A 144,179-nucleotide genomic window follows, 5' to 3' on the forward strand; every position below is an offset into this window, starting at 1 on the left:
ATTGCTACCTCAAACAACAAAATTGCTACCTTGAACATTTCAGATGAGTGTGAGTTGGAAGACAAAGCATGTAATGTAGAATGGATCTTTGAAGAAGTTAGTGGTCCAAGTTCTAAAGAAAAGTTTGATCAGGAGGCATGCAGGGCAAGCCATTCCTAACTTGTCTGGCCCCGCAGCAATAAGATCAACAACAATAAATATGCTGAATATGAGGACATCCTTCTGAGCCTGTTACCATTATCAAATATAGGACTATGAAATCAATAATAACAAGTCTCTAACAGAACATAGTATGACCACCCAGGAGGGATTGGACTCTATGACTCTGTCTTAAGAATGGAATGAAACAAATTACTGAGTTTCAGTTACACAAAAAAGAGCTAAATGTTGCATCATGATGGGCTAGCCGCTAGAATATGTAATGTTTTGATTTCAACTAATAAAGCTGTTTAAAAAAAAAATCCAGGGCTGCTGAGAGAGCATGACTCATCATACAGGTATAAGCATGAAAGGGCTGTTGGGTCAAGAACCAAAGTTTTGTTCAACAATTGAGACATTTTTCATGAACAATTTGGTTGAGAACCAGATTGTTCAATATGGCAGAGGTGTGAAAAGTGAGGTTTGATGTATACAGATAAGAAGAATTTTTTGTGACTTCTGAATATGTGAAATCATATCTCAAAAAAATTCTGGAAATGTCTCACCTATTATCTCTTCAAAATATTGTCTTTCCTGGCCTTGATGATTAGTGAGCATGACTGGACAAATGCTTTGAGGAGAAGCACACTTGGCCTGCCCCACCTCCTTGAGGAGTGGAGCCCCCAGCCTACCTTGATGCCTTGAGAAGCAATGCACCAGGCCTGCCCCAACACATTGACACATGGCCTGCACAGATGCACAGATCTGCTGCCCCATCCCAGCAAGCCTGACCTGGTGCCCCTAGACAACCAGCCCCATAGCAGTGACATGACACCCTCAGACACACAAACCTGCCTCTGTGACCAGGTGTGACTTATCCAGGGACCATGAAAGTCTAGACCTTGCTGTGACCCAACACCCCCAGATGAAGGGACCTGCCATTGTGACCTGGCACACCTAACCCTGTGCCAACAGAAGAATGGACACAATGCTGCCACCTGGCACAACCTATTACCCTCAGATGCACAGACTGGCCCCCGTGACCTGACCTGCCTCAACCAGTGCCCCAGACTACTGGACCTCTAAAATGGGGAGACAAATTAACAACCCCCAAATGAAAGAAAAGGAGGGATCGCCAGAAAAGGAACTAAATGAAATGGAGGTGAGCAATTTGTCAAATAAAGAATCCAAAGTAGTAGTTAAAAGGTACTCAAACAACTGAGTGAGAACTACAAGCAACTTAAAGAAAACTATAAGGAACTTAATGAGAATTACACCAGCATGAAAAAAAGTAGAAACCATGAAGAAGAATGAATCAGAAATTAAGAATTACAACACTGAAAAAAAAAAAAGAATACCCTGGAAGGAATAATCAGTAGACTAGAAGAAGCTGAGAGCCTAACTAGTGAATTAGAATACAAGGTAGAAAAAAAACCATTCAGAGCAAAAATTGGGGGGGCGGGAAGCAGGAATAGAGGTTAAGGGAGCTTTGGGATAACATGAAAAATAAAAACATACATATCATAGGGAACCCAAAAGAGAAGAATTGAGCAAGGAATCTGACCTGGTGAAGAAAAAAGGTACCCAAGTCCAGGAAACACAGAGAGTCCCAATAAGGATGAACCCCAAAAGATGCAGACCAAGTCACATTATAATTATAATGGGAGACCAGAAGAGAGTAGCATGAAATATACCAAGTAATGAAAAGGGACTGAACCCAAGATTACTCTATTCAGCAAGGCTATCATTTAAAATTGAAGGTAAGATAAAGAGCTTCCAAGATTAAAAAAAAAGGGGGGGGGTGGGAGGGCTAAAGGAGTTTATTATCCCCAAACGAGCAGTCAAAAAAATGCTGAAGAAACTGTTGTAAGAAGAATAAATAGAGAGAATACAGGCATAAAGAATAAAATGGCAAAAAATAAGTACCTGTCAATATTAACCTTCTATGTAAATAGCATAAATACTCCAATCAAAAGACATAGGGCAGCTGAATAGATAGAAAACATAACCCATATATATGTTGTCTACAAGAGATGCACCTCAGAACAAAAGACTCACACACGAAAAAAGTGAAGAAATGGAAAAATATTTTCCATGCCAATAAAAATGAAAACAATAGCTTGGGTAGAAACACTCATATGTGACAAAATAGACTTCAAACTGAATGCCATAACAAGAGACAATTAAGGCCACTTCATAATATTAAAGAGATCAATACAATAAGAGGATATAACCCTGGTTAACATATGCACCCCATATAGTAGCATCTAAATATATAAAAAAATATATTCTGGAGGACTTTAAGGGAGAAATAGGCAACAATACAATCATAGTAGGGGACTTTAATACTCCCTGGCATCACTGTGCAGATCTTCTAGGGGAAAAAATTAACAAGGAAACAGAAACCCTAAACAAAATACCTGATCAAATGGATTTAATTAACATTTACAGAACATTTCACTCAAAAGCTGCAGAATATACATTCTTTTTGAGTGCAATGATAGAACAAATGTTAGGACACAAACTAAGTCTCTACAAATTCAAGAAGATTGAAATAATATCAAAAATTTTCTCAGATCACAAAGCATTAAACTAGAAATTGACAATAATAAAAACGCCCAAAAAACATTCAAACACATGGAGGCTAAAAAGCATGTTACTAAACAATGAAGCAGTTAACAATGAGATCAAGGAAAAAAATAAAAAATAAACATGCTGGAAACAAGGAAAATGAACAAACAACAACCCCAAATCTATGGGATACAGTGAAAGCAGTCCTGAGAGGAAAGTTCATGGAACTACAGGCCTACATCAAAAAACAAGAAAATTTTCTAATAAACTATAAACCCTACAACTTAAAGAATTAGGAAAAAAAAAAAAAGACCAGAATAAGTAGAAGGAAGGAAATAAGAAAGATCAGAGTGGAAATAAAAGGCATAGAGACTTAAAAAACCTACAAAAGATCAATGAAACCACAAGCTGGTTCTTTGTAAAAGTAAACAAGATTGATGAACCTTTAGCCAGACTCACCAAGAAACAAAGAGAGAGGACCCAAATAAATAGAATCAAACATGAAAGAAGTAAAATAAAACCTGAAAGCACAGAAATACAAAGGATTGTAAGAAAATACTATGAAAAACTATATGCCAACATGCTGGACAATGTGGATGAAATGGACAAATTCTTACAAAACTACAATCTTCCAAAACTGAATTAGGAACAATCAGACAACCTAGAAAGGCCAACAACAACTGATAAAATTGAAGCAGTAATAAAAAATACTACCATCAAATAAAAGCCCTGGTCTGGACAGCTCCACAGGGGAGTTTTACTAAATAGTCAAAGAACTAACATCTATTCTCCATAAACTATTCCCAAAAATCCAAGAGAAGGAAGCACTTCCAAGCTCTTTTTATGAGGTTGGCATTATCTTCATTTCAAAAAGAGATAAATACACTACAAAGAAAGAGATTTACAGGCCAATATCCATGATGAACATACATGTTAAAATCCTCAAGAAAATATTAGCAAATTGGATCCAGAAATATATTAAAAAGACCAAGTGGGATTTATTCCAGGAATGCAAGGCTGATACAACATTCACAAATCACTAAATTTGACATATCACATAAACAAATTTAATGATAAAAATCACAGGATCACATCAATAAACACAGAAAAGGCATTTGACAAAATCCAACACCCATTTTTCATAAAGTCTCTCAGCAAAGTTGGAATAGAAGGATCATACCTCAACATAATAAAAGCCATATATGATAAACCTACAGCCAACATCATAGTCAACGGGAAACTCTACAACCATTTTCCTTAAGAACAGGAACAAGACAGGGATATCCTGTGGAATAAGAATGGCTTTCACCACTCTTATTCAACATAGTACTGGAAGTCTTAGCCACAGTGATCAGACAAAAAGAAAACATAAAAGGCATCCAAATCAGAAAGAAGTAAAACTCATTATTCACAGATTACATTATATTGTCCATAGAAAACACTAAAGACTCCACCAAAAGACAATTTAGTAACTGAATTCAGCAATGCAGCAAGATACAAAATCAACAGTCAGAAATTGATGGCATTTTTATACACCAACAATGAATTCTCAGAACAAGAAACTAAAAACAACCCCATTTATTGTTGCAATTATATATATATATGACAGGGGGGAGGAAAAATGGCAGCTAAATAAGCAGACATGTCCTGCACCTCTTCCCAGAGCAGATATAAGAAGCAACTAAATTGAATAACATCCACCCAGAATTGGAAAATTAGATGCAGCTAGTGAGATAATTCACAGCCAGGAAGGGCAGAGGACACCTGGAGAATGGTAGGATTAGGAATCTGGGCTGGAGAGACAGGCGACCAGTGGGCCAAGAGGGTCAGAAGGAAGCTGCACTGCAACAAATCCGTGTCCCCTGGGGACAGGCATAACATCTAACTGTGGAAAGGAAGTCCACAGGGATGCTGGCAGCTGAGGAATCTAGATCTAAGTCCACAGCCATGAGAGGCTGCACCCAGAAAGGCACCTGAAGAGTTGCCCCAGCCGCATGGTACCAGGAGGAGAGAAGTTCACAGTTGTGTGGTTGTTTTGCCTCTGTTTTGTCTTTGCTTTTATTCACTAAACCCAGTTCATAGGACTTTTCAATTACAAACACCCAAGGCTGTGGTGCAGGTAGAGGTTCAGATTTGTGGAGTCTGGGGAGAAGCTGTGGAGGAGAACAGGACATGGGGAGGTAATCAGGAATCTGGCACTGAGACATTAATGATCCTCCAAACGTAAGCAGTCATTTTTCTTCTCAAGAGCCAGCCACTCCCAGCAGCCTCAAGACAGCTAATACAGTGACACCTGGCCTACACCTTGAATTTTACAAAGGAAACAAAGACTCTGAATAGTCCCAAAGAGCCCTCAGGAACTCAGATGAAGAGGGGTCATTCAGTCCCAGGAAAGCGATACAGCACCACCCCCACCTAAAACCCTGTCAGAAACAGACGCTTCAGTGATTAAGATTGACAGCAGGCAGACAGGCAAAGAGGGCACATTGGTACCCGCTGCTTGCAGCCAAATCTGTGAAAACAGACACAAACAGAGGAGTGATGGATCACTTGGAACTTCAACATGGTGCGGACTACCTAACAGGAAACTGAGAAGTGGCAGACAGAACAGAAGAGTGGGGTCTTAAACCAGCCCCCATGGGGCATTAAAACTCAGCTGAAGTGAACAACACTTCACTTTTTTATTTTGTATCTTTTATTTTAAAAATGTATTTTTTGTCTTTTTATTTTTAATATTTTGTATTATTTTTCTTCATTCTATTTTTATTGTTATTTTATTTTATCTTACATTTTCTTTTTTTCCACCTTTTCCTCCTTCTCCATTTTTCATCATGTTTTCTCTTATCTTGTCCCCATTTTAGTTTTTCTCTTTCCTTTCTTTTCCCCTCTTGTTAAAAATTGACCTTCTTTATCTGCTTTATTGAAGTGTTATTATTGTAGTATCTGTTGGCTTACTCATATATCTAATTTCCTCTCCTCTGCTCCAAGTCCATGCAAACTTCTCTTTTCTCTTTCTTTGCTAGTCAATTTTTATGCTTTTGTTTTTCCTCTCCTCTCTTGCTCTCTTCTTCTCCTAACTGTTTAATTAGTATCACTCCAAAAACTTAAGCCTATCTGTTCTGTCCTCTATTCTCCTTTTCCAAAAATAAATGAATGAATAAATAAATTTAAAAAGTTTTTGTTTTATCTTTTTATTTATTTATTTTTCTTTTCTTCTTATCCACTCATTCTCTTTCTAACTCCTCTATACTCAACCATTTTCATTCAATTCCTTAACTTTACCTCTGTATATAAGCTCTGCCTCTACAGATTCTGTCACCCCCTTTTCCTGGGTGGTTGTTATTTGCTTTTTTTGCTTTATTTGTTTGTTTTGTAGTGTTTTCTCCCCATATATTTTTTCTCCTACTTTTTCACCCTTTTTAATTCTCTCTTACCTTTTTTATTTCCTTGATGTCATTTTTGCTCTCTTTTCTCTCTCCTAATTCTCTTTTCTCTGGTGGTCATTTTTATTGGGGTTATGAGTGTCATGAGGACATTTGTGTTTGTTCTCTTTGTGTCAAGTCATGTTGAGTTGTATTTTGTGCTGTTCATTCAATGTGGTAGAAAACTAGCCACATAACCAGACATGCTGAGAGAAGACTCCATCTATGAATGGGACAATAACACTCAAGACCCAACTACACCAACAGAACCCAAATATCCCAAGTAGGGGGTATCCCTGGAATACTCAAGCCCCAGAAAACATGAGAGATTATACCACTGGGTCTGACAAAACATCTACTATATAAGCCAAACTCAAAGAATCCGGGTGGCATAGCAGTTTGATCTAACACATAGAAACAATCACAAAGAAACAGCAAAATTGGGGAGACAAAGAAATAACCCCATACAAAAGAAAAGGAGGAATCGCCAGAAAAGGAAATAAATGAAATGGAGGCAAGCAATTTGTCAGAGAAAAAGTTCAAAGAAATGGTTATAAGGATGCAGAAAAGGATGGAAGCCAAATTTAAAAAAGTGTAACAATCAAGAGGAAATGAATAATGACATAGCTACAATAAAGAACACAAAGGGCCCTAACCGGTTTGGCTCAGTGGATAGAGCATTGGCCTGGGAACTGAAGGGTCCCAGGTTCGATTCCAGTCAAGGACATGTACCTTGGTTGCGAGCACATCCCCAGTGGTGAGTGTGCAGGAGGCAGCTGATCGATGTTTCTCTCTCATCGATGTTTCTAATTTTCTATCCCTCTTTCTTCCTCTCTGTAAAAAATCAATAAAATATATTTTAAAAAAAGAACACAAAGGAAAATTTCAACAGTAGAATAGAACAAGCTGAGGACATAATCAGTGAGTTAGAAGACAAAGCAGAAAAACACCCAAGCAGAGCATCAACTGGGGGAAAAAAAATTAAAAAGCAGGAGGAGAGCCTAAGGGAGCTCTGGGACAACACATAACAATACAAAATCTGCATAATAAGGGTGCTAGAAGGAGAGGAAGCTGAGCAAGGAATAGAAAACCTTTTATAAGAAATAATGACAGAAAATTCCCCTGATATTGGCAAGAAAAAACTCACAAAAGTCAAAGAAGCACACAGAGTCCCAAAAGAGATTAACCCAAAAAGACCAACACCAAAACACATCATAATTAAAGTGGCAAACATCAAGGATGAAGACAGAATATTAAAGGCTGCCAGAGAAAGAAAGTTACCTAAGGGATCACCCATTAGACTATCAACTATTTTCTCAACAGAAATATATCAGACAAGGAAGAAATGGAATGAAATTTATAAAGTGATGAAAAGAAAGGGACTGAATCCAAGAAAACTATACCTAGCAAGTCTAATATTCAAAATTGAAAGGGAAATCAGGAGCTTCTCAGGGGGAAAAAAAGGCTAAGGATGTTTATAACCATTAAGCCATCAATGCAAGAAATGCTAAAGGGAATCTTGTAAAAAGAAGAAATAGAAAGGGAATAAGGAACACAGGCATAAAGAACGAAAATGGCAACAAACAAGCACCTATCAATAGCAACCTTGAACGGTGTAAATGGATTAAGTGCTCCAATCAAAAGACATAGGATAGCTGAATGGATAATAAACATGACCCATACACATGCTATCTACAAGAGACCCACCTCAGAATGAGGGACTCACACAGACTGATAGTGAAGGGATGAAAAAATATTTTTCAGGCAAATGGAAATGAAAAAAAGGTAAGGTAGCAATACTTATATCTGACAGAATAGACCTAAAAGTGAAGGCCATAACAACAGATAAGAAGGGCCACTTCTTAATACTAAAGGGAGCAATTCAACAAGAGGATATAACTCTGGTAAACATATATGCACCCAATATAGAAGCACCCAAATACATAAAAACACTTCTGAAAGATATCAAGGGAGAGATCAAAAGCAATACAATCATAGCAGGGAACTTTAATACCCCATTGACACCATTGGATAAATCCTCTTAAAATCAGCAAAGAAACAGCAATCCATAATAACTCACTAGATCAGATGGGAATAATTGACATCGACAGGACATTTCACCCCAAAGCTACAGAATATACATTTTTCTGAAGTGCAAATGGGACTTTTTCAAAGACAGACCACATATTAGGACACAGGCAAAGTCTTAAAATTCAGGAAGATAGAAATAATATCAAGCATCTTCTTTGATCACAATGGCATAAAGTTAGAAATCAAGTATAATAAAAACAATGAAAAAATCAAACACTTTGAGGCTAAATAGCATGCAATTAAACAATAATTGGGTTACCAAAGAGATCAAAGAAGAAATAAAAATCATCCTGAAAACAAAGGACAATGAAAACACAATTCAAAATCGATGGGACACAGTGAGAGCAGTCTTGAGAGGGAAGTTAATAGCGCTACAGGCCTAATGCAAAAAAGAAAATAAAAGAAAATAAAAAGAAAAACTGGTAATAAATTAGCTAACCCTACAACAGAAAGCAGTAGAAAGAGAGCAACAAGAAAAGCCCAGTGTAAGCTGAAGGAAGAAAATAATAAAGATCAGAGTGGAAATAAATAACATAGAAACAAACAAACAAAAAATGATGCAAAAGATCAATATAACCAAGAGCTTGTTCTTTGAAAGGATAAAAAATACTGATGAACCTCTAGCCAGACTCACCAAGAAACAAAGAGAGAGGACCCAAATAAACAAAATCAGAAATGAAAGAGGTGAAGTAACAATGGACTCCAGAGACATAAAAGGATTGCAAAAGAACACTACAAACAACTCTACTCCAACAAACTGGACAACCTAGATGAAATGGACATATTCCTAAAAAAATGCAATCTTCCAAAACTCAATCAGGAAGAATAAAAAACCCTGAATAGGCTGATAACTACCAATGAAATTGCAACAGTAATCAGAAAAACTTCCAGCAAACAAAAGCCCTGGACCAGACAGCTTCACAGGGGAGTTTTACCAAACATTCAAATTAAAAATCAAACCTGTCCTCCTCAGACTATTCCAAAAAATCAAGAGGAAGGAAGACTGCCAAAATCTTTCTGTAAAGCCAGGTTTATCCTACACAAAAAATCAGATAAAGACACTGCAAGAAAGAGAATTATAGGCAGATATCCATAATGAACATAGGTGCTAAAATCCTCAACAAAATTCTAACAAATTGGATGCAGCATTACCTTAGAAAGATCATACACCATGCCTAAGTGGGATTTATTACAGGGATGCAAGGCTGGTATAATATCTGCAAATCAATAAACGTGATACATAAATTGAGAGAAAGAAGTCACATAATCAAATAAATTGGTGCAAAAAAAGCATTTGACAAAATCCAACACCCTTGCTTGATAAAAACTCTCAGCAAAGTGGGAATAGAGGGATCATACCTCAACATAATAAAAGCCTTATGTAACTAACCTACAGCCAACATCATACTCAAGGGCAGAAACTAAAACCATTTCCCCTAAGAACAGGAACAGGACAGGGATGCCCACTTTCACCACTCCTGTTCAACATAGTACTGGCAGTGTTGGCCATAGCAATCAAACAAGAAGAAATAAAAGGCATCCAAATTGGAAAAATTAGAAGTAAAACTGTCATTATTCACAGATGACATGATATTGTACATAGAAAACCCTAAAGACTCCATCAAAAAACTACTAGACTTAATAAATGAATTCGGAGGGGTGGAAAAATGGCGGTGGAATAGACAGACGTGTCCCGAGCCTTGTCCCGGAGCAGATAGAAAGAACAGCTGAGGGTCGCATGGGGAGTGTCAGTTGGAGAGTTAAGGGATGGCTATACTCCAGGAGAAGGTGGGGGACTGCTGGATGGGGGTCCCCTGACCAGGCAGCCCCCACTGCTGCCGGGTTCCCACCCGGAGCCACCGGCTCGGATGTGGAGACTGCGCCATCTTGAAGGGGAAAGTGGATGTTATTGGAAACCTGAAAATCTACAACTGCGGCACCCACCGAACAGCTGAGAACCCCAGAGCACCAGTCCCCAATTGGCAGAAACACGCGGATTCAGAGGAGCTCTACACTCCACCATGGAAAGGTCAGATTTCACCTGGGATAAGGTGAGGTCTCTGGTCCCAGCAGGACAGAGAAACACGCGCACTGCGGGAGCTGGAGGACCAGGAGAAGTCTGCGCCTAGGAAAATCCATGCCTGTTGGGACTGGTGTGATCCATGAATGTGGAAGGGGGTCCTCAGAGCTGCTAACAGAGGGGACCTCTAAAAAGCAACCCATTTTGATCTGACAGCCTAAAAAATTTTGGGAGTGTGCCAGCTGCTTGGAAACAAGGGGGAAAGGGGATTGCACAGGCTTACACGCAGACCCGGAGTTCACACACTCGCGCTTTCTCCTCTTTGAATTCTTGTTTCGGATTACTAAGCACAATACATAGCATCACCCAGGAGGGGACACCCTAGGAGACTTCAGGATAAAGTTGTTTTTCTGGAACCTGGGGATCAGAGCAGGGAGTGACCATCAGAGAACCAGCTCTGGGGCCGCCCACTCCCACAAACTGGTATTGAGTGCCACAGGGAAAGCAGGATCTTAGCACAGGCTAGAGAGGACCTATAGACCCAGAAGTCAATCCAGAAACACTGCCACCCAGGGGCTGAATCACAAATTGACTCTTGAGTAATCAAAAATTAAGGAATACAAGAAAGTAAGACACACCGCCTGCTTAAAAATCAGGACTGGCTTACAACACTGAGGAGCAGTGGAATTCAGGGAACTGCAATACTGTCCTGACTGGGAAACAGGTGTGCCAAACAGAACAATAGAGGAAGTGAATGACCTTCACTACTGCACATTTTATTTTTATTTTTTTATTTTTTATTTTTTATTTTTTATTATTTTTTTCTTTTTCATCTTTTACTTAAGAAACTAATTTTTTTCTTTTTTCCTCACTTGATTTTAGCTTTTTAGTTATTACATTTTTATATTCAATCAGTATTATTACTACTACTATTTTACCTTTTTTTAAAAAAAGTGTCGTTTTATTTTCTCGTTATTTGACTTTGAGATTAGTGTTCTACATTCTATTTTCATCTTTCTTTTAGCATCATTCTACTCTATCTCAACTCTACGTTTATGCCATCACTCTCTTCCTAACTTTTACCCATTTTTTGTCCTGGTTCTCTTACCCTTTTCCTGCTTTAGAGTTTCCCTATTCTTTCTTTTTACCCCCTATTAAAATTTCAACCAACTTATATATCTAATTTCCAACCGCCTGCTCCGAGTTCATACACACCTCTCTTTTCTCTGTCTTCACTATCCAAAAAATTGTTTTTCATTCTGTCCTTTTGATGTTGTTTGCTTGAATGTTGATTATATTGTTTTTTATGCTTGTTTGTGAGATTGTTTTGCTTATTCTTTTTGTTTTGTTTGTTTTTTTGTTTGCTTTGTTTTTGTCTGTTTTTTGAATCTGTTTTTCCTCACCTCGCTTCATATTAATTGTTGCTTGTAGTTTGTATTCATATCCAGGTACTTGTTGCTGGCATTTGCTGGGATTAGTGGCTGTTCTATTGGAGTTTTCCCCCCATATATACAGTTTGATCCCCTTTTCTTTCTTATTTTCTTTCTTTTCTCTCTTACTTTTTTTTTCATTTTCCCAATTTCATATTGACACTCATTTCTTTTTTTGTCTCTTCTTTCTCTCCTATCCCTTAATTTGCCTTTCTCTGGTGGTCACCTTTATTTGCAGTTATTAATATTGTGAATACATTTCTGTCCAGTGCCTGGTGTGTGGTACCTGGTTGTGTTGTATTTTGTGCCTTTAAATCAATGCAGGAGAGAGAGAACTATATAACCAGACACCCGGAGAAGAGAGACCATGGGGAGACAAAGAAACAGCCTGCATATGAAAGAAAAGCAGGCATCACCAGAAAAGTAAGTAAACGAAATGGAGGAAAACAAACTGTCAGAGAAAGAATTCAGAGAAATGGTCATAAGGTGGCTGAAAAGAATGGAAGACAAATTTGACAATATGAGTAAGAACCAAGAGGAAATGAAGAAGAACCAAGAAGAAATAAAAAAAATGGCATCACTGCTGTAAAGAACTCAATAGAAAGCATCAAGAGTAGACTAGAAGAAGCAGAGAACCGCATCAGTGAGCTAGAAGTCAAGGTATGAAAAAATACACAAGTAGAGCAGCTTATAGAAAAAAAAATTAAAAAGCAGGAGGAGAGCCTAAGGGAACTTTGGGACTACACAAAACAAAACAACATCCGCATAATAGGGGTGCCAGAAGGAAAGGAAACTGAGCAAGGAATAGAAAACCTGTTTGAAGAAATAATAACAGAAAATTTCCCTGATATAGGGAAGAAAAAACCCACAAAAATCAAAGAAGCTCACAGAGTCCAAAGCAAAATGAACCCCAAAAGACGGACGCCAAGGCACATTATAATTAAATTGGCAAACAACAACGTCAAAGTAAAAATCTTAAAAGCGGCCAGAGAGAGACAGAAAGTTACATACAAAGGAACACCCATCAGACGAGCAATTGATTTCTCAACAGAAACTCATCAGGCCAGAAGGCAATGGAATGAAATATACAAAGTCATGCAAAGGAAGGGTCTGAATCCAAGAATACTGTACCCAGCAAGACTATCAACCAAAATTGAAGGTGAAATCAGGAGCTTCACAGACAAAAAATGACTAAGGGAATTTATTACCACCAAACCAGCAATGCAAGAAATGCTAAAGGGTCTGCTGTAAAAAAAAAAAAAAAAGAAATAGGAAGCGAAGAAGGAACACAGGTGTAAAGAATAGGAATGACGACAAATAAGTACCTATCAATAATAACATTAAATGTAAACGGATTAAATGCCCCAATCAAAAGACATAGGGTAATGGATTGGATAAGAAAACATGACCCATATATTTGCTGTCTACAAGAAAACCACCTCAGAAAAAAAGACGCACACAGACTGAGGGTGAAGGGATGGAAAAAGGTTTTCCAGGCAAATGGAACTGAAAAAAAAGCTGGGGTAGCAATACTTATATCTGACAAATTAGATCTCAAACTGAAGGACATAACAAGAGATAAGGAAGGCCACTTCATAATACTAAAAGGAGCAATCCAACAAGAAGAAATAACTCTGGTAAACATATATGCACCCAATACAGGAGCACACAAATACATAAAAAAACTCCTGGAGGATATCAAGGGAGAGATTGACAGCAATACAATCATAGTAGGAGACTTTAATACCCCACTATCACCATTGGACAAATCCTCTAAACAAAAAATCAGCAAAGAAACATCAATCCTAAATGACTCACTAGACCAGATGGAATTAATTGACATCTTCAGAACATTTCACCCCAAAGCCACAGAATATACATTCTTCTCAAGTGCACATGGGTCATTTTCAAAGATAGACCATATGTTGGGACATAGACAAAGTCTCTTCAAATTCAAGAAGATAGAAATCATATCAAGCATCTTCTCAGACCACAGTGGCATAAAACTGGAAATCAACTACAATAAAAACAACCCAAAGAAATCAAACACATGGAGGCTAAACAGCCTGCTATTAAACCATGACTGGGTTACCAGAGAGATCAAAGAAGAAATAAAAAACATCATGGCAACAAATGACAATGAAAACACTACAATCCAAAATCTATGGGACACAGCGAAAGCAGTCTGGAGAGGGAAGTTCATAGCTCTACAAGCCTAATGCAAAAAAACAAGAAACAGGGGTAATAAATTACCTAACCCAACAACTCAAAGAGTTAGAAAAAGAGCAACAAGAAAAGCCCAGTGTAAGCAGAAGGAAGGAAATAATAAAGATCAGAGCACAGATAAACGACATAGAGACCAAAGAAACAATACAAAAGATCAACAAAACCAAGAGCTGGTTCTTTGAAAGGATAAACAACATAGATGAACCTCTAGCCAGGCTCACCAAGAAGCAGAGAGAGAGGACCCAAATAAACAAAATCAGAAATGAAAGAGGTGAAATAACAACAGATCCCGCCGAAATACAAAGGATTGTTAAAAAATACTACGAACAACTCTATTCCAACAAACTGGAAAACCTGGAGGAAATGGACATATTCCTAGAAAAATATAACCTTCCAAAACTCAATCAGGAAGAATCTAAACAGCTCAATATGCCAGTAACTATGGAAGAAATTGAAGCAGTCATCAAAGAGCTTCCGGCAAACAAAAGCCCGGGACCAGATGTCTTCACAGGAGAGTTTTACCAAACATTCAAGGAAGAACTAAAACCTATCCTCCTCAGACTATTCCAAATAATTCAAGAGGAAGGAACACTTCCAAGCTCCTTCTATGAAGCCAGCATCACCCTAATACCAAAACCAGATAAAGACAACACAATGAAGGAGAATTACAGGCCAATATCCCTCATGAATGTAGATGCCAAAATCCTCAACAAAATTCTAGCAAATCGGATCCAACACTACATCAGAAAGATCATACACCATGACCAAGTAGGGTTTATCCCAGGAATGCAAGGATGGTACAATATCCGCAAATCAATAAATGTGATACATCACATAAACAAATTGAAAGATAAAAATCACATAGTCATATCAATTGATGCAGAAAAAGCATTTGACAAAATCCAACACCCTTTCTTGATAAAAACTCTCACCAAGGTGGGAATAGAAGGATCATACCTCAACATAATAAAAGCTATATATGATAAACCCACAGCCAACATCATACTCAATGGGCAAAAACTAAAACTATTTCCCCTAAGAACAGGAACAAGACAAGGATGCCCACTCTCACCACTCCTGTTTGACATAGTACTGGAAGTATTAGCCATTGCAATTAGACAAGAAGAAGAAATAAAAGGCATCCAAATTGGAAAAGAATAAGTAAAGCTGTCCTTATTTGCAGATGACATGATATTGTACATAAAAAACCCGAAAGACTCCATCAAAAAACTAACAGACTTAATAAATGAATTCGGCAATGTAGCAGGATACAAAATTAACGCCAAGAAATCTATGGCATTTCTATACACCAACAGTGAACTTAAGAAAGAGAGACTAAAAAAGCAATCCCATTTTCCATCGCACCAAAAAAATTAAGATACTTAGGAATAAACCTAACCAAGGACGTAAAAGACCTATATGCGGAAAACTACAGGACACTGAAAAAAGAGATAGAGGAAGATGTAAACAGATGGAAGAACATACCATGTTCATGGATTGGTAGAATCAACATCATCAAAATGTCCATACTACCCAAAGCAATCTATAGATTCAATGCACTCCCCATTAAAATACCAACAGCATATTTCACAGACCTAGAAAGAACTCTCCAAAAATTCATCTGGAATAAAAAAAGACCCCGAATAGCCACAGCAATCCTGAGAAAGAAGAATAAAGTAGGAGGGATCTCAATACCAGATTTCAAGCTGTATTACAAAGCCACTGTCCTCAAAACAGCCTGGTACTGGCACAAGAACAGACATATAGATCAATGGAATAGAATAGAGAATCCAGATATCGACCCAAACCAATATGCACAATTAATATTTGACAAAGGAGGCATGAGCATACAATGGAATCAAGACAGTCTCTTCAATAAATGGTGTTGGGAAAATTGGACAGATACATGCAAAAAAATGAAACTAGATCACCAACTTACACCATACACAAAAATAAACTCAAAATGGATACAGGACTTAAATATAAGACGGGAAACCATAAAAATACTAGAGGAATCCACAGGCAGCAAAATCTCAGACATATGCCAAAAGAACTTTTTCAGTGATACTGCCCCTAGGGCAATGGAAGCCAAGGAGAAAATAAACAAATGGGACTACTTCAAAATAAAAAGCTTTTGCACAGCAAAAGAAACCATCAACAAAACAACAAGAAACCCCACTGTATGGGAGAACATATTTGCAAATGGTATCACTGATAAAGGTTTAATTTCCAACATCTACAGGCAGCTTATACAACTTAATAAAAGGAAGATAAAGGATCCAATAAAAAAATGGGCAACGGACCTAAATAGAATCTTTTCGAAAGAAGACAGAAGGAAGGCCAAGAGACACATGAAAACATGCTCAAAGTCACTAATTATCCGAGAGATGCAAATCAAAACAACAATGCGATACCATCTCACACCTGTCAGAATGGCTATCATCAACAAATCAACAAACGACAAGTGTTGGCGAGGATGCGGAGAAAAAGGAACCCTCGTGCACTGCTGGTGGGAATGCAGACTGGTGCAGCCACTGTGGAGAACAGTATGGAGTTTCCTCAAAAAACTGAAAATGGAACTCCCATTTGACCCAGTAATCCCACTCCTAGGAATATATCCTAAGAAACCAGAAACACCAATCAGAAAGGATATATGCACCCCTATGTTTATAGCAGCACAATTTACGATAGCTAAGATTTGGAAACAGCCTAGGTGCCCGTCAGCAGATGACTGGATCAGAAAACTATGGTACATCTACACAATGGAATACTATGCTGCCATAAAAAAGAAGGAATTACTACCATTTGTAGACACCTGGATGGAATTAGAGAACATTATGCTAAGTGAAATAAGCCAGTCAATGAAAGAAAAATACCACATGATCTCACTCATTTAGGGATAATGAAAAACATTATAAACTGATGAACCAAAAGATAGTTACAGAGGCAGTAAAGCATCAAACAGAGTGTCTAATTACAGCGGTAAGGTTAGGTAGAGGTGGGGGAAATAAGAGATCAACTGAAGGACTTGTATGCATGCATATAAGAGTAACCAACGGATGCAAAACATTGGGGGGTGAGGGCATGTATGGGAGTGGGGTGGGGGGGCAATGGTAAGATATGTACACATATAATACCTTAATAAAAATTTGAAAAATAAATAAATAAATAAAAATGAAACACTGACTATGAAAAAAATAATAATAATAATAACTTTAAATGTAAATGGATTAAATGCCCCAATCAAAACACATGGGGTAACGGATTGGATAAGAAAACAAGACCCATATATCTGCTGTCTACAAGAAAACCACCACAGAAAAAAAGATGCACACAGACTGAGGGTGAAGGGATGGAAAAAGGTTTTTCATGCAACTGGAAATGAAAAAAAAGCTGGGGTAGCAATACTTATATCTGACAAATTAGATCTCAAAGTGAAGGACATAACAAGAGATAAGGAAGGCCACTTCATAATACTAAAGGGAGGAGTCCAACAAGAAGATATCACTCTGTTAAACATATATGCACCCAATACAGGAGCACCCAAATACATAAAAAAACTCCTGGAGGATATCAAGGGAGAGATTGACAGCAATACAATCATAGTAGGAGACTTTCATACCCCACAATCACCATTGGACAAATCATCTAAACAAAAAATCAGCAAAGAGCCCTGACGGGTTTGGCTCAGTGGATAGAGCGTCGGCCTGCGGACTAAAGGGTCCCGGGTTCGATTCCAGTCAAGGGCATGTACCTTGGTTGCGGGCACATCCCCAGTAGGGGGTGTGCAGGAGGCAGCTGATCAATGTTTCTCTCTCATTGATGTTTCTAACTCTCTATCTCTCTCCCTTCCTCTCTGTAAAAAAATCAATAAAATATTTTTTTAAAAATCAGCAAAGAAACATCAATCCTAAGTGACTCACAAGTCCAGATGGAATTAATTGACATCTTCAGAACATTTCACCCCAAAACCAAAGAATATACATTCTTTTCAAGTGCACATGGGTCATTTTCAAATATAGACCATATATTGGGTCATAGGCAAAGTCTCTTCAAATACAAGAAGATAGAAATCATATCAAGCATCTTCTCAGATCACAGTAGCATAAAACTGGAAATCAACTACAATAAAAACAATCCAAAAAATCAAATACATGGAGACTAAAGAGCATGCTATTAAACAATGACTGGGTTACCAGAGAGATGAAGAAAGAAATAAAAAACATCATGGCAACAAACGACAATGAAAACACAACAATCCAAAATCTATGGGACACAGTGAAAGCAGTCTTGAGAGCCAAGTTCACAGCTGTACAAGCTTACTGCAAAGAACAAAAAACAATGGTAATAAATTACCTAAGCCTACAAGTAAAGAGTTAGAAAGAGAGCAACAAGAAAAGCCCAGTGTAAGCAGAAGGAAGGAAATAATAAAGATCAGAGCGGAGATAAACGACATTGAAACCAAAAAAAAAAAAAAAAAACAATACAAAAGATCAACAAAACCAAGAGCTGGTTCTTTGAAAGGATAAACAAGATTGATGAACCTCTAGCCAGGCTCACCAAGAAGCAAAGACAGAGGACCCAAATTAATAAAATCATAAATGAAAGTGATGAAATAACAACAGACCCTGCCAAAATACCAAGGATTGTATTAAATTACTATGAACAACTCTATTCCAACAAACTAGACAACCTGGAGGAAATGGACACATTCCTAGAAAAATATAACCTTCCAAAACTCAATCAGGAAGAATCTAAACATCTCAATAGGCCAATAACTATGGAAGAAATTGAAGCAGTCATCAAAAAGCTTCCAGCAAACAAAAGCCCAGGGCCAGAGGGCTTCACAGGGGAGTTATACCAAACATTCAAGAAAGAACTAAAACCGATCCTCCTCAGACTATTCCAAATAATTCAAGAGGAAGGAACATTTCCAAGCTCCTTCTATGAAGCCAGCATCACCCTAATACCAAACCAGATAAAAACAATACAATGAAAGAGAATTACAAGCCAATATCCCTCATGAACATAGATGCCAAAATCCTCCACAAAATTCTAGTAAATCGGATCCAACACTACATCAGAAAGATCATACACCATGACCAAGTAGGATTTATCCCAGGAATGCAAGGAATGTACAATATCCACAAATCAATAAACATGATACATCACATAAACAAACTGAGAGATAAAAATCACATAGTCATATCAATTGATGCAGAAAAAGCATTTGACAAAATCCAACACCCTTTCTTGATAAAAACTCTCAACAAGGTGGGAATAGAAGGATCATACCTCAACATAATAAAAGCTATATATGATAAACCCACAGCTAACATCATACTCAATGGGCAAAAACTAAAACCATTTCCCCTAAGAACAGGAACAAGACAGGGATGCCCACTCTCACCACTCCTGTTCGACATAGTACTGGAAGTATTAGCCATTGCAATTAAACAAGAAGAAGAAATAAAAGGCATCCAAATTGGAAAAGAAGAAGGAAAGCTGTCCTTATTTACAGATGACATGATATCGTACATAAAAAACCCAAAAGACTCCATCAAAAAACTAATATACTTAATAAATGAATTTGGCAATGTAGCAGGATACAAAATTAATGCCAAGAAATCTATGGCATTTCTATACACCAATAGTGAACTTACAGAAAGAGAGATTTAAAAACCAATCCCATTTACCATTGCACCAAAAAAAATTAAGATACCTAGGAATAAACTTAACTAACGAGGTAAAAGACCTATACGCAGAAAATTACAGGACACTGAAAAAAGAGATAGAGGAAGACGTAAACAGATGGAAGAACATAGCATGTTCATGGATTGGTAGAATCAACATCATCAAAATGTCCATACTACCCAAAGCAATGTATAGATTCAATTCACTCCCCTTTAAAATACCAACGGCATATTTCACAGACCTAGAAAGAACTCTCCAAAAATTCACCTGGAATAAAAAAAAAAGACCCCAAATAGCCACAGCAATCCTGAGAAAGAACAAAGTAGGTGGGCTCTCAATACCAGATTTCAAGCTGTATTACAAAGCCACCTTTCTCAAAACTGCCTGGTACTGGCACAAGAACAGACATAGATCAATGGAATAGAATAGAGAACCCAGAAATTGACCCAAATCACTACGCTCAATTAATATTTGACAAAGGAGGCATGAACATAAAATGGAGTCAAGACAGTCTCTTCAAAAAATGGTGTTGGGAAAATTGGACAGATACATGCAAAAAAATTAAACTAGACCACCAACTTACACCATACACAAAAATAAACTCAAAATGGATCAAGGACTTAAACATATGACGAGAAACCATAAAAATACTAGAGGAATCCACAGGCAGCAAATTCTCAGACATATGCCGAAGCAATTTCTTCACTGATACTGCTCATAGGGCAATGGAAACTAAAGAGAAAATAAACAAATGGGACTACATCAAAATAAAAAGCTTTTGCACAGCAAAGGAGACCATCAATAAAACAACAAAGAAAACCCACTGCATGGGAGAACACATTTGCCAATGATATCAAAGATAAGGGTTTAATCTCCAACATTTATAGGGAACTCATGCAGCTTAACAAAAAGAAGATAAACAACCCAATCAAAAAATGGGCAACTGATCTAAATAGACACTTTACAAAAGAACACAGAAGGAAGGCCAAGAGACATATGAAAACCTGCTCAAAGTCACTAATCATCAGAGAGATGCAAATCAAAACAACAATGGGGTACCATCTCACACCTGTCAGAATGGCTATCATCAACAAATCAACAAATGACAAGTACTGGCTAGAATGCAGAGAAAAAGGAACACGCGTGCACTGCTGGTGGAAATGCAGACTGGTGCAGCCACTGTGGAGAACAGTATGGAGTTTCCTCAAAAAACTAAAAGTGGCACTCCCATTTGACCCAAGTGATTCCACTTCTAGGAATATATGCCAAGAAACTAGAAACACGAATCAGAATAGATATATGCACCCCTATGTTCATAGCAGCACAATTCCCCATAGCTAAGATTTGGAAACAGCCTAAGTGCCCATCTGCAGATGAGTGGATTAAAAACTGTGGTACATCTACACAATGGAATACTACGCTGTGGTAAAAAAGAAGGAGTTCTTACCTTTTGCAACAACATGAATGGAGATGGAGAGCATTACGCTAAGTGAAACAAGCCAGGCAGAGAAAGATAAATATCACATGATCTCACTCATTTTTGGAATATAATGAACAACATAAACTGATGAACAAAAATAGATCCAGAGACAGAGAAACATCAATCAGAATGTCAAACTTCAGGGAAAGTAGGGTAGGGTGGGGGTAAGGGGGAGAGATCAACCAAAAGACTTATACGCATGCATGTAAGCCTAATCAATGGACACAGACAACAGGGGGGTGGGGGCATGAATGGGAGGTGGGGGGTAATGGGGTATAAGGACACATATGTAATACCTTAATCAATGAAGAAATTTAAAAAAATAAATGAATTTGGCAATGTAAGAGGATACAAATTAACACCCCAAAATCTATGACTTTTTTTCACAATAATAATGAACTCAGAGCAAGAGAAACCAAAAAAATCCCATTTATCATTGGACCAAAAAAAATTGAGGTACCCAGGAATAAACTTAATGAAGGACATAAAGGACCTGTACTCAGAAAACTACAGGACATTTTAAAAAAAGATAGAGGAAGACATAAACAAATGGAAGAACATACCATGTTCATGGATTGGTAGAATCAACATCATTAAAATGATCATACTACCCAAAGCAATCTGTAGATTAAAAGCAATCCCCCTTAAAATACCAATGCCATATTTCACAGATCTAGAACAAACTCTCCAAAAATTCATATGGAATTTTAAAAGATCCTAAATAGCCCCAGCAATCATGGGAAAGAAGAACAAAGTTGGAAGGATCACAATACCAGATAACAAGCTATATTACAAAGCCACTGTTCTCAAAACTGCCTGGTACTGGCACAAGAACAGACATACTGTATAGACCAGCCGTGGGCAAACTACGGCCCGCGGGCCGGATCCGGCCTGTTCGGCTGTTCTATCTGGCCCACAGAGCCAAAAGAGCGGAGGGTTCTCTTGCTCTCCCCTCCGCTCCTTTACTTCGAATTTATATTAGTTCACACAAACACTCCATCCATGCTTTTGTTCCGGCCCTCTGGTCTAGTTTAAGAACCCATTGTGGCCCTCAAGTCAAAAAGTTTGCCTACCCCTGGTATAGACCAATGGAACAGAACAGAGAACTCAGAAGTCAACCCAAGCCATTGTGCTCAATTAATATTTGACAAAGGAAGCAAGAGCATACAATGGAATCAAGACAGTCTCTTCAATAAATGGTGTTGGGAAAATTGGACAGACACGTGCAAAAAAAATGAAACTAGATCACCAACTTACACCATACAAAAAAATAAACTCAAAATAAAGGAGACACAGTTGGTGAGAAAATTCGCAGATGGAAAAGGCAGATGATGCCTGGAGAATGGTAAAATCCGGGATCTGGGCTGGAGAGAGTTGCAAAACCTCCAAGCCCAGAGGGTCAAAAGGAAGCCGCATGGCTGCCACATCCCTTGGGGACAGGCGTAATATCTGACTGTTGAAAGGAAGTCCACAGGACTGCTGGAGGCAGGGGATTTTAGACTAAACCCACAACCATGAGGTTGAGCCCAGAGGGGGCAGCCTGAACAACTGCCCAAGCCACACGGTGCCAGGGGGAGAGGGTTTCGCCATGGTGCAGTTCTTTCCCCTCTTTTTGGTCTTTGTTTTTATTCATTAAACCCAGTTCATAGGACCTTTCAAATACAAACTTATGTGTGGCTGTGGTGCAGGTGGAGGTGTGGATTTGTGGAGTCTGGGGAGAGTCTGGGGAGAAGAGAGGGTTAGGGAGAGGTGGCCAGGAGTCTGGCACTGAGACATACCTGACATGCAGGACCTAAGCAGCCATTTTCTCCTGAAGAGATAGCCCCTCCCTGCAGTCTCCAGACAACCAATACAACTACGCTCAGACTACACCCTGAGTGTTACAAAGGATACAAAAAAAAATCTGAATTGAAAGGATACAAAATCTGAATTGAAAGGATACAAAAGAAAATCAGGATCTCAGGGACTGGCCTGGAGAGAGGTCGTTCAGTCCCATAAAGCCATATGGCAACCTCCCCAACTATAGCCCTGTCAGAAACAGCCACTTGAGGGATTAAGATTGAAAGTGGGCAGATAGGATAAGTGGGAAGATTGGTCCCACCAGCTGGCAGTCAAGGCTGTGGAGATAGACACAAACAGAGGAACAGTGGACCACTTGGAACTTCAATAATCTAACAGGAAACTAAAAAGTGGCAGACAGTACAGAAGAGTGGGATCTTAAACCAGCCCCCATGGGGTATTAAAACTCAGCAGAAATGAATGATACTTCACTTTCTGATTTTTATTTTATTTTATTATTAATTTGTTATCTCTTTTTTCTTTACTTTCCTTTTTTGTTTGTTTCTTTATTTTTCATTTATTTTCACATTATTTTTTCATCATTCTATTTTCATTTTATTTTTTTTTATTTTATCCTATTTTTAAATTATTTTTTTTCTTCTTTCTCTTTCTCTTTCTTCTTATCCACTCATCCTCTTTCCACTTCCTCTATACTGAACTGAGGTCCTCCCCATATTCATCCAATTCCTTAACCTTACTTTCTGTATATAGGCTCAGCCTCTACAGATTCTGTCCCCATCCTCTTTTCTGGGTGTTTGGGGTTTGCATTTTTTGGTTTATCTGTTTGTTCTGTGGTGTTTTTTTTTCTCCCCATACATATTTTTTTCCCTTTTCATTATTTTTCTTCTTTTTCTTTTCTCTCTTGCCATTTTTTCTCTCCTTGATATCATTTCTGCTCTCTTTTCTCCCCCTAATACTCTTTTCTCTGGTGATCATTCATATTGGGGATATCGGTGTCATGAGTACATTAGTGTTTTGTTCCCTTTGTGTTGTGTCTTGTCAAGTTGCATTTTGTCCTGTTTGGTCAATGTGGTAGAGAACGAGGCACATAACCAAATACCTGGAGAGGAGACTCCATCCACGAATGGGTCAATAACACTCCAGTCCCAACTACAGAGCCAGGAAGATGGTGGCAGTGAGGGAGAGAGCGTGAGTGAGGGAGGGAGCAAAAGGGGAGTGTGTGGATGAGTGGTGTGTGTGTGTGTGTGTGTGTGTGTGTGTGTGTGTGTGTGTGTGTGTGAGGGACAGTTAGATCCCACAGGATGATCAGGGGCAGGCAGACCGGGCTCACCTAGCCAGGCAGCCTCTGCTACCGTTACAAACAGTCCCAGGGTGGCTGGCTCTACTGCATAGGCCACACCTTCTTAAAGGGGAGAGCTGCTGTGACTGGGAGCCCAGCCTCACCTTCACCCATGGTGCCCTCAAACACCACTGGGGACACTACAGCCACCCCCACCAGGGACCTTCTGCCTTAGCTGCAGTCCCACAGACACCAAGACCCCGGCCACCGGCTCCTGTGAGTTCTGAAGCATGCTCCTCTCTGGCTGGCCCAATGCTTTATCCCAGGGTGCCACAACCACATGAGCAGCAGGCATGTGAGCAGTCTGGCCCCATCCAAGGAGCAGCAGATGCACGAGAAGCCTGCCCACATACGAGGAGCAGCAGCCACGTGAGCAGCCCACCCCCATCTGAGGAGCAGCAACCTACTGAGAAGCTGCCACTGTCCGAGAAGTAGCAGCCATGCAAACAGCTCACCCCTGCCAGCCAGAGGAGCCACCAATGCTGCAAGCAGCTGCACAAGCAGCACCCACCAGAGAAGCTGCAGCCAACTGGGAACAGCTGCTATCATGACTGTCCGAGAGCAGCCACCGCCCAAGGAGCTGCTGCTGCCTGAGGAGCAGCCCCCACACAACTCGACACCTAGATTCTTCGGTGAGAGCAAAAATGGGGAAACAAAGAATCCCCCAAAGGAAAAAAAAAGGAGGAATCGCCAGAAAAACAGCTAAGTGAAACAGAGGCAGCATTATGTCAGAAAAAAGAATTCACAATAAGGGTCATACAGTTCATAAACCAGATGGATGAAAACATCAACAACTTATGTAAGAATCAAGAAGAAATAAACAGTTATATAGCTGCAATAAAAAACCCTATAGAAAGTTTCAAAAGTAGACTAGGAGAAGCAGAGGACCGAATTAGTGAATTAGAAGACAGAGAAGCAATACACACCTAAACTGAACTGCAATTGGAGAAAAAAATTAAAAGACAGGAAGAGAGCCTAAGGGAGCTTTGGGACAACATGAAACAAAGCAACATATAAATAATAGGGGTGCCAGAATGACAGGAAGAGGAACAAGTGTTAGAAAACCTATTTGAAGAAATAATTTCTGAAAACTTCCCTGATGTGGGGAAGAAAAAAAGTCACACAAGCACAGAGAGTCCCAAACAAGATAGAACTGAATAGACCCATACCAAGACACGTCATAATTATGATGGCAAACATTCAGGACGGAAGGAGAATCTTAAAGGCTGCAAGAGAGAGACAGAAAATTATGTACAAGGGATCTCCCATTAGATTATCAAATTATTTATCAACAGAAACACATCAGGCCAGAAAGGAATGGAAGAAGATTACAAAGTGATGCAAAGAAAGGGACTGAGTTGAAGGATACTCTATCCAGTGCAGCTATCATACAAAATTGAATGGGAAATAAGGAGCTTCACAGACAAAAAAAAAAAAAAAGCTAAGGGAATTTATCACCCCCAAGTTAGCAATGCAAGAAATGCTAAAGACACTGGTATAAAGAGAAGATAAAAAGGGAAGGAGGAACACAGGCACAAAAAATAAAAATGGCTACAAACAAGTACCTATCAATAATAACTTTATCTTTTTTTTTTTAACGTATTTTATTGATTTTTTACAGAGAGGAAGGGAGAGGGACAGAGAGTCAGAAACATCGATGAGAGAGAAACATCGATCAGCTGCCTCCTGCACACCCCCCACCGGGGACGTGCCCGCAACCAAGGTACATGCCCTTGACCGGAATCGAACCTGGGACCCTTCAGTCCGCAGGCCGACGCTCTATGCACCGAGCCAAACCGGTTTCGGCATCAATAATAACTTTAAACGTAAACAGACTAAATGCTCCAATCAAAAGACATCGAGTGGCTGCATGGATAAGAAAACATGACCCATATATATGCTGTCTGCAAGAGACCCACTTCAGAACAAGGACTCACACTGACTGAAAGTGAAGGGATAGAAAAATATCTTCCAGGAAAATGAAAATGAAAAAAAAAAAAGGTGGGGTAGCAATACTTATACCTGACAAAATAGACCTCAAAGTGAAGGCCTTAACAAGAGATAAGGAAGGCCACTTCATAATACTAATGGGATCGATACAACAAGAGGATATAACTCTGGTAAACATATATGCACAGAATGCAGGTGCACCCAAATACATTAAAAAAAAAAAAAAACCTGGAAGATATCAAAGGGGAGATCGACAACAATACATTCATAGTAGGGGACTTTAATACCCCACTGACACCAATGGATAAATCTTCTAGACAAAAAATCAACAAAGATACAGCAATCCTAGGCAGTGAGGATCCAAGATGGCGGCGTAGGTAAACACCTAAACTGCTGCCTCGCACAACAATTTCAAAACTACAACTAAAACACAAAACGTCTATCACCCAGAACCACGGGAAAGCTGGCTGAGTGCAAGTTCTACAACTAGAAGGAAAGAGAAAAGAGCATTGAGACATGCACAAACGCTGAAAAGCTGAGGTACGGAGGCACACAAATCGGGCTGGCGGCAGGCAACTGGGAGTGCTGCTTTTTTCAACCCGAAGGGAGATAAGCTCCCGATTACTCCGAACTCCAGTTTCTGGGGAGACGCTGAGGACCCAAACTCCTATGGGGAGAAGCTGGACTGTCTGCCATCGGGTCAGAAAGTGAGAGTGGCTTGCTTGCAGGGCTGCGCGCAGGAATAATTGTTTACTGAACTGGGGCGAGAGACCCGGGGAGACACAGAGCCGGCTAACTGGCAGTCATCGCTGTTTGCCACGCCCTAGCCTAGTGAAACCCCGCCCTGCACAATCTACAAACCCACCCAAGCTCCAAGCAGTGGCTTTAGCATATGAATGGCCCGCCCTATCGCAGCTTAACATGGCAAACTTGCAGCCTGGGTCAGACAGCTCCAAAACCTCCAAACCCCAAGCAAAGAGGAGAAAACTGTAGTTCTCGCTGTAGCTCCTGCTGGGTGGCCTCAGACAGTAGCTGACCTGCACCCCATTGGAGATCCAGAAGCCAGTGTACCTAGTGGTCAGTGTGAGACACCAGATTTCAACTCCTCACATCCATAAGTGACACATTCAAGAGGCAGACTCAGTGAGCACCAAAGCCCCACTGAAACAAGTCCTGCACCATAAGCGTGACTCCAGCGCAGCAGTTCTTCCATTATAGACACAGCGGGTCCTCACAGCCAATTGGCCTGGAGGTCAGTTCCTCCCAGTGTACCAACAGCAATCAAGGCTTAACTACACCAAGACTTTGCACTCAGCCCACAAGGGGGTGTACCAAGAGGATCCTCCTCAGGTGATGGGGAGGTTGAGCAACTGGCCCCTATAGGTCACCTACCACACAAAGCCACCCCATCAACACAGAGAAGCAGCCAAAATGTGGAGACACAGAAACATGTCACAAATGAAAGAAATGGAGGAAAGCAAACTACTGGACGACATAGAGTTCAGAACCACATTTATAAGGTTACTCAAGAATCTTCTAAAAACCGCTGAGAAACTTGATGAGACCTCCGAGGAGCTTAGTGAGACCTTCAAGGACCTTAATGAGAATGCCAAAAAAAATGGAAAAGGACCAGTCAGAAATTAAGCATACACTGTCTGAAATAAAGAATATACAGAAATTCAACTGTAGATCAACGTACCCCAAGAATCAAACCAAAGATCTGAAATATGAGGAAACAAAAAACACCCAACCAGAAAAACAAAAAGAAAAAAGAATCCAAAAATATGAAGATAGTGTAAGGAGCCTCTGGGACAACTTTAAGCGTACCAACATCCGAATTTTTGGGGTGCCAGAGCAAAATATTGAAAATGTATTAGAAGAAATAATGACAGAAAACTTTCCCTACCTGGTGAAAGAAATAGACTTACAAATCCAGGAAGCGCACAGAACCCCATACAAGAGGAATCCAAAGAGGACCACACCAAGACACATCGTAATTAAAATGCCAAGGGCAAAAGACAAAGAGAGAATCTTGAAAGCAGCAAGAGAAAAACTGTTAGTTACCTACAAGGGAACACCCATACGACTGTCAGCTGATTTCTCGGCAGAAACTATGCAGGCCAGAAGGGAGTGGCAAGAAATATTCAAAGTGATGAACAGCAAGAACCTACAACCAAGATTACTCTACCCAGCAAAGCTATCATTCAGAGTTGAAGGTCAGATAAAGAGCTTCACAGACAAGAAAAAGCTAAAGGAGTTCATCACCACCAAACCAGGATTACATGAAATGCTGAAGGGTATTCTTTAAGAAGAGGAAGAAGGAGAAAAAGGTAAAGATAAAAATTATGAACAACAAAATGACATCAAATACATACCTACCAACAAGTGAATCTAAAAATCAAGTGAATAAAAAACCTGAAGAACAGAATGGACTGGTGAATATAATAGAATCAGGGACATAGTAAGGGAGTGGACTGACAATTCTCAGGGGGAAGGGGGTATGAGGGGTGCGGGAAGAGATTGGACAAAAATCTTACACCTATGGATGAAGACAGTGGCGGAGGGCAAGGGCATGGGGTGGGGTGGGGAATCAGGTGGAGGGGAGCTATGGGGGGAAAAAAAAGATGAACACCTGTAATAATCTGAACAATAAAGGTTTATTATACAAAAATAAATAAATAAATAAATAAATAAATAAATAAATAAATAAATAAATAAAAATAAAGGGTCGTGGCATTAGAAAGGTTGAGAACCACTGCTCTAGAGGTTGATCATCCTAATGGTTTAGTACAATTTGGGTGGGGAACACGATATAAAGATAATATTTGTAATTTACATAGACAAGAAGCTGGTAAACAGTGGTGCCTTTTATGAAAAGAGAAATGAGTGCCTAGAACAAGCCAGAGAGATTTTATTTTTCTTGTCTTTGAATATGTATTTTTTAAATTGTGTAGCCTATATATATACTACCTATTCAAAAGGGAGAAAATTATTACTCTTTCATAGAGGTTGCCTGGGGTGAGTTAGGAAAGGTGCTTGCAGAGCATAGGTATCAATGTTCCCACTGGAAACAATGTGCTAAGAATATAAGGTTCTTGGGGAAGCTGCCCAAAGTTCAAGATGGATGCCTGGGGATGACCAAGTCAGACAAGTCCCATGAAGTGAACTCCTGCCCAAAACTGAAGGGCCCATTAATCCCCAAAAATCAGTATGAATTTTTGTGTGAGGAAAGCCATTGGAGGGTTTTAAGGAAAGGAATAGAATTATTTGATTTATGACTAAGAGATCCCTCTGGTTGTGTGGAGAATGGGGGAGGGGGGGCCGCACAATTTTGGGGACAAATTTCTGTAGTCTCACCCTAACTGGTTTGGCTCAGTGGATAGAGCGTCAGCCTGTGGACTGAAGGGTCCCAGGTTCAATTCCAGTCAAGGGCATGTACCTCGGTTGTGGGCATATCCCCAGTAGGGGGTGTGCAGGAGGCAGCTGATTGATGTTTCTCTCTCATTGATGTTTCTAACTCTCTATCCCTCTCCCTTCCTCTCTGTTAAAATATATTTAAAAAATTTTTCTGTAGTCTTGGTGAGGAGGCTGTTGGCTCAGAATGTAAGCATGGTAACGCTGGATGGAGACACTGATAGACTTTGGGAGGTCACCTTGACAGGACTTGCTACTAGATTGAGTGTGGATTGTGAGGGAAAGATCATAGTATGACTGACTGCTGGATCAAAGTGCCTTTTCCTGGGATGGAGAACTCTAGGGCATTAGTGGATTGTGGAGGAGTAAGAAAGAGTTCTCTTTGGAACACTTTAAACCAGAGACGGTTAAGCCATGCACATTTTTCTTAAATCAGACTGTTCCGTGGAGAGTGGGGTGGGGAGGGCATCTGAGAGGCAAGCAAGGGCCCTGAGTGGGCTTCAGCAAAGACAGAAAGAAAAGTATTCAGGGCCAAGGATCAAGGCTGAATGGGGCTCCAAAGGGGAATCCTGCAGGCGGTCAAAGGATTTAGCTTCTCATCAGTATAAAATGGACAATCTTGACAGGGCCCAGAGCTGACCAAAAGCCTGTTGTATAGAGAACAGGCTATTAGAGCAGAATTGCTAGATTTAGCAAATAAGAACACAGAACACCTTGTTAAATTTGAATTGTTAGGGTCTCCGAAGTGTTACAGAGAACCGGAATAATCAAACAATGCTCGGAGAGTTTGGAGTCACACTTTATTCAACGGTGGGCTTAGAGAAAATGAATTCAAATTCTAAGCAAGGCTACAAGCAGAACTTCCCTTTTTATTAAAGAGCCAGCCCTATGTGCACTTAGTAGTTATCCTGCTGCTGGCCTTGAAAACTACACAGTTCTATCCAATTAAAAAATGCACCTGGCATGGCATTGAAATTATGGGCATATCTAGTCTCTGGCCTACAAGGTCAGACAGCTAAGTTTATCTTCCTCATTATTCAAGCAGGCTAAAGCAGGCTAGAAAGCAAAGTTATTTTTTAGAATAAGAGTCCGTCTAAAAAAACAGCAGAGAATTCCAAACAGTAGTTTTACAAAATAGGGGTTAGCCTTCTCATTAGGAGGAATGCAGGGGCCAAAAGGGGTGGAGAATTATGAATTTATTAGGTCACCTGGAAACTAGATGGGCTGAGCCCCAAAATGTTGCCAGCACCCTAAGATGGGAGTCAGAGGTTTTTAAAGGACTCTAGGCGGGCTTTTTCTGGGTGGAGAATTCTCTGTGCAGGTCTGGATTCTGGGAAACTCCAGAGGGGAGAGGTAATGGTCTTAGCAAGTGGAATGTGGACTAAGTGGTATGTCCATTGTGAAGTGGCCTAAAGGTCAGCTCCCAGGGGAAGGGGTATCGATTCAATTCTTTGATCAGACCTAACATGAATGTCACATCAGTAGCACATAATTTTGTAGTAGATGTATAGCCTGGGTAATATTTGGGATATACTTATGCTAAAAATGTAGTTGTTGATCTGCTGTTCAAATTTAACAGGTGTTCTGCTTTTGACCTGACAACTACCACAGGGGCCAGTGGAGGCAGGGCCCTGCAGGGATTCCAAGGAAACTGAAGGGGCCAAAGTGGCAGCAGCGGAGGGTGTGAGGAGAGGCCCCAGAAAAGACAAGAGCGGCCCTTTTGGTGCACTTTTGCGGAGAACACTGGAAAGAGGAGCTTCTCAGCTCTTCCAAGTGTTGGCCTGGGCGTTCTCGAGGAAGTTTTACCCGCACCTTCCGAGCCTATAGGCTTCCCATCCTCCTCCTTGGGGATGGGGAGCGGCTGGGAGGAAGCGGCCTGAAGGGCGTCGCGGTAACCCCGCCTTTCGTACTCCCCACGGGTGGAGCCTGAGCGCGGAGCTCGCAAGCAGCTTTCTCTCCCCGGATGACGAACAGCGGGAGAACATGGAGTCGGGCAAGATGGCGCCTGGCAAGAACGCTCCGAGAGACGCCTTGGTGAGTGCGAAAGATGAGAGGCGGGGCGCAAAGCTCGGCACAGCCAGGAACCTGGGAGGCAGGCCCACGCGTAGGCTGGAGAATAGTCTTCGTGCTGGCTTCAGCCCAACCTGGGCGGCGGGCGGCCCGGAGAAAGTGGGATGGGGGTACTGGCCCCGGGGCGTCCTCCCGCCTTCCGGGAGCCCCGCTGGAGCGCGCAGGCCAGCAACCAGGCTTTGTCTCTGGGACCTCGGTCCTTGCCACCTCTTCGTCTCGGCTGCTCTACGAGCCCGGACTCTCGCGTCCAGAGTTCTGGTGTTAGCTAGCCTCCCCCATCGTCACATCCGAAAATGACAACCAGCTGTAGCCACCCCTGCCTCCGCTGGGAAAACCAAACCGGGCCTTCTTCTCTCTTAGCACCCCCACCCCCCAAAAAATAAAAGTTTTCAGCAAAGAGGGTACTACAGCATTTGGTGTGTTCCTGACACTCACTTGTGAAGAAAAGGAGTACAAGTTTGGAGCCCAGAGAACGGGGACCTTGTATCATAAGTACAAACACTACCTTGGGTCCAGTCTTGATTTCTAATACCTACATTATGCATCTGGCATTTCTTATTTGAATCCACAGGTGATGGCACAGATCCTGAAGGATATGGGAATTACAGAGTACGAACCAAGAGTTATAAACCAAATGTTGGAATTTGCTTTCCGTAAGTTAATAAAACACCAAAACTTTGCCTACTTTGTGAATCTGAAGATTGTTTTATTGTAAGGACATTTTCAACTAAATTACTTTTAACAGTTAACATCATAGAATTCAGCCTAAAGCAGTAAAGAGAGCTCAAGATAAGGGGAAATGGTATTTATACTGAGATATATTTTTAATTGATCATAGAGATAGAACAATTAGATATTAAAAACAAAATGCATAAACTAATTCAGAAATTAATGGAATCTTCTATTAAGAAAAGTGGCCATAAATATTAAGCTAGTTTCATGTTTAAGAAAATAATGTTTTGTTCTTAAAGGATATGTAACTACAATTCTGGACGATGCAAAAATTTATTCAAGCCATGCTAAGAAACCTAATGTTGATGCAGATGATGTGAGACTGGCAATCCAGTGTCGTGCTGATCAATCTTTTACCTCTCCTCCCCCAAGAGATGTGAGCAAACGTTTATTTAAAGTTAATTTGACTTAACAATTTTTTCATTGTAGTTATAATAAGGCTTTTTTTTTTTTTTTTTTTTTTTTTTAGTTTTTACTGGATATGGCAAGGCAGAAAAATCAAACCCCTTTACCTCTGATTAAGCCATATGCAGGACCCAGACTACCACCTGACAGATACTGTTTAATATCTCCAAACTATAGGCTGAAGTCCTTAATTAAAAAGGTAAAATTTTAATTTTTGGTCAATTTAGCTTTTTAAAAAGTTGAGTTGTATTAGGGAATTTGTAAAAAGCAAGTAGATAATACAGTAGATTAAAAGCTAAGATAATTTAATATACTTAGGATTTTTTTTTAATTTACTGCTTTGAAAACACCATGTCTGCAGTTAGCTGCTATGTTAAAAACATATATATAAGATCTAAGATTTTTAGAGCTAAAAGGAGCTTCAGTGTTCATCTAACCCACCACTCATATTTCACATCAGGAAAGTGATTCTGAATTTATCTATGTACTTAGTAGCAAAGCGAGGACTGATATTCAGGTCTCATAATTCCTAATCTTTCCACTTTACCATAGTTTTTTAGTGAAGCCTGATAATACACCATCAGGAATTGGACTTGCTTTCTGAAATATGACCTAAGGCTCTCCCACCACTGAAAAAGTTCTCCTCACATTGGGCTGCTTTTGATGTCTGAAATTCCACTATTTTAAGAGAGTTTATTTTGGGAGGTTTAGATGTTGACTACTTAAGGTAAGATTAAAAATTATAAGGAAGTTAGCTATTATCCCCAAATAAGACTACCTTAAACCAAATACTATATAATTATATATGTACATACATACATACTCATCCATTTATGAAAACCCTAGTTTTAATGTTAAATTTAGAACACCAATAGAATAAAAACAAGATATTCTTGCCATGGATTATCCATTAATAATTCACATCAACAATCCTAATTTCATTCCTGGTAAGTTTAGGTGTCAAATGTGAACAACATTAAAATTAATTTGTTAAACCCTTAGGGACCTAACCAAGGAAGACTACTTCCACGGTTAAGTGTTGGTGCTGTTAGTAGCAGAACTACCACTCCTACTATAGGTAAGTGAGAAGGGAAATGCCTTTTCTGGGTGGTAAAGAAGTGCCTCAGCACTTGATTTTGAACTATAATCCAAATCAAAAGGTGAGTCAGAAATTCCCATATGTGTGTTGCCATCATTACATTTACTCATCCTCTAGTAAAGCTATAGACATATATTTTATCAGATTTCAAAATGAGAAAGCCACAAAGAATATCTGATCCCAAATGAGTATAAATTTGGACATTACCCAACCTTGTGGTTGATATAAACTATAATACCAATAGTTTAAGCTGTGTTCTTTCTGCCTCCTATACAAATGAAGTAGCCAAATACACTCATGGCAGTAGCCAATTTATTATCAGAAATTAAAGAAATTTCTGAATAAATTGACAACAGAATGCAGTCAAAATAAAGTTTAAAAATGTACAAAAAGTTTAAGGATATCAAAGTGGAAAAATTCTGTTTTAATACTAACCACTTCAAAAGTATCATTGATTGTCCTATACCAGGGTTGGGGAATGTCCGGCCCATGGGCCATATAAGGCCTGAGAAATCATTTGGTCTGGCCCTGCCAAGGCATTAGGGGTGAGTTAATTAAATATTTGGCCAAATATAGCAGGCTGATTTGTTTGTTTGTTAATCTTCACCCAAAGATATTTTTCCATTCATTTTTAGAAAGAGTGGAAGGGGACAGAGAGAGGGAAAAACATGGATGTGAGAGACATCGATTGGTTGCCTCCTGCAGGATGGTGAGTTACATGCACTTGACCAGAAATGAACCTGGGACCCTTTAGTCTGAGGGCTGATGCTCGATCCACTGAGCCAAGCCGGTAGGGCAACAGGCTGATTTTTTAAATTGATAATTTTGTATGGCCTGTGAATGATGTTATAAATATCCAAATGGCCCTTGGAAGAATTAAGGTTCTCCACCCCTGTATACTAACCCCTTCATCAGTGCCTTTATCTGTGCCCATCCATCATTCTTTGAGCATTTCTTGCTTTCTGGCACAAGATGTTCTAAGCTCATCTTATATTTCTACCCCAGTCCTAGAATCAGCCATTTCTCCAAAGAGCTCTGGTTCCTTTTAGTGGAGAATGGTATTTATTTTATTATTAAATTTATTGGGGTGACATTGGTCAACATGAATATATAGGCTTTAGGTGTGGGTTTTAATGTTACAGGATCTGTATATTGTACCATGTGTTCACCACCCAAAGTCAAATCTCTTGTCACCATATATTAGAACTCCCTTCTCCCCCCACCTACTTTCCTCTGGCAACCACCACGCTGTTGTTTGTGTTTGTTCTATATCACACATATGAGTAAAATCATATAGTTCTTAGCTTTTTATTATTGACTTATTTCACTTAGTATAATGTTCTCAAGCTGAGAAAGATATTTAGTAGTGGCTGTGGGGGGAGGTCAGTCGGGGAAAATGGAGACATATGTAAAACTTTAAACAATAAAAAATACATTATTGGCATCTTCTTAATGTCATTGATTAGATAATAAGGAAATCCTATATAATAGGCTAATATGCAAATCGACAGAACAGCGGAACGACCAGTCGCTATGACGCACACTGACCACCAGGGGGCAGACACTCAACGCAGGAGGCGGACTCATGGCTGGCGAGCACAGCGGCGGTGGCGGGAGCCTCTGCCACCTCAGCAACAGCACTAAGGACCCCTTGGTGGACATCCCCCGAGGGGTCCTGGACTGCAAGAGGGCACAGGCGGGCTGAGGGGATCCCCTCACCCCAGTGCATGAATGTTGTGCACAGGGCCTCTAGTCTACACTAATAAAAGAGAAAGATGAAAATTGACCATACCTTCGTGACACTCACCAGCCAATCAGGAGTGAGTATGCAAATTAACCCAACAAAGAAGATGGGTTAATTTGCATATGCAGGCGCCAAGTGGCTGGGGGTGGGACGCAGGCGTTCCGCACCACCCCAGCCGCTCCGGGCCTCTGGGCAGTGTGGGAAGGCAGAAAGGCGGTTCCTGGCGGGAGCGAAGGCAATGCAGGCAGCCAGGGAAAGGAAGGCCCATTCTTGCATGAATCTTCGTGCATCGGGCCTCTAGTATATAAATAATAGATTTAGATTTCCTGATTTCTGTTGTCCTAAATTCTTTCTGGATTTCTTTCACAAAGTATTTTCAGAAAAAAAATTCCCTTCTCTTTGATCAGTATTGTTTTTTGGCTCTTACTGCTTATAACTTGAGTCCTGTAGATGTCATGTAGCTCTGGTATAAGAACCATTTGATTTTTGAGCTGTGTAGATAATCTCTTCATATTCTTAGGATATGAAGTTACATTTCAGCATTTTCAAACCAGCCTTGTATAGTATTACTTGTATACTTATAAATTCATGTGACCTCTGTGAACAGAAATTTGCATATAAATTTGTGTAAGGTTTTGGTCATATACTATTCATCTGTAGATTCATATTAAGTGAATATGCTTTTTTTATATTAATTTCAGAGAGGAGAGGGAAAGAGAGAAGCATCAATGATGAGAGAGAATCATCGATCAGCTGCCTCCTGCACGTCCCCCACTGGGGATCGAACCCACAACCTGGGCATGTGCCCTTGACCAGAATTGAACCCAGGACCCTTCAGTCCACAGGCCAACACTCTATCCACTGAGCAAACTGGCCAGGGCTGCCTTTTTTTTTTTTTAAGTCTAAGCTGTGGTAATCAGTTACATGTGTTTTTCGTAAGTTAATTTTAGTTATCAGTTGTGATTTTTATTCCTAGTTAGATCACTTCTTGGCCTTTTTGCTATGATCAATACTGTAATTTTGCCCGGCCGGTGTGGCTCAGATGTTGAGTGTTGACCCAAGAACCAAGGGGCTTTGGGTTCATGCGGTCAGTGCACATGCCCAGGTTGCAGGCTAGATCCCTAGTAGGGGCATGCAGGAGGCAGCTGATTGATGTTTTTCTCTCATTAATGTTTCTATCACCCCCTCTTCGTTCCTCTCTCTGAAATCACTAAAAACATATTTTAAAATAAAAGGTGCAATTTTTTAACTTTAAAATTTTTTCCAATGAGTTTTATAATGCGTAAGACCTAAGCAACTACTCTGTTGAATTTTAAAGCCTAAACTCCATACTTACTTAAATGTTAACAATTCCTTATAGTAATGGCCAAGAAAACACCTACCTACTGTGAATTTTCTTGACCAAATAAAACTTATGACGACTGCTTCATTAAACTTCATCAAATTCTTTGAACCACTCTTTAATACATAAGAAAACTTGCCTAGGTATGAAGATATAAAATTCTCACTTTCCTGGGTTTGTAAGAAAAAGCACTAGAACCCAGATTTCTGTGTACTTTTGGGCTTTCTTCCCCCATTAAGGCTTTCTTCTGCTTTGTCCCTGGAGATCATGACAGTTAATAGTTTTTTTTTCAATGATAGTTATAGTTTTTCAAATAACTATCCCTGGGCAGGTTGGTTCCAGAGGAAAGGGATATATGGAAAACTTTGCATCCCCAAGGGAAAAACTAGGAACATACATGTTTCCAAAAAATGCATTTTTTGAGAGAGCTATGACATTGGTTTACACGCTGAGTCTTTGAGTCTTGGGAAATTCATTCATTAAGCAAACATTTGTTGAGTGCCTGTTAGGAACAAGGCACAAAAGCCATGTGCTCACAAGGATGAAAAAGGTTAGCAGAGGGTTGTAATTGAGGGAACAATATAAAACACTAATATTAAGGCTCCTATAACATGTTAAGGGAATTTCAGAGGCAGGTAACGACGTCTGAACAAATAAAAAAGTTTATAAAATGGGGTGGTATTTAAATTTTACCTTGGATTAAAGGGTTGAATTAAAATGAGAGGTATGGGACATGGTTATCTCCAAGATCTCTTTCTACTTAAAAAAATCTGAATATAAAAAATATTTTTTTGCCTACCTGGGAACCCCAAAGGGTATATTTGATAGGCTTTTATTAGATATGTGTTGACTTAACTTCATGGGCATAATAGACTTCTAGTTTTCAGCAAATGACAAAAATTAAAAAGTGCCATATAGGGTGATTAATAGAAAATGTGGGTCATTATTCTGCTAGCTTATTTAAACACTCAATTTTATGATTTCCTGTCACTAAAACTCCATGCTAGTCACTGTTTGAAGAGCTTTACGTGGATTATTTTGTTTTAATTCTCACAGAATCCTATTAAATAGGTACTGTTGTCCCCATTTGATGGATGAGAAAAGAGAGGTACAAAAAGATTAAATAACTTGCCCAAGCATACTCAGTAGGTGATAAAAGCCTGGATTCAAACACAAGCAGGTAGGCTCCAGAACCTACATTCTTTACTACTGCACTATCCTGAAGTTTTAGCATCTAAAATATTGAGTTTGTAAACACTTTTGAAGTTACTTTACTCTTATTTCTAATGATTTTTTTCTCACCTTTTATTACTTCCCTATGCTTTGAAGGTAGTTTCTGGTAAGCTAAGAAGGGCAGAATATGAACCTTCATAAGTCATCTAACTAACATAGTCTGTTAATTACAACTACAGCAACCCCACAAACAGTGTCTGTCACAAATAAAATTGTACCTCCAGTATCAGTGACAAGCCAAAGATTTACGGTGCAGATTCCACCTTCTCAGTCCACACCTGTCAAACCAGGTAACGTCATGGGTGGAGAAGGGGGGTGGTGGTGTGAGTGGTTCTTTTAAAATATTTTTTTCTGAATTTAAAATTTCTGAATAATTTGTGACTATAGAACAGTTTGTGTTCCTATAGCAAGAGTTAAATTGTTTAAATATCATAAGAAGGTGGCAGTAATGCTGCAAATCTTCAGAGGGGGCCTATGAGCCCACTAAAATTACAATATATGAAACTTTAAGTATATATAACATTTGGGGGTTAGGGAGAGTATTCAGTGTGACCATCAGATTCTCAAAAAACACTGTGAACTAAAATAAGTTAGGGCCCACAAATCTAAGGCAGCTTTAGGAGAAAGCACTTGGGGTTCAAGCTCAAGAAAATGATACAACTGAGTGTACATCAAAAGAAAAGTGTACCTATAAGCACACCAATGAACACAAGACACTGGGGGGGGGTGGGATGAGGGCATGTGACGGGCTAGGGGAGGCTGGGGGAAGGTCAATGGGGGGAAAAAAGGAGATATATGTACTAATATATGTAATACTTTAAACAATAAAAAAATAATAAAAAATGAGTGAATGAATGTTAAGTAGAATGTGTGCCAATAATAATTTTTTAAAAAAGTACCTTTACTTACTTCATGGAAGGAGACATATAAAGTTAGAATAATATAAGTAGAATTCTGTTATAGTATAGTTTATTAATGCACATGCTTAGATTCACATCTTAAACTTAACCACACACAGTAAACTATGTATATAAAATATTGGCCTATGAGGGAAGCAAGATTCCTTACCTTGAACATATATAGTGTGTACCATGATGAATCCAGTGCACTGCTTCCCATGACGAAGTACTAAGTAAAGTTTTAGGTAGTTAAAAGTTCAAAAAAACTAACAGAAAACCTTTAACCTTATACTAGATACTAATTTAGGTATTTAACATTTAATTCAGCTTGGCCGGTATGGCTCAGTGGTTGAGCATCGCACATGCCCAGGTTGTGGGCTCGATCCCCAGTAGGGGGCATGCAGGAGGCAGCCAATCGATGATTCTCATCATTAATGTTTCTATCTCCCTTCCTCTCTGAAATCAATACAAATATATTTAAAATAAATAAAATTTAATTCAACTTTTCATGAAGTATAATTATAATTACCCGAGTTTCTTCTATGTAGTTGCACTTCATGCTATTGAAATTATTAGAATTACACTGAACTCTGTTGAATACTTTATACCATTTGTTTCTGATCCTGGGTAATTAATTCATAGTTTGGGGATGTTTTCTCCTCTGTTTACAGTTCCTGAAACAACTGCAGTTCAAAATGTTCTGATTAATCCTTCAGTGATTGGACCAAAAAATATTCTTATTAACGCCAACATGGTTTCATCACAGAACACAGCCAATGAATCAAACCCATTGAAGAGAAAACATGAAGATGATGATGACAGTGATACTCTGTAAGGAAATAATCTAGATGCATTTCAAATGCATAGTTGGTTTTGAGCCCAATTATACTGAACCAGAACATTCTAGATCTTCTCAAGTTTTATCTTGGAAAACAAAGACAGCTGCAGTATTTTTCATATTTATGTAAACTGTTAGATTTAAGTAAGGCTGCCAGTGTTTTTTCATTAGGCTTCAAGTAGAAAAAGTTAAGCAATTATTTAATAGTTTCACTAATGTTGAGTCCTACAATTCTGTTTTGGAAGCAGTTTTCTGCCATGTATCACTGACAATAGCACTTAAGTTTCAGTTTCTGTGGCCTGATCAGTGAACTGATCTTTACAGCATAATTTCTAATCTACATTGAAGTACTACTTTCTTTTGTAAGTTAAAAGTCATTTTTATTGTCACCTACTTTTATAAATAGTTCTCTCAACTTAGTAAATACTTTGGAGAGGATGGATTTAAGATTCTAAATCCAGTTTTGAATGTATTTGTTTCTTGGTGTTCCCTAACCTCCTACCCCCTCAACCCCGTTTCTAGATCCCGTTCATTTTCTGCACCATATCCTCCCCATAGGCTTAAATGTCTCCCTATTGCTCTTAAATTTAAAAGGCCAAAACTGGAATTTTAAAAATATCATTCCTAATAATACACCTTAGTACCATTTTTATATATTTAAAACCTGTTTTATATGCCCGCTGTTCTACAGTTCACTTTAAACTTGGATGTTTCCATTTGCTTTTTCTGAGAGCAATTTGTTATCCCTTGCCTTTTTTGCCCATTGAGCTTTACTCTCTTTTTGATAGGTAGTTTATATTCAGTCTTATTTTCCAAATTGATAACTCCACCATATTTCACATTTCTAAATTTAACATAGATGATGCTATAGCTTAAAATCTGCCTTGATAAGTATATTTACACTGGACCTAGGCAAAACCACTGAAGAGCAAGTATTTTCTTCCTTTTTACCACATGCATACATGCTTTGATCACTACTGCTTGAACCTTCCTCCTATTGGTATAATTCAGATCATTTCTTCTAGTTTGTTGCTGAGGATGTCACACTTAAGATGGGATCACAACTGAAAGTTTTCTAATGGTTTTCCTTCCCGTAGAAGGCCAACAACGAATTAGTGACGTGAACTGCACTTAGATACACTCTGCTGAGATTTCCCAGTAATGTCACTAAACACCTTTCCCTTTTTATACACATCTAAATACCTTATTGGGAAAGATTGCTAAGCTTTCAAAAATATAAACAGGTTTGTGCAGTTTCTGTTTAAGTAAGTTTGACGTATTCAACATATGATTACTTTTATAGAATTTCCTGTAATGAATTTTCATATTCGAGGATTTTCAAAATTTAAAACACAAAGAAGTTTTATCTTTGGATGCCATTTGATAGAGAATTACTCCAGTAACAGGGAAGAAATGTCTTATTTTGAGTGCTTTTGGATGTTAGGAAAAGGTGGTATCAAACTTGTAATAACACATCTGATCAACATCATAGGAGAGAAATGTTCATTATATATTGCATAGGAAATCATTACTTCAATGTTCTCAGGGAGGCAGCATCTCAAAAGGCCTAAGTTTTAGTCCTGGTTCCATCCTTTACCAACTGTGTGACCTTATTTTACCTCTGAGCCTTGTTCTCCTCACTAGTAATAGGAAAATAACACTGACCCTGCCTACCTCACAGGGATGTTGTGAGGGTTAATTGATATATGTGAAAGTTCTTTCAAAGTTGTAAAATGTTATATAACTAATGAATTGTTAACGTATTTGTTCCGAGATTATTAATAAAAAATTGTTTCATTTATCTTTCTTTTTTGACTTACGAGCATCATCCTATACACCAAACAATTGAGGGTTTTGATTCTAGGTCAGGGCACATACCACGGTTGCAGGTTCTATCCCTGGTCGGGGCAAGTCAGGGGACAACCAATTGATGTTTCTCACATCAATGTTTCTCTTTCTCTCTAAAATCGATAAATGCATATCCTTGGCTGAGGATTTTTAATAAAAGATACAAGGAAGATGAACAAGGCCCAGTAATTCTGAGGACCAAAAAGCAATTAAGATTTAATGGATGAATTAATTCTAAATCAAGGAACTGTTTGCTTTTATTTAGAACCAGCATGACTCTAAATCAGGGGTGGGCAAACTTTTTGACTCGAGGGCCACAATGGGTTCTTAAACTGGACCGGAGGGCCGGAACAAAAGCATGGATGGAGTGTTTGTGTGAACTAATATAAATTCAAAGTAAAGGAGCGGAGGGGAGAGCAAGAGAACCCTCTGCTCTTTTGGCTCCGTGGGCCGGATAGAACAGCCGAACGGGCCGGATCCGGCCCGCGGGCCATAGTTTGCCCACGGCTGCTCTAAATAGTGAAGCAAAATAAAAATGAAAGAATAGAGGTTTAAATCTGTTAAAAAAAAAACATAACATGCTCTTGTCTTTGGTGGGAATTCATACATGAAATTGATTGTTCATTCACTTACTAGGTCAGCCAGTGGGTGGACTGCTCTTTGAGGCGAAGACCACTTTATCTTGCAGATAACCCTTTCCTAACTACCTCCACCTAATCTAGCTTCAAGAATGACTTAAGGCAGCTCTTGTCCTCCAGCTTCTAGGTGGATTTTTTAAGATGTACTGATGGTAATTGGGGTGAGGACATTGTTATCCCAAGTTCGTTCTTTCACAAATAGGAAACAAGTGTCTTTTATCAGAGTATGAATAAAGGAATACAGCCAGCATGTGGGAGAATGGAAGATATAATGCACACTGTGATCTAAGAAGTCCAGAGTGCAGGGAAGTTAAGTACTCAAAAGGTAAGGAAGAAAACACAAATCAGAAGAGCAAGTACAAATTCATGTGTATAATATGCTACCATATATATCTTAATATATATGTATATGCACACATAGATATGCTTTTTACACGCATTAAGTAACTCCACATTAAAGGAAACAGATCTTAGAGTGGTTGTTTCTAAGGAGGGAAACTGGCAGCTAGGGAACTTGGGTAGAAAGGAGTCTCATTCTGTACCTCTTTTTGATTTTTGTTATCATGTCCTACAGGGAGGTTTGGTCATAAAAAAGGAAAAGAAGGGAAGCAGAAAACACTGAGCCAAAGGGATAGAATTAGTTTATGACATGAAGAGTATAATCTCGTCTATATACAGGCATGCATATATTGTCTACATGTTGAAAGTGAATATGCTACACTTGAGCCTAAACATTGGCCATGTTTTATCAGTAATACCCAATTCTATATTAAATCAGGAAGCACATCCTTGCACTATTCTAGTTTATATGCTCATGAATTTTCCTCAACAAGTTGTAAACTACTTCTGGACAAATGTTATTTTACATTCCCTCCATTATGTCCTAAGCATAAAGCGGTACTCAAATATTTTAATTTCCCCATTCATTCTCTGGATTAATGACCCAAATAAATGGGAAAACCTGGAAGCAGAGTTTAGTAGAAAGTACTTAAAAGAGCCCTAACTGGTTTGGCTCAGTGGATAGAGCATCGGCCTGCGGACACAAGGGTCCCAGGTTTGATTCCAGTCATGGGCATGTACCTTGGTTGTGGGCACGTCCCCAGCGGGGGGTGTGCAGGAGGCAGCTGATCGATGTTTCTCTCTCATTAATGTTTCTAACTCTCTCTTCCTATCCCTTCCTCTCTGTGAAAAATCAAAATATATATTTTTTAAAGTACTTAAAAGGTAAATCAGATTGATGTATGGATAAATTGGCAGTTATAGAGTCTAAGTGCTAGGTTTATGGGTTTTTACAATTTTTTCAATTCCTATGTACATTAGAAATAAGATATTAGGGGAAAAGAAATCGGGGGTGGGGAATGCAGTCACCAGTATATTAAAATTCTGGCCCAGCTGTGACTTTAATTTTCTAGATCTATGGGTAGCATGTCTGGGTCTCATCTTCAAAAAGAAAATTAGGCGGAGAAACCAAGATGGCGGCATAGGAAAACACCTAAACTGCTGCCACGCACAACAATTTCAAAACTACAAGTAAAAGACAAAACGGACATCATCCAGAACCACAGGAAGGCTGGCTGAGTGGAAATTCTACAACTAGAAGGAAAGAGAAAAGCACACTGAGACTCAGAGGAGATGCAGAAGGCAGAGATACTGAGGCGCACGTGCGGACGGGGCTGGCAACTGAGTACGCGGCTGGCTTTCTCAACCAGGACGGAGACAAAAGCTCCTGACGGCTCTGAACTCCAGTTCCGGGCGAGACTCTGGGGACCCAGACTCATTCGGGGAGAAACTGGACTATCTGGCAGCGGGCAAAACTCGAGGGTGGCATTCTCTCAGAGGTGCTTACAGCGATTACCGCAGGACACTGACCCAGGGGCCTCTTAAGGCAGAGCTGACGGGAACCCATTGCTGTCTGCTCCGCCTGAGACTCCGCCCCATCCAAGCTGAGCACAGAGGCTTTTGCAAGTCTTATCTCATAAGGGTGTCTCCAGCACAGAAGTTCTCCCAGCATAAACACAGCTGATCCTCACAGCCAATTGGCCTGGAGGTCAATTCCTCCCAGTGATACCAACAACAATCAAGGCTTAACTGTAACAATACTGTGCACACAGCCCACAAAGGGGTGCACCAAGAGTGTCCACATCAGGTAATTGGGGAGGGCTGAGCCACTGGGCCCTATAGGACACCTAGCACACAAAGCCACTCTATCAACTCAGGGAAGCAGCCAAAATGTGAAGACAAAGAAACAGATCACTAATGAAAGAAATGGAGGAAAGCAAACGACTGGATATATAGAGTTCAAATCCACGGTTATAAGGTTTTTCAAGAATTTTCTAGAAAAGGCTGATAAATATATTTTTTAAAATAAATCTTTATTGTTCAGATTATTACAATTGTTCCTCTTTCCCCCCCCCCCATAGCTCCCCTCCACCCGGTTCCCACCCCATTCTCTGCAATTAGACCCCCCCCCACTCCTCATTCATACGTGTACGATTTTTGTCCAGTCTCTTCCCACACCCCCCACACCCTTCCCCACAAGAATTGTCAGTCCACTCCCTTTCTATGCCCCTGATTCTATTATATTCACCAGTTTATTCTGTTCATCAGATTTTGTTATTCACTTGATTTTTAGATTCACTTGTTGATAGATATGTATTTATTGTTCATAATTTTTATCTTTACCTTTTTCTTCTTCTTCCTCTTCTTAAAGAATACCTTTCAGCATTTCATAATACTGGTTTGGTGGTGATGAATTCCTTTAGCTTTTTCTTATCTGTGAAGCTCTTTATCTGACCTTCAATTCTGAATGATAGCTTTGCTGGGTAGAGTAATCTTGGTTGTAGGTACTTGCTATTCATCACTTTGAATATTTCTTGCCACTCCCTTCTGGCCTGCATAGTTTGTTGAGAAATCACCGTATGGGTGCTCCCTTGTACGTAACTACTGTGTTTCCCCGAAAATAAGACATCTTCAGAAAATAAGACCTACTCACAGGTTTCCTTCTCAGTGAAATATAAGGCATCCCCCGAAAATAAGGCCCAGGTTCTGTCTCAGAATGAAAATTAATTTACCATAAACTGGTCACTAGGGCCGCCCCGACTGGCGTCTAGCAACCAGTGACGTTACGCGGAGTCCTGACGTCACTGCTGTGTGGAGGCAGAGCGGAGGTCGGAGTGAGCGGTGAGCGCGGGGCGGGAGAGAGGAGGAGACTTTCGCAGATGCATGTAGAAGAACAGGAGAATTAGAGCGGATGGGACGCGGCGAAGGTGGTGAGTGCTGGTCTGTCTCTGGTGACACTACCTGATGCTCGAGGCCGCCTTCATGATGACTGAAGGTTCTCAGTCAGTGGCAGACCCTGCTCCAGCCCAGATCCAGGCCCCAGCAAGCCCGGTGACAGTCCCCAGGCAGGCCCCAGGGGGTAAATGTCTGATAAAGGGGTAGGGGGGATGTCTGGTGAAGGTGTTCAGTGGCACAGGGGTGGGCGGAGGGGGATCACTTAAAATGACACAGGAGGATCAGAGAGGGCAATCAAAATGACACAGGAGGATCAGAGGGGCCAATCAAAATGACACAGGAAGATCAGAGGGGACAATCAAAATGACACAGGAGGATCAAAAGGGGTTACTAAAATGGTAATCCCCCCTCTGATTCTCCTGTGCCATTTTGATTCTCCCCTCTCATCCCCCCTGTGTCATTTTGAGTGATCTCCCTCCCCCCACCTTGATACCCCAATTCCTTTTTTTTTACCCCTAGAAATGAGCGCAAAAAGAAAAAGCTACTCCGTGGAGTACAAGAAAGGAATCGTGGAAGACTCTTGGGGCCAAAATCTTACTGCTTTCTGCAAAGAGAAGATGTTGAGTGTCCGATTGGTCTGAAAATGGCCAGCAGAGTATGGTAACCTCATTGAACAAGTGGACAAGGGGAATGCTAAAAAGCACAAGTGTGGATCAGGTCGGCAACCATTATTTTCCGAGCTGGAAGACCTGATCTGTGAATGGGTTGTTGACAGGAGAGCAAAGGCTTTGGTTGTGAATAGGGCTCAGATTCAAGAATTTGCCCTTGCAATGGCACCACAGTTTGACATAGCCCCCAAAGACTTCAAAGCATCACAACACTGGCTGGATAATTTCCTTCAGCGAAGTGAACTGTCTTTAAGAAGATCTACAACATTGTTTAGGTTGGAAGACACTCAAGTTATTAAGCGAGCACTTGCATTCAAGTCCTTTATTGATGATGCTGACTTCTCTAAATACAATCTTTCCAACATGATTGCTATGGATGAAACTGCAGTGTTTATGGGCCAATCATCTCAAACAACAATTGAACAGCGGGGTGTCTCCTTAGCATACATTACCTCCACTGATTACAAAAGTGCACGTGTTTCCTGTATTTTGGCAATTCGTCTGCATGGCACTAAAATCCCACCTTTAGTCATTTCTAAGGGCAAGAAGGAAAAGATTGAACGTGTTTTGGGCATTTTTATTCTTGAAACTGAAAAAGCCTGGGCCACACAAGCAGTTATAAGGAAGTGGGTCGATTTAATGCTGCCGCTTGTTATGCGAGGGAGCCAAAGAGGTCTGCTAGTCTGGGATGCAGCCAGCACTCACCGCGCTAAAGACATGAAGACATTTCTTCACGAAAGAAAAATAGATCAGATAATGATTCCCGCAGGAATGACGGCCTATCTCCAGACTCTTGATATTGCAATAAAAAAGCCATTCAAAGACAATTTGCGCATGGAAATTAATAGAATGGAGAGAAATCAGCGTGGAAACTTTGTGAAACCTAAACTGCAAGAAGTTGTGACTTGGGTGAAGAATTCATGGGAGAAAATCACTGACAGTTGCACTGCAAATGCACTGCGAGCAAGCTACCTTGACAAGAAGTACTCATTTAAAGACAGTGCTATTGCTAAACATGAGAGATTTGGTCCACTGATTCTGAAAGAAATGGAGTCACAAGAAATTCACCAGGAAATTCAGGAATTGGATTGTTATGATGATGTTCCAGAAGATGATGACATGATTGTCATTGAATAAATGAGTAAATTCTTGATACTGTAGGATTCACAGTTTGTCTGGTTTGTGTTGACAACTACCGTACCGTATACAGGTAATAAATTTCCTTTATTTTCATTTAACAATAAATGTGTACCGTATTGTTCATGGAAAAATAAGACATCCCCTGAAAATAAGACCTAGCGTGTCTTTGGGGGCAAAAATTAATATAAGACACTGTCTTATTTTTGGGGAAACATGGTATCTGTTTTTCTCTTGCTGCTTTTAATATTCTCTTTGTCTTTTGCTCTTGGGATTTTAATTATGATGTGTCTTGGTGTGGTCCTCTTTGGATTCCTTTTCTTTGGGGTTCTCTGCGCTTCCCGGACTTGTAAGTCTTTCTTTCACCAAGTAGGGGAAGTTTTTTGTCATTATTTCAAATAGATTTTCAGTATCTTGCTCTCTCTCTTCTTCTGGCACCCCCATAATTCGGATGTTGGTACTCTTGAAGTTGTCCCAGAGTCTCCTTACACTATCTTCATATTTTTGGATTTTTTTTTTCTTTTCTGGTTGGGTGTTTTTTGCTTCTTTGTATTTCAAAGCATTGACTTGATTCTTGTGATCATTTAGTCTGCTGTTGGATCTCTATATATTATTTTTTATTTCAGTCAGTGTATGCTTAATTTCTAGTTGGTCCTTTTTCATATCCTCGAGGGTCTCGCTAAATTTATGGGCCTCTTCTAGAAAATTCTTGAAAAACCTTATAACCGTGGATTTGAACTCTATATCCAGTAGTTTGCTTTCCTCCATCTCTTTCATTTGTGACCCGTTTCTTTGTCTCTGCATTTTGACTGCTTCCCCGAGTTAATAGAGTGGCTTTGTGTGCTAGGTGTCCTATAGGGCCCAGTGGCTCAGCCTCCCCAGTTACCTGATGTGGACACTCTTGGTGCACCCCTTTGTGGGCTGTGTGCACAGTCTTGTTGTAGTTATGCCTTGATTGTTGTTGGTATCACAGGGGGGAATTGACCTCCAGGCCAATTGGCTGTGAGGATCAGTTGTGTCCATGATGGGAGAACTTCTGTGCTGGAGACACCCTTATGAGACAAGACTTTCTTCAGTGGGGCTTTGGTGCTCACTGAGTCTGTCCCGAGTGTGTCCCTTATGGATCTGAGGAGTTGTAATCTGGATGGTCCCACTCTGACCACTGGGTACACGGGCTCTTGCATCTCCAAGCAGGTGCTAATTTAGCCTCTGCCTGAGGCCACCCAGCAGGAGCTAGAGATCTGCAGATTCCTCTTCTTTTTTGGGTTTTGGAGGTGTCCAGATGAGGCCCAGCTGTGAAGCAATGCAAGCTGCTGTGGAGCCTTGGGCCTTCTTTTGGATGTTCTGGGTCTCACTGACTCAGCTGCAGTTTGTTAATTAAGTTTAAAATTCAAAGGTCCTGGCCATTCACATGCAAAAGCCTCTGTGCTCAGCTTGGATGGGGCTGAGTCTCAGGGTGGAGCAATCAGCAATGGCTTCGTGGGGCAGGATCTCAGGGCGGAGCAAACAGCGATGGCTTCCCATCAGCCCTGCCCTAAAAGGCCCCTGGTTCTCAGTGTCCCGTGGTAATCGCTGCAAGCACCTCTGAGAGAAAGCCGCCCTTGAGTTTTGCCCACTGCTAGACAGTCCAGTTTCTCCCCGTATGAGTCTGGGTCTCCAGAGTCTCGCCCGGAACTGGAGTTCAGAGCCGTTGGGAGCTTTTGTCTCCTTCTGCATTGAGAAAGCCAGCTGCGTTCTCAGTTCCCAGCCCTCTCCGCTTACACGCCTCCGTACCTCTGCCTTCCGCAGCTCCTGTGAGTCTCAGTGTGCTTTTCTCTTTCCTTCTAGTTGTAGAATTTCCACTCAGCCAGCCTTCCTGTGGTTCTGGATGATGTCCGTTTTGTCTTTTACTTGTAGTTTTGAAATTGTTGTGCGTGGCAGCAGTTTAGGTGTTTACCTATGCCGCCATCTTGGTTTCTCCTCAAGGCTGATAAATTTAGCGAGACCCTTGAGGATATGAAAAAGGACCAACTAGAAATTAAGCATACACTGACTGAAATAAAAAATAATATACAGAGATCCAACAGCAGACTGGAGTAGTGGTTGGCAAACTCATTAGTCAACAGAGCCAAATATCAACAGTACAACGATTGAAATTTCTTTTGAAAGCTGAAAACCGACTTCTGCGCATGAGCCACGAAGTTTCAATTGCACTGTACGTGTGTGCCCGTATGTGGTATTTTGTGGAAGAGCCACACTCAAGGGGCCAAAGAGCCGCATGTGGCTCACAAGCTGCAGTTTGACGACCACAGGACTAGAGGATCACAAGAATCAAGTCAAAGATTTGAAATACAAAGAAGTAAACAACAGCCAACCGGAAAAGCAAAAAGAAAAAATAATCCAAATGTATGAAGATAGTGTAAGGAGACTCTGGAACAACTTCAAGCGTACCAACATCCAAATTATGGGGGTGCCAGAAGAAGAGAGAGAGCAAGATACTGAAAACCTAGTTGAAGAAATAATGACAGAAAACTTCCCCCACCTGGTGAAAGAAATAGACTTACAAGTCCAGGAAGCTCAGAGAACCCCAAACAAAAGGAATCCAAAGAGGACCACACCAAGACACATCATAATTAAAATCCCAAGAGCAAAAGACAAAGAGAGAATATTAAAAGCAGCAAGAGAAAAACACTTAGTTACCTACAAGGGAGCTCCCATACGACTGTCAGCTGATTTCTCAACAGAAACTATGCAGGCCAGACGGGAGTGGCAAGAAATTTTCAATGTGATGAATAGCAAGAACCTACAACCAAGATGACTCTACCCAGCAAAGCTACCATTCAGAATTGAAGGTCAGATAAAGAGCTTCACAGATAAGAAAAAGCTAAAGGAGTTCATCACCACCAAACCAGTATTATATGAAATGCTGAAAGGTATTCTTTAAGAAGAGGAAGAAGAAGAAAAAGGTAATGATATAAATTATGAACAACAAATACATATCTATCAACAAGTGAATCTAAAAATCAAGTGAATAAAAAAATCTGATGAACAGAATAATCTAGTGAATATAATAAAATCAGGGGCATAGAAGGGGAGTGGACTGACAATTCTCAGGGGGAAAGGGGTGTGGGGGGTGCGGGAAGAGACTGGACAAAAATCGTACACCTATGGATGAGGACATTGTGGGGGGGTAAGGGCAGAAGGTGGGGTGGGAACCGGGTGGAGGGGAGCTATGAGGGAAAAAGGAGGAACAATTGTAATAATCTGAACAATAAAGATTTATTAAATTAAAAAAAATCTGATGAACAGAATAATCTGGTGAATATAATAGAATCAGGGGCATAGAAAGGGAGTGGACTGACAATTCTCGGGGGGAAAGGGGTGTGGGGGGTGCGGGAAGAGACTGGACAAAAATTGTACAGCTATGGATGAGGACAGTGGGGGGGGTAAGGGCAGAGGGTGGGGTGGGAACCGGGTGGAGGGGAGCTATGGGGGAAAAAAAGTGGAACAATTGTAATAATCTGAACAATAAAGATTTATTTTTTAAAAAAGAAAATTAGGCTAGAATTTCTGCTTTTCAAACCAAGGTACATCTTACCATTAAATTTATGCAGAAACATGGTGCATTTTAAAATTAATTACAACTATAGGGACAATATTAATTAAAATACAAATGTATTTTTAAGAAAAAAATTGAGCCATAAAATTTTATTTTGTTTTAAAAAAAAACCACTAAAATTTTCTTTTGCTGTTTCTCCAAAAGTTAAACAAAAAAGTGCTAGTCTAGAAGCATCATTTCAGGGAGGCACAATAAGAAGCACCAGCCATTAGAGTCAGACAAATCTGGACCTGACTACCTGCTGTTATTTACTAGCTCTATGATCCTGCCCAAGAGGTCAAGTATTTCTCTATCCATAAAGGTGAAATAGATATTTAGTATGCAAAATGCCCAGCAGAGAATTTCTGGTTAAACATGGACTTTTGAAATTTCATGTTTACCTCTGCTCACTCCAGAAACCCCATTACAATGACAGGAAAGGAAAAGGAAGGTAAAATTACTTAGACAATAAAGAATTAGAATGTCACTAGAATTGCTTCTTGGTCTTTTGGCTAAGATCAAGTGCAGAATGATTTTCAGCAATGACAATAAAACGAAGTCTTCAAATCTGAAAAACTGATATATAAGCTGAAATTCTGTAGTCAAACAGACAAGTTTGAATAAAGATATTTTCAGATATGTAAGGTCTTAAAAATATTGCCTCCCAGGCACTCTTTCTCAGGAAGCTAGTTGGTGTTTCATGTTTCATAAGAAGAGTAAACCAAGAAAGAGGGGAGAAAGGGAATACAGGAAAGGGGAGATCCAACGCAAGTGAAAAGAATTCCCGAGAGCATTACCTAGAGGGCAGCCAGGATAAACTGGAATGGGAGCACAGAGAACTCCTCCAAAAAGGCCATCTCTAATAAGGTGTTATGTTATGGTTTGTTTCAGGGGAACATTTATTTTAATTTAAAAAAGTAAATAGAAAATACATGAAAATTTAAGCAACTGGATCTAAGTTGCTTTTTTAAATATGTAAACAATCTTAAGACTTAGTTGATTTTTGTTACAATAAAAAACATAAAACTTTGTTCAATAAATACAAATACATAAAGGAAGGTGAGATAAAAAAATATGAGAATGACAATGACATATCAAAACTTCTAAGATGCAGCGAAAGCAATAATAAAGAGGGAAGTTTATATCGTTACAGGACTATCTCAAGAAACAAAGAGAAATTGCAAGTAAACAACCTAGCATTAGATATTAAAGAACTATAAAGTTAGAACACAAGCAACCCAAAGTCAACAAAAGAAAGGAAATAATAAAAATTAGAGAAGAATTGAATGAAATAGAGAACAAAAGACTATACAAAAAATTAATATAACAAAGAGCTGGTTCTTTGAAAAGATTAATAAAATTGACAAAATCCTGCCTAGACTAAGGATAAAAGAAAAATGACTCATATAAACAAAATCAGAAATGAAAAAAGTTACCACAAACATCACAGATATACAAAGGATCATACTAGAACACTATGAAAGACTATAGGCCACCAAATTCAATAATCTAGAAGAAATAGGTAAGTTACTAGAAAAATATAAGCTCCCTAGACTGAATCACAAAGTGAGGAAAATGAAACAACCATCAAAAACCTCTCAAAAATAAAAGTCCAAGACCAGATAGATGGCTTCATGAGTGAATTCTACCAAACATTCAAAAGATTTGAAACCTATTCTTCTCAAACTCTTTCTAAGAAATTGAAGAAGAGCCAATACTTCCTAACACATTTTTTGAGGCCATTGTAACTCTGGTACCAAAACCTGGCAAGGATAACACAAAAACAGAAAACTACAGACCAATAATATCTCTGATGAATATAGATGCAAAAATACTAAACAAAATACAAGCAAATCAAATACAATAATACATTTTAAAAATAATACATCACAATCAAGTGGGTTCATTCCAAGGGCACAAGAATGTTTCAACATACATAAACTGAACAATGTAATACACCACATTAACAAAACAAAGGATAAAAATGATATGATCTTAATAGATGAAAAAAAAAAGCATTTGATAAGATATAACATCCATGTATGATTAAAACACCCAATAAAATAGGAATAGAAGGAAAGTACCTCAACATAATGAAGGCCATGTATAACAAACCCTCAGCCAATATCATACTCAATGGTGAAAAACTGAAAGGTTTCCCTCTAAAATCAGGAAAAAAGACAAGAATACCACTCTTGCCACTTCTATTCAACATAGTTCTGGAAGTCCTAGCCAGAGCAATCAGGCAAGAGAAAGAAATAAAAGACATCCAGATTGGGAATGAAAAAGTAAAAGTGTCACTTTTGTAGACATGATTGTGTATATAGAAAACCCTAAAAAGACCCATCTTAGAAAAAATAAACAAATACTTTATAGGATACAAAATCAATGTGCAAAATCCCCTGCTTTCCTATATATTAACAATGAAACTTCATAAAAAGAAATAGAAAAAAATCCTTCCGCAATTGCAACAAAAAGAATAAAATACTAGGGATAAACTTAATAAAAGATACGAAGTACCTATATAATGAAAACTACAAAGCATTATTAAAAGAGATTAAAAAACACAACAAAACAGAATATATCCTGTGTTCATGGACTGAAAAAATCAACATAGTTAAAATGGCCATATTACTCAAAACAATATACAAATTTAATGCAATCATCAGATTTGTATTGAAACACAAAAGATGCCAAACAGCCAAAGCAATCCTGAGAAAAAAGAACAAAGCCAAGGTATCACACTACCCGACTTCAAATTATACTACAGAGCTGAGATCATCAAAACAGCATGGTATTGGCAGAAAAATGGACACACAGACCAATAGAACAGAACTGAGAGCCCAGAAATAAAACCACATGTATATGGACAAATAATTCTTGACAAAGGAGACAAAAAACACACTATGCAGAAAAGAAAGCCTCGTCAATAAATGGTGCTGGGGAAATGGGAAAGCCACATGCAAAAGAAAGAACTAGATTACAGTTTGTCCCCACATATACAAATTAATTCAAAATGGATCAAAGAGACTTCCAGTCAAGATGGAGGCATAGGTAGAATTCCTTCTTTTTTACCGCAGCATAGTATTCCATTGTGTAAATGCACCACAGTTTTTTAATCCACTGATCTGCTGATGGGCACTTACGTTGTTTCCAAATCTTAGCTCTGACCACCAGGGGGCAGACACTCAACACAGGAGCTGCTATGACACACACTGGCCATTTACAGAGAAATGGCACCACAGACCTGGTGCCGACAAACCAACACTCGGCTTCCCCCAAGTGGGACACAGGCCCTGCCACCACCCTGGAGTGACAGCCCAACAAATTGCAGCCAACGCTACCAAGACCCCATGGCGCAAAATGTGGCCCAACGCCCAGCCCAGCCCAGCCCAGAACCGGTGGCTGTGGGCACCAGGTAATGACATCACATAGCAACGCCCAGCTTCCTCTCCCTAGCGACTAGCCTCCTTGGAGTTTCTTCAACCCAGGAAGCCACCTTGCTTTATAGCCAGGTGCAAACATTTTAGTTTAACCCAGTGGTCAGCAAACTGCGGCTCGCGAGCCGCAGTTTGCCGCTCTGTTGACTAATGAGTTTGCCAACCACTGGTTTAACCAAATGTTTGTGAAGCTTTTTCCAGTGCCTCATCTCATTTGATATTCACATTAATCCTGGAGTAGGTAGATAGGAGACTCGGTAGAATCCTATTTTCTTTTCATTAGCAAGATGCAAATAGCAATATTAAAATATTTCTTCTAATTAATTTCCTTTCAATGTGCACGAATCCGTGCATCGGGACACTAGTAAAATAAATAAAGACTGTTAAAAAAAAAAAGAAGAAGAAGAAGCCACATTAAGACTGGTATGGTGCTTCCTGAAAAAATTAAGAATAGAGTTACCTCTTCTGGGTACCTACATGAAAATTTTGAAACCATTTATTTGCAAAGATATATGTACCACTATGTTCACTGCAACTTTATTCATGGTGGCCAACACATGGAAACAGCCGAAGTATCTCAATAGAGGATTGGATAAAGAGGATGTGGTACCTATATATAATGGAACACTACTCGGCCATAAGAAAAGATAAAATAGTGCCATTTGCAACATGGGCGGACCTTGAGGATATTATGGAAGTGAAATAAGTCAGTCGGAAGAAGCTAAACCAAGAACTATATGATTTTACTAACTCATAGACACAGATAACATATGGTGGTTACTAGAGGGTAGGGGGTGGTAAAGGGTAAAGGGGGGCATATATATATTGTGACAGAAGATGATTTGATTTTGGTTGGTGGGTATACAATGCAATATATCATGTATCAGAGAAATGTACACTTGAAACCTATATAATCTTATCAGCCAATTTCACCCCAATAAATTTAATAAAAAAACAGAACTCCTGAATAAAGATATTTCCTGTAAAAAAATAATAAAAGTCACATAAGTAAATGTAATCATAGCATATGACATAGCTCAGCTGTGAATAATACTTACAATTATATAATTTAATCTAGAATTATAATAAAACTATATTGGGAGAATGAAGAATAGAAGTATTGTGGATGAGTCTATAAGTGAGCTAAATTGTCCCATGTATAAAATTAAGACACCTTCCTTAAAAAAATATCAAGAAGTTAACAGAGTAAGCATATTACTTAAAATATGGAGGCAAATACCATAAAAAAAAGCTAAGAGTTGAAAGTGAAAGTGATCACCTCTGGGGAGTGGGAATCACAAGTGGGAGGAATGAGATGAGGCCTATTTTTTGTTCATGTGGTTCTGGTCAGTGTGGCTCAGTTGGTTGAACATTGTCTTGTGCTCCGCAGGGCACATAACCAGGTTACGGGTTCAAACCCTGGTCAGGGTGCGTGTGGCAACCAATAGATGTTTCTCTCTCACACTGATCTCTCTCTCTCTCTCTCTTTCCCTTCCTCTCTTTAAAATCAATAAAAACATATATTCAAAAAAATTAGCCCTAGCCGGTTTGGTTCAGTGGATAGAGTGTCGGCCTGCGGACTGAAGGGTCCTGGGTTCAATTCCGGTCAAGGGCACATGCCCGGGTTGTGGGCTCAATTGCGGTGGGGGGCATACAGAAGGCAGCCGATAAATGATTCTCTCTCATCATTGATGTTTCTATCTCTCCCTTCCTCTCTGAAATAACAAAATCTATATATTAAAAAAAGTACATTCATGTGTAACAGATAAAAATAAAATGTAAAATGAAGTATCACAATGTATGGCATAAAAGAGTAGACATTTATCTAATCCCACCTCCCCACCATGGATGCCCCATTTCTTCCATTCAGAAATGTAGATAATTTGATCCTTTGAAAAGTCTGTTCTCACTCTAACAAAGTATGACAGGAAAAGAATCCCAGTTTCAATGAAAACTTTTATTTATTTAACAGATGACCAACTTTGTCTCCCTCTCTCCCTACAACTGGAATTTCACCTGGTTTTCATGCAAGTAGCGAAACAATGACAAAGCTAATCAGAATAAGCTACTCCAAGAAGAGAATTAAGCTAACAACTTACTTTTTTAACAGACAAAATATAAATATATGCACTGTAGAATGCATAATGGTTTAGTCACTATGAAATTCAAATGGGATCCTGAAGAATGGAAGCAAGTCCAGGGTGCAGTAAAGTTGAGCTGAGATGCTGTGCAAACCGTTTAAGTGTTCCTGGGCTGCATCTCTTGGTCATTAGATGAATCTTGACATGGGGGAAGATTTTAGCTAATATCAAGTAGAGATGTGGAAAGCACTAAGTTCACTAACTAAGGGGATGTGCACAGGAACCAAAGGGCAGGAAAAATATTAAACATTGCTGAGAGCATCCACCCCAGGAAGGACTTTACCTGTTTTTGAGAGAACACACACAAAGAGACAGTATTACTATAGGATTCACTAAGCCAGATCTGTCACTTTCTATCTTCCCAATAATATGCCAGCTCTTCTTTACGATATATGGCCAGGAGTTGGCTATCCTTTACATTTTGGGTCCCAGGTCTACTAGACCATAACCTCTTTGAGAATAAGTTTTCCTATAGGCCCCTCCCCACCTCAAATGGATGGCAGGAGATTAATTTCAAGCTCCTCCATTTGTACTGCCCAGCTAAAAATGACTGCTAATGACAATACTATCACCACTCCATTCTACCCACCTCTCACTGCATAACCCTCATCCTTCCCCCAAATAAACCAAAAAATCAAGGAAGAACCTCACCTTCCAGGAGCTCTAAACTGGCACCACCCCCAGTGCTCACATGGCTGACTTTATCCTCTGTGTTCCATTTGGCACAGCAAGTGGCAGTGTCTCCGCCACCTGTTGAATGGAAGCCAAGTAAAAATGGGAAAAGAGGAAAAAAAGAATTGGCACCAAAACTTCAGAGTCATGTACTTGCAAGCCCAAACCAGAAGCTGATGAAACCCCAACTCCATCTCATTATGATGTTCCTCCATAAATTATATAACTGTTTAGCTCTCAAGATTCACTGTGCCAAGAAACCCAGGAAAACTTACCTATTTCCCTTCTACTTTCCTCTGATCAGAATTCTGCCAGCTCACATTGGTAGGAGCTCCATAGATGACCCCTTACCTATGATGGTGATGCAGCCCCTGGAAGTGGCTTTCACCACCTCATCCATGAGGGCTTTGGTCCCTTGGGCAAAAGCTTCCCATTCAAATACGCCCACAGGTCCATTCCACACAATCTGCTTAGCCCTAGTGACAGCCTCAGCGTACTTCTTGCTGCTCTCAGGACCACAGTCCAAGCCCTATGGGATAGAGTTAATAGAAAGGATGAGCTATCAAGAAAATCTACTTAGAGAAACAAATACCACCTTTACCAAGACCAGAACTTAAGGCTGAACACCAGAGTTTCTTCTAGAACCAAGATACTCTTCAGTCTTTTAAAATTATAATCATGTTCATGCCCTTTATGGAAGATCAAGTCTAAGGGAAAACCTCAAAGGTTATTTGATAAAATAACTTTCTTAGCCACACTATTATCATTGTGTATTATTGTGAAGAACTAGATTGGTGGTTTTCAATCAGGGTCAGTTCTGCCCCTTCCCAGGGGAGATACATGGCAATGTCTGGAGACATTTCTGGTTGTCACAACTGGGGAGTGGGGGATGCTACTGGCACCTAGTAGTCAAAGATGCCTTAAACACCCTCTAATGCCATAACAACCCTCCATAACAAAAAAACCAAAAACTACCTGAGATGGCAATAGTGCCAAGTTGAAAAACACTGAACAAATCAGTGGTTCTCAAACTCTGGCATATATAAGAATCACCAGGAGGGCTTGTTTGAGTATAATTGCTGGGCTCTACCCCCCACCCCCCACCCCCGCCAGAATTTCTGATTCAGTAGGTCTGGGGTGGGCCCAGGAACTTGTTTTTTTGTTTTTGTTGTTGTTTTTAACAAATTCCAAAATGATACTAATGGTTCTTGGGACCACACTTTGAGAAACACTGAACTAAATAAAATCTACATGACTAACAAAAGAAAATGACTAAGCAAACTAGTATGTCAACATGATACAATTTTATACAGCTATTAAAATGGAGAACACTACAATCAACTAAGTTAGTCTTGAATATACACATACATTTTTCCTTGCTTGTAATCACTATACTTTTACTATCTTTATGTTTTCATAGATTTCTTATACTGGTTTCTACATAGCAAAATATAATTCAAAATAGCCCCATCCCTAGCACATAGTTAAATACTTAAGAAATCAACAGATGAACAAAAATGGTTTTGTTCCCACATTACTTATGAAGACAACAGCAATCTGATACCATTGCTTTTCCCCCATGGATTCTCCTCTAAGGAGGATCTCAATGCAACATTTGGAGGCTTCTCTAACAGACCTCCTGTGGAGATTCTTTTAAAATGCTTGTTGGTTGGCCCACCCGGCGTGGCTCAGTGGTTGAACATTGACCTATGAACTAGGAGGTCGCGGTTTGATTCCTGGTCAGGGCACATGCCCAGGTTGTGGGCTCAATCCCCAGTGTGGGGCGTGCAGGAGGCAGCCGATCAATGATTTTCTCTCATCATTGATGTTTCTATCTCTCTCTCCCTCTCCCTTCCTCTCTGAAACCAATAAAGATACATTTTTTAAAAAAATGCTTGTCGGTTGGTTGAATGAATGATACCAAAATATTTTTGTTCACTCACACTATCAACCACCCAAGTGACTCACCATCCAGCCAACAGGTATGCCAGAAGCCACAGTGGCTTGGCCAGTCTTGGCATTCTCATCAAACTTGTCAGCAGTGACAAAGTCAACCGGCAAGGTAATCTTCACACCATTCTTCTCAGCTTTGGACATCAGGTCTTTGACAATCTTGGCTCCCTCTTCATCAAACAGAGAAGTGCCAATCTACACAAGGGACCAAAATGATGAGGATCAGCCTCTATACTAAGAACATGATTACCTCACAAAGTAGACAGGAAGAAGATACAATACAATATAAAAGAACAATTCCAAGATAAAGGAAAAACAACTTGCCAAAACAAATAAAAATGGGAGATTTTAGGGCTCATGTCAAAAGCTGGTTTTCTTTCTATTTCTCATCAAGAACTATTTCAAATCCACTTGTCATTGGTTTCCTACCTCCATGTTGTTGAGCACCTTAAGGAAGGTAAAAGCCATTCCACCACCGATAATCATCTCATTGACTTTGTCCAGCATATTATTAATCAGCTGGATCTTGTCTGCAACTTTAGCTCTAGAAGGGAAAGCAAGAATCATCACTGAAAGAACAAATAATGGACAAAGGAAGTGATAATACACAGAGCCTGAGTATTTATATCAAGGCACAGAAACAGAGAAATGTCCCACAAAGTGATGAAAGTATTGGCTAGCTTTGCCTATGTTTCTTTAACCCAAAAGGCCAATTCATTTCTAAGAAATCCTTTTATGGTATGGCTCTAGCCAGAGGTGGGCAAACTTTTTGACTCGAGGGCCACAATAGGTTCTTAAACTGGACTGGAGGGCCGGAACAAAAGCATGGATGGAGTGTTTGTGTGAACTAATATAAACTCAAAGTAAAGGAGCGGAGGGAAGAGCAAGAGAACTGGATAGAACAGCCGGATCCGGCCCGCGGGCCGTAGTTCGCCCACGGCTGCTCTAGACCAAAAATGGCTAAGAAGACCTACTATCATCTAAAGGAACCATGAGTTCCAAATAGGTCTATTTTGTCTCTTTTCCCCAAAAAAATCAGAGGGTCAAGATTACTAATTATGCCTGAGCAAGATTGCTAATTGTGGGTTTCCCTGAGCCTACTCAAAACTGTCTTAATTCTAGAGCAAGGATCAGATTATTTACCAAACTAATACATACTGAGCAAAAATAGAAAGATATTCACTGGGACATTTGCTTTATGGCATTCATTATTCTTTTGGACCACCTGATCCAACATATCTACAGAGTACCTATTATGTACCAAGCACTACTCTAGGTCTCAAGAAAAATCACTTGACAAAAACAAAGACCCTTACCCCTTTGGTGCTTATATTCTAGTAGAGGGAAATAAGACAATAAATACAGATGTCCTTCCATCTCCCTGTGAAAGAAAAAAGCTCTAACGAAAAACAAGTTCACTTGAAGCACAACCTTTAATGTCCCTCACTAAGTAATAGCTTGCCTTCCATTCACATTCCTATATATCTAAATCCCACTTAAATGAACAAATCACCTGGGCCTGTTTCCTCTTCATTCAATAAAAAAGATGATGGCTACCCTGTGAGAGGCACTATGCTAGGATTTGTGAAATGGGGTTTCAGAACAATAGTGATGTGGGGAAATGGATGACAAGAGACTGTTTATCTCACTTCTCAAGATTGGTCATCATGAAGGGTCAGAGTGGAGTAAATGTTATACAGAGAGAGAAGGAGGGAGGAAGGGAGGTGGGAATTAAATAAGAGGAAAGTAAAGAGACTCAAACTCTTCTAAAGAATGTGGGATATAACTCAAATTCCCTACTTCTTCAATAAATCAATGAAATGAAAATACTAAAGAGGGGACTGCCCTAGCCAGTTTGGCTCAGTGGCTAGAGCAGGGGTGGGCAAACTTTTTGACTCGAGGGCCACAATGGGTTCTTAAACTGGACCGGAGGGCCGGAACAAAAGCATGGATGGACTGTTTGTGTGAACTAATATAAATTCAAAGTAAACATCATTACATAAAAGGGTACGGTCTTTTTTTTTTTTTATTTCAATCGTTTTATTCATTTCAAACATTTTAACAAGAAGAATGTAAACACTAATTATTATAATTTGAAACTTCAAAAAATGGAGGAATCATAGCACAATAACATACCTTATATTGAAGATGGCAAAGGCAAAATAAAATTGCCTAACAAAGGTACAAAAGCCTTTCAAATTAAACTTAAATATAATAAAATAATTTAAAACTAAAACAAATAGAAAAGAACAAAATATGTAAACAGTAAATTAAACATTTTCTTTAGTGCAACTTCCAAATTATGCCCGGGATGTAGATGTAGATGGCAATATAGACTGGGTTGAAAGGTTTTTGGTCTTTAAAACATCAACTTCAGTGGGAACAGTGTTGTTGGTCTCCTTTTTAGCTAATGCTCTGATACTGTGCTCTCCAGGGCCGTGTCTCCCTACATCACCACGATAACGTGTCTACGCATTCCCAGGGTGATGTCGGGGGACGCGTCCGCGGGCATTACAAGGAGCCTCTGGAAGATTGAGAGGTTGTTCCTTCTACTGAATGGGCGGATATAAATCCGCCCACTCAGAAGAAGGAGCTGCGGCCGTGTTTCCCGCCGTTGCCATGTTAACACTGCTGCTGGTGAAGGAGCGGAGGGGAGAGCAAGAGAACCCTCCGCTCTTTCGGCTCCGCGGGCCGGATAGAACAGCCGAACGGGCCGGATCCGGCCCGCGGGCCGTAGTTTGCCCACGGCTGGGCTAGAGCATCTGCCTGTGGACTGAAGAATCCCAGTTTTTATTCCAGTCAAGGGCACATGCCTAGGAGAAACCAAGATGGCGGCATAGGTAAGCCCCTAAACTGCTGCCTCGCACAACAATTTCAAAACTACAACTAAAAGACAGAACGGACACCATCCAGAACCACAGGAAAGCTGGCTGAGTGAAAATTCTACAACTAGAAGGAAAGAGAAAAGCTCACAGAGAATTGGAGGTACGGCAAAGGGTCTTTGCGCGCGCAGAAAGGAAGGGCGGCTGAGAGCCTGGCTGACTTTCTCTGGCGGAAGGGGGAAGGAAGCCCCTGACCGCACTGAACCCCAGTTCTGACTGCACTGAACCCCAGTTCCGGGCAAGCCCCTGGGGACCCAAGCTCTTATGGGGTGAGTCTGGACTCTCGGGCAGAGACTCAGGAGCTGGGGAAGGCAGAAGTCTGAAGGCGCGCGCGTGCCAGTGCGCACAAAGGCTGCGGAGGTTGCCACAGACTTTCCTTAGTGGAAGGGAGTCGGAGGCTCCTGACTGCACTGGGCCCCAGTTCTGACTGCAGTGAACCCCAGTTCCAGGCGAGCCCCTGGGGACCCACGCTCTTGTGGGGGGAGTCTGGACTCTCAGGTGGAGACTCGGGAGCCGGAGAAGGCAGAGGTCTGAAGGCGCGCATGTGCGCGCAAGGGCAAGGCTGACGGGAAGCCAAGACTGAGACTCCACCCCATCTAAGCTGAGCACAGAGGCTATTGCAATTTGGCAAGTCTAATCCTATAAGGCTGTCTCCAGCACCGAACTTCTCCCAGCATAGACACAGCTGATCCTTACAGCCAACTGGCCTGGAGGTCAATTCCTCCCAGTGATACCAACAACAATCAAGACTTAACTACAACAAGGCTGTACACACAGTCCACAAAGGGGTGCACCAAGAGTGTCCACCTCAGGTTAACTGGGGAGGCAGACCCACTGGGCCATATTGGAAACCTAGCACACAAATCTACCTTACCAACTCAGGGAAGCAGTGAAAATGCGGCGTCAAAGAATCAGATCACAAACGAAAGAAATGGAGGAAAACAAACGACTGGATATAGAATTCAAAACCACGGTTATAAGGCTTTTCAAGAATATCCTAGAAAAGGCCGATAAATATAACGAGACCCTCGAAGATATGAAAAAGGACCAACTAGAAATTAAACATACACTGACTGAAATAAAAAATATTATACAGAGACCCAAACACAGATTAGAGGAACACAAGAATCAAGTCAAAGAATTGAAATACAAAGAAGCAAAAAACACTCAACCGAAAAAGCAAAAAGCAAAAAAAAAAAATCCAAAAAGTTGAAGATAGTGTAAGAAGACTCTGGGACAACTTCAAATGTACCAACATCAGAATTATGGGGCTGCCAGAAGAAGAGAGAGAGCAAGATACTGAAAACCTATTTGAAGAAATAATGACTGAAAACTTCCCCCACCTGGTGAAATAGACTTACAAGTCCAGGAAGCGCACAGAACCCCAAACAAAAGGAATCCAAAGAGGACCACACCAAGACACATCATAATTAAAATCCCAAGAGCAAAAGACAAAGAGAGAATATTAAAAGCAGCAAGAGAAAAACTGTTTGTTACCTACAAGGGAGCACCCATACGACTGTCAGCTGATTTCTCAACAGAAACTATGCAGGCCAGACGGGAGTGGCAAGAAATTTTCAATGTGATGAATAGCAAGAACCTACAACCAAGATGACTCTACCCAGCAAAGCTACCATTCAGAATTGAAGGGCAGATAAAGAGCTTCACAGATAAGAAAAAGCTAAAGGAGTTCATCACCACCAAACCAGTATTATATGAAATGCTGAAAGGTATTCTTAAAGAAGAAGAAGAAGAAAAAACTAAAGATAAAAATGATGAACAACAAATACATATCTATCAACAAGTGAACCTAAAAATCAAGTGAATTAAAAACCTGAGGAACAGAATAATCTGGTGAATATAATAGAATCAGGGGCATAGAAAGGGAGTGGACTGACAATTCTCGGGGGGAAAGGGGTATGGAGGGTTCATGAAGAGACTGGACAAAAATCATACACCTATGGATGAGGACAGTGGGGGGGAGGTAAGGGCAGAAGGTGGGGTGGGAACTGGGTGGAGGGAGCTATGGGGGGAAAAAGGAGAAACAATTGTAACAATCTGAATAAAGATTAAAAAAAAAAAAAAAAAAAAAGGGCCGAAACCAGTTTGGCTCAGTGGATAGAGCATCGGCCTGCGGACTGAAGGGTCCCGGGTTCGATTCCGGTCAAGGGCATGTACCTTGGCTGCGGGCACATCCCCAGTGGGAGGTGTGCAGGAGGCAGCTGATCGATGTTTCTCTCTCATCGATGTTTCTGGCTCTCTATCCCTCTCTCTTCCTCTCTGTAAAATATCAATAAAATATATTTAAAAAAAAAAAAAAGGGCACATGCCTGGGTTGATGGTTCAGTCCCCATACGGGGCTTGCAGGAGGCAGCCAATCAATTATTCTCTCTCATCATTGATGTTTCTATCTCTCTCTCCCTCTCTGATAATCAATAAAAGTATATTTTTTTTAAAAAAAAGAAGAGGAGGGGACTATCACAGAATAAAAGATACCTAACAACCAAATGTAATACATGGACTTCATTTGGATCCTTATTCAAACAAACTGTAAAAAGACATTCCTGGGATGATAGATAACTTCTGAATAGATTAAAGTGTTAAATTTTGTTAGGTAGTTATTTAAAAGAAGTATCCTTATCAGTTATGAGATGCATGCAGAAGTATTATAAGTGAAATTATATGATATCTAAGGCTTACTTTATTATTTTTATCCTCACCCAAGGATATGTTTATTGATTTTAGAGAGAGAAAGGGAAAAAGAGATAGAAACAATGTGAGAGAAGCATCGATTGGTTGCCTCCCATATGCACCCTGACTGGAAATCAAACCCACAACCTAGGTTTGTGCCCCAACCCAGAACTGAACCCACAACTTTTTGGTGTGCTGAGTGATGAGCCACCCAGCCAGGGCTAAGGCTTGCTGTAAAATGCTCTTGATAAAAAAATAAAAAAAAAAGCGTTAGACAGTAAATGAAACAAGATTGGCAAAAATGTCAAAAATTGTTGAAGCAGGGTGACAGGCACCTGGGGGTTTATTATACTATTCTTTCAACTTCTGTGAGTGTTTGAGTGCTTCCACAATAATGTCTTTTAATAAAAAAAGTAAAATTTTTCCCATAATCATTAATGGTCTAAGGCAGTGGTCAGCAAACTACAGCTCACGAGTCACATGCGGCTCGCGAGCCGCGGTTTGGCGCTCTGTTGACTAATGAGTTTGCCAACCACTGGTCTAAGGAGACTACACTGCAAGAAAGGTGGCCAACACACACACACACACACAAAAAAAAACCCTCCACATCAGCTTCCCCAAAACAAATATTTCAAGCTAAGTTTAAAACCTAATCATAACCACTAGGTGGCACTCACTCCCAAATTCCATGTCTACAGAAGATTGGAAAATAAAATCAGACAGCTCAATTCCTAATCTCCAGGGAAGCAACAATCAGTCTGAACTTTTAAGGTCACAAGACACAGATGACCCGTACCCACCTGAATTATTTTTAGGACCCTGAAACTGGGCTCACAAAACCTGGAGAGCAATTATGCTATGTGAAATTGACACTCAACTCCAGAGTCAGCTTTCATAGGGAAATGCTGAGTGTGTTCATTCCCATGAAAACTAAAGCCCTGCTCATAGAAGGGTCAGAGGCTCCTAGTCATAAAGAGGCTGGTACCTAGTTAGCCATGCCAAGTGAAAGAAAGTTATCTTTTCCAAGCAGTACCAGGTCCCTGTCTCTACTCTATTGCCTAAAATTTACCCAGCTAGCCTCTTGACCCACACTTCTGAAATTTCTATTTTAACTAAGCCATCACAATATAATTATTCACATGGTATCTTTACCCATAGGAGAAAATATAAAATGGTATGTGATCTGGAGAAATGAGTTCTAAATGATATATTAAACACAAATGAGGAGATTCTCCTAGTTATGGCTATGAAAGGCTCAAATGCATCAAAAATTAAAATTGTTTGATGAGCACCTGTGGTGAACCTTTCCCATTCTTTCCTCCAGAACCATTTTTTATTCCTTCTCAGCCCTATTCTCTGTCCTAAGAGGCTGACCTGCATGGACTTCCTCAAGGGACTCCCTTGCCCTCTGGCTTCTAGTTGGGTTGCAGCCAACTGGGGGTGAGAGGAGTACATCAGTAGGAGGTTGAAGGGATATCAGAATATTATTTCCCTGGCTCCCTCCATGACAGATATCTATCCCTATGTCCCCTGTCCTATCAGAGAGCCCTCTCCATACAACTACCCTCTCTGGATTTTGGAAACCATTCCCTCTCTTTGTCCCTTCAGGCCTAGGGATGGTAGTAGCTGTTGCTTGGCCCAGATTACTACACTATTCCCTTTAACTTTCTCTGAAAGCTACCCATACCTTTGTAGATAGTCTCTTTATTAAGTTCTGCCTCTGTTACTCAGTTTGATTGTGCTATCTGACAATAAACACCCAAGTTATGGCCTCCTACCAGACAAACACATTACTGAAAGCATTATCTTGAAGAGTTCTTCATACCCGCCCAGGATGGCCAGGAAGGGTCGCTCTGGGCTTTCCAACGCCTTGGCAAAGTAGTTCAGCTCCTTCTTCATCAAAAAACCTCCAGCTTTCTGTGGCAGATTGACACCAACCATAGAGCTAGAAAAGACCAGAGACATTCAAATTGTAGTCAGTCCCTACCAATTCTCCCAATTCTAGAGACCATCTCCTTATCACTGAAATACTTTGGAGATTCCAAGAGACCATGATTTTCATCCCTAAACTGCAACAAAAACACTTAGGTATAAATTTTTTACTAATAGTGCAGTGTCAAGGGGCAAATGAAAAGCAATTGCCTTAAGCAGAATTTAATATACCCAATTATTAGTAGTCTTCAGGCCAAGGGTTTAATTCCAATAAATAATCAGCCAGTTGATGACAAGAGAAGATTCCTAAATTTCTTCCTACTGACAGCATAAGATTCTGATCCCACAATGTTCACAGAGGGTGAACTTTACATGAAACATCCACAATGAGAACGAGCAACTGCTTACTGAAGCTCAAAAAAAGCTCCACAATTCTCAACTTTTACTTTTATTTCCTCTTTGGATCAGAGACACTCAACAAGAGCCATAATCTAAGTGGTAGCTACAATTAGAGATAGAATCTATAGGATCACAGTAAAATACAGATGTCTCTAAAAGCAACCCAGAGATTGGGCTGCTTGAGTAAACAGAAGAATACTGTTCGCAGCTCAACATCAAATAAGACTCGTAGTACCTGTGAGCTCGGTGAGCAGTGCCAAAAGCATCATTGACATAGACATCCCCTAGCTTGGAAAGTGAAGCTCGGAAGGCTTCTACTTTAGCTGGCTCCGCTTTAACCTGCAGAGAAAAAAAAAGGAAAAACCAACAACAGTAAATGTTGATGGCTGCAAAGACAACTATAAAAGCATTTCTTACAAAGAGTCTTCTTGAACATTCTTTAAAGACCCTGAGTTGGTAAGACATCAATATTTACAACTAGCAACAGGGTCTGCTCTTTCCTCCAAGTACTCCAGGTCATTTGGTCAACTTTACATGTTTTTACTCTCCTTTGCCTTCCCTCAAATTGCAAACCTAAGATTCCTGACCCGTGGTTTAACTGCTTAATCACATAAGGCTAATAATGACATCTCATTTTTCACTGGCCTCTCCCCTACTTCTAGGACAAGATTCTGATTAGTCTTCTCTCTCCTTGACTCATTTCCTCATTTTTAACATATTCTCCTTATAAAAGAGAGGAAAGAATGCTGGCTACCAAAGCCTTTCTGCAAAGGGAGAGGTCCTCACACATATTCCTCATGAAAGCAACAACATCAGGCTGGGACAGAGTAGGCAGACAGAAACATGACAAGAGAAAAGGACCTCAGAAACATTTTATGCTGACTAAAAGGAGGTATTTTATATGGCCTTTCCTGAAGTTAGGCATTTGAGAAAATAAGAAATACACTTCTACAAAAAAAGAAGAGAGGAACAAAAAGTATAAGTAAAATAGAGGGCTCTGAAATATCAGCTCACTATCCAGGGATACCACCTCCCAAAGGGGACAAAAAGCAGGATGGCAGGATGAACAAAAAGTCTCTGGGAGGAGACTAAGCAAAGATGCACAGGAAGCCAGATGAAGGGAGAGATGGCACAGCACAAAGCAGATGTTCAGTTTAGTCACTGCCCACTCCCATCCTCCTATGTATCAAGATGAATGCAGCTGCCATAAAGAACATGAGAGCTTTCTTCTAATGACCCAAAGAATACAGGTGCACTAATGCTAAAACTAAAGACTGCAAAGCCCCCATAATCTCTCTAGAATGGAATATCATCAGCTACTGGTGACTGGAAGATGATTCATATAGTAATGAAAACAATGCCTCGATTGCAGGAGACCTGAGTTCGAAGCCCAGTTCTGACACAAATTCACAGTGTAACTTTTGGCAAGTTGCTCTCTATCCCTAAAATCTTCCCATATTAAAAAGGCATAATAACCCCACTATTCAAGAATTATTTGAGGCAAAATGGCAAATTGAAAGCTCTTCATGAAAAAGTGCTTTAGAAATTAATAATAATAATCAGAACCCACTTCTCATTTTTCTTCTGCCAGTAACTAGAAGGAAGAGAATGCCCCAAAAAGACCAATGCAGAGACACTGGATAAAGGAAACATTTTATGTCCTCGCTTTGTTTTTACCCATTTTAAACTCATGACCTGCTCCTAAAACTTCAAGCATTGAAAGCTATTGGACACTAAATGTAAAGTCAACTGAAGAAAAAAGTCATAGACTAGCGTAGTTCCTCACTTCCTTAATAAAAGGTTTTGCCTCAATTTCCCAGTTGCCTCCTGCCCTAAGTCCTAGAGTCTGTGCAGCTCGAGTTTCGGTCTAAAAGGGCACCAAATTTTAGGTCAGCATTTTACTTCTACTAGTAAGATCATGCCAAAGGCACGATAAGGCAAGACGACCAAGGCCTGTGGTGCTAAGAAAAGAAACTGCTTGAAAGAAGGCACTCCAGTGACCTTAAGAAATGTCAGGCCCTAGCTGGTTTGGTTCAGTGGATAGAGCATTGGCCTGTGGACTGAAGGGTCCCAGGTTCAATTCCAGTCAAGGGCACATGCCTGGGTTGGGGGCTTGATCCCCAGTAGGGGGAGTGCAGGAGGCAGCCAATCAATGATTCTCTCTCATTATTGATGTTTCTATCTCTCTCTCCCTCTCCCTTCCTCTCTGAAATCACTAAAAGTTAAAAAAAAGAAAGAAATGTCAGAAGAGTGAGACACTAGCCTCAGAGCATCTTGTTCCCCAAGACACAAAAGACCTTAAGAATGCAAAGCACTCAAAGGATGCCTTTAGCTTCCCTTCTACCAATAAGGCAAATCCCAAATCATCCTCCAAGAGCCAGCTGTATCGTTTAATATTTGAATTCCAGTTGTCAGGTCTTAGTAACTTGGTTTTGTGGGTTACCTATCTATGGTTGCTTTCGGAATTTTTTTTTGGTTCCTTTTTTTATTGTGTGTGTGTGTGTGTGTTTTCTATGGTTGTTTTTGCATGACAACAGCAGAGTTGAGTAGTTCCAACAGAGACTATATATGGTTGTGATTGACTGTATGGCCCACAAAGTCTAAAATATTTACTGTTTGGCCTTCTACAGAAAAAGTCTGCATATCTAATGGACTGAGTTATATATAAAGCTCAGCAACAGAAGAACCACTGACTCTAACTTTAATCAAATGACTGCCTTTCTAAGACTCAGTTTCTTTTTTTGTTGTTGACTTGAGAATGAGGGAGGGAGGGAGGGAGGGAGGGAGGAAGGGAGGGTGAGAGAGAGATTTGTTGGTCCACTTATTTATGTATTCATTGGCTGATTCTTATATGTGTCCTGACTGGAGATGGAACCACAACCTTTGCATATCGGGAGGACTCTCTAACCAACTGAGCTATCTGGCCAGGGCTGAAATTTAGTTTCTTTATGAAATGAAGATACTTGTACTTCCTGATCTTAAAGAGAAATCCAAAGAAAAAATGCTTTACAATTCTTAAGAAAAATGCCTTAAATCCAAAGCATTATCATTATGACCATCAATTATCCAACTACAATCATTGTCCCTTTCCACTTGACTTAGGAAAGTACTTTTTTTGCTCACAAATTCGTTTATAAGGAAACCCAAATTAGCCCAGCCAGTGTGGCTAGTGGTTGAGCATTGACCTATAAACCAGGAGGTCGTGGTTCGATTCCCAGTCAGGGTTCAATCCCCAGTGTGGGACGTGCAGGAGGCAGCCAATCAATGATTCTCTCTCATCACTGATGTTTCTATCTCTCTCTCCCTCTCCCTTCCTCTCTGAAATCAATAAAAATATTTTAAAAAAAGAAAACCCAAATTATATCAAATTTAACCTACTGTTTTAAAAATACCAAGCTCAAGTTTTAAGTTAATTCCCTCTCTTCTAAATAAGAACAGATTGTCCTTCAATAACATGCTAGGTCCTATTGCTTAAGAAAACTGTTCCAGCCTTGAAAAACAAAAAAAAAAAAAAATGTAAAATTGACTCTGCTGGAAGAACACCTGGTGGTGCATGGACACTCATCCCCAAAACCATCTATGAACATCTACACTCAGCACTTGGGAATCACAACATACCCTTTGATAGGATTATGACATCGTGTAAGAAAGAAAATTATTGTATACCATAGGCCAGGTGTGTGACAAATGGATAGTTGGAAACAGCATGTTCACTGAATAATCTGAAACCCAAATGTTGTTCACATATTTTTCAAAGGTTGTCAAAACCCCTTGAACCTCTATTCATTAACCTAGGTGGTGGTTACACAGGTGTTAGTTTACTTTTTGATAATTCATCAAGCTGTGCATTTGTGTATTTTGATATGTATGTTACACTTCAATAAAAAGGTGTCTATGGAAAAATAAACATGAGCTTCCTCTATTCTTCAATCAGTCTCTTACAGACTCAGCCCTCCTCACAGCACTGTCAAAAATCACAGGTCCACCCTAGCAGGCTTGGCTCAGTAGGTAGAGCATCAATCAGCCTGTGGACTGAAGGGTCCTGGGTTTGATTCCGGTTGAGGGCACATATCCAGGTTGTGGGCTCAATCCCCAGTAGGGGGCATGCAGGAGGCAGTCTATCAATGATTCTCATCATTAATGTTTCTATCTCTCCCTCTCCCTTCCTCTCTGAAATACATAAAAATATACAAATAAATTTTAAAAATCACAGGTCCTACCTTGTTCCCAGAAGCATCTTTTCCCTTCCCTTCTTCTTCCACATGAAACCGAAGGTTCTCCAACAGGATGACAGACCCAGCAGCTGGGGCAGCACAAATTTTCTCCACTTCGGGCCCCACGCAATCCTTCAAGAATAAAACATCTCTGGGGAGAGCATGAGATGGAGAGACTTAAGCAGTCTGAAAGTTAAGAACCAGTAACAATATGCTTGACAACATCTCCTGTCACAACATCCACCAGCGCCAGAGCTGGCACTTACTTGCCCAGCAGAGATTTGAGTTCTACAGCAACTGGCTCCAAAGAGTACTTGTCAGGCATGGGGACACCATCAGGCCGACCCAGGTGGCTCATAAGAACAACTGACTTGGCTCCATTGTCCAAGCAGAATTTTATACTTGGGATGGCAGCCTTGATTCTGTAACCAGAAAGAGACAGCAGGTAGAACAAAGTTACTCCTAGAAATTAGTGGGAAATATGTCATTCATGGCCTCATAAAACATAAAGCCCTTTTTCTTTTCCAAATTCCTTCAAATGTACTTTCAGCAATTCAATGATGGTCCTCAGATACATGTTCAGGGGAAGAAGTTAATTACAATGCCCACCCTCCAACTTTGATTATACATTCTCATCATGGTTTGCCCCTCATGCAGGAGGCAGAACTCAGCTAGCAGGCCTAAAGCTGCTATCTTTGAAAAACCTGCTTGCAAGGTTGATCCTTGGCTGGTGTCCAGAACTTAGCTTTCAAAGTGGTCCCTCAGTCCTTTAACTGACAAAGGCCATTCACCATTCCTAGACTGTCTACAAAAAACAAGGCCATTTATGCTGAGTACCTGCTTCCCTCCAGGAGTCTGGAGTTTCGGTAGTTACTAGGCAAAGGGTACCTATGTTACCAAGCTCCGAATAAAAATCTTGAGGGCCAAGTCTCTAACAGTATTTTCTGGGCATAAACATTGCACACAATTACTGCATTTTTCACTGCTGGAGAAAGGAACACACTTGGTATGTACCCTCATGGGAGGGAAAGAGCATCAGAAACCCATTCATGAATTTCTCCAGACTCTTCCTGTCTTTTCCCAGTGCTGATGACTGCCATGCATCCTTTCAATGTAATGAACTTTACCAGTGAGACTATATACTCTGTTTTATGAGTCCTAGCAAATCACAAAATGTGGATGGTCTGAGGGACACCAAAACACAGCTTTTATATAACTGTGGAAGAAATCTTGAAACCATTAAAGGAAACTTGGGGAGAATTGTAGTAACTTTTTTGCACCCATTACAGATCCTAAGTCACATTTCTATTTAAGAAAAAACATGCATTATACAGAATGTGACTTATATACTATACTACATTAGAGTTTAAGCAAAAAATTATTAAACTTTAATTTAAATGTTTAACTTAAACATTTCAAATTTTTGTTACAAACCTGATACTAGCTTTTCATTTTTGCCAGTCTTTAAGAAATTAAAATTTATAATTAAGAAAATGATTTATTTATTCAACAAATACTTACTGAATACTTCTTTTAAACCAGGTACTGTTCCGCATTCTGACAATACAACAGTAAATAAAACAGTCTCTGCTCTCATGGAAGTGAAATTCTAATCATGAGAGAGATAATCCTATATAATAAAGAGGTAATATGCAAATTGACCGTCACGCCCTTGCACACAAGATGACCGCCCCCATGTGGTCACAAGATGGCCACCCGCATGTCATCACAAGATGGCCACCACAAGCCGAAACCAGTTTGGCTCAGTGGATAGAGTGTCGGCCTGCGGACTGAAGGGTCCTGGGTTCGATTCTGGTCAAGGGCATGTACCTTGGTTGCAGGCACATTCCCAGTGGGGGGTGTGCAGGAGGCAGCTGATTGATGTTTCTCTCTCATCGATGTTTCTAGCTCTCTATCCCTCTCCCTTCCTCTCTGTAAATATCAATAATATATTTAAAAAAAAAAGATGGCCACCACAAGATGGCCAGCAGGGGAGGGCAGTTGGGGCAATCAGGCCAGCAGGGGAGGGCAGTTAGGGGCGACCGGGCCAGGAGGGGAGGGCAGTTGGGGGTGACCGGCTCTGCAGGGAAGGGCAGTTGGGGGTGACCAGGCCTGCAGGGGAAGGCAGTTAGGGGCGACCAGGCCTGTAGGGGAGGGCAGTTGGGGGCAATCAGGCCGGCAGGGGAGCAGTTAGGCGTCGATCAGGCTGGCAGAGGAGTGGTTAGGGAGTGATCAAGCAGGCAGGCAGGTGAGCAGTTAGGAACCAGCAGTCCTGGATTGTGAAAGGGATGTCTGACTTCCAGTTTCAGACCTAAACCGGCAGTCGGACATCCCCCGAGGGGTCCCAGATTGGAGAGGGTGCAGGCTGGGCTGAGGGACCCCCTCACCAGTGCATGAATTTCATGCACCAGGCCTCTAGTCTATATATATAAAAAGCCAGCGACCATAATGCCGAAACAACTGTAATGACCGGTCACTATGACGCACACTGTGGTCAGAACACCGGCCTGATCCAGGGATGGGACCGGCCGGCCAACCTCCCCCCCACCGGCACTGCTCCTGATTGGCCTCTCCCACCCCATTTCCCAAGCCCCCTCCCCCTGGCCAGCCACCCCTGATCGGCCTCTCCCACCCCATTGAGGGCAGGGTGGCCAACCAACACCTACCCTCCACAGCTGCTCCCCCCAGCCGGCCCCCACCCCCCCATCAGCCGACAGGCCCTCCCCCTGGCCGGCCAGGCCCTGATAAGGCCCCGATCGTGGCGGGCCGGCTGGCCAACCTCCCGCAATCTCCTCCTCCCAACAGGCACGGCCCTGATCCGCCGATTGGGGCCAGGCTGTCCAGACCCCACCCGTGCACAAATTCATGCACTGGGCCTCTAGTCTATATAATAAAAGCCTTCCCCTAACGGGTTTGGCTCAGTGGATAGAGCAGGGGTGGGCAAACTTTTTGACTCGAGGGCCACAATGGGTTCTTAACCTGGACCGGAGGGCCGGAACAAAAGCATGGATGGAGTGTTTGTGTGAATTAATATAAATTCAAAGTAAAGGAGCAGAGGGGAGAGCAAGAGAACCGGATAGAACAACCGGATCCGGCCCGGGGGCCGTAGTTTGCCCAAGGCTGGGATAGAGTGTCGTCCTGCGGACTCAAGGGTCCCAGGTTCAATTCCGGTCAAGGGCATGTACCTTGGTTGCGGGCACATACCCGGTGGGGAGTGTGCAGGAGGCAGCTGATCGATGTTTCTCTCTCATCGATGTTTCTAACTCTCTATCCCTCTCCCTTTCCTCTCTGTAAAAAATCAATAAAATATATTAAAAAAAAAAAAAGCCTAAGTGACTGTTACAGTGGAACAACCAGAATGACCAGTTGCTATGATGTACACTGACCATCAGGAGGCAGACGCTCAATGCAGGAGCTGCCCCCTGGTGGTCAGTGCACTCCCACAAGGGGAGCGTGGCTCAGCCAGAAGCCAGGCTCATGGCTGGCAAGTGCAGCGGCAATGGCAGGAGCCACTCCCGCCTCTGCAGCAGCGCTAAGGAGCAGCAAGCAGGTGGGTTGTAAGGAGCGAGGGGTCGCGGACTGTGAGAGGGATGTCCACCTGCCAGCTTAGGCCTGTTCTCCCAGGGGAGCAGGCCTAAGCCAGCAGGCGGACATCGCATAGGAGTCCCAGAATGTGAGAGGTTGTAGGCCGGGTTGAGGAACCCCCCCATGCACGAATTTCATGCCCCAGGCCTCTAGTAAAACAATTAACAAAATATATCTATCTCAGATGGTGATAAGAAATATGGAGAAAATAAAGCAAGGTAAGGGGACAAGATTGAATAGGGAACAGTGGTGGAGGGGATTTTGGGAAGGATGGCCAGGGACAGTCTCTGATAAGGTGACATTTCAGCACAGCACAGTATGGAGTAACAAAAACCAAGTTATGTTTCTAAAATAACCTATGCTAGCCGAAACCGGTTTGGCTCAGTGGATAGAGCGTCGGCGTGTGGACTGAAGGGTCCCGGGTTCGATTCCGGTCAAGGGCATGTACCTTGGTTGCGGGCACATCCCCAGTGGAAGGTGTGCAGGAGGCAGCTGATCAATGTTTCTCTCTCATCGATGTTTCTACTTTCTATCCCTCTCCTTTCCTCTCTGTAAAATACCAATAAAATATATTTAAAAAAATAAATAAAATAAAATAACCTATGCTATTTAGCATATATAAAAAATCACTTATACCCAATAAAGTGTAAATCTTTATCAGGTATAAAGTTTGCCCAATGAAAACAAATTAATATTCAGGGCTATTCTTCGTCAGCAAGTTCTATTATTTCTAAACCCCATGGATTTCCAAACATGAAAAGATCTACTCTGACATGTTTCTCTACTTTTTATTAACGAAATACCTTCATAGGCAGGCATATTTCCAATCTTTTTTTTTTTTTTTAATATATTTTATTGATTTTTTACAGAGAGGAAGGGAGAGGAATAGAGAGCTAGAAACATCGATGAGAGAGAAACATCGATCAGCTGCCTCCTGCACACCCCACACTGGGGACGGGCCCGCAACCAAGGTACATGCCCCTGACCGGAATCGAACCCGGGACCCTTCAGTCCGCAGGCCAACGCTCTATCCACTGAGCCAAACCAGTTTCGGCTCCAATCTTTTCGGTGCACTGCAGAAAATAATGTAACTCAAGAAGGGTCAGTGCTGCCTTGTACAAAGACCTTCCACTATGGTACAGCAGAAATGTTCTTGGCAGACAGCCAGGCTCTATTCTGGGGCCAATATCTGAGATAGTTCTGGGTCTAGACATGAACAGGCCAATATGATAGCCGTCGGACACATGTGCCTCTTAGATGCTAGAAATGTGACTAGCCCACATGGAGATGTACTATAGTTTAAAACACACGCCATATCTCAAAGTCTTAATACCAAAAAAGGTAAATGTCCCCTTGATTATTTTGCAGATTACATACTGAAATGAATATTTTAGACTTACTGATTAACTAAAATATATTATTAAAACCATGTTCAGTAGAGAAAGCAAGATGGCGGCCTAGGTAAACACCTAAACTGCTGCCTCACGCAACAATTTCAAAACTACAACTAAAAGACAAAACGGACACCATCCAGAACCACAGGAAGGCTGGCTGAGTGGAAATTCTACAACTAGAAGGAAAGAGCAAAGCACACTGAGACTCAGAGGAGCTGCGGAGGGCAGAGGTACCGAGGCGGGCACGCGGAGAGGGCTGGCAACTGAGTACGCGACTGGCTTTCTCAATCAGAAGGGAGACAAAAGCTCCCAACAGATCTGAACTCCAGTTCCGGGCGAGACTCTGGGGACCCAGACTCATTTGGGGAGAAAACGGACTGTCTGGCAGCGGGATAAACTCGAGGGCAGCTTTCTCTCAGAGGTGCTTGCAGCGATTACCACGGGACACTGAGACCCAGGGGCCTCTTAGGGAAGGGCTGACGGGAAGCCATTGCTGTCTGCTCTGCCTAGAAACTCTGCCCCATCCAAGCTGAGCACAGAGGCTTTTGCAAATCTTGTCTCATAAGGGTGTCTCCAGCACAGAAGTTCTCCCAGCATAGACACAGCTGATCCTCACAGCCAATTGGCCTGGAGGTCAATTCCTCCCAGTGATACCAACAACAATCTATGCTTAACTACAACAAGACTGTGCACACAGCCCGCAAAGGGGTGCACCAAGAGTGTCCACATCAGGTAATTGGGGAGGGCTGAGCCACTGGGCCCTAGAGGACACCTAGCACACAAAGCCACTCTATCAATTCATGGAAGCAGCCAAAATGCGGAGACAAAGAAACAGGTCACAAATGAAAGAAATGGAGGAAAGCAAACGACTGGATATAGAGTTCAAAACCACAGATATAAGGTTTTTCAAGAATTTCCTAGAAAAGGCCAATAAATTTAGCGAGACCCTAGAGCAGCCTTGGGCAAACTACAGCCCACGGGCTGGATCCGGCTGTTCTATCCGGTTCTCTTGCTCTCCCCTCTGCTCCTTTACTTTTAATTTATATTAGTTCACACAAACACTCAATCCATACTTTTGTTCCAGCCCTCCGGTCCAGTTTAAGAACCCATTGTGGCCCTCGAGTCAAAAAGTTTGCCCACCCCTGCCCTAGAGGATATGAAAAAGGACCAACTAGAAATTAAGCATACACTGACTGAAATAAAAAATATTATACAGAGATCTAACAGCACACTAGAGGATCGCAAGAATCAAGTCAAAGATTTGAAATACAAAGAAGCAAAAAACACTCAACCAGAAAAGCAAAAAGAAAAAAGAATCCAGAAATATGAAGATAGTGTAAGGAGCCTCTGGGACAACCTCAAGTGTACCCACATCAGAATTATGGGGGTGCCAGAAAAAGAGAGAGAGCAAGATACTGAAAACCTAGTTGAAGAAATAATGACAGAAAACTTCCCCCACCTGCTGAAAGAAATAGACTTACAAGTCCAGGAAGCTCAGAGAACCCCAAACAAAAGGAATCCAAAGAGGACCACACCAAGACACATCATAATTAAAATGCCAAGAGCAAAAGACAAAGAGAGAATATTAAAAGCAGCAAGAGAAAAACAGTTAGTTACCTACAAGGGAGCACCCATACGACTGTCAGCTGATTTCTCAACAGAAACTATGCAGGCCAGATGGGAGTGGCAGGAAATATTCAAAGTGATGAATAGCAAGAACCTACAACCAAGATGACTCTATCCAGCAAAGCTATCATTCAGAATTGAAGGTCAGATAAAGAGCTTCACAGATAAGAAAACGCTAAAGGAGTTCATCACCACCAAACCACTATTATATGAAATGCTGAAAAGTAGTCTTTAAGAAGAGGAAGAAGAAGAAAAAGGTAAAAAATAAAAATTATGAACAACAAATACATATCTATCAACAAGTGAATCTAAAAATCAAGTGAATAAAAAATCTGATGAACAGAATAAACTGGTGAATATAATAGAATCAAGGGCATAGGAAAGAAGTGGACTGACAATTCTCGGGGGGGAAAGGGGTGTGGGGGGTGCGGGAAGAGACTGGACAAAAATCGTACACGTATGGATGAGGACACGGCGGGGCGGGGGGGGGGGGGTTAAGGGCAGAGGGTGGGGTGGGAACCGGGTGGAGGGGAGCTATGGAGGGAAAAAAGAGGAACAATTGTAATAATCTGAACAATAAATATTTATTTAAAAAAAAAAAAGAAATACAATGGTAAATGTTTAGACTCCATATGTCAGGTCATAATGTTACAGAGAACCGGAATAAATCAAGCAATGCTTGGGGGGGGGGACAAAAAACAAGTTCACCCATTTCTTTTTACTTTTCTATTGTGACAACTAGAAAATTTTTAATTACGTGTGGCTCATTATATTTACATTGGACAACACTGGTCTAATAATTGAAAAGCACCTTTCAAGCTCAAAACTTTCATTTTAAATTTAAAATATTGGAGGAGGAGGCTGGGAGGTGAAGGAGAGATTGAGAAAAAGAAAGAGAAAAAAAATGGCGGCGAAATAGAGAGACGTGTTCCGAGCCTTGTCCCGGAGCAGAAAGAAAGAACAGCTGAGGGTCGCACTAGGAGTGTTTGTTGGCAAGTTGGGGGACAGCTGAACTCCAGAAGAAGGTCGGAGACTACTAGACGGAGTTCCCCTGACCTGGCAGCCCCCACTGCGGCTGGGTACCCTCCCGGTGCTGCAGGCTTGGACTCGGAGTCTCCGCCATCTGGAACCGGAAAGTGGAGCTTATCAGAAGCCTGAGAATCCACAACTGCGGCACCCACGGAACAGCTGCGAGCCCCAGAACAACGCTCCCTAATTGGCGCAAACACACGAGTTCAGAAGAGCTCTACACTCCACCACGGAAAGGTCAGATTTCGCCTAGGATAAGGTGAGGTCTCTGGTCCCAGCGCGAGAGAGGAATGCGCGTTTTGCGGGAGCTGGAGGACCAGGGAAGTCTGTGCCTAGAAAAATCCGTGGCTGTTGGGGCTGGCATGATCTGTGAATGTGGAAGGGGGTCCTCAGAGCTGCTAACAGAAGGCCTCTCTAAAAAGCAACCCATTTTGATCTGACGTGCAGGGACACCCTAAGAATTTCAGGGGTGTGCTAGACTTACGCGCAGCCTCGGAGTGCGCACACTTGGGCTTTTTCCTCTTGAAATTCTTGCTTCTGATTACTAAGCCCAATTCATAGGTTCACCCAGTTGGGGACACCCTGGGAGACTGCAGGGGAAAGTTGTTTTTCTGGAACCTGGGGATTGGAGCAGGGAGTGACCATCAGAGAACCAGCTCTGAGGCAGCCCACTCCCACAAACCGGTAGTGAGTGCCACAGGGAAAGAAGGCTCTAACACTCCCTAGAGAGGCCATAGATAAACCCGGAAGTCAATCCAGAAACACTGCCACCCAGGGGCTGAATCACAAATTGACTCTTGTGTAATTAAAAATAAAGGAATACAAGAAATTAAGACACACCGCCTGCTTAAAATCAGGACTGGCTTACATCACTGAAGAGCAGTGGAACGCAGGGAACTGCAATACTGTCCGGACTGAGAAACAGGCGTGCCAAACAGAACAACAGAGGAAGTGAGTGACCTTCACTACTCCACATTTTATTTTTATTTTTAATTTTTTTATTTTCATTTTTTGCATCTTTTACTCAAGAAACTAATTTTTTTCTTTTTTCCTCACTTGATTTTTCCTTTTTAATTATTACATTTTTATTTTCAATCCGTATTATTACTACTGCTATTTTATCTTTTTTTTTTTTTAAGGGTCATTTTATTTTCTCTTCATTTTGTTTTGGGATTAATGTTCTACATTCTATTTTTACTTTCCTTTAGCATCATTTTACTCTATCTCAACTCTACCTTTATGCCATCACTCTCTTCCTCACTTTTCCCTTTTCGGTGTCCTGTTTATCTTACCCCTTTCCTGCTTTATATTTTCCCTATTCTTTCTGTTTACCCCCCGTTAAAATTTCACCCTACTTATATATCTATTCTCCAATCCCCTGCTGCAAGTCCATACACACCTCTGTCTTCGCTGCCTTAACTATCCAAAAAATTGTTTTTCTCTCTGTCCTTTTGTTGTTGTTCACTTGAATGTAGATTATATCGAATTTTTATGCTTTTTTGTGAGATTGTTTTGCTTATTCTATTTTGTTTATTTTTTTGTTTGTTTAGTGCTTCTGTTTTCCTTGCCTCACTCAATATTGGTTGGTGTTGTAGTTTGTATTAATCCCCAGGTACTTGTTGCTGGCATTTGCTGGAAAAAGTGATTGTTCTATAGGAGATTTATCCCCAATATATATAGTCTGTTTCCCTTTCTCTCTTAGTCTCTTTCTTGTCTCTCTTACTTTTTTTTTCTTCTTTTTTTCCCTTTTCCCAATTTCATTTTGACACTCCTTTTTTCTTCTTCTTCTTTCTTTCTTTTTTCTCTTCTTCTTTCTCTCCTATCCCCTAATTTGCCTTTCTCTGGTGGTCACATTTTTGGAGGTTATTAATATCGTGAATACATTTCTGTTCAGTGCCTTGTGTGTTGTACCTGGTAGTGCTGTATTTTGTGCCTTTAAATCAATGCAGGAGAGAGAGAACTACATAACCAGACACCCAGAGAACAGAGACCATGGGGAGACAAAGACACAGCCCACATATGAAAGAAAAGCAGGCATCACCAGAAAAGGAAGTAAACGAAATGGAGGCAAGCAACCTTCCAGAAAAAGAATTCAGAGAAATGGTCATAAGGTGGCTGAAAAGAATGGAAGACAAATTCGACAATATGAGCAAGAACCAAGAGGAAATGAAGAAGAACCAAGAAGAAATGAAAAATGACATCGCTGCTGTAAAGAACTCAATAGAAAGCATCAAGAGTAGACTAGAAGAAGCAGAGGACCGCATCAGTGAGCTAGAAGACAAGATGGGAAAAAATACCCAAGTAGAGCAACTTCTAGAAAAAAAAATTAGAAGGCAGGAGGAGAGCCTAAGGGAACTTTGGGACAACACGAAACAAAACAACATCCGCATAACAGGGGTTCCAGAAGGAAAGGAAGCTGAGCAAGGAATAGAAAACCTCTTTGAAGAAATAATGACAGAAAATTTCCCTGATATAGAGAAGAAAAAACCCACACAAATCCAAGAAGCTCACAGAGTCCCAAGCAAAATGAACCCCAAAAGACCGACGCCAAGGCACATTATAATTAAATTGGCAAACACCACCAACAAAGTAAGAATCTTAAAAGCGGCAAGAGAGAGACAGAAAGTTACATACAAAGGAACCCCCATCAGACTCGAAACCGATTTCTCAACAGAAACTCATCAGGCCAGAAGGGAATGGAATGAAATATACAAAGTCATGCAAAGGAAGGGTCTGAATCCAAGAATACTGTACCCAGCAAGGCTATCAATCAAAATTGAAGGTGAAATCAGAAGCTTCACAGACAAAAAAGGACTAAGGGAATTTATCACCACCAAACCAGCAATGTAAGAAATGCTAAAGGGTCTGCTGTAAAAAAAAAAAAAAAGAAATAGGAAGCGAAGAAGGAACACAGGTGTAAAGAATAGGAATGGCAACAAATAAGTACCTATCAATAATAACTTTAAATGTAAATGGATTAAATGCCCCAATCAAAAGACATAGGGTAATGGATTGGATAAGAAAACATGACCCATATATCTGCTGTCTACAAGAAACCCACCTCAGAAAAAAAGACGCACACAGACTGAGGGTGAAGGGATGTAAAAAGGTTTTCCAAGAAAATGGAACTGAAAAAAAAGCTGAGGTAACAATACTTATATCTCACAAATTAGATCTCAAACTGAAGGACATAACAAGAGATAAGGAAGGCCACTTCATAATACTAAAGGGAGCAATCCAACAAGAAGAAATAACTCTGGTAAACATATATGCACCCAATACAGGAGCACCCAAATACATAAAAAAACCCCTGGAGCATATCAAGGGAGAGATTGACAGCAATACAATCATAGTAGGAGACTTTAATACCCCACTATCACCATTGGACAAATCCTCTAAACAAAAAATCAGCAAAGAAACATCAATCCTAAATGACTCACTAGACCAGATGGAATTAATTGACATCTTCAGAACATTTCACCCCAAAGTCACAGAATATACATTCTTCTCAAGTGCACATGGGTCATTTTCAAAGATAGACCATATGTTGGGACATAGGCAAAGTCTCTTCAAATTCAAGAAGATAGAAATCATATCAAGCATCTTCTCAGACCACAGTGGCATAAAACTGGAAATCAACTACAATAAAAACAACCCAAAGAAATCAAACACATGGAGGCTAAACAGCATGCTATTAAACCATGACTGGGTTACCAGAGAGATCAAAGAAGAAATAAAAAACATCATGGCAACAAATGACAATGAAAACACTGCAATCCAAAATCTATGGGACACAGCGAAAGCAGTCTGGAGAGGGAAGTTCATAGCTCTACAAGCCTACTGCAAAAAACAAGAAACAGGGGTAATAAATTACCTAACCCAACAACTCAAAGAGTTAGAAAAAGAGCAACAAGAAAAGCCCAGTGTAAGCAGAAGGAAGGAAATAATAAAGATCAGAGCACAGATAAACGACATAGAGACCAAAGAAACAATACAAAAGATCAACAAAACCAAGAGCTGGTTCTTTGAAAGGATAAACAAGATTGATGAACCTCTAGCCAGGCTCACCAAGAAGCAAAGAGAGAGGACCCAAATAAACAAAATCAGAAATGAAAGAGGTGAAATAACAACAGATCCCGCCGAAATACAAAGGATTGTTAAAAAATACTACGAACAACTGTATTCCAACAAACTGGACAACCTGGAGGAAATGGACATATTCCTAGAAAAATATAACCTTCCAAAACTCAATCAGGAAGAATCTAAACAGCTCAATTTGCCAGTAACTATGGAAGAAATTGAAGCAGTCATCAAAGAGCTTCCGGCAAACAAAAGCCCGGGGCCAGACGGCTTCACGGGAGTTTTACCAAACATTCAAGGAAGAACTAAAACCTATCCTCCTCAGACTATTCCAAAAAATTCAAGAGGAAGGAACACTTCCAAGCTCTTTCTATGAAGCCAGCATCACCCTCATACCAAAACCAGATAAAGACAACACAATGAAGGAGAATTACAGGCCAATATCCCTCATGAATGTAGATGCCAAAATCCTCAACAAAATTCTAGCAAATCGGATCCAGCAGTACATCAGAAAGATCATACACCATGACCAAGTAGGGTTTATCCCCGGAATGCAAGGATGGTACAATATCCGAAAATCAATAAATGTGATACATCACATAAACAAATTAGAGATAAAAATCACATAGTCATATCAATTGATGCAGAAAAAGCATTTGACAAAATCCAACACCCTTTCTTGATAAAAACTCTCAACAAGGTGGGAATAGAAGGATCATACCTCAACATAATAAAAGCTATATATGATAAACCCACAGCTAACATCATACTCAATGGGCAAAAACTAAAACCATTTCCCCTAAGAACAGGAACAAGACAAGGATGCCCACTCTCACCACTCCTGTTTGACATAGTACTGGAAGTATTAGCCATTGCAATTAGACAAGAAGAAGAAATAAAAGGCATCCAAATTGGAAAATAAGAAGTAAAGCTGTCCTTATTTGCAGATGACATGATATTGTACATAAAAAACCCGAAAGACTCCATCAAAAAACTAACAGACTTAATAAATGAATTCGGCAATGTAGCAGGTTACAAAATTAACGCCAAGAAATCTATGGCATTTCTATACACCAACAGTGAACTTACAGAAAGAGAGACTAAAAAAGCAATCCCATTCTCCATCGCACCAAAAAAATTAAGATACTTAGGAATAAACCTAACCAAGGAGGTAAAAGACCTATATGCAGAAAACTACAGGACACTGAAAAAAGAGATAGAGGAAGATGTAAACAGATGGAAGAACCACCATGTTCATGGATTGGTAGAATCAACATCATCAAAATGTCCATACTACCCAAAGCAATCTATAGATTCAATGCACTCCCCATTAAAATACCAACAGCATATTTCACAGACCTAGAAAGAACTCTCCAAAAATTCATCTGGAATAAAAAAAGACCCCGAATAGCCACAGCAATCCTGAGAAAGAAGAATAAAGTAGGAGGGATCTCAATACCAGATTTCAAGCTGTATTACAAAGACACTGTCCTCAAAACAGCCTGGTACTGGCACAAGAACAGACATATAGATCAATGGAATAGAATAGAGAATCCAGATATCGACCCAAACCAATATGCACAATTAATATTTGACAAAGGAGGCATGAGCATACAATGGAGTCAAGACAGTCTCTTCAATAAATGGTGTTGGGAAAATTGGACAGATACATGCAAAAAAATGAAACTAGATCACCAACTTACACCATACACAAAAATAAACTCAAAATGGGTACAGGACTTAAATATAAGACGGGAAACCATAAAAATACTAGAGGAATCCACAGGCAGCAAAATCTCAGACATATGCCAAAAGAACTTTTTCAGTGATACTGCCCCTAGGGCAATGGAAGCCAAAGAGAAAATAAACAAATGGGACTACATCAAAATAAAAAGCTTTTGCACAGCAAAAGAAACCATCAACAAAACAACAAGAAACCCCACTGTATGGGAGAACATATTTGCAAATGGTATCACTGATAAAGGTTTAATTTCCAACATCTACAGGCAGCTTATACAACTTAATAAAAGGAAGATAAAGGATCCAATAAAAAAATGGGCAACGGACCTAAATAGAATCTTTTCGAAAGAAGACAGAAGGAAGGCCAAGAGACACATGAAAACATGCTCAAAGCCACTAATTATCCGAGAGATGCAAATCAAAACGACAATGCGATACCATCTCACACCTGTCAGAATGGCTATCATCAACAAATCAACAAACGACAAGTGTTGGTGAGGATGCGGAGAAAAAGGAACCCTCGTGCACTGCTGGTGGGAATGCAGACTGGTGCAGCCACTGTGGAGAACAGTATGGAGTTTCCTCAAAAAACTGAAAATGGAAATTCCATTTGACCCAGTAATCCCACTCCTAGGAATATATCCTAAGAAACCAGAAACACCAATCAGAAAGGATATATGCACCCCTATGTTCATAGCAGCACAATTTACAATAGCTAAGATTTGGAAACAGCCTAGGTGCCCGTCAGCAGATGACTGGATCAGAAAACTATGGTACATCTACACAATGGAATACTATGCTGCCATAAAAAAGAAGGAATTACTACCATTTGTAGACACTTGGATGGAATTAGAGAGCATCATGCTAAGTGAAATAAGCCAGTCAATGAAAGAAAAATACCACATGATCCCACTCATTTGGGGATAATAAAAAACATTATAAACTGATGAACAAAAAGATAGTTACAGAGGCAGTAAAGCATCAAACAGACTGTCAAATTACAGCGGTAAGGTTAGGGAGAGGTGGGGGAAATAAGAGATCAACTGAAGGACTTGTATGCATGCATATAAGAGTAACCAACGGATGCAAAACATTGGGGGGTGAGGGCATGTATGGGAGTGGGGTGGGGGTGGGGGGCAATGGTAAGATATGTACACATATAATACCTTAATAAAAATTTGAAAAAAAAAAAAAAAAGAAAAAAAGAAAGAAAGAATTCATGAACATGGACAACAGTGTGGTAATTACCAGGTAAGGGGGTGGGAGGAGGTAGAAGAAGGTAAAGGAGAGATAAATGGTGATGGAAAGAGACTTGACTTGGGATGGTGAACATAAAATACAGTGTAGAGATGATGTGTTGTAGAATTGTGTCCCTGAAAACTATATAATTTCATTAATCAGTGTAATCGCAATAAATTCAATAAAAAGAAAAAAATAAACATCTTTAGAGTGGTAAAAAGAAACAAATAAAACTTAAAATAAAAACTTTGTCCCTAGTTCAGGGGTGGGCAAACTTTTTGACTCGAGGGCCACAATGCGTTCTTAAACTGGACCGGAGGGCCGGAACAAAAGCATGGATGGAGTGTTTGTGTGAACTAATATAAATTCAAAGTAAACATCATTACATAAAAGGGTACGGTCTTTTGGCTCCGCGGGCCGGATAGAACAGCCGAATGGGCCGGATCCAGCCCGCGGGCCGTAGTTTGCCCACGGCTGCCCTAGCTGGTTTGGCTCAGTGGACAGAGTCTCAGCCTGCGGACTGAAGGGTCCCGGGTTTGATTCCGGTCAAGGGAATATGCCAGGGTTGCAGGCTCGATCCCCAACAGGGGGTGTTCAGGAGGCAGCCAATCAATGATTCTCTCTCATCATAGATGTTTCTAACTCTCTCTCCCTCTCCTTTCCTCTCTGAAATCAATAAAAATACTTTTTTTAAAAAAAAAAAACCTTGTATCACAATCTAGTCAAAAGCAAGAGCAGTACTACCACTTAAAATTTCTGCTTCTCAATCTACACAGATTGAAAATATTACTTCTAAAGTCTTTTCCCTTATGTCAAAATTCTCAAAAACTGATTTTATGTGGACCAAAACTGGAATAGTAGTTTATAATACTACACATAACCTTAATAATTATTAGTAATTTAAAAATCCTTCTTTTGTACAGTTCATTTTGCAAGGGAAGACAAGAAACCTTAAACTCTGACATTCATTAAAAATGCATAACCCCAAATTCTTCAAATTTTCAAAAATCGCGGGCAGAAAAAAAAATCACTTTTTTAAGATGATTTTTTCAATTTCTACATTCTCATTAAGAAAGCTGACCAGGGAGTTATTGAAATCTTGCTCGCTGGTATATGTCATCAATTTGGCACAAATAAACTCTCATAAAAATTCTCCAAAAAAAAACAAAGAAAACAGACCAAGGGTAGTTTGGTGAAAATCTATGTTCATTCATATCGCTTAAATTATCCTAGTTGTATGATAAGAAAGAAAAACCATTTCATCCTTCAAAGCTTCACCAACATACATCATAACCTAGCACAATGCTTAGCAGGAACCTTACCTCTGATTGTTTGTTATCTGGTTGTTCTTCATAGGAACATTGAAGTCCACTCTAAAAAGGAAACAAAATTTTAGGTTCAGAGTCATGATCAATGCATTATTCCCTCAAAGATTAGAAAAGTACTTTTAGTGAACCAGTTAAATAAGTTAGAAGTTCAAAAATCACCTTAAAATTAAAAATCAGTATAAGGAGTCAAGATTATAGTTATCCATGCAGAGGAGGATGATGGTAGTGACTGAGATAGGACACCAGAGGGGTCTTATGGGGTTCTGGTAATGTTCTATTTCTTGACTGGGATGATTGTACAAATATGCTCATTTTGTGATTCCTCAAGCTTATGATTTGTGTCCTTTACGGTATGTATCTGATACTTTAAAAGAGAAATTTGTAAAAATTAAAAATAAAACTTAACTGAAATAACAGGAACTAGCCCTGAAGGCCTGGGTAGCTAAAACCTATTCTATCTAGCAGTCACAAACAGTGGCTGGCATTGTCCTGCACTAGAGATTGGAAGTCGTAGCAGACCTACCTAATACACAGACACAAACCCAAACAGACAGCCAAAATGGGGAGCCAAAAAAAAAAAAAAAAAAAGCCAGAAATGAAAGAACAAGTGAATTGTCCAGAAGAGGAGCTAAATGAAAGGGAGAGAAAAGCAATTTATCAGATATAGAGTTCAGAATAATGATGGCAAAGATTCTCAACAACATGAGAAAAGATATAGTAACTATGAAAAATGATATAGCACTAATAAAGAACACAGTGGAAGGACTACCGAGCAGATTAGGACAAGACAAAGACAATGATTAGATCAGTGAATTAGAAGACAGGGTAGAAAAAATTACTCAATCAGAAAACCAAACAGAAAAAAATTTTTAAAAACAGTAGGACAACTTAAGGGAAAGGGACACCATGAAAAGTAACAACATTCATATAATAGGTATGCCAGAGGCGAAGAAAGTGAGCAAGGGATAGAAAATGTGCTTGAAGAAATAATGGCAGAAAACTTACCTAACCTGGTGAAGGAAAAAGTCACACAAGTTCAGGAGGCACATAGAGTCCCAAGCAAGAAGAACCGAAACAGGCCTATGCCCAGACACATCATAATTAAAATGCCAATTTTAAAGACAAAGAGAGAATCTGATAGGTAGCAAGGGAAAAGCAATTTGTTACCTACAAAGAAGCTCCAATAAGGCTGACACCGGATTTCTCATCAGAAACTCTACAGGCTAGAAGGGATTGGCATGAAGTATTCAAGGTAATGAAAAGCAAGAACTGGACACCAAGATTACTATGTCCAGCAAGATTACCATTCAAAATAAATGGTGAAATAAAGAGCTTCCCAGACCAGAAAAAGGTAAAGGAGTTTATCACCACCAAACCAGCACTACAAGAAATGCTAAAGGGACTGCTGTAATGAGAAGAAATAGAGAAAGAGATAAACATAGGCATATATAATTAAAATGGCAATAAATAAGTACCCATCAATAACCTTAAATATAAATGGATTAAATGCTCCAAACAAAATACATAGGGTATCTGAACAGATAAAAAAACATGACCCAATTATATGCTGCTTATAAGAGACCCACCTCAGAACAAAAGACTCACACAGGATGATTGAAGAAATGGAAAAAAAATTATTCCGTGTAAATAGAAACAAAAAAGCTGCGGCAGCAAAACTCATATCTGACAAAATAGACTTCAAAATGAAGGCTATCACAAGAAAAAATAAAGGTCACTACATAATACTAAAGGGATCAATCCAGCAAGAGGATATAATCCTGATAAACATATATGCACCCAATACAGGAGCACCTAAATATATTTAAAAAAAACTGATAGAGGACTTTAAGGGAGAAAACAACAGCAAGACTGTCATATTAGGGGACTTTAACACCCCACTGACTTCACTGGTTAGATATTCCCAACAAAAAATTGACAAGGAAACAGAGACTCTAAAAGACACACTGGATCAGATGGATTTAATTGACATTTATAGAACAATTCACCCCAAAGCTGCAGAATATACATTCTCCTCAAGTGCACATGAGTAATTCTAAAAGACAGAAAACATGTTAGGACACAAAATAAGTCTCTACAAGTTCAAAAATCTGTAAGAGCTAATATGCAAATGGTTGTCACACCCTCACACCATCACATCATAACGGCTCAGACACTCAACACTGGGGAGAGAAGAATAGGGATCAGCCAGGCACAAATGAGCTAGTGAGAGAGGAATGGAGACCAGCACAGGAGAAGGACAAGATGCATGGCTATGGCCCAGGTGCCTGCAGCCGCAGCCCGGGTGAAGCCGGCCCGGGTCCTGGGTGCCTGCGGCCGGCCAGAAGTAGGGAAGCCCGGGTCCCAGGTGCCTACGAAGGTGGGAGGAGGAAATCCTGGGTCCCGGATGTGGGGCGAGGCACAGGCGGTTAGGGGCAATCAGGCCAGCAGGGGAGCAGTTAGGGGTGATCAGGCAGGCAGGCAGGTGAGCGGTTGGGACCCAGCGGTCCTGGATTGCGAGAGGCAGTCGAACATTCCCCGAGGGGTCCTGGATTGGAGAGGGTGCAGGCTAGGCTGAGGTACCCCCACCCCCGTGCACGAATTTAGTGCACCAGACCTCTATTCTATATATATATAGCCCTAATATGGAAATAGACCAAACGTCAGAACAACCAAACAACCGAACAACTGGTCGCTATGATGTGCGCTGACCACCAGGGGGCACACACAGAATATGGTGGGCGTCAGCAGCAAGCAGCAGAGAGCAGAACATGGCGGGCGTTGGCCGCGGTGGGATGGTAGAGCAGGTGAGCGGCAGCACCAGACCAAGGCAGGACACCAGTCGCTGTCATCGGAGCGAGCCTCTCAATGCCGGCACTGCTCACACCCGCTGCTGACATCGGAGCTGCCGCTTGCACCCACTGCTGGTCCCAATTGCTCAGTGCTATCAGCTGGTGCACATGGCGGCTGCCGGCCTCAATCGCCCCTGAGGGCTTCTCCACCTACCCCTGCTCCGGAGGGGCGATTGGGGCAGCAGCCACCAGCGCGCACCTGCTGACGGCACAGGACCTGCTCACACCCACTGTTAGCACCAGCCCCAATTGCTCCATGCCATTAGTGGGTGCGAGCGGGACTGGCATCGTCAGCGTGTGGGAGCAGCAGTGGCGGGAGCGGGGCTGGCGGCAGAGAGGTGATTGGGGGCTGGCGGCAGAGAGGTGATTGGGGACCGCAGCAGCAGGGGCTGGGTGGGGGCGCAAAGGATGGGCTGATACCCGCCCCTGTGCCCACCGCAGCCTCGTGGCCTACAGTTCCTTTCAAAGTACACAAATTTGTGCACTGAGCCCCTAGTATTTAAATAATTCCAAGTATCTTCTCAGACCACACTGGAATGAAATAAGAAATCAACACTCAAAAACATTCAAGCACATAGAGGCTAGATATCATGTTATTAAAGAACTAGAAGCCTGGTACACAAATTCATGCATGGGAGGGGTCCAGCCGGCCCGCCCCGATTGGTGCCGAGGGGGGAGGGGCCACGAGTGGTTGGCTGGCCGGCCGGCCCGCTCCCAATCGGGATGGCAGGGACCGGCCGGGGAGAGGGGCTGCAGGCAGTTGGCTGGCCAGCCCCACCCCCTGGTTGAACTCCCGGTTGAGGGAACAATTTGCATATTAGCTTTTAATTATGTAGGATGAATGGGTTACCAATGAGATCAAGAAAGAAATAAAAAAACTTCCTAGAAACAAATGAAAATGAACACACAACTAACCAAATTCTAGGACAGGACATAGCAAAAGCAATGGAAAGGAAGTTCATAGCACTACAGGCCTACTTCAAAAAACAAGAAACAGCCAAAACCGGTTTGGCTCAGTGGATGGAGCGTTGGCCTGCGGACTGAAGGGTCCCGGGTTCGATTCCAGTCAAGGGCATGTACCTTGGTTGCGGGCACATCCCCAGTGGGAGGTGTGCAGGAGGCAACTGATCGATGTTTCTCTCTCATCGATGTTTCTAGCTCTCTATTCCTCTCCCTTCCTCTCTGTAAAATATCAATAAAATATATTTAAAAAAAAAAAAAACAAGAAACATTAATGGTAACTATTTAACCCTACAACTTAAAGAATTAGAAAGAGAACAGTAAGAAAAGCCCAGAGTAAGTAGAAGGAAGAAAAAAATAAAGATTAGAGCAGAAAGATTAGAGGTTAAAAAAATAATACCAAAAAAATCAATGAAACCAAGAGCTGGTTCTTGGAAAAGATAAACCAGATTGATGAAACATTAGCCAGACTCATCCAGAAACAAAGAGAGGACCCAAATAAATAAAATCAGAAATGAAATTAGCAAAGTAACAACTGACACCACAGAAATACAAAGGAGTGTAAGAAAATACTATTAATAACTTTATGCCAACAAGCTGGACAATGTGGATAAAATGGGCTAATTCCTAGAAAAACACAATCTCACAAAACTACATCAGGAAGAATCAGAAAACCTGAACAGGCCAATAACAACTGATGAAATAGAAGCAATAATCAAAAAACTCCCAGCAAACAAAAGCCCTGGTCCAGATGGCTTCACAGGAGTTTTATCAAGCCTTCAAATAACAACTAACACCTATTTCCTCAAACTATTCCAAAAAATCCAAGAGGAAGGAACACTTCCGAGCTCTTTTTATTAGGCCAGTGTTATCCTAAGTCCAAAACCAGATAAAGCACTACAAAAGAAAGAGAACTACAGGCCAATATTCCCGATGAACATAGATGCTAAAATCTTCAACAAAATTTTAGAAAATCGGATCCAGCAATACATTAAAAAAAGCATACACCACGTCCAACTGGGATTTATTCCAGGGATGCAAGGCTGGTACAATATCCGCAAATCAATAAACGTGATACATCACATAAACAAACTGAGAGTCAAAAATCACATAATCATATCAGTAGACACAGAAAAAGCATTCAACAAAATCCTACATCCATTTTTGATAGAAACTCTCAGCAGCCCTAGCCGGTTTGGCTCAGTGTACAGAGCATTGGCCTATGGACCAAAGGGTCCCGGGTTCAATTCCAGTAAAGGGCACATACAGTGGTTGCAGACTCCTCCCCGGTCCAGGCACTGGTTGGGGCTCATGCAGGAGGCAACCAATTGATGTCTTTCTCTCACACCAATGTTTCTCTTTGTCTTTCCCTCTCCCACTCTCCCTAAAAATCAATGGAAAAATATCCACAGGTGAGGACTAACACACACACACACACACACACACACACACACACACACACACACAAACTCTCAGCAAAGTGGGAATAGAGAGGTCCTATCTCAACACAATAAAGGCCATATATGACAAACCTACAGACATCATACTTAATGGCAAAAACTAAAATCATTTCACCTAAGAACAGGAACAAGACAAGGATGTCCACTTTTACCACTCTTATTCAACATAGTACCGGAAGTCCTAGCCATAGCAATCAGACTAGAAGAAATAAAAGGCAATCAAATTGAAAAGAAGGAAGTAAAACTCTCATTATTTGCAGATGACATGATATTGTACATAGAAAACCCTAAAGACTCCACCAAAAACTACTAGATTTAATAAAGGAATTTGGCAATGTAGCAGGATACAAAATTAACACCCAAAAATCTGTGGCATTTTTATTCACCAACTAGAGGCCCAGTGCACAAAATTCATGTATGGGTAGGGTCCCTAGGCCTGACTGGTGATAAGGGCCGATAAGGGCCTTCCAGCTGCCAGCCAGAGCCTTCCTTCCCTGGCTGCCGGCTCCCTGCCGGGGCCTTCCATTGTTCTGTGCCTACCCCTGGTGGTCAGCACACGTCATAGCAAGCAATTGAACTCCCCTGGGGACAATTTGCATATTAACATTTTATATATATATATATATATATATATATATATATATATATATATGATAATGAATTCTCAGAAAGAGAAACTAAACAAACAATCCCATTTACCATTGCAACAAAAAATTAAGATACTTAGGAATAAACTTAACCAAGGAAGTACCAGTAAAAGACTTGTACTCAGAAAACTACAGGACATTGAAAAAGAGAAAGAGAAGATACAAACAAGTAGAAGAATATACCGTGTTCATGTATTGGTAGAATCATCATCATTGAAAATGTCTATACTACCCAAAGCAATCTATAGGTTCAATGCAATCCCTATTAAAATATCAACAGCATATTTCACATATCTAGAAAAAATACTCCAAAAATTTATATGGAACCAAAAAGACCCCGAATAGCTGCAGCAATCTTGAGAAAGAACAAAGTTGGAGGGATCACAATACCAGATTTCAAGTTATACTACAAAGCCACCATAATCAAAACAGCCTGGTACTGTCATAAGAACAGGAATATAGATCAATGGAACAGAACAAAGAACCCAAAAATCGACTTAAGCCATTATGCTCAATTAATATTTGACAAAGGAGACAAGAACATACAGTGGAGTCAAGACAGTCATTTCAATAAGTGGTGCTGGGGAAATTGGACACATGAAAAAAAAATGAAACTAGATCACCAACTTACAGCATACACAAAAATAAATTCAAAATGGAAAAAAGGCTTAAATGTAAGTCATGAAACTATAAAAATCTTAGAAGAAACCATAGGCAGCAAAATCTCAGACATCTCTCATAGCAAAATGTTTACAGATACATCTCCTGAGCAAAGGAAACTAAGGAGGAAAATAAACAAATGGGACTACATCAAAATAAAAAGCTTCTGCACAGCAAAAGAAACCATGAACAATATAACAAGAGAGCCCACTACATGGAAGAACATAACATCTAATAAAGGGTTAATATCCAAAATATATAAGGAACTCATACTTAACAAAAGGAAGACAAACAATCCAATTAAAAAATGAGCCCAGCTGGCATGGCTCAGTAGTTGAGCATAGACCTATGAACCAGGAGGTCACGGCTCAATTCCGGTCAGGGCACATGCCCAGTTTACGGGCTCAATCCCCAGTGTGGGGGGGTATGCAGGAGGTTGCCAATCAATGATTCTCTCTCATCATTGATGTGTCTATCTCTCTCTCTCCCTCTCACTTCCTATCTAAAAACAATAAAAAATATTTTTTTAAATGGGCAAAGGACCTAAATAGACACTTCTCCAGACATACAGATGGAGAAGAGACATATGAAAAAGTGCTCTAAATCACTGATCACTAAAGAGATGCAAATCAAAACGACAATGATGTGTCACCTCACACCTGTCAGATTGGCTACCATCAACAAATCAACAAGTGCTGAGGATGTGGAGAAAAGGGAGCCCTAATACACTGATGGTGGGAATGCAGACTGGTACAGCCATTATGGAAAACAGTATGGAGTTTCCTCAAAAAATGTAATATGGAACTGCAATTTGACCCAATTATCCCACTTCTAGGAATATATACTGAGAGACCTAAAACACCAATCAGAAAGAATGTATGCACCGCTATGTTCATAGCAGAGCAATTTACAATAGCTAAGATCTGGAAACAACCCAAGTGCCCACCAATAGATGAGTGGATTAAAAAAAAAACCAAAACTGTAGTGCATTTACACCATGGAATACTATGCAGTAGTAAAAAAGGATCTCTTACCCTTTGAGGCAACATGGAGGGACCTAGAGAGTATTATGCTAAGCGAAATAAGCCAGTCAGAGAAAGACAAGTATCAAGTGATCTCACTCATAAGTGGAATCTAATGAAGAAAATAGATCCAGAGACAAAGAAGCACAGAACGGACTGTGAAATTACAGAGGGAAGGCTGGATGGGTGGGAAGAGATCAACCAATGAACTTGTATGCATATATGCATAACCCATGGACATAGACAATAGGTTGGTGAAGGCCTGGGGTAGGGGGTGGGTTGGAATAGAAGGGGTCAATGGAGGGAAAAAGAGGGCATATGTAATATTTTCAACAATAAAGACTTTTTTAAAAAAACTGTTTTATCCAAAAAGATTTTTATGTGGGCCTAGCATGATAGTATCTAATAATGGTGACAGCTGGAGGTGTGAGGGATAATAAGGAACACAATCTTAATTCTGATTCCTTTGACATTATTTCTGGGTCGTAGTGAAGCTAACATCACTCAAAAGAAAAAAAAATTGCCTGGCTAGTGTGGATCACTGGCTGAGCACTGACCTTTAAACTGTGAGCTCACAGTTCAATTCCCGGTCAGGGCACATGCCTGGGTTGCGGGTTCAATCCCCAGTGGAGGCATACAGGAGGCAGCTGGCCAATGATTCTCTCTCATCATTGATGTTTCTATCTTTCTCTCCCTCTCCCTTCCTCTCTAAAATCAATCAAAATATTTTTTAAGAAGATAAATTATCTATAAAAATAAAACACATCAAGAGAATATCACACTTTTCGGAAAAAGTCTGGGGCTTTGAGACCCGAACAAACCCAGTGTCCAACCTGAAAGTGATACATTATCCTTCAAACAAACCATAGACAATAAAAATAAGATAGGCTCTTTCAAAGTGCCTGAGATGAATGAGTGGAACACATGACCTAGCCCACCAGACAAATGGACAATTAGGAAAGAAGTGATCAGGATGGCACAAGCAAAAATTTACTGCAGTGTCTCCTTTCTTACCCAACAGATTAATGCTTTACCATTTTTAAGAACTGGTAATTCCTTCCCTCTTCTGAATTCCTGGGAACCTCAACCTACCATGTTTCCCCGAAAATAAGACATCCTCCGAAAATAAGACCTACTTACAGGTTTCCTTGAGTGAAATATAAGGCATTCCCCGAAAATAAGGCCCCCAGGCTCTGTCTCAGAATGAAAATTAATTTACTGTAAACTGGTCGCTAGGGCCGCCCCGACTGGCGTCTAGCAACCAGTGACGTTACGCGGAGTCCTGACGTCACTGCTGTGTGGAGGAGGAGCGGAGGTCGGAGTGAGCGGTGAGCGCGGGGCGGGAGAGAGGAGGAGACTTTCGCAGATGCGTGTAGAAGAACAGGAGAATTAGAGCGGATGGGACGCGGCGAAGGTGGTGAGTGCTGGTCTGTCTCTGGTGACACTACCTGATTCTCGAGGCCGCCTTCATGATGACTGAAGGTTCTCAGTCAGTGGCAGACCCTGCTCCAGCCCAGATCCAGGCCCCAGCAAGCCCAGTGACAGTCCCCAGGCAGGCCCCAGGGGGTAAATGTCTGATAAAGGGGTAGGGGGGATGTCTGGTGAAGGTGTTCAGTGGCACAGGGGTGGGGGGAGGGGGATCACTTAAAATGACACAGGAGGATCAGAGGGGGCAATCAAAATGACACAGGAGGATCAAAAGGGGTTACTAAAATGGTAATCCCCCCTCTGATTCTCCTGTGCCATTTTGATTCTCCCCTCTCATCCCCCCTGTGTCATTTTGAGTGATCCCCCTCCCCCCACCTTGATACCCCAATTCCTTTTTTTTTACCCCTAGAAATGAGCGCAAAAAGAAAAAGCTACTCCGTGGAGTACAAGAAAGGAATCGTGGAAGACTCTTGGGGCCAAAATCTTACTGCTTTCTGCAAAGAGAAGATGTTGAGTGTCCGATTGGTCTGAAAATGGCCAGCAGAGTATGGTAACCTCATTGAACAAGTGGACAAGGGGAATGCTAAAAAGCACAAGTGTGGATCAGGTCGGCAACCATTATTTTCCGAGCTGGAAGACCTGATCTGTGAATGGGTTGTTGACAGGAGAGCAAAGGCTTTGGTTGTGAATAGGGCTCAGATTCAAGAATTTGCCCTTGCAATGGCACCACAGTTTGACATAGCCCCCAAAGACTTCAAAGCATCACAACACTGGCTGGATAATTTCCTTCAGCGAAGTGAACTGTCTTTAAGAAGATCTACAACATTGTTTAGGTTGGAAGACACTCAAGTTATTAAGCGAGCACTTGCATTCAAGTCCTTTATTGATGATGCTGACTTCTCTAAATACAATCTTTCCAACATGATTGCTATGGATGAAACTGCAGTGTTTATGGGCCAATCATCTCAAACAACAATTGAACAGCGGGGTGCCTCCTTAGCGTACATTACCTCCACTGATTACAAAAGTGCACGTGTTTCCTGTATTTCGGCAATTCGTCTGCATGGCACTAAAATCCCACCTTTAATCATTTCTAAGGGCAAGAAGGAAAAGATTGAACATGTTTTGGGCGTTTTTATTCTTGAAACTGAAAAAGCCTGGGCCACACAAGCAGTTATAAGGAAGTGGGTCGATTTAATGCTGCCGCTTGTTATGCGAGGGAGCCAAAGAGGTCTGCTAGTCTGGGATGCAGCCAGCACTCACCGCGCTAAAGACATGAAGACATTTCTTCACGAAAGAAAAATAGATCAGATAATGATTCCCGCAGGAATGACGGCCTATCTCCAGACTCTTGATATTGCAATAAAAAAGCCATTCAAAGACAATTTGCGCATGGAAATTAATGACTACATTGAAAATAGAATGGAGAAAAATCAGCGTGGAAACTTTGTGAAACCTAAACTGCAAGAAGTTGTGACTTGGGTGAAGAATTCATGGGAGAAAATCACTGACAGTTGCATTGCAAATGCACTGCGAGCAGGCTACCTTGACAAGAAGTACTCATTTAAAGACAGTGCTATTGCTAAAATGAGAGATTTGGTCCACTGATTCTGAAAGAAATGGAGTCACAAGAAATTCACCAGGAAATTCAGGAATTGGATTGTTATGATGATGTTCCAGAAGATGATGACATGATTGTCATTGAATAAATGAGTAAATTCTTGATACTGTAGGATTCACAGTTTGTCTGGTTTGTGTTGACAACTACCGTACTACCGCACCATATACAGGTAATAAATTTCCTTTATTTTCATTTAACAATAAATGTGTACCGTATTCTTCTTCATAGAAAAATAAGACATCCCCTGAAAATAAGACCTAGCGTGTCTTTGGGGGCAAAAATTAATATAAGACACTGTCTTATTTTCGGGCAAACGTGGTACTTCAATCTGACTGAAAACAATGTGTGGTAGCTATTTGTAAGATCTATGTTTTGCCTGCCAAGATCTTTTCTAGGTGATTTTTTTCTATATCTGTAGAATGTGAGTGATAGTATCTACCTCACAGTTATTGTGAGAATTAAATGAATTATTGATTTGTAAAGTTCTTAGAATACCTGTTATACAGTAAGTACCATAAAAGTGGTAACTATTATTATGTATGTTAATGCTTCTCCTATACCAGTGGTCGGCAAACTGCGGCTCGCGAGCCACATATGGCTCGCGAGCCGCAGTTTGCCGCTCTGTTGACTAATGAGTTTGCCGACCACTAGGATAGGGGCTTAATCACAAGGAACAACAACAGCCTGTAATTATTGGAATCGAGAGTCTAGGTCAGTGGTCGGCAAACTCATTAGTCAACATAGCAGCAAACCGCAGCTCACGAGCCGCAGTTTGCCGACCACTGTCCTATACCATAATTTTGTGATTTAAGAGGCAGATCAACCATTACTAATGTTAACCTAAAAATAAGAGGCCTTTCAAAGTGAGAGGCAACAAGCAATTACAAAGATCACTAGGAATGCTATTCAGGATTCACTGATTCATGCAAAAGCTCAGTGTTTCATTTAGAGATGGAGTCAATGGGTATTTTTGAGAAACAGAAGGGGAACAATTACATCAATAGAAGGAATTGGTGCAGATAAAATAACATAGTGATATTAATTCTAAACAATGTTTTTAATTTTCATTCCAACAGTCATCAGTCCCAAGTCACAAGAACTGCTTTCTTTTATCTTTGCAGTTTTCTGGGACAAAATGTTGTCCTAAGTCTGGTCCAAAGGTTATTTTGCCCTGTTTTATTTAACCTTCTGAAGATTTGAGGCATAAGAAGTACAAGGCAGTTCCCATGGCATGGCAAGTCCAGCTCCATTTAAAAATGGCTTCCTTTATATTACTCTTTACACTAAAAACAGCATCACACACTAAGGGACTACAGGAAAAGTATGACCTAGGCAAAAAGACTGCTGCATGCTTGACCATAAAACTCGATTCCTAGTCCTTCCTCTCAAAGACTGAGGCCTGGCAGATGATTACAAGATCCTAGACCTACTAAGAATTCCACCAATATCCTATTCCCTAGTCCTGTACAGGCATACTTCAAAGATAATGCCAGTTCAGTTCCGGACCATCACAATAAAGTGAATATCACAATAAAATGAGTCACAAATTTTTTGGTTTCCCAATAAATAAAAGTATGTTTAGCCCTGGCTGATGTGGCTCACATGGTTGAGCATAGGCTATGCACTGAAAGGTCGCTGGTTCAATTCCCGGTCAGGGCACAAGCCCAGGTTGCAGGTTTGGTCCCAGGTCAAGATGCATGCAGGAGGCAACCAATCGATATGTCTCTTTCACACTGATGTTTCTGTCTCGCCCTCTCCCTTCCACTCTCTCTAAAAATCAATGGAAAAATATCCTCAGGTGAGGATTAACAAAAAAAAACAAAAACACTTTAATGCACCCGGCCAGCATGACTCAGTGGTTGAGCATTGACCTATGAACCAGGAAGTCACGGTTTGATTCCCAGTCAGGGCATATGCCTGGGTTGCAGGCTAGATCCCCAGTGTGGGGCATGCAGGAGGCAGCTGATTGGTGAGGTGATTCTTTCTCATTGATGATTCTATCTTTCTCTCCCTCTCTCTCCCTCTGAAATCAATAAAAATATATAAAATACTTTAGCCTTTCTGCCTCCCTTCAGCACACCTCTCCCTGGCCGCCCACCCAGAGGAGCCATCGGACTATGTCTAATATGGAGAAATACCTGTTCAACCTGAAGTTCAAGGCCAAAGAACTGAGCAGAAGTGCCAAAAAATGCAACAAGGAGGAAAAGGCCTAAAAGGCCAAAATTAAAAATGCCACTCAGAAGGGCAACATGGAAGTTGTGAAGATACATGCTGAAAATGCCATTCGCCAGAAGAATCAGGCAGTGAATTTCTTGAGAGTAAGTGCGCAGGTCGATGCGGTGGCTGCCAGAGTCCAGACGGTGGTGACGATGGGCAAAGTGACCAAGCCAGTGGCCAGGGTGGTTAAGTCGATGGATGCGACATTGAAAACCATGAATCTAAAGAAGACCTCTGCCTTGATGGACAAATTCGAGCACCAATTTCAGATGCTGGACCTCCAGACGCAGCAAATGGAAGACACGATGAGCAGTACAAGGACACTGACCACTCCCCAGAACCAAGTGGATATGCTGTTCCAGGAAATGGCAGATGAGGCTGGCCTAGACCTCAACATGGAGCTGCTGCAGGGGCAGACCAACTCAGTGGCCTGAGTGGGCACAAGCACGGCCTTGGTGGAGGAGGATGAATTATCCCAGAGACCGGCCCCCACCTGCAAGATCAAGTGTAACAACAGAACGCACTCTGAGGTTTCCTGTCTGTGGCCACCTTCTGAAATGCTCTCTGTATATTAGAGAGATATTGCACACTACAACCTTTGAATATGCCAGAATGCTGAAATACTCTTAAGATGCTTCTACCTTTGGGTTTACAGTGCTCTCGGGTACATTAAGAAATTCCAGGCTGCCCTAGCAGGTTTGGCTCAGTGGATAGAGCATCGGCCTGCGGATTGAAGGGGCCCAGGTTCGATGCAGGTCAAGGGCACGTAACTCGGTTGCAGGCTTCTCCCCAGCCCAGGCCCTGGTCGGGGCGCATGCAGAAGGCAACCAATCCATGTGTTTCTCTCTGTCTTTCCCTCTCTCTTCGACTCTCTCTAAAAATTAATGGAAAAATATCCTCGAGTGAGGATTAAAAAATAATAATAAATTCTTAAAAAAAAAAAAAGAAATTCCAGGCTTCTCCTGCCTCCCAGGGGAGACCTCCTACACCTACCTGTGCTCCAGGGCCTTCTCGGGGCTCCTCCATTGCAAGAAGGGGCTGATAGAGAAGTCAGCAGGGGACCTGGACGCACTGGCCTTTGATGGACGGACCTACATCGGGTACCTCAATGCTGTGACAGAGAGCGAGAAGGCACTGCAGAGTGACCACTTTGAGCTGAGCCTGAGCACTGAGGCCACGCAGGGGCTGGTGCTGTGGAGCAGCAAGGCCATGGAGTGGGCCGACTACCTCGCACTGGCCATTGTGGACGGCTGCCTGCAGCTGACCTATGACCTGGGCTCCCAGCCCATGGTGCTGCACTCCACCACACCCGTCAACACCAACCACTGGCTGCAGGTCAGGGCGCACAGGGAACAGAGGGAAGGCTATCTGCAGGTGGGCAGCAAGGCCCCCGTGACGGTTCCTCCCCACTGGGCGCCACACAGCTGGACACGGACAGAGACCAGTGGCTGGGAGGCCTGGAGAGACCGCCACTGGGCCCAGCCCTGCCCAAGGTCTATGGCACAGGCTTTGTGGACTGCCTGCGGGGACGCGGTGGTCCACAGCGGCTGCTGCACCTGCTGGAAGACACAGTCACCAAGCCCAAGCTCTGGTCCTGTCCCGCCCCATGAGCCACACCGCAGCCCCCTGCCCACCTTGCTGTAATCTATAATAAAAGTATAATATGCTAATTAGACTGGACATCCTTCTGGATGTCCTTCCGGACAACCTTTCATATGAAGCCTTCAGATGAAGCCGGGGCTGCGAGGGTGGCAGCCGCACCGCGGGTGGGGGCCAAGGCAGAGGAGGCAGCCATCACGATGATGGGGGCCAAGGCAACCGTGGCTGCGGCAGGGGCCAAGCCCCTTGCATGAATTTCACACATCAGGCCTCTAGTTACTTTATATTTTTGTAAACTTGTTGCTTTCTTGGGGAAAAAAACACAAAAGAAATTCCAGGCTTTCTCTACCCTTAACTGGATTTTAAAGTTGTGTAAATCTTGTAATAATGTGTATTTTTATGGCTGCCTTTTAACAGGACTAGTTAATTTTTGTGTATATGAATCTTCATCAAAAACTTTATCAAATCTCTAGTTCCTGTGTATTGTTTTCTGCCTGAATTATCAAAATTGAAGCTTTTTTTAATTTAGTGTAATTGATAATATATAAAATTGACATGTGGTACATAAAGAGAGGAGAATGATTATTTTGATTACAGGGTTATCAATACCTCATTCAACTTATTTAAGGGACAAAACCATTTCTGTATATCCTTTGTGTTTTGTCATTAAAATGAGACTACAGTTGACTATTAATCTGTTTTCATAACTTACATTAAAATTACCTTAAGACATTCTTGCATTAAAAAAAAATACTTTACCGCTAAAAAAATACTAAACATTATGGCATCTTTTTGCTGGTGGAGGGCCTTGCCTCGATGCTGATGGCTGCTGACTGATCAGGATGTTGGTTGCTGAAGGCTGGATGGTTGTGGCAATTTCTTAAAATAAAACAGTGAAGTATGCCACACTGATTGACTCTTCCTTTCATGAACAATTTCTCCACAGCATGTGATGCTGTTTTAACAGCATTTTACCCACAGTGTAACTTCTTTCAAATTTGGAGTCAATCCTCTCAAACCCTGCCCTGCTTTATCAATTAAGTTTATGTACTATTCTAAATCATTTGCTGTCATTTCAATAATCTTCCCACATCTTCACCAGGGGGAGATTCCATCTCAGGAAACCACTTTCTTTGTTCATCCATAAGAAGCAACTCCTCATCCATTACAGTTTTATCATTAGATTGCAGCAATTCAGTCACATCTTCAGGCTCCTTTTCTAATTCTAGTTCCCTCGCTATTTTCATCACCTTTTCCATCTATAGTTACCTCCACCACTGATGTCTTGAACCCCTCTCAAAATCATACATGAGGGCTGGAATCAATTTCTTCCAGACTCCTATTGATGTTGATATTTTTTATTTCATACTGTGAATCCTTAATGTTCTTAATGGCATTTAGGATAGCAAATCCTTTCCAGATTTTCAATTGACTTTGCCCAGATCCATCAGAGTGAATCACTATCTATGGCAGCTATAGCCTTACAAAATATATTTAATAATAAGACTTGAAAGTTGAAATTACTCCTTGATCCATGACATGCAGAATGGATTTGTGTTAGCAGGCATGAAAATAATACTAATCTCACTGTATATCTCAATTGGAGCTCCTGGGTGACCAGGTGCATTGTCAATGAGCAGTAATATTTTGAAAGGAATCTTTTTTTCTAAGAAGCAGGCTCTCAACAGTGGGCCCAAAATATTTAGTAAACCATGCTGTAAACAGATGTGCTGTCATCCACACTTTGTTGTTCCATTTATACAGCGCAGGCAAAATAGATGTAAAATAATTCTTAAGAGCCCTAGGATTTTCTAAGTGATAAGTGAGTACTGACTTCAACTTAAAGTCACAGCTGCATTAGCCCCTAACAAGAGAGTCAGCTTGTTCTTTAATGCTTTGAAGCCAGGCATTGACTTCTCCTCTCTGGCTATGAAAGTCCTAGATGGCATCTTCTTCCAATATAAGGAAGGTTATTTCATCTAATTGCAAATCTGTTGTTTAGTGTAGCCCCTTAATTAATGATCTTAGCTGGATCATCTGGATAACTTGCTGCAGCTTCTACATCAGTACTTGCTGCTTCACCTTGTGCTTGTATGTAAGGGATACGGCTGCTTTCCTTAAACCTCATGAACCATCCTCTGCTAATCTCAAACTTTTCTGCTGCAGCTTCTTCACCTCATTAAGTATTCAAATAACTGAGGAGAGTTAGGGCCTTGCTCTGGAATAGGCTTTGGCTTAAGTAAATGTTGTGTTGTGACTGATTTAATCTATCCAGACCACTACAACTTTCACCATATCATTTTTGTGTTCACTGGAATGGCAGTTATAATTTTCTTTAAGAACTATTCCTGCCCTAGCTGGTTTGGCTCAGTTGATAGAGCATCAGCTTGCGGACTGAAGGGTCCAAGGTTCGATTCTGTTCAAGGGCATATGCCCCGGTTGCAGGCCTGATCCTCACTGGGGGGCGTGCAGGAGGCAGCCAATCAATAATTCTCTCTCATTGTTGATGTTTCTATCTCTCTCTCCCTCTCCCTTCCTCTCTTAAGTCGATAAAAATATATTTAAAAAATAAAAGTATTTTAAAAACAAACTATTCCTTTGTGCCCTAGCTGGTTTGGCTCAGTGGATACAGCATCAGCCTGTGGACTGAAGGGTCCTGGGTTCGATTCCACTCTAGGGCACATGCCTGGATTGTGGGCTCAACTCCCAGTAGGAGGGCGTGCAGGAGGCAGCCAATCAATGTTTCCCTCTAATTATTGATATTTCTATCTCTCTCTCCCTCTCTGAAATCAATTATATATATATATATATATATATATATATATATATATATATATATCCGGTGCACGAAATTCATGCACTGGAGTGGGGCGGGGGGGTTGTCCCTCAGCCCAGCCTGCACCCTTTCCAATCTGGGACTCCTCAGGGAATGTTCAACTGCCAGTTAGGCCCGATCCCTATGGATCAGCAGTCGGACATCCCTCTCACAATCCAGGACTTCTGGCTCCCAACCACTCACCTGCCTGCCTGCCTGATTGCCCCTAACCGCTTCTGCCTGCCAGCCTGATCACTCCCTAACCACTTCCCTGCCAGCCTGATCGATACCTAACTGCTCCTCTGCCAGCCGGATTGCCCCCAACTGCCCTCCCCTGCAGGCCTGGTTGCCCCTAACTACCCTCCCCTGCCGGCCCAGTCACCCCTAACTGCCCTCCCCTGCCGGCCTGGTCGCCCCTAACTGCCCTCCCTTGCAGGCCTGGTCCCCCCCAACTGCCCTCCCTCCCCTGAAGGCCCAGTTGCCCCCAACTGCCCTTCCCTGCCAGCCTGGTCTCCCCTAACTGCCCTTCCCTGCTGGCCATCTTGTGGCAGCCATCTTTGTCCACATGGGGACAGCCATCTTGTACGAGGGTATGAGGGTCAATTTGCATATTACATCTTTGTTATATAGGATAGAGATATCTATCTATATATCTATATCTATATGTCTATAGATATAGATATATATACACACTGGTGGCCCAGTGCACGAAATTCGTGCACGGGTAGGGTCTCTAGGCCTGGCCAGCGATCAGGGCCAATCGGGGCCTTCCGGCTGCCAGCTGGGGCCTCCCTTCCCCGGCTGCCGGCCAGGGCCTTATTTCATTCTGTGCCACCCCCTGGTGGTCAGAGCTCATTATAGCGAGCGATCAGTCTCCCAGTTGAACTCCCATGGGGACAATTTGCATATTAGGCTTTATATATACTAGAGGCCCAGTGCACAAAATTCGTGCATGGGGGCAGGGGGGGTCCTCAGCCCTTCCTGCACCCTCTCCAATCTGGGACCCTTTGGGTGATGTCTGACTGCCTCTCCCAATCCAGGACCGCTGGCTCCTAACTGCTCGCCTGCCTGATCGCCCATAACCCCTCTGTCTGCCTGCCTGATCACCCCTAACCACCTCTGCCTGCCTGCCTGATTGCCCTTAACTGCTCCCCAACCGGCCTGATGCCCCTAACCGCCTCTGCCTCACCACGTACCCAGGACCCAGGATTCCCTCCTCCAGCTGGTTGCAGGCACCGGGGACCCGGGCTTCCCTCCCTCTGGCTGGCCGCAGGCACCCAGGACCCGGCCAGCTGCAGTCACAGGGGACCATGGGTGGGTGGCTTCGCCCAGGCCACAGCCACAGGCACGGGCACCCAGGACCACAGGGCAGGCGACTTCTCCCTCTCCCAGGCCACAGGCACAGACGCAGCTGCTGGCACCCAGGACTATGGGGCTGGAGGCTTGTCCCTCTCCTGGGCCGCAGGTGCAGCCGCTGGCGCCCGGGACCGCGGGGACCGTGGGGCGTGCGGATTGTCCTTCTCCCAGGCCGCAGCCTGGCTGGTCCCCATTCCTCTCTCGCAAGCTCATTAGTACCTGGCTGGTCCCCATTCCTCTCTCCCCAGTGTTGAGTATCTAAGCCATTATAGTGTGAGGGCATGACGACCATTTGCATATTAGCTCTTTATTATATAGGACTCTTTATTATATAGGATTTTTTTTTAAGAACTATTCCTTTCCATTTACAACTTGGCTAACTGTTAGGACAAGAAACCTCACTTTTGGCCTATCTCAGCTTTTGACATGCCTTCCTCACTAAGCTTAATTATTTCTAGCTTTTCATTTAAAGTGAGATGTGCTGCTCTCCCTTTCACTTGAATACTTAAAGGTCACTGTACTAGTATAGTTATTAACTGGCCTAATTTTAATTTTGTTATGTCTCAAGGAATAGGGAAGCCCAAGGAGAGGGAAAGAGCAGTCAGAACAAACACAATACTTACTAAGTTTGCTGCCTTAATATGTGGAATTCATGGCACCCCAAAACAATTACAGTAGTAACATCAAAGACCATTAATCACAGATCACCATAACAAATATAATAAAAATTTTTGAAATATTACAAGAATTACCAAAATGTGACAGACACAAAAAGTGAGCAAATACTGTTTGAACACGGCACCTGTAGACTTGCTCAATGCAGAATTGCACAAACCTTCAATTTGTAACAAAAACACAATATCTGTTAAGTGCAATAAGACAAAATTCAATAAAACAAGGCATGTCTGTACTCCAATCTACCTCACTGAAGAGCAGCCTTTCCAAAGGTGGGTGGAGATAATAATTCTATTATTCAAACATTTTAATTAAAGAAAGTCCAAAAAATAAAGGTAGTACATATGCCTTTGAAGAGATAAATACACTCTCCTTAGTTTCAGGCTACTTGATTCTGATTCAAAAGCATCTTCTTTAAATATCCTATAAAGTGCATTCCAAAAAGGATAGAATATTCCACTACCACGGGTCATTTTCTCCCTCTGTGGCCTCCCAGAAAGCCTGTGGTCAAAAGGGCTAAGGGCAAAAGGCAGAGCACAAGCCACCCCTTATAGTGCTACTCCCTACCCTCAAGCCCTTACAAGGAGAAAATTCTTTGCAGAGAAACACTCAAGAATCTGTCTCATCTATCCAAGTTTACATAGCTTACTGAAGAGAATTGGACTTGTACTTTCTTCTCATTGCCTGTGGATTACCTCCACTATCATCTCCTCGACTCTCAACAATAGCTCTCCTTTATTTTTCTTTTCAACTTCCAGAATCATTTATTTTTCCTAGAATTTGGATACAATTAACTGCAGCAAGACAGTGCTCAATACTATTTAAGCCTCACTTTAGGTTCTTAAACTACCTCAGCATTTGTAAATGTGAATTCACATTCCAACAAAACTGGGAAACTAAAATTTGATATACCAACAAATTTACTCAATATTGATGTAACTACAAAATTTTTCCTTTATTTTTCTTTATTGATTTTTAGAGAGAGAGGAAGGGAGAGGGATAGAGAAATAGAAACACTGATGAGAGAGAAACATCATTGATCGGCTACCTGCTGCACACCCCCTACTGGGACTCAAGCCCATAATCTGGGAATGTGTCCCAACTGAGAATCGAACCCGGTGACCTCTTGGTTCCTGGGTCAACACTCAACCTCTAAGCCACACTGGCCGGCCGGGCAACAGCTCTCCTTTTAGCTCCTTCTCTCGGTGGACTCCACCAAAGAAACTGCTCTTGCCTACACATTCCACTTCTTCCATTCCATGTAAAATCTGCACTCCTTTCATTTCCACTTCCCTGAAACACTCAGACATGAAATCAGATTTCACTACACACCTATCAGAATGGCTGAAATAAAAAATAATGACAACACCAAATGCTGATCAGGATGCAGCGACTGATCACATACACTGTTGGTGGGAATGTAAAATGGTGTGGTTGCTTTGGAAAACAGTATGAGAATTCCTCAAAGGTTAAGCATATGACCTAGCAATTCCATTCCCAGGTGTTTACCCAACAGAAATGACAACATATGTCCACACAAAGACTTGTGTACGAATGAATGTTCAATGTTCACAACACTTTATTTGAAGTAGCCCAAAACTGGAAATAACCCAGATATCCTTTAATGGGCTAAACAAATGGTAGAACATCCATACCATATAATACTCTTCAGTAATACAAGGACTGAACTATTGATAGATGCAACAACTTGGAGAAATCTCGAGGGCATTATGGTAAATAAAAAAGCCAGCCCATCAGCAGATGAGTGGATTATAAAACTGTGGTACATCTACACAATGGAATACTATGCTGCAATAAAAAGGAACTCCTACCATTTGCAACAGCATGGATGGACCTGGAGAGCACTATGCTAAGCGAAATAAGTCTATCAGAGAAAGATAAATATCACATGATCTCACTCATTTATGGAATATAATGAAAAACAAACTGATGAACAAAAACAGATCCAGAGACAGAGAAGTTTTGATCAGATCGTCAAACCTCAGAGGGAAGGTGGGGAAAGGTGGGGGTAAGGGGGAAAGATCAACCAAACGACTTGTATGCATGCATATTAAGCCTAACCAATGGACACAGACACCAGGGGGTGAGGGCATGAGTGGGGTGTGGCGGGGGGGGGGGGGGAAAGGGGTGGATAAGGACACATATATAATACAGAAAATTTTTTTAATCAATACAGAAAATTTTTTTAAAAAACCAGTGCCAGCCCTAGCTGGTTATGCTCAGTGCACAGAGCGTCGGCCTGCAGACTGAAGGGCCCTGGGTTCGATTCCAGTCAAGGGCACATGCCCGGGTTGCGGGTTCGATCCCCAGTGGGGGGCATGCAGGAGGCAGCTGATCAATGATTCTCTCTCATCATTGATGTTTCTATCTTTCTCTCCCTTCCGCTCTGAAATCAATAAAAATATATTTTTTAAAAGCCAATGCCAAAAGGTAACATACTATGTGATTCCACTTATGTAACCTTTTTGAACTGACAAAATTTTAGAAAGAGAGGACACATTAGTAGTTACCAGAGGTTAGAAATGAGGGAGAGGGGCCATGACTCTAAGGGGGTATAGCATGAGGGAGATCTTAGTGGTAATCAAACAAAACTAGCTTTGTATCTTGACTGTGGTGGGAGTTACACAAATCTACACATGTGATGAAATAGCATAGAACTATATGTTTTATTCTAAAGTCAACTTTCTACTTTTGATATTGTACTATAATTATGTTAAGATGTATCCAATAGGGAAAATTGGGTGAACACAGGACCTCTCTACTATCTTTGCAACCTCCTGAGAATCTATAATTATTTCAAAATAAAATGTTAAAAATATTGAGTTAGTAGGAATATCAAGTCTCTATCAATCATCTGAAATCTCAGGAGTCCAAGCCCAGTTCCAATAAAAGCTCTCAAAGGAACCATGTCCACCCTTGATTCACTGCCCCTGACTGAAAAATTGGGATATCATGGCTGTCTGAGAGGTTTTTCATCTGCTCTCAGTTTTTCCTCTCCGCTTCTTTTTCCACTACATCAAGGCTTGCTTAACAAGTTACAACAGGTTAAAGAGAATCAGTGAGGTTTAAAAAAGGGCGGGGGCAGACAAGCAAAAGGGAAGTGTTTCAGTCAGCAACGGAGTATGACTGGCATCCTATGAGAGGAAGAAAATGACATTGTAAAAATATGCAGGAAGCTTATACAAAGATAAAGTCAATTGGTGTCCTAAAAAACTGAAGTAGAATCTGGTAATTATTCAGTTTTCTGGCTATCTAAAGTTCCCTCGACAAAAAAATTTCCCCTGGTGATCAAAGAGGGGCCAGAAGTCTCAACAAACATCAGAGTTCTTTTTTGTGGGACAAAGAGAGGAGGTTAAGTGAAGCAGCCATTACTCAGGATGCCCATTTCCAAAACACTGCCAGCAAAGACCACATAAGGACATTGAAACAAAAAGAAATTTGACAAAGCATGGCTGCCTAGGCTCTTCCAAAGAGTAAGACTACAGTGTGACTCTGTTCAAAAGAGATGTGTTAATAATCAGGGAACAAATAACTTACTTCCTCTCCTCAGGCCACATAAGTAGAATTTGTCCAGATTACAGGGGGGAAATTATAGATTGCAACTGTCAGCAAACAAAAAGTCTACTTTAATCTGTCTGTTCATTATGTCCCAGTATTCAGAGGATCTGCTCAGTAGCTAAAGAGACCCAATTCTAGTTCTGGCTCTGCCAACTTGCTAGTTCAGTGACCTTGGACAGGTTATTTTCCATCAGCAAAACAAGACTAGCCAATCGTTTCAAGACTCGGGGTCAATCTGAATGAAACTTTGAGCCCTTGGGCAAAAAGGTATTTCATATTAGATCCAGAGTGAGAAAAGATAAGCATCTTCTCTAGTCCCACTCCCAGCCATGGCAGTTAATTCCTCAAGCCAATTTCCCAGGGGAGAGAGGAGATAAAGCCCAAAATGAAAATTGCAGAAAAGGGACCTGTACAATGCCCCATTTCTTGTCTTTCAGCTGCTACATGCATCTGGAAAGGTCAGGCTCGAGCATAGATGAGATCGGAGGATCTAGTTGCCAATGTCCACCTGTCCTGTTTTTCAGAGGATCCATCCCCTTTCCTTAACATCATCTAAGGGGTAGAAAGGGCCCTTGTCTAATACCAAGGTGACTGTAAGTAATTCCTATTTTGTCCAGATTGAAAAGGCCAAGGTTATTTGGGAAAATGTGGATACCAAGTGTTTTTCATGGCCATAAGCTATTGAGTTCTTCTATTTCCATAACAAGGCACAAAGGCCACTTGCAAACTAACAGTAAGCCATAGTGAAATTAGAGGGAAGGGAGAGCTACATGAATTTTGGGGTACCCATAAAGTTCTCTAATTCATAGTGCCTTCATATGTTTAAGCTTAGGGTAAAGGAAGAGTCCCCTACTATCCTACGTGTCTGCTAATATCCAAAAGATGCCCTCACTTGAACCAACTCAAATTGGGAAAGGGCCTGAATCACACCATTCACATGCCTGCCATCAATCATTTCCCAAAAAGGACAAGCCTGCAAAACGCCATCAAAGCAAGTCCTTATGGCCCCCCAAAAGCACCACCCTTGCATCCTCTCAAGATATGTAACAGATGCCTGGCGGGTGTGGGTCAATGCCTTTCTGGAGGAAGCATTGACCTATGAACCAGGAGGTCACGGTTGGATTCCCAGTCAGGGCACATGCCCTTGTTGCAGGCTCAATACCCAATAGGGGGCGTGCAGGAGGCAGCCGATCAATGATTCCCTCTCAACAATGATGTTTCTTTCTCTCTCCCTCTCCTTTCCTCTCTGAAATCAATAAAAAATATATTTTAAAAAAAGATATGTAACAGTCAAATGTATCAGTTATATACCTAACTGTACTCATGCACTTTGCCCCTGGCACGCACAAATGTACCACACCTTACAAAAAGAATGCACAAGCTCCATACACCATTCTAGTAACTGGGGCAAATAAGTGAGAAGCCATATTGGTAAGTGACCAGGGATCCACATGTGCAGAGTAACAGACCCCCCCCCCCCAAGTATATGGGGAGCCCTCCTCATTTCTAATATCCTGCTTCTCTAGCCACCTGTGAGGGTGAGGTTGGAGAACAGCAAGAATGAGTAGCCACACCCTGCTCTACCATTACCCAGCATGTGTCACAATCCTGATGCAAAGCCCCGAGTCCAAAGACCAGGTTGGGCGGCAGAGGCCTGTTACATAAGCTCTGCAGGGCTGCCATTGGTGAGCCCCACCCGACTTCACCCTCCTACCCCCGATGCTTTAGGGGGGTTCTACTCCTGAACATCTATATCAACAACCTCTGGGAAAGATTCCTTTTTTGCAAGGACCTATGAAATGTAGGCCCTTTCTCTTTGCCTGGGATGGTCTAGGGCGGGGAAGGGAAACTAACCAAATGACCTTTCAAGGTCCCTGCCTTGGGGCCTAGAGATTTGCAGGATATGCCTTAAGTCCCACCTCGCTAACTGGGAACTGGAGGAGACGGAACTGCATGACAGGCATGGGAAAGAGGGCAGAATGGTTCTCGGCAATCTGAGCTGTTCCTCGGTAGATCCACCCCAAAAAGGCACCTACAGCTCGTTTACTGGGCTGGGAGAAATGAGGTTAGAAATCGTCACACTCGGAAAAGTCGGCAGCATCGCCTAGTATGGCTAGAGCCCATAGGGCAGAGACCAGGACTAAAAGCGACTTTGGGCAGGCGGGAAAGCAAGTCGGCGCTGGCCAGAGAGGCTGTGCCAGAGCCCGGAGGAAGCGCGGGCAGATGAGCAGAATTACCTCATGACGACCCGCTTGCCCTTCACGTCCAGCTTGTCCAGAGTCAGCTTATTAGAAAGAGACATCTTGGCAATACAGCAGCGCAGAGAGCCCGCAGACCAGTCAGCGACGGAGACAGCAGCAAATGTCCGACTCAGACCGCGTGCAGACCTCTAAGTAGCGCGCGGGCCGCCCCGGCCCCGCCCCGCCCCCAGCCCCGCCCCTGCCCGGCCGCTGGTCGGCCCCACGTCGCTAACAGCAGCCACTATTGGACGCAGCCAAAGGCACCGGCGCGCTTCAGTTGCTCCGAATAGCTGTCAGTCTGTGAGGGCGCTGATGGGACGTGCGGCTCACACTTGTCACGTACTACACGCAGCGACCCACTGGGAACTTTCCTAAGGGCGGGAGCGGGGGCGGGGGCGGGAGCGGGAGCGGGAGGCGGCGCCCGCTGGTGGAGGAGAAGGAGGCGGGTGGCCTCGCAATGCAATGTGAACAGAGGCCCAAGGTCGCCGCTAGACTCTCCGCCGCTTCACCCAGAGCAGCTGCAACGCCACCCAAACCCATGACATTCTGGGGGAAAGCACCACCCCCAGCCCCCACCCCTTAGAGTTCCTGGCAGCTCTACCAAGTTCATGCAAATGAAATTCCACATAAGGCTGCTGACTGGTTTTAATAATCGAGACTTCTTAGAAGTCCAGGTCCCTCCTCCTCCCTACCTTTTTTATAAGAAAAAGTGCAGCCCGGATGGTGTGCCTCAGTGGTTGCCTTGATTTGATTCCCGGTCAGGGGACATGCCTGGGTTGCGGGCTCGATCCCCAGTAGGGGGCGTGCAGGAGGCAGCCGATCAATGATTCTCTCTCAACATTGATATTTCTCTATCTCTCCCTCTCCCTTCCTCTCTGAAATCAGTAAGAATATATTTTTTTAAAAGAAAAAGTGCAATGTAATTGTTCTGGTTACAACACAAGGCTAATGGCAAGCACATAGTGTATTTCGTGCATTAATGCGCACAAAACTCTGAAGTAGGTACTGTCATCCTCATTTTACAAATCAAGTAACTGATGCACAAATAAGTTTACTGGCTTGCTTAGGGTCTCAGATCTTGTAAGTGGTGGATTCAAACATAGACAGTCAACATTTAGAGTCCATACACCTACCTATACTATAATACAGTCGCCATTGCTAGGAACTAGGTAGGTGAGTGTCCAACATACTTACACAGTTAGCTGGAATGAAGTCAGAAATACAAAAATTTCCCATATATGGTGCTCAAAGTCCAGGTAAGATGTAGGCAATATTAATTCATAGAGCATTGGTATTGAGACAAGTGTGTCTGTCTGATAATGAGACACAAGTTTAAAGCTACTAGTATATGATAAACATTTGTTTCTTTCAATCCTGTCATTGGGAAACCTCCAGAGTTACTTCCAAATGAATTTACATTTGAGGCCTCTGCATGATCAGTTCTGCATACATATGGCACTTATTTCATTCCACCTAGGATATTGTGGTGGTGGGAAACAATTCCTTTTGGGTAAGATAGACTAGCAAATAAAGGCGTCAGTAGGGAAAGCAAAACAAGCATACAATCTGACAATCTGAACTTAACAATACTTCCCAATTATTGAACACTTACTGCATGCCAGACTCTGCTAAGGGCTGAATATACATGACTCACTCCTCACAATGAGAACATTGAAGCCCATAAAAATCTGGAATATTATCCCCTTTAGATTTGAAACCACATCACAGATGCAAAGATCCTGATGGATGGGAAAGAGTTCAAAACAACACAAAAAATCCAATGTTGCTGGGAAATAGAGTGGGAGGAAGAGAGGTCTAAAATTATACTGAAAAGCAACATAAGCAGGGACCAGATCCTTTGAACATAATAAGCATGATGAAGAGATGATTTTTTATTCTAAGAGCAATGAGAAGCCATTTGTTGTAGCCCCTGTTGCCTACCCGACATCCATTCTCCAGTCACCACCTTCCTTGCTAACAGAAATTTGATTTGATTATTGGGCCAGTGACAAATACTCAGAGAAGATAGGCTTATTTCACAGCCACAAGGGAAGAATCATAATTTACCTAAATTAAGAATGGTTATCCTATTTCCCTTTGTCATGAATTGGTCTGGGAATGGGTATTGACTCATTTTGGCCAATGATATATAAAGAGAAGTCCACTCACCATTTCTGGGAAGGAATTTACTCTCTCATAAAAGATAAAGCAGCTAGAAGACCAAGGTCTTTTTATTTTTGCCCCTACTCCAGACATTCTTCCTTGGGATACTGTCCTATGAGAACATTATGTTTGTAATTTATGGTAGTTTTAAAATATGTCCACAAATTGTTTGGTACTCATGCTTTTAAAAGGTGGAGGCTAATTCCCTCCTCCTTGAGTGTGGGCTGTACTTACTGACTCACTTTTGATGAATAAAATGTAGTAAAAATAACTATGTATGACTTCCAAGACTAGATCATAAAAGACATTGTGGATTCTTCCTTTCTCTTTCTCCTGGATCATTCACTCTGTGGAAGTCAGCTGCTATGTCATGAGGACACTCAAACAGCCTTATGCAGAGGCCCAGGTGGTGAGGAACGGAGGCCTTCTGTCAACAGCCAGCAAAGGAAGAACTGAGGCCTCCTGTAAATGAGCCATCTTAGACATGGATCCTCCAGGCTCACTCAAGCCTTCAGATGCTTGCAGCCCTGGCTAACATCTTGATTGTAATCTAATTAGAGACCTTGAACCAGAACTACCCAACTTAGCTATTCCCAAATTCCTGACCCACAGAAATTGTGAGATAATAAATGTTTGTTGTTTTAAGGGGCTAAACTTTGAGGGTTTTTGTTATTCAGCAATCAATAACTAATACAGAGTTCCATCAATGATTTTGCTACCATAAGGGTAAAGGTAAATAATCACCAACATGTTGAGGATGGCGAAGCAGACCTATAGAACAAGCCTACCGAATTAACCAACCATGGCACTACCCTACTACCCAATTTCTTGTCATTAAGATTAACAAGCCCTGTAATTTAAACATTGCATTGAGTACAGTAGTGCCCCCCTTTTCACAGGAGATATGTCCCAAGAACCCCAGGGATAGAAGATTTGTTATTACCATAGATCTTACATCCTCAGCATATGATCTTTTTTTTAACTTATTAAGTCCAGAATTTTTACCTTTGCACTTAAAGGAAGTACTTTACAGCTTCTCTTAGGTTTATGCAAATTGCCAGCATCTCTACTCTTGAACTTTGGGGCCATTATTAAATAAAATAAGGGTTACTTGAACACAAGCACTGTGATACATACCATGACAATCAATCCAATAACTGAGGCAGCTAACTAATCAGTGGAGAATAATTAATTGGTGAGGAGCTTATGCAGTGTGTATGTGCTGGGCAAAGGGATGATTCATGCCTTGGGTGGGACAGAGCAGGACAGCATGTGATTGCATCATGATATTCAGAATGGCGCACAATTTAAAACTTAGGAATTGTTTGCTTCTTTTGAATTTTCCATTTAATATTTTTGGGCCTCGGTTGGATGTGGGTAACTGAAACTGCAGAAAGTGAAACCACAGGTAAGGGGGGGGACTGCTGTATACTGTCGCTTGCAGCTGAAAACATCTTCCTACATTATTGAAGGGATTTAAGCAAGAGTAGTATGATCAAGTTTACATTTTTAAAAGTTCATTCTTGGGAGAGTTTCACCTCTACCAATGGGGTAATCTTGAACTATGTAATTGAAACTAATCATCCCATTGAGAAATAGTAGAAAAGCTAGACAAAATTTTAAAAGCACCTGTTTGAGTTTTTGGAGAACTATCAAAGGCAATGAAATATTATGAAGCCAAGATTCAAGAGGAAAAAGAAACCTATATTTGGGAATATCTGCCCCCTCTTCCCCAAAAACATCTGCCTATTCCAGAAGATGCAGCAGAGAGATTGTGCATAGCTTTGGTTATACTCGTGGGGATAAGAGGGGAAAAATTGGACTTCAGGGCCCACGAGGAAGAAAAAGCTATGATAAACCCCACAGGCTTTGACTTGCAACTCTTAAGGACAACACCTTAGGAATAGGGGTGAATAGGAAATAGACTAGACCTCACAAGGGCTTCTTATCATCTCAACTGAATAAAGTGATCTGGAATTTCTAATACCTCTAGCCTAATAGTCCACTGGCAAGAAACAAATGTGAAGCCTTTCTGGAGGAAGACAACATTAACAAGAGCCTCAAATTATTTTTCATACACAATGTCTAATATTCAATAAAAAATAGCAAAGTATATTATCTATTGCTATTTACCCCAAAACTCAGAACCTTAAAACAAAACAAATATACTGTATATGTACAGTATATCAGTTTATGTGGGTCATGAATTCAAGAACATGAGGCCTGGGTGGTTGTGGCTCAGGGTCACTCAGGACATTGCATTTATCTGAAGGCGTGACTGGGACTGGAGGATCCCCTTCCAAGACGGTGCACTCACACGGTTGTTGTCAGGAGGCCTCAATTTCTCACCACATGGGCCTCTCCATAAGGCTGTTTGAATATCCTCATGACATGGCAGCTAGCTTCCCCCAGAATAAATGATTCAAGAGAGAGGACAAGGAGGAAGCCACAATACCTTTTATAACCTAGTCTCAGAAGTCACACACCATCATTTCACCCATATTCTATTTGTTAGAAGTAACCACTAATTCTAGCCCACACTTAGGGGAAGGGAAATCGAGTTTCACCTCTTGAAGAGAGAAATATAGAAGAGAAAAATATATTAAAACCACCATACACACTTTGCCTGGCTCCTAATTTTGCCGATGCCTAGATCTGATAATATCCTACAACACACATTCCTTGGCCCATGAAGAGATGAACATAACTACTATGAGGAATATTAAAGACAGTATATTTCAGCCATTGTGGCCACTGCCTAGATTTCTACGCATGTTTCACCTGTGCTGATATTTTCATGTAATAAACATTTTGCAGTTGGTAGCAACTCTGAAGGTCCCACAGGTCCAAAATTCTACCTTCTATACTATAAAAATGCCTTTTAAGGCATCTAGCTTCTATTTTAATATTCAACAAGGGATCACTCGCTACATTAAAGGACACAGGTACATTATGGGATAGGTATAATTATTATAACATCTTTATATTGAACTACAATCTGGGATACAATCAGCAAAATAATTTGCAAGAAAATAAAGAGGATGCCAGGCCAGTATAGCTCAGTTGGCTGAGCATTGTCCCATGCACCAGGAGGTTGCTAGTTCAATCCCCTAGTCACAGCATATTCCTAGATTATGAGCTCATTCCCCAGTAGCGGGCATGCAGAAGGCAGTTGATTGATGTTGTTTCTTTCTCATCTATGTTTCTATCTCCCTTTCCCTCTTCCTTCCTCTCTCTCTAAAAAAATCAATAAAAACATATTTTAAAAAAAAATAGAGTGTGGGAAAATCTACAGGTTAAAAGAATCATGAGGCATATAAAACAAATACAATGTGTGGTCCCTGTTAAGTTCCTAATTCAAACAATCCAACTGTAAATACACACAAACACACACTTATAGGGCAACCTAGAAAATTAGAATACTGACTGGATATTTGATGGTCTTAAGGTATTTGATAAAAAATGTTAAGAATGATAATGGTATCACTGTTATAATTTACTTGTATTTAAGTGTAGCTGGTATACAATTTTATATTGGTTACATTAGTTTCAGGTGAACAATATAGTGATTCAACATTTTTTTAAAATATATTTTATTGATTTTTTTACAGAGAGGAAGGGATAGGGATAAAGAGTTAGAAACATCAATGAGAGAGAAACATCAATCAGCTGCCTCCTGCACATCCCCTACTGGGGATGTGCCCTTGACCGGAATCGAACCTGGGACCCTTGAGTCTGCAGGCCGACGCTCTATCCACTGAGCTAAACTGGTTAGGGCTGATTCAACATTTTTATACCTTACACTGTGATCACCCACTAAAGCTAGGGATCATCTGTCACCATGTAAATTTATCACAATATTGTTGACTATATTCCCCTTTCCCTAAAGAGAACTTATCACAAATACTGAAATGTTTTCAAGAAATTTAAAGAAAAGTTACAAAAAGAACTCCCATATACCCTTTGTCCAGATTTTGATAAATTAATTTTATGTTCTAGTTCTCTCTCTCTTTCTCCCTCTCTCTCTCCACACACACACACACACACACACACACACACACACAATATTTTAAAACCATACTCCTTTACCCATAAATACTTCAGTGAATATTTCTGAAGAACCAAGATATTCACTTACATAACCACATTACAATTATGAAAATTAGAAAATTTAAACTCAATAAAATGCTATAGTATAATATATAAACCTTATTGAAATATTTCACATTTGTCTTAATGTTCTTTATAGCAAATATTTTGGTCTCAGATCCAACCTAAGATCATATATTTAGTTTTTTTTAATCCTCTTTAACCTGAAACAGTTCCTTAGCCTTCTTTGTCTTCCATGTCATTGACTTTTTTTTAACAGTACAGACCATTTATTTGTTGACTCACCCTCAATTTGAGTTTGTCTGATACCTTCTCATTATTTGATTGACTCAGGCATATGTGTTTTGGTGGGAATACTATGTAAGTACTATTGTGTCCTCAGTGCAATATTAGGAGACAAATGATATTGGCTGGTATTATTATTAGTGAAGTTTGACAGGCTTCACTACTGTAAGGTTATACTTTTCCTTTAGTGTACTCAATAAGTATTTTGTGAGAAGATAGGTTGAGTCTATGTATTATACATCTTGTTGCTCACTAGTTTTAGATCCATTGATGATTCTTGCCTGAATTTAATGTTGCTATGATATCTGGAAAATGAATTTTGACTCTATCAATCCTACATTTATGAGTTGGCATACTACAGTGAGAAAGAGTTCCTTACTTCCTTTATTTCCTTATTTATTTATTGTTAGTGTATACTTATGGATCTTTATTTAATCCATTATTTACAAACTACTGCTATTATTACTTTGATGCTCAAAATACTCTAAATTTGACCCTCACAGGGCCTTTTGACATGTCTCCATCATTTTTTAAGTACTTCCTTAAGTACTTCTGGCACATCTTGTACTTTATCTTCCCTAGTCCTGAATCACCCATTTCCACCCCCCAAAAGTCCTAATTTCTTTAAGTGTGGAATGTTATTTTAAAATCAAGATATGGCCTGGCTGGCATAGTTCAATGGTTGAGTGTCGATCTATGAACCAGGAGGTCATGGTTCGTATCCCAGTCAGGGCACATGCCCGGGTTGCAGGCTCAATCCCCAGTAGGGGGCTTATAGGAGGCAGCCAATCAAAGATTCTCATCACTGATATTTCTCTCTCTCTCTCTCTTCCTTTCCCTGAAATCAATATATATATATATATATATATATATATATATATATATATTTTTTTTTTTTTTTTTTTTTTTTTAATGAAGATATGGGTGGTTAGTGTGCTCATTACCACTCAACATATCACCACCTCTAGGCCTTTCCAGAAAACAGATACTAAAATATTTAGAGAGAAATTATATGATGTCTGGGATTTTAGAATATTGTAATAGGAATAAGAGGGAGTTGGTGGAGGTATACATGGAACAATATTGGTCATGCATCTATCATTGCTGAAGCATGGTGATAGGTATAGGGGGTTTATTATTCTATTTTATCTACTTTTGTATATTCATGGAAAAGCCTTAAAGTGTGTTAAGGTCTATGCCGAGGCTGACCAGCAGCACCTGAATGACAGATGAACAGATTACTCTGACAGAGTTTGTGAAAGAGAGGGCTAAGGGGCTTGCCCAGCTGAAGAAGCCAGGCTGCCTGGATTGCCTGCCTCGTTAGGCCTTTATTGGAATTTTTATCTTTAGATACAATCAGTAGGGTGAGTAATCTTGGGAGGACACACGTGTTTACATTGTCCTCTAGGTAAGGGCATCCAGGGATTAAGCATAAGGATTCCAGTAAACACCCGGGGGTCTGCATGTGCATAGACTTGTTTGGAAAGGTCAAGGAATAATTAGGGGTGCCACCTTCAACACTCCCCTAAGTCTCCCTTAAGTCAGAATTCTGATAAACAGGGCAGGCGGCCTTCCACACACTTCCCTTTTCTCAGAATGTCCTCCTTACAACTTTCCAGCCAAGTCTTTTGTGCTCCCCAACATGTCTACTAAGATCTGCCTCTTTTAACCCACTACTCCTGCCATTGATTTTATTTTTCATTGAATTTATTGGAGTGACATTGGTTAATAAAATTATACCTGTCATTAATTTTTTTCATTTTTAAAATGTATTTTTATTGATTTTAGAGAGGAAAAGAGAGGGAGAGAGAGATAGAAACATTAATGACGAGTGAGAATCACTGATTGACTGTCTCCTGCACACCCCTACCGGGGATCAAGCCCATAACCCGGGCATGTGCCCTTACCTGGAATCGAACCATGACCTCCTGGTTCATAGGTTGATGCTCAACCACTAAACCACACCGGCCGGGCCTGCCATTGATTTTAGTTCTGCCCTCTGGGGTCACACAGAACACATGCACTCTTTCCGTGTCTCTGGTAGAAACAGAAACATTTCTTCCAGATCCCCCTTTAAAAAATGACTTGCTACCTAGCTGTGGGGGATGGATTAGCCTCCAGCTGTCAGCTCCTTCAGGATGGACCTCAACTGCAAGGATCTGCCTCACCTGAAGCCACACATTCCCTAGGTCAGCCTGCATATGGTGACTGAACAAGGATGGGATATAAAAGCCTGGCCATTTTGGCATAATGCAGGACTCTCAAAGGCAGTACTGGCTCCAGAGTCCTTCACCAGGTTTAGCGAAACTTTGCTGTACCTGCATAACATTTTGACTTTTTCCTCTAATTCCTCATTTTTACCTTTCTCCTACAGGCATCAATTCCTGATAAAGAGATAACTGAAAATGGATCATAGATCTACACATAGATCTCTATCTACGTAAAGTTATAAAACTTTTAGAAGAAAACATAGGACAAAATTCTTGTGACCTGAAGTTAGGGAAGAATTCTTAGATATGACACCAAACCCATGATACATAAAAGAAAAAAAGATCAAAATTTAAAACTTTTTCTCTATGAAAATCACTGTTGATAGAATGAAAAGACAGGCTACACATTGGGAGAAAATAGCTGCACACTATATATCTAACAAAGGACTTATATCCAGAATATATAAAGACCTCTCATAACTCAATGGCAAGAAAACAAACTCAATTTTTTTAAATGGTCAAGGGACTAAGACACTTCTATAAAGAGGATATACAGGTGACAAATAAGCACATGATAAAATGTTCAACATAATTTGCCATTAGGAACATGCAAATTAAAACCACAATGAGATACCTATTAAAATGGCTAAAATAAATATAAAAATAATAATACCAAGTGCTGGCAAGGATGTAGGGTCACTAGCACTCTCCTGCATTGCTGGTGGAAATGCAAAATGGTACAGCCAATCTGGAAAACAGCTTTGCAGTTTCTTATAAAATTAAACCTACATTGACAATATGACTCACCAATCCTAGTCCTAAGTATTTACCCTAGAGAAATGAAAACTAATGTTCATACAAAAACATGTACACAGTACTAGCCGGTTTGGCTCAGTGGATAGAGCATCGGCCTGCGAACTGAAGGGTCCAGGGTTCTATTCCTGTCAAGGGCACATGCCCAGGTTGCAAGCTCGATTCCCAGGCAGCCAATCAATGATTCTCTCTCATCATTGATGTTTCCATCTCTCTCTCCCTCTCCCTTCCTCTTTGAAATCAATAAAAATATATTTTAAAAAAAACATGTATACACTTTTATGGCAGCTCTATTCATAATTGGTGAAAACTGAAAACAATCCAGATGTCCTTGAATGCGTAGGCAAACTGAGGTACATCCTTAGGATGAAATACTGTTCAGAAATACAAAGTAATGAATCATTGCGACAAACAAAAATTTGCAGGGGAATATTTTTTTTTATCTTTATTGTCGAAAGTATTACATACGTCCCCTTCTTTCCCCCATTGTCCTCTTCCAGACTGCCCCTGCCCCCCACCCCAGGCCTTCACCACCCTATTATCTATGTCCATGGATTATACATACATGCATACAAGTTCATTGGTTGATCTCTTCCCAACCACCTACCCTCCCATGCCTTCCCTCTGAGGTTCAACAGTCTGTCCAATCTTTCTATGTCTCTGGCTCTATTTTTGTTCATCAGTTTATTTTGTTCATTAGATTACACATATGAGTGAGATAATGTAATACTTCTCTTTCTCTGACTGGCTTATTTCTCTTAGCATAATGCTCTCCAGATCCATCCATGCTGTTGCAAATAGTAAGAGTTCTTTCTTTTTTACAGCTGCGTAGTCTTCATTGCGTAAATGTACCACAGACTTTTTTTTTTTACCCACTCATCTATTGATGGGCACTTAAGCTCTTTCCAAATCTTAGCTATTGTAAATTGTGCTGCTATGAACATAGGGGTGCATATATTCTTTCTGATTGGTGTTTCAGGATTCTTAGGATATATTTCTAGAAGTGGGATCACTGGGTCAAATGGCAGTTCCATGTTTAATTTTTTTTTTCTTTATTACATACTAGAGCAGGGGTGGGCAAACTTTTTGACTCGAGGGCCACAATGGGTTCTTAAACTGGACCGAAGGGCCGGAACAAAAGCATGGATGGAGTGTTTGTGTGAACTAATATAAATTCAAAGTAAAGGAGCGGAGGGGAGAGCAAGAGAACCGGATAGAACAGCCGGATCCGGCCCGCGGGCCGTAGTTTGCCCACGGCTGTACTAGAGGCTCAGTGCATGAAATTTGTGCACGGGGGCAGGGGGGGTGTCCCTCAGCTCAGCCTGCACCCTCTCCAATCTGGGACCCCTCGAGGGATGTCTGAGTGCCTGTTTAGACCCGCTCTCATAATCCAGGACTGCTGGTTCCCAACCGCTCACCTGTCTGCCTGCCTGCCTGATTGCCCCTAACCCAGCCGTGGGCAAACTACAGCCCGCGGGCCGGATCCGGCCTGTTAGGCTGTTCTATCTGGCCCGCGGAGCCGAAAGAGCGGAGGGTTCCCTTGCTCTCCCCTCCGCTCCTTCACCAGCAGCAGTGTTAACATGGCAATGTTGGGAAACACGGCCGCAGCTCCTTCTTCTGAGTGGGCGGATTTATGTCCGCCCATTCAGTAGAAGGAACAACCTCTCAATCTTCCAGCGGCTCCTTGTAATGCCCGCGGACGCGTCCCCCGACATCACCCTGGGAATGCGTAGACACGTTATTGTGGTGATGTAGGGAGACACGGCCCTGGAGAGCACAGTATCAGAGCATTAGCTAAAAAGGAGACCAACAACACTGTTCCCACTGAAGTTGATGTTTTAAAGACCAAAAACCTTTCAACCCAGTCTACATTGCCATCTACATCTACGTCCCGGGCATAATTTGGAAGTTGCACTAAAGAAAATGTTTAATTTACTGTTTACACATTTTGTTCTTTTCTATTTGTTTTACTTTTAAATTATTTTATTATATTTAAGTTTAATTTGAAAGGCTTTTGTACCTTTCCTTTGTTAGGCAATTTTATTTTGCCTTTGCCATCTTCAATATAAGGTATGTTATTGTGCTATGATTCCTCCATTTTTTGAAGTTTCAAATTATAATAATTAGTGTTTACATTCTTCTTGTTAAAATGTTTGAAATGAATAAAACTATTGAAATAAAAAAAAAGACCGTACCCTTTTATGTAATGATGTTTACTTTGAATTTATATTAGTTCACACAAACACTCCATCCATGCTTTTGTTCCGGCCCTCCAGTCTAGTTTAAGAACCCATTGTGGCCCTCGAGTCAAAAAGTTTGCCCACCCCTGCCCTAACCACTTCTGCCTGTCAGCCTGATCAACTGCCCTCCCCTCCCCCAACTGCCCTCCCCTGCAGGCCTGGTCACCCCCAACTGCCCTCCTCTGAAGGCCTGGTCACCCCCAACTGTTCTCCCCTGCCAGCCCAGTCATCCCCAACTGCCCTCCCCTGTAGGCCTGATCCCCCCCAACTGCCCTCCCCTGCTGGCCTGGTCACCCCTAACTGCCCTCCCCTGCTGGCCTGATCACCCACAACTACCCTCCCTTGCCAGCCATCTTGTGGCGGCCATCTTTGTCCACATGTCTTGTGTGAGGGCATGAGAGTCAATTTGCATATCACCTCTTTATTATATATGATGGGTGCTGAATTTTATCAAATACTTTTTCTGCATCTATTTATATGATCATGTGATTTTTAACTTTCATTTTTATGTGGTATATCATGTTTATTGGTTTGTAGATATTGTGCCAACCTTGCATCCCTGAAATAAATCCCATTTGGTCATGGTGTATGATCCTTTTAATATACTGCTGGATCCGGTTTGCTAATATTTCATTGAGGATTTTAGTATCTATGTTCATCAGGGATATTGGCCTATAATTCTCTTTCTTTGTAGTGTCTTTATCTGGTTTTGGAATTAAGATAATGCTAGCCTCATAAAATGAGCTTGGGAGTCTTTCTTCCTCTAGAATTCTTTGAAATAGTGTAGAGAATTGATAAGGATCTTCAAATGACTTTAAGGGGGCTAAGTGGCCTCTTATGTTCTACTGCCTGCAAGAGTCACCAAAGGCGGACAGCATGAGGGTGAAAGTGAAAAGAATTATAAATTGCCCAGTCAGTGTGGCTCAGTGATTGAGTGTCGACCTATGAAACAGAAGGTCGTAGTTCAATTCCCTGTCAGGACACATGCCCAGGTTGTGGGTTTGATCCCCAGTGTGGGGTATTCAGGAGGCATCCAATCAATGATTCTCTCTCATCATTGATGTTTCTCTCTCTCTCTTTCTCACTCTCTCTTTCTCTCCCTTCCTCTCTCTGAAATCAATTTTTAAAAAATAATAATAATAAAGAATTATAGGAGAAACCAAGATGGCGGCATAGGTAAACACCTAAACTGCTGCCTCGCACAACAATTTCAAAACTACAACTAAAAGACAGAACGGACACCATCCAGAACCACAGGAAAGCTGGCTGAGTGAAAATTCTACAACTAGAAGGAAAGAGAAAAGCTCACAGAGAATTGGAGGTACAGCAAAGGGTCTTTGTTCGCGCAGAGAGGAAGGGCGGCTGAGAGCCTGGCTGACTTTCTCTGGCGGAAGGGGGAAGGAAACCCCCGACCACACTGAACCCCAGTTCTGACTGCACTGAACCCCAGTTCCGGGCGAGCCCCTGGGGACCCACGCTCTTACGGGGTGAGTCTGGACTCTCGGGCGGAGACTCGGGAGCCGGGAAAGGCAGAAGTCTGAAGGCGCGGCGTGCCAGTGCGCACAAAGGCTGCAGAGGTTGCCTAGTGGAAGGGAGTCGGAGGCTCCTGATCGCACTGAGCCCCAGTTCTGACTGCACTGGACCCCTGTTCCAGGCGAGCCCCTGGGGATCCACGCTCTTGTGGGGGGAGTCTGGACTCTCGGGCGGAGACTTGGGAGCCGGGGAAGGCAGAGGTCTGCGCGTGCGCGCAAGGGCAAGGCTGCCGGGAAGCCAAGACTGTCTGCTCCGCCCTGAGACTCCACCTCATCCAGGCGAGCACAGAGGCTTTTGCATTGGCAAGTCTAATCCTATAAGGCTGTCTCCAGCACCGAACTTCTCCCAGTGTAGACACAGCTGATCCTTACAGCCAACTGGCCTGGAGGTCAATTCCTCCCAGTGATACCAACAACAATCAAGACTTAACTACAACAAGGCTGTACACACAGTCCACAAAGGGGTGCACCAAGAGTGTCCACCTTAGGTTAACTGGGGAGGCCGACCCACTGGGCCATTAGGAAACCTAGCACACAAATTTACCCTACCAACTCAGGGAAGCAGTGAAAATGCGGCGTCAAAGAAACAGATCACAAACAAAAGTAATGGAGGAAAACAAACGACTGGATATAGAATTCAAAACCACGGTTATAAGGCTTTTCAAGAATATCCTAGAAAAGGCCGATAAATATAATGAGACCCTCGAAGATATGAAAAAGGACCAACTAGAAATTAAACATACACTGACTGAAATAAAAAATATTATACAGAGACCCAAAAACAGATTAGAGGAACACAAGAATCAAGTCAAAGAATTGAAATACAAAGAAGCAAAAAACACTCAACCGAAAAAGCAAAAAGCAAAAAAAAAAAAAAAAAAAAAAATCCAAAAAGTTGAAGATAGTGTAAGAAGACTCTGGGACAACTTCAAGTGTACCAACATCAGAATTATGGGGGTGCCAGAAGAAGAGAGAGAGCAAGATACTGAAAACCTATTGGAAGAAATAATGACTGAAAACTTCCCCCACCTGGTGAAAGAAATAGACTTACAAGTCCAGGAAGCCCACAGAACCCCAAACAAAAGGAATCCAAAGAGGACCACACCAAGACACATCATAATTAAAATGCCAAGAGCAAAAGACAAAGAGAGAATATTAAAAGCAGCAAGAGAAAAACAGTTAGTTACCTACAAGGGAGCACCCATACGACTGTCAGCTGATTTCTCAACAGAAACTATGCAGGCCAGACGGGAGTGGCAAGAAATTTTCAATGTGATGAATAGCAAGAACCTACAACCAAGATTACTCTACCCAGCAAAGCTATCATTCAGAATTGAAGGGCAGATAAAGAGCTTCACAGATAAGAAAAATCTGAAGGAGTTCATCACCACCAAACCAGTATTATATGAAACGCTGAAAGGTATTCTTAAAGAAGAGGAAGAAGAAAAAAGTAAAGATAAAAATGATGAACAACAAATACATATCTATCAACAAGTGAACCTAAAAATCAAGTGAATTAAAAACCTGAGGAACAGAATAATCTGGTGAATATAATAGAATCAGGGGCATAGAAAGGGAGTGGACTGATAATTCTCAGGGGGAAAGGGGTAGGGGGGGTTCATGAAGAGACTGGACAAAAATCATACACCTATGGATGAGGACAGTGGAGGGGAGGTAAGGGCAGAAGGTGGGGTGGGAACTGGGTGGAGGGGAGCTATGGGGGGAAAAAGGAGAAACAATTGTAATAATCTGAATAAAGATTTATTAAAATTAAAAAAAAGAAAAAAAAGAAAATATTAAAAAAAAAGAATTGCAGTGGAAGAGAGTGTACTTACTGTAAAAAAAAAAAAAAAAAAAGAATTATAAATTTATTAGGTCATCTGCCAGACAGATAGGTTGAGTTGCAAATGGTACCAGCCCTAAGGGACCGGGGAGTCAGAGTTTTTTTATAGGACGCTAGGTGGGCTTTTTCAGTGGTGAATTTTCTGGGCTGGTCTGGATCTTGGGCAAGTTATTGGTCTTAGCAAAGGAAATGTGGTCTAAGCAAAAGGGAGTGTTGGTTGCTAAATATGGTGATCTAAAAGTCAGTTTCTCATAGGAGGGGATATTGATCCAATTATTTGCTCAGACCTAATGAGGAGATAAAAGAGAAGGGCTAGATATCAGGGACGGGACCATGGGGCGGGGGAGAAAGTAGAACCATAGAACCAGGGAAACTGAACCGACAGGTGGTAGTTGTTAAGGCAACCCAGCTGGGCAGAAAGAAGGGTGTGTGTAGGAGAGGTGAGTTTTAAAATGTATGGATGTTACTAAGACAGGCAGCTTGCAGATAACCAATCACAGGCAATGAGGTGTATAACCAATCCCAAGGATGTTGCTAAGGCAGAATTCTTTGAAAAAACCAATCAGAAGCTAGCAAGGCATGTATCTACCCCTATACAAAGAAACACACTCCCTCCTCTTCTCTGGTGCACTGGGCTCCTGAGAGGAGAAATGCTCCCCTGTGCCCATGTGGCTTAGGGCCATGTGGGACTACACACATGGACTAATGGACTTTGATTAGCTTGAATGCTGACCCTCACCCTGCTGCAACAAGGAATGGCAGCTCTGGACACTGACCTGCTTTTGGAACTGCAGCTGCACCTTTTCCAGGACTGGCTTCTCTCAATAAATTTTGCTTCTGCTAACTGTTTTTGTCCACAAATTCATTCCTTGATTTTGCGAGACAACAAACTCAGACCCAACCACCACATTTTGGTTTCACTAACACCTCCATCATGCATTGAACCTACCAAGTATGTAAACGCTATCATTTAAGGCAATGCTTTAGTAAAAGTTTGGAAAGCCTGGCTAGACAGGGAGTTGGAGAATTAGCTTATTAATTACCACTCAATAACACCTTATTATAAATTAGCTTGTCATCTAGGGTCCTGAAAAATAGAAACAAGAAATTATTAGATTTTCATTCTGAAATGGAAGCTAAAAAATAGTGCAATTACTTGAGCCTGTTTGGTTCAGTGGATAGAGCATTGGCCCCAGGGACTGAAGGGTCCCAGATTCAATTCTGGTCAAAAGTAATCTACACTAATAAAAGAGTAAGATGCAAATTGACCATACCTTTGCGATGCCCACCAGCCAATCAGGAGTGAGTATGCAAATTAACTCAACAAAGATGGTGGGTTAATTTGCATACGCAGGCACCCAGCTGCCGGGGGCTAGGCGATACTCTTGCGTCGTCACTATGGTGATGATGCAGGTGTTCTGCACTGCCCAAGCTGCTCCGGGCCTCTTGCCAGCATGGGAAGGCGGAAAGGCAGCTCCAGGCCTGAGTGAAAAGGCAGCTCCGGCCGGAGAGAAGGCAGTGCCAGCAGCCAACGGAAGGAAGGCCCATTCTTGCACGAATGTTTGTGCATCGGGCCTCTAGTCTATATATATATAAGCCTAAGTGACCATTCGACTGGTAGCTATGACCCGTAATGACCACCAGGGGGCAGACGCTCAAAGCACAGGCATGGAAACATGGACCAGACTGATGAATCTCAGAGGGAAGGGGGCATGGGGGAAGGTGGGAAGAGATTAACCAAAGATCTTATATGCATACTAGAGGCCTGGTGCATGGATCCGTGCACCAGTGGGGTACCTCGGCCTGGGCTGTGCCCTCTCACAATCCGGAACCCGTCGGGGGATGTCAGAAAGCTGGTTTCAGCCCGATCCCTGCAGGTCAGGCCAAGGGACCCCACGGTGCACATGTGCACTGGGCCTCTAGTGTTAACATAGAAACATTCAAACCTGTAAAGAATTTTTGTGAATTTATTTGAGCCAAACTGTCGACAATTGCCAGGAAGCAGAACCTCAATGAATTGAGATAATGCTCTGGAGAATGGCGGGTTACATTTATATTTATACATTGCAATTAAAGGAAAGGACGCTGGTGGGTTACATGAAATCCATTGGTGATAGACTAGGCAGGGGTCCTCAAACTACGGCCCGTGGGCCACATGCGGCCCGCTGAGGACATTTATGCTGCCTGCCGGGTGCCGCTGCCTGTCCTGCTTAGCAGCCGACTCGTCCCGGGCCCGCAGTGCACATAGGAATTTGTTCATAGTTGTTTTTTTTAACTATAGTCTGGCCCTCCAACGGTCTGAGGGACAGTGAACTGGCCCCCTGTTTAAAAAGTTTGAGGACCCCTGAGTTAGAGTATGATATTGTTTATAGCAATTCAATTTACAGGCAGCATTTTAAATCTGTTAAATTGCCCTAGCCAGTTTGGTTCAGTGGATAGAGCGTTGGCCTGCAGACCAAAAGGTCCTGGGTTCGATTCCAGTCAAAGGCATGTACCTTGATTGCCGGCTCCTCCTCTGCCCGGGCCCTGGTCGGGGCTTATGCAAGAGGCAACCAATCAATGGGTTTCTCTCTCTCACATCAATGTTTCTCTGTCTTTCTCTCTCTCTTCCACTCTCCCTAAAAATCAATGGAAAAATATCCTTGGGTGAGGATTCACAAAAAATGAAAATAAATTTAAAATTAACTAAATAAATAAATCTGTTGTTAAATTTGTTTTAATTATGTAGGGGGCAAAGGGTGAGTAGTGACTGAAAGGAACACAAGGGGCCTCCGGGCTCCTAACAGTGTTCTGTTTGCTGAATGGCTACTCATTACTTGAGTGTGTTTGATTTAAGAAATTTCATCAGGCTTATGAAATGTACACTTTTCTGTATGTATACTTCAATCAAAAGAAGGCTTGGGTTGGGGATGAGGCTGGGTGGAGAGGGGCAAGTGAGGGGAATGGGAGATATCTATAATACTGTCAACAATTTTAAAAGGTTAAAAAATAAAAGGATAGGGAAAAATATGCCAGGAAAACCAACAAAATACACAAGAAGTAAACAATGCTAGGTTATTATATGTAAATTTAACAGATGCTGTCTCTCATTTTCTTGTGAATTTATCAAACTCATACAGCCCTGATCACTCACCAATTTATGGATAACTGTAAGCTACACATAGAAGAAGATTTGAATGTGGATATGAATGGTTGAACAAATGTGAATTAAATTTTTGTGATTGCTTAAAAAAACAATAAGAATAAGATGCAACTTTTAAACTATACATTCTCTCGAATTTTCTAGAAGAAAATCATTATCTACAAACACTGATAGTTGTCTCTTCCTTTACAATATTTATACATTTTTCTTTCTCTTTCTCATTGACTTGCTTTTGTTTCTGACTTTATTGATACTTTCACCTTTGACATCAAAGCCTTTCAACTTTTTTGACCATGTCCCACAGTAAAGAAAAATTATTTTGCAATCTAGTATGCACACACAGGCGCATACACAAATTTCCAAGAAACCATGCCTATCCTTTCTACACCAAGCATACTCTTTACATGTTATAACCTAGTTTGTTTTCATGCTGAGAATGTGTACCTCCTTACATTTTGTGCCATGCTGAGAGTGGCTCAGTAAAGAACGAAGCACAATTCAAACTATTCAACCCAAATTCCTAACTTTTCCTGGACCTGGGTTGGGCCCTCCCCCTCAGTAAATTCTATTAAGGTTTCATGCCTTCTATCCAATAAATATTTACTGAGTGAGATAATAGCCACTCAACAGAGGTGGGGAAACTACTTCCCCTGGTTTAACAATACAAAGAGAAGTGAGAATGGGTGCAGATTATGTTTCATAGCAGGAAAAAAGTTGAGAGATTGCCCATTGGATATCTACTCTGTGAAATAAGAAGGTCACCTACTCAGAGTGACAATGGGGTTTGAAATAGCAGGATTAGAGGTTTGAGTAAAATAAAAAGGGTTTGTGGGGTATTTGAAGCATAAATTGACCAAAGATATATGGTGAGATTGCTGAGCAGAGTTAAAGGCCAATTGAGGTTAGTGACCAAAAATTTATATTGGTGCCAAGTTGCCCTGTGCAGAAACTTTCCCAGTAACACTTGGCTGCTAGGGTGCAGTCACTGTGATTCTGACAGGTCCATTGAAAGGAACCAAGTGGCCCTGGCCCATGTGGGTCAATGGTTACAGCATTGGCCCTCAGACCCAAGGGGTCTCGGGTTGGATTCCTAGTCAAGGGCACATACCTGGGTTGCAGGTTTGGCCCCCCGCTATGGTTGGGGTATTTGGGAGGCAACCAATTGATGTGTCTCTCTCACATCAATGTTTCTCTCTCTCTCACTCTCTCTACCCCTTCCACTCTCTAAAAACCAATGGAAAAAAATATCTTCAGTGAGGATTAACAATAAAATAAAATAACCCTAGCTGGTTTGCCTCAGTGGATAGCATCGGCCCATAGACTGAAGGGTCCCGGGTTCGATTCCAGTCAAGGACATGTATCTCAGTTGCAGACTCAATACCCGGCCTTGGTTGGGAGAAGTGCGGGAGGCAACCAATTGATGTGTCTCTCTCACATCTCTCCCTCTCCCTTCCACACTTTCTAAAAAAATCAATGGAAAAATACCCTTGGGTGAGGATTAACAAAAATAAATAAATAAAATAAAAAGAAAGGAACCAGGTCACTGAATAATGTCCAAGGGTTCAAGCCCTGGCTTGTCTTTCATTGTACTGTTACGTTTTGTGTGTTTCAGAATAGATTTTGATATTCTGATTATAGAAGCAACATTTGCTAATGTGGCAGGTTAGTTTATGGAGATACTGGTTTATGCTTTCTATTTTGCAAGGAAACCTAAAGGGTTATAAGGTTAATTTTTCACTATGCCTCTTATGGAAGAAAAAGTAAACTAAACCTTTGTAGATAAAAGTCTAGGCTCGGTGTTTCAGGAGCCATCTTTGAAGAAAACACCCCATGAATTGAGTATCAACTATTAGGAGCATGGAGAACATAACATTCAGCAGCAATTGAGATCTTGCTTCCCAGCATGTCATCAGTTTAGCTCAAATAAACTCTTATTTAAAAAAAAATAACATAGTATTCCTTTGTTCCTTTGTCTATTGTGGCATTCACCTTTTTATTAGTAATTGATAAGAAGTCCTTATTTGTTAAATGCTTTGGCCAAATATTGCATGTGTTTTCCTCATTTGTTTGTCTTTTAATTTTGTTTCATGATGGGTTATTGTTTTGACATACAGAAATTTTACAGGTTATGTCTTCTATTTTTGGTTTCTGATTTATCTGATGCTTAGAAAGGCCTTTCCCAACCCCTCTCCAAGAAAATGTATATACTTTCTTCTAAAACTTTGATTTTATTTGTTTTACATTTAAATATTTCATCAATTTATATAAAGTGACTTCTGAAAATGTGCCAAAGATTTTAAAAACAGCATTAATATGATGCTTTCCTGGAATTATTTTCATTTGGAAGTCACAAAAATATAAACCAGTAAGTATACAACACAATGTCACATTGTGGTCCAGGCAAAAGAAATAATCCCATGTATATATATATATTTTAATCCTCACCTGAGGATATTTTTCCATTGATTTTTAGAGAGAGTGGAAGAGAGAGGGAAAGACAGAGAGAAACACTGATGTGAGAGAAATATATCAATTGGTTGCCTCCTGCACTGTTGTGGCAGAATGCACGGGAGAACAATCAGCCAGCACTCTGAGGGAGGAAAGTTTAACCTTTATTTTGCAGATATGCTGGTTCATGGGATTCTGGATCCAAAGCCTGAACTGAACTCATGGGGAAGCTCTGGCCTCTATATCTCCTCCTGTGGCAGGCTTCTGAAGGTCTCCAAAGCTCTGCCCAAGTCAGCTGTGGCAGGGCTCTGGGGTTAAGTTCTGCAGCTTTGCCCAAGTCAGTCTGAGTGAGGTAGTGAGACTACAGGTAGTCCTTGGGTTACACTTCGGACTCCACCGTACATGGTTTCATGGTTACATCGCCATCTCCCATTCTATCTAATAAAGAGGGAATATGCTAATTGGCCCTCATGCCATCGCAAAGATGGTGGCGCCCACAGCCAATAAAGAAGGAATATGCTAATTGACTGCTCCGCCCTCAAAGATGGCAGCACCCACAGCCAAGGAGGGAATATGCTAATTGACTGCCACACCCTGAAAGATGGCAGTGCCCAGTCCCCTCAGCCCCACCAGGGTGGCAGGCTCATGGCAAGACTGGGCCCGACCCCAGGTGGGCCCAGCCGCTCCGCTTGCCTGCCTCCAGAGTCCCCCATTCCCCCCATTCCCCCCATTCCCCCTAGCAGCCCAGGGCCTGCCCGAGGTGCAGGCAAGCCTTGGATGGCTGCTGCCTAGCCACCCAGGGCCGCCTGAGGCTCAGGTAACCAAGGCCGGCCGAGGCTTGCGCTGCTGGCCGTGGCAGCAGCAGAGGTGTGATGGGGTGTCGCCTTCCCCTGATCACCAGGTCACCTCCTGCCCCTGAGGGCTCCCGGACTGTGAGAGGGGGCAGGCCGGGCTGAGGGACCCCCCTCCAGTGCATGAATTTTCATTCACCGGGCCTCTAGTTTATTTATAAAAAAAAAAAAGTTCTGTCATTTTGACGTATGTACATATGTGCTTTATGTTTTTTATTATTATTTTTTAAATATATTTTATTGATATTCCACAGAGAGGAAGGGAGAGGGATAGAGAGCCAGAAACATCGATGAGAGAGAAACATCGATCAGCTGCCTCCTGCACACCCCCCACCGGGGATGTGCCCGCAACCAATGCACATGCCCTTGACCGGAATCGAACCCAGGACCCCCCAGTCCGCAGGCCGACGCTCTATCCACTGAGCCAAACCGGTTTCGGCTGTTTTTTATTATTTATTTACCACAAGTAAAGGTCAGGAATTATTATCTTTCTTTTAATTTTTTTTTTACTGTTTAACTTCATTACTGCTGTGTATGTGCTACATGTGAGTGACGTAGGTGTTAATGTAGGTGGGTTCCGACTTACTGTGAAAATCGCGTTACATCTTGCTGTAGGAACGGATCTCCAACGTAACCCGAGGACCTACTGTACAGTTTTTTGTTTTTTTTTTAAATAAATCTTTATTGTTCAGATTATTACAGGTGTTTCTCTTTTTTTCCTCCTAGCTCCCCTCCACCTGATTCCCAACCCCACCCCATGCCCTTACCCCCCGCCACTGTCTTCATCCATAGGTGTAAGATTTTTGTCCAGTCTCTTCCCGCACCCCTTACACCCCCTCCCCCTGAGAATTGTCAGTCCACTCCCTTTCTATGTCCCTGATTCTATTATATTCACCAGTCCATACTGTTCTTCAGATTTTTTATTCACTTGATTTTTAGATTCACTTGTCGGTAGGTATGTATTTGATGTCATTTTGTTGTTCATAATTTTTATCTTTACCTTTTTCTTCTTCTTCCTCTTCTTAAAGAACACCCTTCAGCATTTCATGTAATCCTGGTTTGATGGTGATGAACTCCTTTAGCTTTTTCTTGTCTGTAAAGCTCTTTATCTGAACTTCAACTCTGAATGATAGCTTTGCTGGGTAGAGTAATATTGGTTGTAGGTTCTTGCTGTTCATCACTTTGAATATTTCTTGCCACTCCCATCTGGCCTGCATAGTTTCTGTTGAGAAATCAGCTGACAATCGTATGGGTGCTCCCTTGTAGGTAACTAACCGTTTTTCTCTTGCTGCTTTCAAGATTCTCTCTTTGTCTTTTGCCCTTGGCATTTTAATTATGATGTGTCTTGGTGTGGTCCTCTTTGGATTCCTCTTGTATGGGGTTCTGTGTGCTTCCTGAACTTGTAAGTCTATTTCTTTCACCAGGTAGGGAAAGTTTTCTGTCATTATTTCTTCTAATAGGTTTTCAATATTTTGCTCTTTCTCTTCTTCTGGCACCCCAAAAATTCGGATGTTGGTAAGCTTAAAGTTGTCCCAGAGGCTCCTTACACTATCTTCATATTTTCAGATTTTTTCTTTTTGTTTTTCTGGTTGGGTGTTTTTTGTTTCCTCATATTTCAGATCTTTGGTTTGATTCTTGGGGTACGTTGATCTACAGTTGAGTTTCTGTATATTCTTTATTTCAGACAGTGTATGCTTAATTTCTGACTGGTCCTTTTCCATTTTTTTTTGGCATTCTCATTAAGGTCCTTGAAGGTCTCACTAAGCTCCTTGGAGGTCTCATCAAGTTTCTCGGCGGTTTTTAGAAGATTCTTGAGTAACCTTATAAATGTGGTTCTGAACTCTATGTCGTCCATTAGTTTGCTTTCCTCCATTTCTCTCATTCGTGACATGTTTCTTTGTCTCCGCATTTTGCTGCTTCCTTATGTTGATGGAGTGGCTTTGTGTGGTAGGTGACCTATAGGGGCCAGTAGCTCAGCCTCCCCAATCACCTGAGGTGGATGCCTTTGGTACACCCCTTTGTGGGCTGAGTGCAAAGTTAAGCCTTGATTGCTGTTGGTACACTGGGAGGAATTGACCTCCAGGCCAATTGGCTGTGAGGACCCTCTGTGTCTATAATGGAAGAACTGCTTTGCTGGAGTCACGCTTATGGTGCAGGACTTGTTTCAGTGGGGCTTTGGTGTTCACTGAGTCTGCCTCTTGAATGTATCACTTATGGATGTGAGGAGTTGAAATCTGGTGTCTCACACTGACCTCTAGGTACACTGGCTTCTGGATCTCCAATGGGGTGCAGGTCAGCTACTGTCTGAGGCCACCCAGCAGGAGCTACAGCAAGAACTACAGTTTTCTCCTCTTTGCTTGGAGTTTGGAGGTTTTGGAGCTGTCTGACCCGGGCTGCAAGTTTGCTAGGTTAAGCTGCGATATGGCAGGCCATTCCTATGCTAAAGCCGCTGCTTGGAGCTTGGGTGGGTTTGTAGATTGTGCAGGGCGGGGTCTCAGGGCATGACTAGGCTAGGGCGTGGCAAACAGCAATGGCTGCCAGTAAGCCAGCTCTGCGGCTCTGCGTCTCCGACCGTGTCCCCGCGACCCGCGCCCCAGCACAATAAACAATTGTTCCTGCGCGCAGCCCTGCAAGCAAGCTTTCCTCACTTTCTGACCCCACGGCAGACAGTCCAGCTTCTCCCCGTAGGAGTTTGGGTCCCCCGCGTCTCCCCAGAAATGAGTTCAGAGTAATCGGGAGCTTATCTCCCTTCGGGTTGAAAACAGCAGCGCTTTCAGTCACCCGTCGCCAGCCCGATTTGGGCATCTCCGTACCTCAGCTTTTCAGCGCTTGTGCACCCCTCAATGCTGTTTGCTCTTTCCTTCTAGTTGTAGAACTTCCACTCAGCCAACTTTCCCATGGTTCTGGGTGATAGACGTTCTGTCTTTTAGTTGTAGTTTTGAAATTGTTGTGCGAGGCAGCAGTTTAGGTGCTTACCTATGCCGCCATCTTGGTTTCTCCCCCTACTGTACAGTTTTAACCAGATACTGAACTAGGTTGCAAGCCCCCTCACTTTCCTTTTTATTTCCCTCTCTTGTTCCACAAACTATTCTTAGCCTTGGGGATTACAAAAGACTCAGGAATTGAGGTTAAGGTCAACGACTGCTCTAGCTACTTCCTGCTGAAGGGGGGTGACGAAAAAGGGGGTTCAGTATCCTGAGTTTTCACTATCTTCCCCAAGGGGGTCATAGGAGTAGCAAGGGTGGAGAAGTTCTCCTCCCAGTATCAGTCTGAGGTTCCAGCAACACTTGTATGAAGACAGAATAAAACTATTAGAATAAAACAAAAACAATAATTATCCAGATAGGAGGGGATAAGGAGATTCATGCCCCCGCCTGCGGGGCAACAACGAGGGCACGCAGGAACCACCTAAGAGAATGAAACAAACAAGGAACGCGAAGAACGGAGGCAAGACAAGGTTCTGATCAAGCCTCGTTTTTTTATTCAAGTGTTGCGGTATATAAGCACTCAGGAGGGGAGGGGTAGGATAAGGAGTTGCCATGGGATGATTGGTTGGGGACTGGGAATCTGTCCTAGCTGATTGGTTATTCTGATGTGGGAGGTTTTTCTGGCCCTTGGCGCGCAGGGGCTTTCTTTGTCCTTGCTTAATCAGGAAGTAGGGCTGACCAGGAAGTAAGACCAAATTCTGCTTTTATGGCTCCCGGCAGATTCAGGTCGGGCAGCCGGATCCGCTGTCTTCTTGAAGATGATCCACAGCGGGTGGTTCAGGTCAGAGGTCACCTTCCACTCTGAATGCTGATTGTCCAGCTGGTAGGCTGCTTTTACCTGGGAGTGGTAGATCCAGGTGTTCAGTCCTGCAACTTTGAGAGCTGAGGGGGTGGTTAGTATGACTAGATAAGGTCCCTTCCAGTTTGGCTTAAGGGGTTCCTTTTTCCAATCTTTTACCCAAACCTGGTCCCCAGGCTTGTGAGAGTGCACAGCTGTTCCTAGAGAGATGGGCAGTAACCCATCTGTGGACTTCAAGGATACTTTTCCCAAGTCCTCGTAGCTGTTTCTGAATATCTAAGTTCCCTATTTTCCCCAAATGTCCCTTTGGCCAAATTAAGGGAGGGAATATGCCATTTAGAATTTCAAATGGAGAGAACCTTACCCTGGCTCTCGGGGCATGGCCCACCCACAGGAGCACAAGTGGTAAGATATCTGTCCAGGGTAAGTTCGTCTCCTGGCATAGCTTATCCATAGCCTGCTTGAGAGTCTGTTTCCCTGAACTCTGGGGCCTATAGGCTGTATGTAAGTTCCACTTACTTCCTAAGGCCTTAACTACCTGCTGTACTGCCTCAGCTATAAAGGCTGGGCCATTATTTGACCCTATGGTTAATGGCATTCCATACCACGGAATTATGTCCTTCAGTAATGCCTTAGTGACTTCTCTCGCCTTCTCTGTGCTAGTAGCATATGCCTCAACCCAGCCTGAAAAGGTGCAGACAAAAACTAAAAGATATTTATTTCCTCTACTAGGCCCTATTTCTGTAAAGTCTACCTCTAGATCTTCAAAGGAAGCCTGCCCACAGTGCTGAATTCCTATTGGTCCCACAGGACCCTGCCTTGCATTATTCTGTGCACAGAGGAGGCAGCACTGAGAGACTGAGGCGCATAAGGAGGGGAGAATGGCAATTAGATAGTATCTGCTTAACAAGGCTTCTAGAACCGTTTTCCCTAAATGCGCAATTTCATGCTGCTGGAGGACTACTCTATGAGCTAACTGTTCTGGAATGTAGACCCTATGACCTGGAAGTATCCACCAACCTTCTTTCGTCCTTTTACCCCCTTCTCATTGCCCCCATTCTTCGTCTTGAGGGGTGTATTTCGGAGGTTCAGGTAATTCAGGAACCAGCATGATCTGTGATGGCAGCACCTGCTCCTTAGCAGCTAGCCTTCCCGCTGTGTCTGTGTGATGGTTCCCTTCTGACACTGAGTCTTTTCCTTTTTGGTGTCCTCTACAATGGATGACTGCTACTTCCTTGGGCTCCCAGACTGCTTCTAGTAACTTCAAGATCTCATTCTGATTTTTTATTCCTTTTCCTCCAGCCTTCAGGAGCCCCCTTTCCTTATGTATGGCCCCATGGATATGCAGGGTAGCGAAGGCATAGCGTGAGTCAGTGTAGATGTTGGTGCGCTTATCCTTACTGAGATGTAAGGCTCTGACTGGGGCCCAAAGTTCTGCCCTCTGCACTGAGATTATCCTTCAGGAAGGGTCTGTGCCTCTATTATCTTAAAGTTTGATACCACTGCATACCGGCTCATCTTTTTTCCTTCATCTAGGAAGCTACTGCCGTCCGTGAACAATTAAGTCTGGATTCTGTAGAGGCCAGTCTGTTAGATCTGGCCAGCTACAGTAAACCTCCTGTAGGACTTCTAGACAATCATGCTCAGGGGTTCCCTCTGATTGAGTCATCCAAGCATGAGTCAGCCAATGTTGCCCCTTAGTTTCCATTAGGGTGACAACAGCATAAGGCACTTCAATATTTAAGTTCTGTCCTAGAGTGAGCTTGTCTGCCTTTTTGACTAACAAGGCCAGGGCTGCAAGGGCCCTGAGGCATGGGGGCCACCCAGAGGCAACCTGGTCAATCTGTTTAGAGAGGTAAGCTACTGGCTTCTTCCAGGGTCCCAACTCCTGAGTCAGAACTCCTAGGGCTACCCCATTGTAAAGTCCTGCATCACATCTGGGAGCCCCAGGGCCGGCACCTCAGTGAGCTTTGCCTTTATGGTTGTGAAGGCTTTTTCCTGCTAAGGACCCCAGTTAATGGGTGCCTTTTCCTTTCCATTTAAGGCTTCATAGAGGGGCTTAGCTAGATCTGAAAATCCTGGGATCCGAATTCGACAGAACTCTGCTGCCCCTAGGAATCCCCGAATCTGTCGCTGCTTGCTGAGGACTGGTATGGCACATATTGCCTGCTTACTAGTACTTCCCTCTGACAAATTTGAGCCTTCCTTTTGGACACCCGGTAACCTGTTTCAGTTAAGAGTCTTTGAAGGGCTTGTGTTAGTTCTTGAACCCTTGTGGCAGTCTGGTGCAGGTGAACTATTCCTTAGCCCATGTGGTTGGGTTTTCCCACTCAAGGCAAACAGGGGCTGACCAGAGGGTGCCAGCTGAAGGCAGAAAAAGGCCTTCTTCCCAGACCAGTGGGAATTCCTTCTCTAATTCAGGCTCTAATGGTGAGTCCTTTGACTGGGAGGTATATTTCTGCTTCCATCTTGGCCAAAAGGTCTCTGCCTATTAGAGAGACCAGGCAGCCTGGCAAATACAGGAGTTCATGAACCACCTGGTGGCCGCCTAGCTGACATCAGCGGGGGCAGCAGAATGGTCTGCTTGTGGTCCCCGGTAGCTCTGATAATGGTGACCTCCTGTCCTGAGAGGGGAGCTACTTTCTGAGTAACTACCGAGTGCTCTGCCCTTGTATCAACCAAAAAGTTCACAGTCTGGCCCCCAATTTTCATTTGGACCATGGGCTCATGGGGGCCCAGTTGGAAAGAGCCTGGTCTGTCCTAGTCAGAGTCGGCTGCTGCTAGTCCGATGAAGTCTGCCTCAGGTGGCTCTGGCAAATAGCGGCTCTGGCCTATAGTGGTTTGGATGGCCTTGCCTGCTTTTTCTGGTGGCTCAGACATTCATTCTTCCAGTGTCCTAATCCTTTACAATAGGCACACTGGTCCCATTTAAGATCCATCCTTCCTTTTTCTGACTTGGCTTCTTGCTGTCTCCCTTTCCTTCCTGCCTGAGGGTTTTGGGAGTTAGCTTCTATGACAGCCACAGCGATCAGGGCTGCTTACAATTGACCCAGGTGGACTTATGGGTCTGAAAAATTGACTCCAGGAGGTCAACCATGGCCTGAGATTTTTCAGAATAAGCAGGAGTGTGATGCTTCTAATTTAAGAGATTGGTCGTAGTGAAAGGCTGGTAGTAAAAGACTGATCCCCCCTCTTGTAGGGTTCCGTCTTCTCCCAATAGTAGGGGACCCTGAGTTTCCCGCAGAGGCATCTGGAAAGCCGGGGGTGGCCTGGGTCCCCGATCAGCTGAGCACAAGCGCTATCCAACTGGCTCTGGAGAGTCCGGTTTGCGGGGGGAGACGGAAGGAGGTGGTGTATCTAAGCTTCCCTGACCAGGCAAAGGAGCACTGGGTGCCATGTGAGGCACATATGGAGGTGGTAAAACTAGTGGCACTTCCTCAGGGGGTCCCTGTAGAACAGGGGGCTGAGCTTCCTTCTGAGGGACCTGCTTCTTTTCTCCTGCCACTAAACCCTTACTCAGTCCCTTCTTACACACGCAGAGCCGGATCCAAGGAGGCCTGTGTGGAGCTATTTCTAGCCATTGATCTATGTAAGAAAACTGATCAGGATGACCAGGGTCACCCGTGATGACCTCAAAGAGGGCCTGACAGTTGGGACATCTAAGGTTCCCTCTGAGGGCCAACCCACACCATAAGCTGGCCATTCTAATTCACCGAATTTTCTTAGTTTCCAGGGAAATAGTTTCACACTATAATCCCCGGCAAATTCTTTCTGTAAAACCCAGCATTCTATAATATTATAACTAATAACTATTAGTTATAACTGTATTTGACAAAGGCTCCTATGTACCTTCAGTATAAAATTTTCCTTCATGAGAGAGAAAACAAACATTCGAGGCATTTCAAAGCCTATTGGGATGATCTAAAGCCAATTCTAAGTCAAGAGAAAGTTTCTTAAAATTTAAACCCTTGAAGGGTTGTCAAACTTGATATACCAAAAGATTATATATCAGATTGTATTAGACACAAACATTTATATAACTTTCAGAAATAACCAGCTTTAGAAATTACCTTCTTTCTCCTTCAAAATGCATTTCTATGCCTATGCCTTCTTTATTGCCCCAAAGCCATACTTTCCTTCTAATTAGTTAGAATTCTTAACCTTAAATTTTAGGTGACATGTAAGTAATTAACATTCCTCAGATTAGCAATACATTCATATTTTTTAAGAGACACAAACAGAAATTTCACTAGATAAACAATTTAAACAACAAAGAGACATATTTAAACAATAAAGACAGATAACATTCCCCACTAATTCTTTGAATCACCACAGAAATGCGGGAGAGGTTTAGAAGGGTTTTTGTTTTTTTTAAACAAAACAGAATCAAACAAACATAAACACTGGTGCACGCCACATTTACACCACAGAATACCTTGCATTCACCAAATCAGATTCAATTGCACAGAGATACAGAACAAGTCCCTGAACAGAGGCAGTAGAAAACTGCCTAGGAACACTTCTACCTTTTTCAAAGGCAGGCCAGACTAGGACCCTTAGCCAGTCCGAGTTTTGACTTCCCTCCCGGGAAGTCCCAGAGACTGTGAATTCCTTCTAGAAGCTGTTCCTCCAGGTGATCTGAGCTATCCTGAGGTAAAATAATTACCTAGGTAGGGGCCAGTTACCTCTTCTGTCTCATAGGACAGGACAGAACTCGGACCCATTACCCCAGGGAAAAACTTACAGTTTCAGATGTCTGATTTTGACTTCCCTCACAGGAAGTCCCAGGAAGGTATTCCCTGCCTCTTTTGGGTCCGTCGGAGCGCTGGAGTCACTACAGTCCCCCCCCCCCCCCCCGCCCCGGGCCCCGGGCCCCATGAGTTCAGGAACTGGCGAATATGGGGCACCTTCCTTGGGTTCCAGAGCCCAAAGCGAGTGCCCCGAAGTCCGCTCTCATCAGCAGTGGCCTCAGAGCCAGCTCAACTGACGTTTCCTGGCCAATGCACCAAATGTTGTGGCAGAATGCATGGGAGAACAATCAGCCAGCACTCTGAGGGAGGAAAGTTTAACCTTTATTTCGCAGATCTGCTGGTTCAGGGGATTCCAGATCCAAAGCCTGAACTGAACTTGTGGGGAGGCTCTGGCCTCTATATCTCCTCCTGTGGCGGGCCCCTGAGGGTCTCCAAAGCTCCGCCCAAGTCAGCTCTGGCGGGGCCTTGGGGTTATGCTCTGCAGCTCCGCCCAAGTCAGTCAGAGTGGGGAAGTAAGACTACAGTTTTAACCAGATACTGAACTAGGTTGCAAGCCCCCCCATTTTCCTTTTTAGCAGGAGCCCCAACCAGGGCCCAGGCCCGGAAGGAGCCTGCAACCAAGGTACATGCCCTTGACCGGAATCAAACCCAGGACCCTTTGGCCCTTAGGCCAATGCTCTATCCACTGAGGCAAACCGGTTAGGGCCCATATATATTTCTAAATATCAATATAAGAACATCTTTCTACTGTATATTGACCTTTAATGAGGTTTTCACCATGAAATAACTTTAAGCATGTTAAGTTAATAAACAAAATGTTCTGTTAAGAAGTCTCATCTGTGTTAGGACTAAAATCCAAGTACCATGATCTCCAAGACCAATAGCAGTGCCGCTACTTTATTGTGTTCTGTACAAATCTCTTACAGCCTTCAGGACCAAGCCCATTCACCCACATTTGCTCAATTTACAGCTGCAGTTCCTATAGTAATTTAGCACATATCACAGACTCATTGTATATCTACAAATCTTTTTTAGGGTGAATAGTATTTTATTAATTTATTAATTTTAGAATGCAAGTATAGTTAATTATATTATTAAGTATAATATAACAATATTCTATTAGTTCCAGGTATACACGTAATTTATTTGTTAATCCTCACCCCAGGATATTTTTTCCCATTGAGTTTTAGAAAGAGTGGCATGGAGAGAAGGAGGGAGGGAGAGAGAGAGAGAGAGAGAGAGAGAGAGAGAGAGAGAGAGAGAGAGAGAGAGAGAAACATTAATGTGAGAGAGAGACACAACAGTTGGTTGCCTCCCGCATTACCCCAACCAGGGCCTGGAATGAACCTGCAACCCAGGTACATGCCCTTGACCAGGAATTCAATCCACAACCCTTTGGTGCATGGGTCAATGCTGTAACCACTTACCAACACTGGCCAGAACTACAACATAATTTATTTATATGTCCTATGATGTGATCACAAATCTTTAAG

At 41.7% G+C, this 144,179-nt stretch overlaps 2 protein-coding genes and 1 pseudogene across 4 annotated transcripts; 2 read left to right on the forward strand and 1 right to left on the reverse strand.

The window, feature by feature from the left end:
- The first annotated feature begins 31,154 nt into the window (after positions 1 to 31,154).
- TAF9B (TATA-box binding protein associated factor 9b) lies at positions 31,155 to 41,744 on the forward strand. 2 transcript variants are annotated; one of them, XM_080652142.1, is made up of 7 exons: positions 31,155 to 31,609; positions 32,217 to 32,298; positions 32,617 to 32,753; positions 32,847 to 32,981; positions 33,785 to 33,860; positions 38,380 to 38,490; positions 39,771 to 41,744. In XM_080652142.1, the coding sequence occupies exons 1-7, from the start codon at positions 31,559 to 31,561 to the stop codon at positions 39,932 to 39,934; spliced, it is 756 nt and encodes a 251-aa protein (XP_080508268.1). In that variant the 5' UTR covers positions 31,155 to 31,558; the 3' UTR covers positions 39,935 to 41,744. The 2 variants fall into 2 exon arrangements, with proteins under 2 accessions (XP_080508268.1, XP_080508269.1); XM_080652143.1 differs by lacking the exon at positions 38,380 to 38,490 and having other exon boundaries at positions 39,771 to 41,738.
- A 14,671-nt stretch (positions 41,745 to 56,415) lies between these two features.
- On the reverse strand, positions 56,416 to 112,713 carry PGK1 (phosphoglycerate kinase 1). Its single transcript, XM_080653266.1, has 11 exons — positions 112,510 to 112,713; positions 87,379 to 87,429; positions 71,630 to 71,785; positions 71,370 to 71,514; positions 67,385 to 67,488; positions 66,644 to 66,763; positions 59,675 to 59,789; positions 59,261 to 59,440; positions 57,644 to 57,821; positions 57,272 to 57,370; positions 56,416 to 56,903 (listed from the first exon to the last, which is right to left on the reverse strand). Exons 1-11 carry the CDS (start codon positions 112,572 to 112,574, stop codon positions 56,863 to 56,865), a joined length of 1,254 nt encoding a protein of 417 aa, XP_080509392.1. The 5' UTR covers positions 112,575 to 112,713; the 3' UTR covers positions 56,416 to 56,862.
- On the forward strand, positions 100,149 to 100,759 carry LOC308239870 (charged multivesicular body protein 1b-like; annotated as a pseudogene). The gene has a single exon. The product of its transcript is annotated as a charged multivesicular body protein 1b-like (transcript).
- Positions 112,714 to 144,179: the final 31,466 nt, after the last annotated feature.

The sequence above is a fragment of the Plecotus auritus genome, assembly GCF_963455305.1.
Source record: "Plecotus auritus genome assembly, chromosome: X".
NCBI classification, from domain to species: Eukaryota; Metazoa; Chordata; class Mammalia; order Chiroptera; family Vespertilionidae; genus Plecotus; species Plecotus auritus.

Excerpts from the sequence above, each read along its gene's own strand:
- TAF9B (XM_080652142.1), top strand. The coding sequence starts at position 31,559 with ATGGAGTCGGGCAAGATGGCGCCTGGCAAGAACGCTCCGAGAGACGCC. Across the intron at positions 32,754-32,846 it reads CCTCTCCTCCCCCAAGAGAT|TTTTTACTGGATATGGCAAG; the intron begins GTGAGCAAACGT and ends TTTTTTTTTTAG. Across the intron at positions 33,861-38,379 it reads AACTACCACTCCTACTATAG|CAACCCCACAAACAGTGTCT; the intron begins GTAAGTGAGAAG and ends TTACAACTACAG.
- PGK1 (XM_080653266.1), bottom strand. The coding sequence starts at position 112,574 with ATGTCTCTTTCTAATAAGCTGACTCTGGACAAGCTGGACGTGAAGGGC. Across the intron at positions 87,430-112,509 it reads GGCAAGCGGGTCGTCATGAG|AGTGGACTTCAATGTTCCTA; the intron begins GTAATTCTGCTC and ends TTTCCTTTTTAG. Across the intron at positions 57,822-59,260 it reads GCATACCTGTTGGCTGGATG|GGCTTGGACTGTGGTCCTGA; the intron begins GTGAGTCACTTG and ends TCTATCCCATAG.